This window comes from Bombus huntii, chromosome 7 (genome assembly GCF_024542735.1).
Source record: "Bombus huntii isolate Logan2020A chromosome 7, iyBomHunt1.1, whole genome shotgun sequence".
NCBI lineage: Eukaryota > Metazoa > Arthropoda > Insecta > Hymenoptera > Apidae > Bombus > Bombus huntii.
In genome coordinates this window covers 798556-942734 of record NC_066244.1, presented here as the reverse complement: position 1 = coordinate 942734, position 144179 = coordinate 798556, and the positions used below count along the sequence as shown (strand labels likewise).

At 37.3% G+C, this 144179-nt stretch overlaps 3 protein-coding genes and 4 long non-coding RNA genes across 16 annotated transcripts; 5 read left to right on the top strand and 2 right to left on the bottom strand.

Moving 5' to 3' along the window:
- Nucleotides 1-5888: 5888 nt before the first annotated feature.
- On the top strand, nucleotides 5889-6374 carry LOC126868071 (uncharacterized). Its single transcript, XM_050623243.1, has one exon. The coding sequence runs from the start codon at nucleotides 5889-5891 to the stop codon at nucleotides 6372-6374; it is 486 nt and encodes a 161-aa protein (XP_050479200.1).
- An 8708-nt stretch (nucleotides 6375-15082) lies between these two features.
- LOC126868070 (uncharacterized) lies at nucleotides 15083-24032 on the top strand. The gene is made up of 4 exons (XM_050623242.1): nucleotides 15083-15177; nucleotides 15787-16121; nucleotides 16382-16529; nucleotides 24008-24032. The coding sequence occupies exons 1-4, from the start codon at nucleotides 15083-15085 to the stop codon at nucleotides 24030-24032; spliced, it is 603 nt and encodes a 200-aa protein (XP_050479199.1).
- A 37367-nt stretch (nucleotides 24033-61399) lies between these two features.
- LOC126867265 (uncharacterized) lies at nucleotides 61400-61923 on the bottom strand. The gene is made up of 2 exons (XR_007690195.1): nucleotides 61728-61923; nucleotides 61400-61632 (listed from the first exon to the last, which is right to left on the bottom strand). It is a non-coding gene; the product is annotated as an uncharacterized LOC126867265 (long non-coding RNA).
- A 20-nt stretch (nucleotides 61924-61943) lies between these two features.
- On the bottom strand, nucleotides 61944-65217 carry LOC126868069 (translation machinery-associated protein 16 homolog; the record flags this gene model as incomplete). Its single annotated transcript, XM_050623241.1, has 3 exons — nucleotides 65036-65217; nucleotides 62215-62306; nucleotides 61944-62097 (listed from the first exon to the last, which is right to left on the bottom strand). Coding segments are annotated over exons 1-3 (291 nt in total), but the record flags the coding sequence as incomplete, so codon positions are not given.
- A 9663-nt stretch (nucleotides 65218-74880) lies between these two features.
- On the top strand, nucleotides 74881-79500 carry LOC126867270 (uncharacterized). The gene is made up of 2 exons (XR_007690201.1): nucleotides 74881-75434; nucleotides 78343-79500. It is a non-coding gene; the product is annotated as an uncharacterized LOC126867270 (long non-coding RNA).
- Nucleotides 79501-80934: 1434 nt separating this feature from the next.
- LOC126867262 (uncharacterized) lies at nucleotides 80935-87103 on the top strand. Of its 10 annotated transcripts, none has more exons than XR_007690183.1 (8): nucleotides 80935-81045; nucleotides 81297-81394; nucleotides 81651-81804; nucleotides 81896-82538; nucleotides 82642-83139; nucleotides 83211-83435; nucleotides 83516-83623; nucleotides 85725-87103. It is a non-coding gene; the product is annotated as an uncharacterized LOC126867262 (long non-coding RNA). The 10 variants fall into 10 exon arrangements; XR_007690184.1 differs by having other exon boundaries at nucleotides 80941-81045; nucleotides 81260-81394; XR_007690193.1 differs by having other exon boundaries at nucleotides 80944-81045; nucleotides 81297-81480.
- A 172-nt stretch (nucleotides 87104-87275) lies between these two features.
- LOC126867263 (uncharacterized) lies at nucleotides 87276-93448 on the top strand. The gene is made up of 2 exons (XR_007690194.1): nucleotides 87276-87961; nucleotides 92780-93448. It is a non-coding gene; the product is annotated as an uncharacterized LOC126867263 (long non-coding RNA).
- Nucleotides 93449-144179: the final 50731 nt, after the last annotated feature.

Genomic DNA, 144179 nt, shown 5'->3' with positions numbered 1-144179 from the left:
CTGGTTCGTTGGTCGACGTTCTAACCTAAGCACGCAGAACAAAATTACACTCTATCGGATTATACGGAATCCAACTATGGGGAACAGCAAGTAATTTCAACATTGAAATAGTTTAACGCTTCCAGTCGAAAACTCTAAGGTCCCTAATAGATGCATCCTGGTATGTTACCAACGAAGCAATACATCACCACCTCAAGATACCCACGGTCAGAGAAGAAATAACAAAATGTGGTAATAGATATATCATAATAGTCAACAACCACTGCACCACGCCAGAGAAACTTACTCAAAATTCTCAATGCGAGAATTGATTGTAAAGTACTTGTAAATAAAAAGAAATTATCAAATAAGAAGGGACGTAAAAGTAGGAGACAGGTTGAAAGGCCCGTTGAGGTTAACGTCTCTACACAAACTTCCCCTCCAATAGTCTAGATTGGAAAAAGAAACGGGGACGTGAGAAACAAGTTTGAACAGCGTAACAAAAGGAAAACTGTGTCGCCGCTTGAGGACACGAAGGCCGATGGGATAAAAAGGGCGAAGAGAGGCGATCCTTCGTATGTGCAAGAGGGGCGAAGTTGACCCCAGGGATAGAGAAACCTACGACTCTGGAGGCGAGTGGATTGTTCAAATAGGTAGAAAAGAAAAAAGACGGGTGAGAGAGAGGAGGAACAAAGAGGAAAGGAGGCCACCGGTTAACGAAGGCTGGAGGGAAAGGTTACCTAGAATTCGAAATAGGCCCTCTTGGTGAAAGTCCGGGAGGGTAAGGAATGTCTCCAGACCTATAAGGAGCCTATGGTAACGAAGGAGGTGCTGTGCGAGAGCACGGGCATTAAACGGACGAGGATATCCTCGTGAAACTGGAAGCGGGGGCATCAAAGGGGGTGACGTTGCCCTCAAGATAAAGAAAGTAACAGCGGACAGAGTTTTGTTTCCCCCCTCCAGTTGTGCTCTCCTGAACCCTGAGTCCGAGCTCTCATCTCCTTTTTGATACCTTCCACGTGTTTAGCTGATGAATGCATTGAAACCGGAAGGACGAACGAGCGAGGCGCGTGGGACATCGCCTCGTAAGAATAACTAGGAACAACTCGTAACGTATTGTGATCCAGACCTTGTAATATCGTGCGTGAGATTGAGATTTTCATCTACGATAAGACTTTAATACGGAAAGAAGCGTCTGCTGATACGACAGGAATATTAAGCCGTAACAAATAAACTCTTATACATTTTTTCTTTTCTTGTTTAACCATAAAGCAGTAACATTGTACGTACATCACGTAATAAATCATTGAGACCTGCTTTTCCAAAATTGTAACATTGAATATAATTTATATTATATTCGATAACGAGATATTCTCACAAAACCGTCGGATGCCGGCATATTTATAATACTTCCGTTCTAAATTTACAAAGAATAATTTCATTGAAATTAACAGCTACTTGGCAAATTCCAAACGATCCATCGATATATCGTGAATAGAGAATTATCTGTGAAACATCTTTGACCCAGACGTAACACGGCGAACAAGTATTACATACATTGTTCCTGAAAACGATAACTGTAAACCTACCTGTGATAACTGTAAACCTGTAAACCTAATGGTGATTTTGTCTGCTTACGAGTAGTCCATTTTCATTCTGGTACGTTCAGAGTCTAAAAAATTCCCAATTTCTATTCTATCAGATTTCGTTTGTTAATGGAGGAATTTTACAGTTTTTATTATATTTTTTACGATTAATTTTATAACTATGATTTTATCTGACATATTAATTCTTATTGTGTTAAACGAATAAACGTTATGAAATTAATTATACGGAGAAAATTTTATAGTAATATTACGTCGAATGAAACAGGTCCATTCGCGATTTTAAAACTTTATACCTATTAAAATTCATCATTCCCTGCACTCTCTGCATTTTGTTCGCCAAATAAACCAAATTATTCGTAAAATATAAAGTTTCACGTTATTTCGTAATCGACATTCAAACTTCTTGAAACTCAACCCTCTAAAACAGTTTTTTTTTCATAAAACGAGCAAATATTGCCTCGGTTCATCGATTTAATTTTCAGTTGCACCTCCGTATTTTCCTTTCTGTCGAAAACGAGTGTATTACCAGCCGCGCGTCTACATTTCGACGACCAAGTTTTTCGAACGTACTGCAGAAGTCAAAGAAAAATGTCAAAGAAAAAGGAAAAGTAATACCGAGAAGTTTCTCACGTTCCTCTGGCTTTCGAGATCAAAAATGTTAATCGTGCGACCTGTATTCGATTTTATTGGAGATCGTGCACTCCATTAATTGTCCCTTTCGTCGAATCAGCAAAAGGAAATCTAACAAAGGATACGTTAATTACTGATTACAATTTTTTTCAGTTTTGTATCGAGAGAAAAGAGCACAATGCAGAGGACTGTATTTTATGGATGAGGTCAGGCCACGGATGTATCGATACCAGGGATTGCAGCTGTCAAGTGATTAATTGTCGGTGTATTAGTTACCGCTAGTACGTAACGGCGTCGATTAATTTCCGGTTCGACGCGCCTCTTCGATTGACGCCACACCGAAAAACAAGCTTTGGTATATTGATATTGGCGTCCCTTGAAACAATAATTATCGAAGCTACGCAAATAATCGCCTGATATTTGGAACATTTATTAAACGACCACGCTTCTGCGATTTTTCAACGGGAAATTTCAAGATACAAAGTTATTTTATGCCGATAGTAATTTTCGAATATTGTTCGAACGAGCGTAATTAAATATTTTATCTCGATTACGTTTTACTCGTTTTAAAAAGGCAATACAAAAATTAAATGCGAATCCTAACAATAGGAAGACTAAAAATTTGATAAGTGAAAAATCCTTGAATTTTAAAATATCCAAAATAATTATTTTGCTTCGTGTTTTTGGATTAGTGAGTTCTTAATGAGGATTATTAACTTTCGAAACTCAAATATTTTCCTTTCCATTGTATGCAAACAATGAAAAGTATGAAGAAAGTTGCTTTTAATACACTTCTTTTCGTTCATTTCACCAGCAAAATTGAATAAGTCGAAAGATGTTTCTATTCTAGCAAAAAAATTTGCAAACGGAAGAGTAACTATTATAAATTGTATTGAATATTACTCTCGAATAATGTCCCAGAAATATCCCAATTTTTATTCGCTTCTTGTTCCTCGAAAACTCTTAAATTTACGATATCGTTCTTCGCTGTTGGAAATATAAACTCCGACAGTTCTAAAAATTGTTCTTTCTTCGAAAGTAGTACAATCAAGCAGATGCAATAAAATTATATAGTTGAATTAAAAAACTAGCATGTTTCGTCTCGATCATATTATAAACTCCGTTAATCGACAAATCTTAACAGCGTGACAATTTCTGGAGAATCACCTTCTAAAGTGTCTCGTTTATCTCAGACAGCTCTGAAGAGAGAGATCTTTGAAAGATCGAAAAGAACCGCGCGATTTTCCGGATTTTGTTCCGAGTCAGAATAGGTTATGTTTGAATTCGAGGAAACGCTGTTGTTTTCGATAAATAATGTCCTTGGTAGCTTGCGTAATTTATTTAAATTGAGATTTCACTTCACACTTTCACAGTACAAAGTACAAAAATTAAGTCGGTAATTATTTCTCTGTTACTTTATTTCGTCGAGCGCTAACGACGTTATAGGAATTAGCCAGACAGCATAAATTAAGATTTCTTTAAATTCTCATCCTTTCGATAAAAATTATTAAAAAGTGAAAGTTAAATTTTAGTTTAAGTAGCGTCTGAATTAAAAAACGACAATATTTGCCAATATTAATATCTGAAAAATAAATCAGATGGAACAAAAAATTAGTGGTACTTTCATTCGAATTTTATTCGAATAATATTAAGCTAGAATTATCGATGGAATTTATTTGCACGTCCATCTCGTTGGAATGATTTATTTACGCGATGTATCGTCCCGGTAGAATGTTAAGAATAAGCACTGTACTTTACAATAATTCACACGTTAACGTGCTGCACGTTACGTGGAATCTCCTTTCGGGAACACAAAAGAAGTTTGACACGAGCTCTAAAGTGTAATCGCCTTTTGCGAACGAAAGAACGGCGCGGCGTCGACGTTGAAGCGGTAAATTATCAAAAAGAGTAAAATAAGGTCAAAACGTAAAGTTTCCTGGGAAGAGCTGGGAAAAAACGACGAATTAAAAGAATTAAGGAGCAAAAAATATCTAAAGAGCCCTGGCTAATAGTACTTAACGATATATCTCCTTAGAAATATTAATTTAACGTCTTAGAAAATTACTCACAGTAATCAACAGCAATTTAACAAGAGACTTGATTAATTGTTTGACATTTAACACTTTTTGCAGGTTCTAAATGAAATAATTAATAGTTAACTTTTAGATAATTACATTTTATTATAGTATATGTACCATAGCTGAATGTTCTTACAACATCCATTAAAAACGAACAATCGTCTTCAATTGCATAGGAAATTGCATATACATGAATTGCATGATAAAACTTACAAATAAATTTTCGGTTATCCAAAAAGAAAACAAATTTCTCGCTCATCAAAGTGCAACTAAATCTATTCAAGACTAATTATAATTACTTTCAGACGTTGCGCTCGTGTCAATATCTCCGGGTCTGAAACAGAATTTCTCTGCTACGTATCTGTTCCGTCATATAATTCACAAATCGCTAACTGCACTGTATTTATCTCTAATTGAATCTGTGTTGCATTTACATTAGCGATTGAGTTGCGAGAATTTCAAAGCTTACTCTTTGGCAACATTCGCGCCACTATAATCGTTACTTCAATCTTGCCCTTTGACCCCAAATTTCACGTGGCTAAATGCGATCTTTGCCACAATTATTTCTAAGCATAGATACGTTCTACTATCTTTAATGAAACTAATTGCAACATTCTTACTTTTAGATATTTTTTCTACGAACATATACTTTACATGTGCAGAAATATATCTTAACATACCGAATTTTACCGAAAAGTTAATTATCAATATCAATATCCTTTCTCGTTTTGATATGTCTCAGTTCCCTTATTTTTTCTTAACTTCATCTTGTGTCTTTATACTCACTGACTCTTCGATCGAGAAACACTCACTACGATTTCTTCTTAGACTAAACATTTATTGTCTATGGCAAAGCTCGGCATAACAAACGTTTTGACTGCATTAAATGTTACAAGAAATCGTTATGAAACCTGTACTCTAAACTCTAAACGAATCACCAGTCTGCAACAGAAACTCTGAGATACGTATCGCACCATTTTAGTTAACAACCGAAGATTAACGATTTGTTCTACCCAGAAGCATCCGGCTGGCCACAGTGAATAGTCTCAGGCATTTGTCCTTTCGCCGAATCTAAAAATAACATAAAAGGAGATGCACGAGTACAAGCTATTCCATCCAAGTTTGATCTGCAGCGGCACATGAGTCAGAGGACAATTCAAATCATGTTGTTGTTTTGCCTCGGAGTATCAAGATCGTTAGGACACACGTAATATAAGAATAAATAGACTCCGGGTAAAACAATGCCGCCGTTACGTGCAACCATCGAACAAAGACGGATTCGAATTTTTCGGCTCTCCCCCAACCAGTATAAATAAACGGACACGATCGCCAGCGAAGCGATAATTATACGAGTTATACGAATTATACCAGTTATCGATTAATATCTACGAGTTATCTGCGAACGATTATACACTGTCTTTGAGAATGCGTTTGTACCAGCGACTTTGGACATTATCTATATTTATTTATAATTTATCTAATTCATTTCAAATATATTTGACAGGTTGCAACAGTAAGTTCTCGTTGCCGTTTCATCAATCCTCTACAATTCCGCCACAAATTGGTGACATCCGACGTGATTTGGAACGAAGAAATGGCAACCGCTAACGAAGATAGCAAAGTCACAGCTAGTGTAGCAATCACTATGTCTCCTCTGCTACCTTCAAACATCACCGTGTGGTTCGCCTTATTAGAGACGCAACTTAGCACGGCGGACATCTCGTCGGACAAGATAAGATTCGCGACTCTTGGAAAATGTCTCGACGGTCGACTTCTACAACAAATTGAGGGCGTCATGACGGATCCTACAACCACGGGACGGTACGCGGAGTTAAAAGGCGAACTTATTCGTATTCTAACGGATACGGACAGTGCAAGGTTGAAGAAGTTGGTGGAAAGCGAAGAGATGGGGGATAGGAAGTCATCTGAATTTTATCACCACCTGAGAAAACTTGCCAACCCCTCCACGCCGGACGATTTCATCCTCACAGTGTGGAGGAATCGACTATCCGTTCGCATCAGGCGTATCCTGACCGCAGTAGATGACACGAACCGAAGAGGACGAAAATCTCATTTTTAGTGGACACTGGTGCCGACACATGCGTGTATCCGCGTAACAAGATACGCGGATCCGCGAACAAGAGCGACTATGAATTGTTTGCGGCCAACGGAACGGGGATTGCGACGGTTAGGTTGGGGTTAGGATGGCACCATCACCGTGTCCCTCAACCTATCACTACGTAGATCTTTCAAGTGCCGTTTTGTCGTTGCCGATGTGCAAACGCCCATTATCGGTTTCGTCTTCCTGAGTCATTATGAGTTGCTCGTAGACCCACGAAACAAACGGCTCCTTAATACGATTACATGACTGTCGACAAAGGGATTCGCCGCCACCACCGACGTAGCGTCAATCAAGACCATCGACGGAGAATCATCGTATCCCAATCTACTGTCGGAATTCCCTGATTTGACGAAACCGCCCGTTTTCCGGAGAAGTTATCTACGACACGGTGTGCAACACCATATCAGGGCAACGTGGGGACACCCCCCCCCCCCCGTCACGCCAAACTACACCGCCTCGTCCCCGATCGACTCAATCTGGCCGGCTCAATTCGCCGCGAAGGCGAAATTCGAAGTCATGATAGAGCAAGGCGCGATGCAGCTGTCGCGTAAAATTAAGGTAAAAATAAGGAACTTATTAATTTCCGAAAAGGAGATTAAGTTCTTTTTATTTTTTTACTCAATTTATACAATTTTTTCGGTTCGCGATGATACACTTTCGATACTTGGATTAGTTAAGAATTTTTTTATTAGACTGACTGGATGATTTTGAAGGGAGCATTTATATTCTTCCATTCGTTGGAGTGGGAGAAGGTTTTGTTTATACTTAGTGTAAAATTCGGAGAACGGCTGGAGTGATCGAATGCCACTCAGGCGGCTGAGAACGGGTGCTGACCGGACGGTCACACGCGATAAGGCGTTCGGAATTTCGGTTTGTTATATACAGTTGCTCGAATTTCGTCTGTGACATTCCCCCCTTCTTAGATTGAACTTGATCCCTCAAGTTTTCTTCAGAAGACTTTTGTGAAATCGGACTTGACGTGGCTTGAAAATTACAGCTGATTCCTCCTCTTCATCTGAGTGGTATGTGTTGGTTGGAATATAGATGTTGGGTGTTGAGCCCAGGGTGAGTGGTACTGGTGGGGCTGTCGCATTGTGGCTGTTGATTACAGTTTCATTTCGGCAGCAAAATAAATTGATACATAATTTGTTCGGTATACATTTCCTGATGCATTTGAATACCCCTATTTTGTTTAATCCATATATACCTAGTATGCCTAATGCTATGTACCCTAATATCTGGAGCGTGGTTAGTCCCCAATACTGTATATTTTTAATTCTGTGTTCGAAATTAAGAGTTTCTATCTCGTCGCCTATTTTATCGATCGTTGTTTTATAGCCTTGTAAATTATCTATTATTTTCGGTGCTCGCTCGAGTTTATCTAATAGATGAGTGAAACTATCGTTTGTTTTGAGCGCTAGGGTTTTTGTTTTGATTTCGTATATGACTTCGTTTTTTGTTTCGCCTATACGCATGTGTTCGTCTTTGTACAATATATCGCAAGAAGTGTTAGCTCTTATGATGGAAGGCTTGTCAAGTTTTTATAAGGTATGTTTCGTTTGGCAAATTGTGTCTATTTCTATCGGATTTGCTGGTATCGCAATGTAACAGTTGCTAGTTTTGAGCGGTATAAAGCTAATGTCTTCAATCTTAAGTACAGTTATTTGACAATGTTCAATGTGTGGTTTGAAATTTATTATTTCGCTGCGACAATCGGTTCTTGAATTTCTGTCATGGATTGGTAGTGTTTGTTTGCATATAGTGGTTCCGGCTCGATTCTTACAAAGTTTGTTGAAATACTCGATATCAGCGTTTATAAATGAAAGACCTGAAGTTAAATATATCTGATGTTCGACTACTGGAGCCAAAAATACTCCATTTCTTTTACTCGGGATAGGATATACTTGTAATATGTTCCATTCTGTGTTAGAGACTAAAGGTACTATGATCTTGAAAAATATTTTGTCATCTATTGTGAAGATTTTAAGATCACTGATGTCGAGTATGAATTGAAAATGTTCGGTTTTGGCAGAAATCGCGGTGTTGTACATCTGGCTACCTATTGTCTTGGCGTAATTTTCTATGAATTCATTGGGGTCAAGTATTTGTGGACTAATTATTCCTTGTTTGCCTAATATCATGACGTTAAGTATTTCATCTAATTGGAAGTGTAAAGTTTGCATCGCGGTGTCGACTTTCATGATTATCTTAAGCATAGATCTATCGATATTTGTCTGCTGTTGTAATTTTAATATATCATTATATGATCTCTCTAAGTGGTTTAGGTTTTCTGAGTTTACAATTTTTCTAATAAGTGATGTTTGATTAGCTATTATGGTCTTGATTTTATTATTATCATCGAATAGTTTGTCCATATTTTTGTTTATGAGCGTAAGATCATCATCGTCGAGAGTCCCGAACAGACTTTTCGATACGGAACCTATGATGTTAAGCAAACCTCGTGTGCTCCGGGTATGTGTTAACGCTTTCAAGTGCTTTGCGAGTTGTTTTAGGTTATTGATGCGATTTTGTAATCCGCCTAACTCTTCGACGTATTGTTTGCTGATTGCACGTGAGTCTATTGTTAATTTATATGATTCTATTGCGCTTATCTGTTCGTATATGTCGCTAGTGTCTAATCCTACTATTACATTGGCAGTGTCGCTGTATAAATATCCTTTTCCTATGTTTTCTACGAATACAGAGTTTCCTTCTAATGGTGTAATATTTATTTGCGCGGATACTATTCCGGCAAAGAGGAGCGTCGACCTGGAAAGTAAGGTTTTAAACGATTACCGTGTATCTTTTTGTCTTGAATCAGATAGTATGGAGTACATACTTTATCAATCGTGTACGGTCCTAACCATTCCACATCAAGTTTATGCCTTTTATGATCGTTATGTATTAAAACAGAGTCTCCTTCTTTGAAAACTGATTGAGGTTTTATAATTTTACGTTTTTGATCGCGCTGATATCGCTGTTTACTTTTGATCAATGTTTCGCGAGCGTGTCGGAGTCTAGAGTCCCATTCCTTTTTGCGGAACGTGACTTCGTCTGCGTATGTGCGTTGGGGATTCTTGGATATTGTGGAGGGAAGATTGGCTTGGTGTCCGAATGTGAGTTCGAATGGCGTGTAACCAGTAGAGTCGTGTATCATTGTGTTATATGCAAGGCATACAAAGTTAAGTTGATCGTCCCATTCTTCATCCGAATTTCGCTGTATCGATTTTAACATGTCTGTTATTACTGCGTGTGTCCGTTCTAACGATCCGTTACTTTGTGGGTGGAAGGATGTCGTTTTGATATGTTTGATTTTGAACGCGTCTTCGTACTGTTGCATTAAACTAGATATAAAATTCTGTCCGCGGTCAGTTAATATCTTTTTTGGAGCGGAAAAGATGTAAATGTAATGATTCAAGAGTGCGTTCCAAATTGTTTCCGTTTGCTGAGTTTTTAGTGGTACGAGTATTAAGTATTTTGTCAATTCGTCATGTATGGATAGAATGTACTGATTGCCTTTTTTCGTCTTTTTCAGTGGGCCTAATAAGTCCATAGCAATTTTATCGTTTGGTTCGAGGGGTGTGTCGGTGATACAAGGTTCTTCGCGCGGTCTGATACGTGTAGTTTTAGATGTTTGGCAGGTGTCGCATGATTCTATGTGTTGTTGTATACGTTTCATCAAATCTGGTACTCTGTGCCGTTCACGAATGCGGTCGTATGTCTTTTGTATACCGGGGTGTCCTACTAAATCGTGATTTTCTTTCAATAATTCGTCTATTTCTTCGTCGCTATATGTTTGAATTGGTTCCCATGCAAAATTTAATTCTTTTACGGTGTCGTTCAGGAATAGTAAAATTTGTTTGATCGCGTTCTTTTCGGTCTCTGTGAAACTGTCGTCGCCTATACCTATCTTTTCGTTTATATGAATAATTTCGTTTAATTTAGTTAACCATTCGATTCTGTCGTAATTTCCTAGCTCTGTTTTGGATAATTGATAGAAAGATTTACGGTTCGGAGTCATTTTGAGAATTTTGGGTAACGCGTCGGTAGATTTTTCCCAATCGTGATATTTTTTATCGAGTTCTATGTTTAAATTTTCGCGTCGTCTGGTCAGAACATGTATTCTAGATAGTGCGTCGGCTGCAGTATTATCTTTTCCTTTCGTGTATTCTATGTCGTATTCGTATTCTTCTAGTTTTAATCGCCATCTCATCAAGCGTGATGAGGGGTCTTTGCAATTCTGTAACCATTTTAGTGCTTGGTGATCGGTTCGGATGAGGAATTTCCGTCCTAACAGATATTGTCGGAGGCGTTTCACGGCCCATACTATTGCTAAAAGTTCTTTTTCTGTAGTGGAATAGTTTCGTTCCGGTGGGTTTAGAGTTCGCGAGATATAACAACATGGATGTCCGTCCTGTGATAAGATTGCACCTATACCTTCGTTACTGGCGTCAGTCGTTAATGTGAATGGTTTCGCAAAGTCTGGGAATTTTAGTACGGGTGATGAACAGAGTTTGTTTTTTAATGTCTGGAATGCTTCCTGGGTTTTATCTGTCCAATGAAATGGTGTCTCCTTTTTTGTAAGTTCGGTCAATGGTTTCGCGATCTTAGAAAAGTTTCTGATGAACTTACGGTAATAACCTGCTAGTCCTAAGAACGATTTGATGTCTGTGGGATTACGTGGCTGTTTGAAATTGCTAACGGCTTCTAATTTTTTGGGATTTGGCTTTACACCTTCGGCGGTTACTATATGTCCAAGATATTCTAATTCTGGTTTGAGAAATTCGCATTTGTCCGGATGTATTTTGAGTCCGAGTTCGCGTAGGCGTTGCAATACTATCGCGAGGTTGCTATTGTGCTCTTCAATCGACTGTCCGAATATTATAATGTCGTCTAAATATACGAAGCAATGTTTATTTATGAGTCCTCTTAGCGCGGTATCCATCATGCGTTGAAATGTTGCAGGTGCATTCTTTAAACCGAATGGCATCCTATTGTAATGATAGTGTCCTTGTGGTGTGGAGAATGCTGTGTACTTTTTAGAGTCTATGTCCATTGGGATTTGGTGGAATCCGGAGGATAAATCGAGGGCTGAGAAGAATTTTGCGTTGCCTAGTTGGGATAGTATGTCGTCTATGTCAGGTAATGGATATGCGTCCTGGTCAGTTAGTTCGTTTATTTTTCTGAAGTCTATTACAATTCGCCATTTCTGTTTCCCTGAGGCGTCTGCCTTTTTTGGTACTACCCAGACTGGTGAATTGTAAGGAGAATCAGATGGTTCTATAATGTTCTTTTGTAGCATTTCGTCCATTTGTCGTTTGATTTTTTCTTTATGGCATTTAGGCGGTCGGTAAGATTTTGTGTTAATGATTTTATTTTCTTTTAACGTTATTGTGTGTTTAGCAAGATTAGTGCATGGTAATAAGTCGGTCTCTAGATTGAATACGTCGAGGTAGAACAGCAATATCTTTTCGATTGGTTCACGGAGGGTTTTCTCTATATGCGAAAGTCTAACTAAATCTTTAAACGTGGAGACTTGATCATACGTATTTGAATTTTCGATAAAATTAGTCATTTTGGCTGGGCACTCACCACCATTGATAAAGCATATCGTTGTCGGTTTTCCTTCCAGGTAGACTGTTTTTGACACTGCTTGTTTTGGAGGTACGTCGTTTTCCTGTTGCAATAAAAGTATATTATTGTCAAGTTTTAATTGTTGATTTGAGAGTTCAAATTTGAATTTAGACAGAGCTGGCAAACCGAGTATGCCGTCTTCTATAATTGGAAAGTTGTCTTCTACCACAAAAAATTCTAGAGTTTTGCCAAATAGTTTTATCAAAGCGTGTTCGTTGGTTTTAAATTTAGAGTGTCCCATCGAGAATTTCCGTTCTTTTGTTATTCTTGGTCGTAATACGCATCTTCGCTTGAGTATATTAATTCCTGCTCCGCTGTCAATGAGGAATTTATGTCGCTGTCCGTCGGATCGTAAAAGTACTGTGGGTAGTCTTCCTGTTGTGGCGTTAATTCGTAGGTCTGGACTATTGGTTCCTCTATTTCCTCCTTGTGTGTCTCGAGATTGTGGACTGCTGGTGGTCTCGGAAATTGGCTGGGTGTTCGAAAATTTTTACATTGACTGGAGACATGTCCGATTTGGTTGCATTTGACTCATTTTAATTGTGTCCTTTGGGCAAGTGGTATTTGTTCGGTTTGTCGGAAGCTTCTTGGCATTGGATTGGGTGTTGGAGTTGGTTTTTTTAGTGATCGGATTAGGATTATTGGTTGTTAGTCGTTGCTGCTCAGGGAGTCGTAATCGTTCTATTGGTTTTGGTCGTCGATTTCGATCTTCCCTGAAGAATCGCTCGATGTCGGTGGCTTTCTTTTCGGCTTCAAGGATATTGTATGGTGGATTGGCGAGTAGTAATTGTCCTATTTCGCCTTTCAGGCCTCGGATAAAATCGATCACGGAGTCTTTTAAAATCCTGTCGTTCATAGCTCGTCTAGTAATTTCGTCACGGTATTCGTTCGTTATACTGTATTGTAACTTATTGAGCGCTCTGCGGAACCTGATGATATAATTTTGCACACTTTCGTCGTGACGCTGTCTCGTTTCGCGTAGCTGGTCTTGATGTTCTCTAACAGAGTCTTGGGTGGCTACGTTTCGTCTTAGGGCATCGTACAGGTGTCCGTATTCGTATATCGGTATATTGCAGATGGCCATTGCGGCTTTACCCGCGATTTTCCCGATTTTGATCATTTTTAATAGTAGCGTGGGTTCGCTACACATGGCTCGTAATTCGCGTACTTCGCGTATGAATTCTTCTACTCCGATATTGTCTTCGCCGTTTAATTGCGGAATACATACTATCGCGTCTTTGGCCCGTAAGCTCGGAGAGGCGAATTGCGGTGGACGGTCTTCGTAAGAGGGATGGTTGCCTTCTTCTGTTCGAATTGGAACGCATGGTGGGGAAGTTCTATCTCTCGCGGCAACAGATTCGTCCATAGTAATAAGGGAGCCTAGTTCTGTAGCAGCGTCGCGTCCTATTTTTATTTTAGAGATATTTTTGCCTAATAGTTCTATTTCCGCTGCACGCTTCTTATTTTCACTGTCGGCCGTCCGTTGTGTCTCTTCTACACGTTGCGCAAGAATTTCAATTTGTTTTTGTATCACGTCGAGTATGGCACGAATCGAATTGTCCGTACCTCCGTTTGTAGAAACGGTTTCAATAGTTTCGACTTTGTCTTTTCGTGATGTGGGCATGATTCTAATTGAGCTTATTGAGTCTGAACTACTGTTGCTATTTGGACTCGAAGCGCTTGAGAAACTGGGTTTTCTCACACGGTATCGTGAAAATGAATCCAGATTTTTCAGCTTACCGTACTAGCTATGACCGTTGAGGAGTCTCAGGGATGTTTCCTCTCTGGCTGGTTCTAGATTCCGAATCTTATTCGTAGGCTTGCTCTGCGCTGACCGTAGTCCTCTCGTCTAGTTTCACCGTAGTGGAACGTTGAAAGTTGCTGCAGGGCTTCGTAGTAGCAAAGATTCGCACTGGGTCCGTTGATCCTTCGATCTTCAATGATGCGCGTACGCCGAAATCGTAATTTCGTTTGCACTGAAGTGAATAGATCCTGGCAGGGTCGCCAAAAATGTCGTGTAAAATTAAGGTAAAAATAAGGAACTTGTTAATTTCCGAAAAGGAGATTAAGTTCTTTTTATTTTTTTACTCAATTTATACAATTTTTTCGGTTCGCGATGATACACTTTCGATACTTGGATTAGTTAAGAATTTTTTTATTAGACTGACTGGATGATTTTGAAGGGAGCATTTATATTCTTCCATTCGTTGGAGTGGGAGAAGGTTTTGTTTATACTTAGTGTAAAATTCGGAGAACGGCTGGAGTGATCGAATGCCACTCAGGCGGCTGAGAACGGGTGCTGACCGGACGGTCACACGCGATAAGGCGTTCGGAATTTCGGTTTGTTATATACAGTTGCTCGAATTTCGTCTGTGACACAGCCATCGAGAGGCCCATGGGCATCACCCTTGCACATCGTTCTAAAGAAGGACGGATGGATTCGACCTTGTGGCGACTATCGGGCCCGCACCACTCCGGATAGATACACACCGCCATACATACATAGAGGACTTCGCGCAGAATCTGTATGGTAGGCGTATCTTTTCTAAAACCGATCTCGTTGACGCTTACCATCAAATTCCAATCGCGCCGGAGGACGTAGAAAAAACCGCGATCACAGCATCTTTTGGCATTTTCGAAGCGACCAACATGACGTCAGAGAAACGTGTCAGAGATTCGTGGACGAAATCACGAGAGGCTTTGATTTCGTCTACGCATACATAGACGAGTTTTTAATCGCATCCGAAAACGAAGAACAACACCGCGAGCACTGGCGGATTTTGTTTAAACGCCTTAACGAGTACGGGGTTGCGAAATGTGAATTCGACGTGAGCGAAATAAAATTCCTCGCGACTCCCGTAACGTCCGATGACTTCATCCTTACCATCTGAAAAGGCTGGCTGCCGGTTCACGTGCAGCATATTCTGGCCGCCGTGCAGGATAAGAGCCCCGAAACGCTGATCCGGATCGCCGGCAGCATTTACGAAATACACCCGGAACCAGGACAGGTTGTCGCGGTCAGCACAGACCGAATGACTGCGGTATCTAATCCACCTGCACAAAACGTCGGAGCTAGTGATTCTATCGCTGCTGCCATCAGCGCGTTGAGAGAGCAGACGATCCAGATGCAAGCGCAAATGAACGTGCTGCCCATGGATAATCGTCGACGACCGCGACCACGATCACGCTCTCGTACGAGATACCGCCGCCGTTCGAGATCCTGAAACACGCTGCGACAAGATGGTTTAGTTTTTACCACGCTACATTTCGGGAACGCGCGAGAAAATGCAACTCACCATGCAACTGGAAGCCGGGAAACGGCTGTAAACGCGGCAAACGACGACAGCTTGATGTTCCGCCACATTTTCCTATTCGACAAAAACACGCGTATCTCGTATCTGGCAGACACCGGCGCCGACATTTGCATCTACCCGCGCAGCAAAATCCGAGGACATGCGAGATAAAGCGAGTACGAGTTGTTCGCGGCTAACGGGCACAAATCGCAACGTACGGGACCGTCGCGGTCCATCTTAACTTGTCCCTACGGCGTGCCTTTAAGTGGTATTTTATTGTGGCCGACGTCCAAACACCTATTATCGGTATGGATTTTCTAAGTCATCACGGCTCGTGGACCCACGTAATAAAAGACTTCTCGATACGACGACCTAGTTATCTTCGAAGGGATACACAGCCACGGTCAACGTTTTATCTATAAAAACCATCTGCGGTAATTCAGTGTATCATCAACTACTGGCGGAATTTCCCGGCATCACTCGTCCGCCGAATTACGGGAACATCACATCGAAACCACGCTAGGCCCGCCAGTTTACAAAATACCCCGCCGCCTCGCACCGGATCGGCTCAAGCAGGTGAAAGCTGAATTTGAACTCATGATTGAGCAAGGCGTGGAGCGACCATCGAAAAGCCCGTGGGCATCACCTCTGCACGTCGTACCGAAAAGGTACGGAAATCTGCGGCCATGCGGCGACTATCGTGCGTTAAACGCTCGCATGATACCTGATAGGTGGTACACGCCACCACACATAGAGGACTTCGCCCCCCATCTACACGGTAAGCGCATAATTTCAAAAATTGATCTCGTTCGCGCTTACCACCAAATTCCAATTGTGCCGGAAGACGTGGAATAAACGGTAATTGCAACACCGTTCGGAAATTTCGAAGCGACCAATATGATGTTTGAAACGCCGTGCAAACGTGCCAGCGATTCGTCGACGAAATCACCCGCGGTCTCGATTTCGTCTACGCGTACATAGACGACTTCCTTATCGCTTCAGAAGACGAAAACTAACCTCGCGAACATCTGTAAACAGTATTTAACCGCCTCAATGATTACGGTGTAGTCATTAATCCCTCGAAATGCGGATACAACGTGAACGCCGAAGGAATCAAGCCGCCGACTGAACGTGTCGAAGCGATAATCAGAATCCCGAAGCCCACGGACGTTAAACAATTACGCAGGTACTTCGGTATGTTTAACTTCTACCGACGTTTCATATCGGGGGCCGCAAAAATTTTACAACCGTTTCACGACCTGTTAAGAGGCGCGGAAAAGGGCAACGCGCCCATCGAGTGATCCAAACAGGCGGAAGACAGTTTCGAAGAATCAAAACGTACCCTCGCGGACACCACGATGCTGTCGCATCCGATACCAGGTGCGCCCATCAGCCTTACGGTAGACACACCCGACTGTGCAGTAGGAACCGTTTTACAACAGTACGTGAACAACAAATGGCAGCCGCTAGGGTTTGCCACGAAATCTCTAAAACCCGCGCAACAAAAACATGGCGCCTACGATCGCGAACTGCTCGCGATATAAACCACCGTAAAAAGCTTCCGACACGCCGTTGATGGTAGAAACTTTATAATCTATAAACCCCTCATTTACGTATTTCGACAAAAACTTAAAAAATGATCGCCACGACAATTTCGCTATCTAGATTATATAGCACAGTTTACAGCGGATATCCGGTACGTTAAAGGCGTAGAAAACGATGTAGCCGATACGCCATCTCGCATCGGGACAAGTATTGTCAGTCTTAGTTAACGGGTGCTTTTCTCGGCGTCAATTTACCCGGCATCCGGGTACCCCTAGGACCATAGGGGCTGCGATACGCCCAACCATCGCGCAAGGCACCCAGTGCTACCTTGATTAGCTAAGCCTGCAGGGGCTGTCGCTCGTTACAGGTCGAACGGGGCGATTGCAAGCTCTACTGTCTCACCAGGACGGTTCCAGAGCAGGCGGGACGCTGCTCACCCACCGAAGACCATTCGGGGCGAGCCATTACCCCTTCAATCGGCCCTCTTGCCAGCATCTTGGCCATCAATCACTGCCATCACGAGTCCAAACCCATAATTGGCCGAGCAGAGGGGTCGCTACTCCCTCCGGGCTTACACTCGACCCCCGTGGTACCATCTTAAGTCATTGGTGGGACTATCATGTGGATGTACCGCCACGTCACTGCCGGCCGGCGAGCTGCTAACCGTACTCGACAGATCCAGATGGGACTTACGTAAGCGGGGGCCTCAAGGTACAAGGTACCCGGTAACTTATCCCAACGGTCCCATCCTTGGCATCGGGATCGTGGGTGCGCTACTACCCAAGGCCACGTACAGAGAGCATAAACGAGCCTCTCGCTTACACTCCCGGCGACCTTCCCTGCGGTGTACATAGAGGACTCACGTAAGCGGGCCGCTGGTCCCGACGGTCCTCCCTGACTGCGGGAACGTGGGTTTACCAGCCCCCATAGACTTACATAAGCAAGTCCTCTCTGCGGAGCTCGCATCGGGACAACTGAAAACTCGGTAGATCAACGAACGTTAGCATCAGCGCAAGAAAGCGACAATGAAATACGCCAAATCCTCAACTCTGACTCTCGCGCACTGCGACTAGAGAAGATTCGTTTTCCCGAAAAGAATGTGGAAATATTTTGCGGCATTTCGACCGGAACCTTGCGGCCGTTCGTACCGAAACCGTTACGACGCAACGTATTTCAGTCGTTAGCCGGACTTTTCCATCCGGGGATACGAGCCACGCAAGAACTGGCCACAACGCGCTTTGTCTGGCCGTCCATAAACAAAGATTGCCGTACGTGGACGCGACAATGCATACCGTGCCAACGCAGTAAAATCACCAGGTACGTATTTTCAGCACACGTAGACATTATCGTAATGCAGTATTCGGAGGGCTATCAATATTGTATAACGCGTATCGATCGTTTTTCGCATTGGCCCGAAGCCATTCCCATCGCTGACATGGAAGCGCCAACCGTTGCCTCGACCCTCCTTTCAACTTCGATTTCTCGTTTCGGCGTTCCCTTAAAAATAACAACTGACCAAGGGCGCCAATTCGAATCTCGTCTGTTTGAAGAGTTATGCCGGTTGCTCGGCGTAACCTACCTACGCACGTCGGCCTATCATCCCGCGTCTAATGGGATGGTACAACGCTTATATAGACAGCTTAAAGCGGCGATCAAGTGCCACGACACGAGCAACTGGGTCGAAATTCTGCCGATCGTACAATTCACCGATTATAACCGCGATACAGGAGCGCCTTAACGCAACGGCGGCCGAAATGATCTACGGCACCGGCATACGATTGCCGGCGAAGTTCTTTTTACTAACCAATCAGCGGGCCAACTTCGAATTTGCGAACCTGCTAAAAGAGCGGATGGAGAAAGTCAGGCCATACCCGGTTACGCGTCATGGCGAAAAGAAAATTTTCGTTTTTAAAGATCTAAAATCATCGCCGTATGTTTTCTTGCGCCATGACGCGATAGGAGGCCCTTTACAGCCGCAGTACGACGGGCCGTTTAAAGTGTTAGGGAAGTGATACATTTACACTGTACATAAGAGTGTGTGTGTAAGGGTCAGAGGGCGTCCAGATCTTAGTTGAGACAAAAGACTGCCGTTAGAAGATTCTGGTAGTCGGTGCGGTGGTAGCGTGCGTGCAAGACGTTCTTCAGAGTGTAATATAGATGTATAGCTGTTGTGTGTGAAATATAGTCAATTATTTGTATTTCCAAATCCTCGAATTTCCTTAACATAAAATTGTAAAAAGAGATGAAAAAAATTATATTATAAAAGTAAATAATCGCGACGTAACGGTTTCCATAGACCGATTAAAACCCGCGTGTATAGTACCGGACGACTTAGAGAAAAAAACGGCCGAAACTCGTCACGTACGTATTCCGGTAGGACAAACGAACGCCCGCGACGAAAGCGGTGCAAATAATAATAATCGAACGACGGAAGAAAACACCAGGAATAGGTCCGTTAGGCGGTCTGGGCGAAGAGTCCGTTTTCCCGATTGGTTTCAGGCAGGTTTCGGTTGAGAGTCGTAAATTGTCGGACACAGGATGTATCGTATGTATCGAAAGTATGTATTTAACTTTTAAAATAGCGACTACCAAGAAAAAACAGTGTAACTAATTTTTTGAACATAACCTAATAGAAACGTTATCACTGGAAGGGGGTGATGTAACGGCACATGAGTCAGAGGACGATGCGAATCGGGAGCGACTCATGTTGTTGTTTTGACTCGGAACATTGACACAGCCTTGACGCATGAAATGTAACGATAAATAAACTCCGGGCAAAACAATGTCACCGCTACGTGCAACCGTAGAACAAAGGCGAATTTGAATTTTTCGATTCTCCCCAACCAGTATAAATAAACGGACGCGATCGCGAGCGAATCAGTTATTAACAGTTATTAACGGAGTTATACGAGTTATCGAGTTATCTGCGAGCGAGCATACACTGTCATTGCGAATACGTTTGTATGAGCGTCTTTCGACAGTATTTATATGTCGGAGATTAAAGGACACCGGAGCCTTCCTCCTGGAGTCTCGGAAAAAACCCATAAACTTGTAATTAAAGCTTACAGTTATAACTAAACGATTTGTCGTCACTCGACCCAATCCTACCTGCTTGCGACTTACGATAATAAACTTGGGCTCAAGGCGACCATCAGCCGCCGAACGTAGCCGCGCTCAACGGGACGGGCGTTCCGTCCAACAAAGGCGCGAAGTTACAGTATGACCCTCATTAAAAGAAACACCCATAGAGGTATTTGATAGTAAAACATTCCAACGGTCCCTTCGGACAATGAATACCAGACGTGGAGGCATGTACACAGCACAAGCTCAGCCAGCCCGGAGACCCGCTATAAAACCGGGTTTTTTTTCGGCAATTAAGGTTTTTGCAAACGGACAGGCAGCTTTTGTCCCAAATCGACCAATCGACAGCGACGCCGATCGGAGGAGCTGGCATACCTAGACACACTACCAGAGGTTGTTTCGGTGGTGACGTTGGGACGAACATTCATTCCTCCGGGAGATCTCATCGACGAAGGGACCAACACCGCTTGATCCGCGAGTAGTACACGTTCGAGTCAGTGTCAGTCTATCTCTCCCCCCGTTGACCGCGGATTCGTTACCGGACCTAAGACCCGCGGCGTTCACACTACGAGATATACACCGCTGCTATTGATTGCCGCGTCGGGAGTGTTCATTCGCGCGTGAGAAAACCGTATCCGCGTGCGCCTCCGCGACGATGGTCAACTCCAAGGAAGATCCACCGAACGCTCACAGCCCTGCTTGTGACCATTCTACGTCATATATTTATTAACTTATTTAATTATTTCAAATATATTTGACGGGTTGCAACAGGAATCTCTTGTTCCCACTTTATTAATCCACTATACTATCCACCACAAAAACAACTAACTATTCGGAATAAAATATTCTTTATATATGTCGGAGATGAGAGAACACCAGGGCCGCCCCTCCGAAATTTCGGGAAAATCCATAAAAATTGTAATTAAACTATTTGCCGTTATTCTACCCAATTGTATTTATTTGAGATTTGTGACAATGAGCTTGAGCTCAAGGCGACAGTCAGTTGCCGAACGTAGCCGCGATCAACGGGACGAAAGCTCCGTCTAACAAAAGCACGGAGTAATAACATAGCCCGTATTAAAAGAAATACCCGTAGAGGTACTCGACAGTAAAAAAAAAAGGTTCCAACGGTTTCCTCGGGCAAAATGATTACCAGATGTCGATGCATCTGCGCAGCATAAGTTCAGCTAGCCTGAGGACCCGCTTTAAACCTTAGGATTTTGTTAACTAAGGTTCTTCGAACGGACAAGCAGTCTTTGTTCCAAATTGACCAATTAACAGCAGCGTCAATTTCCCTCAGTTTTCAAATGAAGACATCTCTCCACGAATCCGAGAATGTCGTTCTCTTAGACACACCCATCATAGTTTTCATTGACAGCGCCACCGTGACGGAAAGTCACTTTCTTACCGGTACGCGCTCTTGTACGAGTTAACTAACGTCTTGCTGGGTAACCATTACATCTTAGACTTGGACGAAGAAGCAAGCCTACTAACCTGTTGACCGTGGATGCGTTATGGAGTATTAGACCAGAGTCACAAGTCCACATTTGTACCAATAAACATTAGCTACACCCGCGATGGTAAAGTAAGTAAAGGTTCATTGAACGCCCCAAAATTCCAACCTGACTCCGACATATACAATGTCTCAAGAGCGAAAAGAATCTCCATCTGAATTCCATTTCTATGGTTCTATTCATAGAAATATAAATTTACAGTTTACTTCCAATAATTCTTCTTGTTTTCCTCGAAAAGTTCAACTTTCACTTCCATCTCCATAGACATCGGCAGTTGCTCCGTTTTCGCTTTTCTCAGATTCGCTATCTCAATTCACACTTTCGTCTTTACTTGCCTTATCGACGACTGACCGTTTTCTCGCGCAAATATTGGATCGAGAACGGTTAGTCGCGGCGTGGCAAGCGAAACGCATCGCATCTCCTCGATATTCGAAGAAATTGCTCGAGAATGGTTACGAAACAATCCATCGAAAGGGAACAAATGAAATTTCGTTGGTTGTGGTCGATCTGTAAATCTAGACGGAAACTTTGAACGTCGTGGTTGGCGGTCGAGGTCAACGATAAGCGGTAGTCGTTCTCCGATTGATAAGAAAACTCAGGGACAATTTGCTATGGCTGGTGATAGCGCTCCGTGACGGGGATAAATTGTAATTGAGGCTGGATGTACGACAGACAGACGGAGAAACGATGTTAATGGGCATAGGGACTGACAGGTTTGTCAATTTGCCTATCGCGACCGCGACCGCGTTACGTGACGTAAAATATTTCAGTTTCTAGAATCGGATAGTAACACCAAAAATGGTGTTTATGACAGTCCTTTTGTTCACGAAATGTCAAAAGATTTGTGTTACGCCACGAGGCTTACCACAGGCTGTATTTTCTAACCGTCGCTCGCGGTCCTACAACGTCACAGGCAGACCGTCTTATCTGCCCGCCGGATCGTATACAATGTATCGACGAGAGCATAGTTGTCGCCAAGTAGCGAGCTCTAGAAACGTCGATTTTTGACCGTTACGTTTTTCACACAAGAAGAGGCATACGTGATCATAGGCGCGAGCGGTGGCGTGACCCGAGCATAGTGGGGGTCGTCTTCCAAATGAGACAAAGGAATAATCGACGGGCGTTCAGTTCCTTCTGACGAGTCAAACGTGACACTTCGACAAATCTGACGAGCAAACGAATTTATCTAGAGATATCGCAAAGTCGAGTCAAATTTCTGTAACATCTTCATCATATTATTGTAAAATATATTGTTCTATGTTAACCTGTTAATACAGTGTTACATTCATTAAACCACCTCTGTTATCCTAACCGAAACAGGGGAACGACTATTTCGCGGCGTCGATTAACATAATCGTAGCGAGAACTTACGCCTCTCGCTGACGCGATCTCCTAGCGACCGCGTCTCTCCGCGAACGGTCGTAACAATTTGCGAATTCATTAAAATGATCAGTCTCATTTTCATAAGTTATAATGAAATTTATTCGGATTAAAGTAGTGTATATTAGGATTATTCGGTGACTATACCAAATCAGATTAATATAGATTAATGATACAAACTATAATACTTTTCCTACTACTTCTTCTATATTATTGATTACATTATAATAATAACTATAAATAAAATAATAATTATAATAATAACTTATAATAATAAAATTTGTTATGTAAAATCATTCTTTTAAGATGATTACAAATTTTTTGTCAACGAATCTGAACGAATATAGAAAATAAAGTGTGAAATGTTGTGTGTTTATTGAAAGGAATAAGAAAAAAACTTGTTTAAAGAGAGACAGAGAGGAAGAGTCGTGTGAAATTTTAAAGACGTCATACAACATAAAAATGCTATCAATATTTTTATCAGCCCGAGATACAAGCAGGATGACCAGCGTGTATGGCTAACGCCATACGCGTTTTTTTTTCTTTTTTGTTTAATTCTTTTCATTCACAATCTGTCTAATTTGGACATTTGGTAGGACATTTTTTAACTGTTTGATTATCATGTGGGTGGCTACCCCCAGCGGGATACCATCTTCGTGTTTGTTAGGTTGTGTCCTTTGTGAGGTTTGCTGGGTGTTTCCTTTTCAGTCTTCTATCCATGTTTGGGGTGTTGACCGTTTCCACAGCTAGCCGGTTTGGGTATGTTCCTATTCTTTCTTTGTATTTTCCTGCGTATCTGTTAATTTCCTCTTTGACCGTTGGTTACTTCTCTATTATTGGTTTTATGCGGTCGTATATTATTTTCTCTAGTATTTTGGAAAACACAGGAAGTAGTGATATTGGTCTGTAAGATGCGGTTTGATGTGGGTCTTTGCCTGGTTTACGTAACATTATAATCTGGCTAGTTTCCATAGTTTACGAAAGTATTGGATTCGTAGTATTGCAATGAATATTATTGTCATTAGTCTTATCGCTTTTGGCGGAAGGTTGTTCAAGATTTTACCACTGATTAGGTCGATTCCTGGTGCTTTATTATGTTTTGTTTTCTCGATTATGTTTCTAATTTCTTGTGCTATTGTTTTAGGTATGATGTAGTGTTTGTCAGTTGAGGTACTAGTGGTTTGCGCATCCTCGTCCGTATAGCATTTGGGGCCGCTGTTGTTGATATTATGTGGTGTAAATGTGTTGTAAAGGTGGTTGGAAAATTCTTCAGCTTGCTCTTCGTTGCTTCTTGCCCATGTATTGTCTGCTTTTCTGATCGCTGGGACTAGTTTGGTTGGCTTCATTATTTTCTTCGTGGCTTTCCATAGGGAGCAGTTGAAGTTCTCGTGTGCAGAGAGTATCTCTATGAATTTTGTGAATTCGTTATTGTTGTGCTCTTTTATTTTGTTTTTTATTTCCTTTGCAAGTTTGTTTAGGTGTTTTTTGTTTTCTAGTGTTCTATGTTTTTGCAATTTTGCTTTCACTTTTCTTTTTTCTCTAATGTTTTCAAGTATGTCTGGCGGAATTATTTTTATTTGTCTGGTGGTTGGATCAGGTATAGTGGTTGCCCATGCTGCTTCTTGGATAGTTTCTGTCAATGTTGTTACTGCCTGTTCGATGTGTTCGGGTGTTTTCAATTGGATGTTGCAGTTGGTTTTGCTCTCGATTATTTCTTTAAAAGTTTGCCATTTGGAGGTTTTGTTGCATAGTGTCTCTGGATTGCTATAAAGTATTGGCTTGTTTCTATATGCAATTATTATGGGTGTATGATCGGAGCTAAACTCGAGGCTGGGTGTTATTTTTAGTTTATTTGCGTTTAGTCCCTTTGTAACTGCAAACTCGAGTAGGTCAGGTATTTTGCTGAGGTCTGTCGGCCAGTCTGTTTGTCTTCCTGTGGGTAATATATTGAGGTTCTTGTTTCTAGTGTATTTTTTCAGGGTTCTACCTCGAGATGTAGTAATTCTTGACCCCCATAGCGTGTGCTTTACATTGTAGTCTCCCGCTGTGATATACCTGTCATCTAAGTGTTGGAAGTACTCTTCCCACATTTGTGATGTAATTTTGTGTCGTGATGGTACATATATTGCTGGCAAATGGGAGTGGTTGCTGCTAGTTTGTACTGTACCGGTGGTTGCTTGGGTATATTCCTTTCTAAATTGGATGTGTAAGTGATGTTTGATATCGTTTCTTATTATTACCTGAGGGGTGTTCGGTATCATATATGGTGTAGTAAGGTATTTTCATGTAGCTTTTTGGAGTGAAGTGTGTTTCTGAAACAAGTAATATGTCTATATTGTTGTTATATAGGAATGTTTTAATTTCTGGGGCCCATTGTTGTAGGCCGTTTGAGTTCCAGGCTGCTATTTTCAGCGTGCCCGTTTTTATTTTTTGCTTAGCATGTTTGTAAGGAGTTGTAACATGACTGTTATTTGTTGCGTTTGCTGTCTGAGAACTGCGTTTTGTTCGCTTATCATTTTTGTTAGCATTTCGATGTTTTTGATGGATTGTTTGAGCAGTTCCTTGATTTGTGTAGTGTCGTTGCTGTTATTATTCTGATTTTGGTTGTCTAAGGGTGGCGATTGGTTGACTACTTGCGCGTAGCTTCGGCTACCAACGGTGTTGATGTTACTGTGGTTATTGTTCATTACGTGCTGTAGATTTGGTGTTGTCTCAGTTTCTGTGCTATCCTGTTGCGCGTGAATGTTATTGTGTGTTCTGTTTCGAAGCGGCGGAGACAGTTTACATTGCAGTTGTTTTCTAACTACACAGCCTTTGTAACTGGCTGGGTGGTTTCCATTGCAGTTGTAGCATTTTACTTCATTTATTTTTCCTATGTATGGACAGTTTATTGTTAGGTACTTTTGACACACACCGAATTTCTGTTGCAGTAAATTTTTGTGTGTCCATATTGCTGGCACCGTATGCATTGCGGTATGTCTTTTTTATGTCTAGGTGGCTCCACTGTTACTATTGTGCTTAGAACTTTTTTAATTTCAAACATTTCTTTGTTATTATTTTTAGGTTCGGGTTCTATTAGAAATAGCAGTAATGGTTGTTTAGTATCATATCTCGTTATGTTGTTTATTGCTCTTACCTGGTGTCCGATTTTGGCTAGTTCCTCGCATATGTTGTTTGTATTTGTTTTTGGGTGTAATCCTCTGATTACTGCTTTGTAACTTTTATCAGTTTTGAGCTGGTAAATGTGATATCCGGCGTTTTTTCTTTTCGTGCTTTTGTCACTTTTCTAAAAGTTTCTGGGGTGTTAGTTTGTACTTTTACCTGGTCTAGTTTTAATTCTTTTATACTGTAATTTTCTTTTCCTGCCGTGTTGTTCAGTAGTTCAATGAGGGGGTCTACTATTTGGGCTTCTATGTAAGTTGATGGTGGTTTGGCGATGTGGGTTATTGGTTTTTCGGCTGAGTGTGTTTTTTTCTCTTCTGGCAGTGCACTGAAGGAGTTTCGGAGAGTGATTTCTTGTAGCCGTTGTTGCTTTTCTGCTTCTATAGCTTTCCTAATGTTTGTGTTTGGTGTTATTTTACGTTTTTTGTTGTAAATTGCGACCTTCCATCTTTCATCCTGGTGGGTTACTTCGTTGTTGATTTTATTCTCGTCATTATTTTGTAATGTTTCCATTTCTATTTCATTCATAGCTGAGCACCCCTGTTCTTCGTTTAGTGACTGACTTGGATTTGTTATATTTGTAACTTTATTTATGAAATATGTTTTGCCTTTGCTTGTTATTTTTATTGGCGGTATTTGTTGTTTCATTTTGGATTTTCCACCATTTGGCGTTGGGTGTTGTCGTTCTTCTCTTACTTTTCCCCACTTGCCGCACTTTCACTGAAGCACTGTTTCACACGCCCGTTTAGCTCGGCTGCTCGGGCAGAACTGTGTGTACAAATTGCAGAGGAATTATTAGGTTGTCCGAAAAGTTTCTTTAGTTTTTTAAGGTGATAATATATGAACAACAACTTCAGTTTTATATTATTTTATTGAATTGGGTATGATCCATTTTGTTATATTTCTATTATTATGTTCATGCATAATTCAATAAACTAATATAAAACAAAAAAACATTTGATTGATTCCTTCAAGAATGATATGATAATTTCTTTAATAATGATGCGACGATTTGCTTAAAAATTCTTTAAAATTCAAGATGGAAGTCTTACTTGTTGACGATTACACCGCGATATTGCGTCTGCAAGAACGCCCATCAATATAACGATAAAATGAAATTCTTATACTTCATTATTGTCCTTACTCTCTTGATTTCCCTCTCTCCAGATAACTGCTTCTCTTACGAAAATTAAAATTGGAATTAAAACTTTTGTTGGATGGACATCTGATATTTAACTGATTGTTACAACGAAATGAAACGTAATTAAGTTAGAAGAATTTTCGACAATTTCTAAGCTATCATGTGAATATCATAAGCAAGTCCATCGGAAATTATTTAAAAAGCAATAAATAAAAAAAGATCTAGTGCGTCGTCTTTTGTGCGTCCATGTACTTTATTTTTTCCTGGTCTCGTTACTCTTTTGCTGCACTTGTGTATATTGGAATTTTGGGAAAATACCTTAATACTTTAATTTAGATTTTACCATAGCCGCAATTAAGCAATTGTCGTTATTGAATCCGATTGTATTTGTTCGAGACTTGGAATAATGAGCTTGGGCTCGAGACGACAATCAGTCGTCGAACGTAGCCGCGGTAAGGAATGGACGTTTTTATGTAACATAGGAATGGAGTAATAGTATAGCTCTTCTTAAAAAGAAATAGTTGTAGCGGCACGCGAATTGACGTTACAAAAGCACAGACTCCGACGTCCTATGCAACCTCCTCAACAAGAGTAAGCTATGACGACTCGCCATCAGGTCTTCGGCCCATGCAGGCGACCCGTAAAGGACTCGAGACCGAATCACTCCCTCGTAGAGTCGGCGAACTCCAACTGCTGCTCCGCCGATGTTCGGTAGTAAGCTGCATAAGGCGTTGGCTGCAGCTGTCACCCTTGCAACCAGGAGCTCGAAGTGCGGCCAGAACGCCCATCGGCTTGTCGTGTAAAATTAAGGTAAAAATAAGGAACTTGTTAATTTCCGAAAAGGAGATTAAGTTCTTTTTATTTTTTACTCAATTTATACAATTTTTTCGGTTCGCCCGACTCCGCCCAAACTCGGCCTGGGATGCCATCCTCTTTGTCGCTTCGAAGTGCCCCAATTCGGTAACTCGCAACTCTTCGCTCCACTCTGTCGTCGTCGTTGTCACAGACGAAATTCGAGCAACTGTATATAACAAACCGAAATTCCGAACGCCTTATCGCGTGTGACCGTCCGGTCAGCACCCGTTCTCAGCCGCCTGAGTGGCATTCGATCACTCCAGCCGTTCTCCGAATTTTACACTAAGTATAAACAAAACCTTCTCCCACTCCAACGAATGGAAGAATATAAATGCTCCCTTCAAAATCATCCAGTCAGTCTAATAAAAAAATTCTTAACTAATCCAAGTATCGAAAGTGTATCATCGCGAACCGAAAAAATTGTATAAATTGAGTAAAAAAATAAAAAGAACTTAATCTCCTTTTCGGAAATTAACAAGTTCCTTATTTTTACCTTAATTTTACACGACATTTTTGGCGACCCTGCCAGGATCTATTCACTTCAGTGCAAACGAAATTACGATTTCGGCGTACGCGCATCATTGAAGATCGAAGGATCAACGGACCCAGTGCGAATCTTTGCTACTACGAAGCCCTGCAGCAACTTTCAACGTTCCACTACGGTGAAACTAGACGAGAGGACTACGGTCAGCGCAGAGCAAGCCTACGAATAAGATTCGGAATCTAGAACCAGCCAGAGAGGAAACATCCCTGAGACTCCTCAACGGTCATAGCTAGTACGGTAAGCTGAAAAATCTGGATTCATTTTCACGATACCGTGTGAGAAAACCCAGTTTCTCAAGCGCTTCGAGTCCAAATAGCAACAGTAGTTCAGACTCAATAAGCTCAATTAGAATCATGCCCACATCACGAAAAGACAAAGTCGAAACTATTGAAACCGTTTCTACAAACGGAGGTACGGACAATTCGATTCGTGCCATACTCGACGTGATACAAAAACAAATTGAAATTCTTGCGCAACGTGTAGAAGAGACACAACGGACGGCCGACAGTGAAAATAAGAAGCGTGCAGCGGAAATAGAACTATTAGGCAAAAATATCTCTAAAATAAAAATAGGACGCGACGCTGCTACAGAACTAGGCTCCCTTATTACTATGGACGAATCTGTTGCCGCGAGAGATAGAACTTCCCCACCATGCGTTCCAATTCGAACAGAAGAAGGCAACCATCCCTCTTACGAAGACCGTCCACCGCAATTCGCCTCTCCGAGCTTACGGGCCAAAGACGCGATAGTATGTATTCCGCAATTAAACGGCGAAGACAATATCGGAGTAGAAGAATTCATACGCGAAGTACGCGAATTACGAGCCATGTGTAGCGAACCCACGCTACTATTAAAAATGATCAAAATCGGGAAAATCGCGGGTAAAGCCGCAATGGCCATCTGCAATATACCGATATACGAATACGGACACCTGTACGATGCCCTAAGACGAAACGTAGCCACCCAAGACTCTGTTAGAGAACATCAAGACCAGCTACGCGAAACGAGACAGCGTCACGACGAAAGTGTGCAAAATTATATCATCAGGTTCCGCAGAGCGCTCAATAAGTTACAATACAGTATAACGAACGAATACCGTGACGAAATTACTAGACGAGCTATGAACGACAGGATTTTAAAAGACTCCGTGATCGATTTTATCCGAGGCCTGAAAGGCGAAATAGGACAATTACTACTCGCCAATCCACCATACAATATCCTTGAAGCCGAAAAGAAAGCCACCGACATCGAGCGATTCTTCAGGGAAGATCGAAATCGACGACCAAAACCAATAGAACGATTACGACTCCCTGAGCAGCAACGACTAACAACCAATAATCCTAATCCGATCACTAAAAAAACCAACTCCAACACCCAATCCAATGCCAAGAAGCTTCCGACAAACCGAACAAATACCACTTGCCCAAAGGACACAATTAAAATGAGTCAAATGCAACCAAATCGGACATGTCTCCAGTCAATGTAAAAATTTTCGAACACCCAGCCAATTTCCGAGACCACCAGCAGTCCACAATCTCGAGACACACAAGGAGGAAATAGAGGAACCAATAGACCAGACCTACGAATTAACGCCACAACAGGAAGACTACCCACAGTACTTTTACGATCCGACGGACAGCGACATAAATTCCTCATTGACAGCGGAGCAGGAATTAATATACTCAAGCGAAGATGCGTATTACGACCAAGAATAACAAAAGAACGGAAATTCTCGATGGGACACTCTAAATTTAAAACCAACGAACACGCTTTGATAAAACTATTTGGCAAAACTCTAGAATTTTTTGTGGTAGAAGACAACTTTCCAATTATAGAAGACGGCATACTCGGTTTGCCAGCTCTGTCTAAATTCAAATTTGAACTCTCAAATCAACAATTAAAACTTGACAATAATATACTTTTATTGCAACAGGAAAACGACGTACCTCCAAAACAAGCAGTGTCAAAAACAGTCTACCTGGAAGGAAAACCGACAACGATATGCTTTATCAATGGTGGTGAGTGCCCAGCCAAAATGACTAATTTTATCGAAAATTCAAATACGTATGATCAAGTCTCCACGTTTAAAGATTTAGTTAGACTTTCGCATATAGAGAAAACCCTCCGTGAACCAATCGAAAAGATATTGCTGTTCTACCTCGACGTATTCAATCTAGAGACCGACTTATTACCATGCACTAATCTTGCTAAACACACAATAACGTTAAAAGAAAATAAAATCATTAACACAAAATCTTACCGACCGCCTAAATGCCATAAAGAAGAAATCAAACGACAAATGGACGAAATGCTACAAAAGAACATTATAGAACCATCTGATTCTCCTTACAATTCACCAGTCTGGGTAGTACCAAAAAAGGCAGACGCCTCAGGGAAACAGAAATGGCGAATTGTAATAGACTTCAGAAAAATAAACGAACTAACTGACCAGGACGCATATCCATTACCTGACATAGACGACATACTATCCCAACTAGGCAACGCAAAATTCTTCTCAGCCCTTGATTTATCCTCCGGATTCCACCAAATCCCAATGGACATAGACTCTAAAAAGTACACAGCATTCTCCACACCACAAGGACACTATCATTACAATAGGATGCCATTCGGTTTAAAGAATGCACCTGCAACATTTCAACGCATGATGGATACCGCGCTAAGAGGACTCATAAATAAACATTGCTTCGTATATTTAGACGACATTATAATATTCGGACAGTCGATTGAAGAGCACAATAGCAACCTCGCGATAGTATTGCAACGCCTACGCGAACTCGGACTCAAAATACATCCGGACAAATGCGAATTTCTCAAACCAGAATTAGAATATCTTGGACATATAGTAACCGCCGAAGGTGTAAAGCCAAATCCCAAAAAATTAGAAGCCGTTAGCAATTTCAAACAGCCACGTAATCCCACAGACATCAAATCGTTCTTAGGACTAGCAGGTTATTACCGTAAGTTCATCAGAAACTTTTCTAAGATCGCGAAACCATTGACCGAACTTACAAAAAAGGAGACACCATTTCATTGGACAGATAAAACCCAGGAAGCATTCCAGACATTAAAAAACAAACTCTGTTCATCACCCGTACTAAAATTCCCAGACTTTGCGAAACCATTCACATTAACGACTGACGCCAGTAACGAAGGTATAGGTGCAATCTTATCACAGGACGGACATCCATGTTGTTATATCTCGCGAACTCTAAACCCACCGGAACGAAACTATTCCACTACAGAAAAAGAACTTTTAGCAATAGTATGGGCCGTGAAACGCCTCCGACAATATCTGTTAGGACGGAAATTCCTCATCCGAACCGATCACCAAGCACTAAAATGGTTACAGAATTGCAAAGACCCCTCATCACGCTTGATGAGATGGCGATTAAAACTAGAAGAATACGAATACGACATAGAATACACGAAAGGAAAAGATAATACTGCAGCCGACGCACTATCTAGAATACATGTTCTGACCAGACGACGCGAAAATTTAAACATAGAACTCGATAAAAAATATCACGATTGGGAAAAATCTACCGACGCGTTACCCAAAATTCTCAAAATGACTCCGAACCGTAAATCTTTCTATCAATTATCCAAAACAGAGCTAGGAAATTACGACAGAATCGAATGGTTAACTAAATTAAACGAAATTATTCATATAAACGAAAAGATAGGTATAGGCGACGACAGTTTCACAGAGACCGAAAAGAACGCGATCAAACAAATTTTACTATTCCTGAACGACACCGTAAAAGAATTAAATTTTGCATGGGAACCAATTCAAACATATAGCGACGAAGAAATAGACGAATTATTGAAAGAAAATCACGATTTAGTAGGACACCCCGGTATACAAAAGACATACGACCGCATTCGTGAACGGCACAGAGTACCAGATTTGATGAAACGTATACAACAACACATAGAATCATGCGACACCTGCCAAACATCTAAAACTACACGTATCAGACCGCGCGAAGAACCTTGTATCACCGACACACCCCTCGAACCAAACGATAAAATTGCTATGGACTTATTAGGCCCACTGAAAAAGACGAAAAAAGGCAATCAGTACATTCTATCCATACATGACGAATTGACAAAATACTTAATACTCGTACCACTAAAAACTCAGCAAACGGAAACAATTTGGAACGCACTCTTGAATCATTACATTTACATCTTTTCCGCTCCAAAAAAGATATTAACTGACCGCGGACAGAATTTTATATCTAGTTTAATGCAACAGTACGAAGACGCGTTCAAAATCAAACATATCAAAACGACATCCTTCCACCCACAAAGTAACGGATCGTTAGAACGGACACACGCAGTAATAACAGACATGTTAAAATCGATACAGCGAAATTCGGATGAAGAATGGGACGATCAACTTAACTTTGTATGCCTTGCATATAACACAATGATACACGACTCTACTGGTTACACGCCATTCGAACTCACATTCGGACACCAAGCCAATCTTCCCTCCACAATATCCAAGAATCCCCAACGCACATACGCAGACGAAGTCACGTTCCGCAAAAAGGAATGGGACTCTAGACTCCGACACGCTCGCGAAACATTGATCAAAAGTAAACAGCGATATCAGCGCGATCAAAAACGTAAAATTATAAAACCTCAATCAGTTTTCAAAGAAGGAGACTCTGTTTTAATACATAACGATCATAAAAGGCATAAACTTGATGTGGAATGGTTAGGACCGTACACGATTGATAAAGTATGTACTCCATACTATCTGATTCAAGACAAAAAGATACACGGTAATCGTTTAAAACCTTACTTTCCAGGTCGACGCTCCTCTTTGCCGGAATAGTATCCGCGCAAATAAATATTACACCATTAGAAGGAAACTCTGTATTCGTAGAAAACATAGGAAAAGGATATTTATACAGCGACACTGCCAATGTAATAGTAGGATTAGACACTAGCGACATATACGAACAGATAAGCGCAATAGAATCATATAAATTAACAATAGACTCACGTGCAATCAGCAAACAATACGTCGAAGAGTTAGGCGGATTACAAAATCGCATCAATAACCTAAAACAACTCGCAAAGCACTTGAAAGCGTTAACACATACCCGGAGCACACGAGGTTTGCTTAACATCATAGGTTCCGTATCGAAAAGTCTGTTCGGGACTCTCGACGATGATGATCTTACGCTCATAAACAAAAATATGGACAAACTATTCGATGATAATAATAAAATCAAGACCATAATAGCTAATCAAACATCACTTATTAGAAAAATTGTAAACTCAGAAAATCTAAACCACTTAGAGAGATCATATAATGATATATTAAAATTACAACAGCAGACAAATATCGATAGATCTATGCTTAAGATAATCATGAAAGTCGACACCGCGATGCAAACTTTACACTTCCAATTAGATGAAATACTTAACGTCATGATATTAGGCAAACAAGGAATAATTAGTCCACAAATACTTGACCCCAATGAATTCATAGAAAATTACGCCAAGACAATAGGTAGCCAGATGTACAACACCGCGATTTCTGCCAAAACCGAACATTTTCAATTCATACTCGACATCAGTGATCTTAAAATCTTCACAATAGATGACAAAATATTTTTCAAGATCATAGTACCTTTAGTCTCTAACACAGAATGGAACATATTACAAGTATATCCTATCCCGAGTAAAAGAAATGGAGTATTTTTGGCTCCAGTAGTCGAACATCAGATATATTTAACTTCAGGTCTTTCATTTATAAACGCTGATATCGAGTATTTCAACAAACTTTGTAAGAATCGAGCCGGAACCACTATATGCAAACAAACACTACCAATCCATGACAGAAATTCAAGAACCGATTGTCGCAGCGAAATAATAAATTTCAAACCACACATTGAACATTGTCAAATAACTGTACTTAAGATTGAAGACATTAGCTTTATACCGCTCAAAACTAGCAACTGTTACATTGCGATACCAGCAAATCCGATAGAAATAGACACAATTTGCCAAACGAAACATACCTTATAAAAACTTGACAAGCCTTCCATCATAAGAGCTAACACTTCTTGCGATATATTGTACAAAGACGAACACATGCGTATAGGCGAAACAAAAAACGAAGTCATATACGAAATCAAAACAAAAACCCTAGCGCTCAAAACAAACGATAGTTTCACTCATCTATTAGATAAACTCGAGCGAGCACCGAAAATAATAGATAATTTACAAGGCTATAAAACAACGATCGATAAAATAGGCGACGAGATAGAAACTCTTAATTTCGAACACAGAATTAAAAATATACAGTATTGGGGACTAACCACGCTCCAGATATTAGGGTACATAGCATTAGGCATACTAGGTATATATGGATTAAACAAAATAGGGGTATTCAAATGCATCAGGAAATGTATACCGAACAAATTATGTATCAATTTATTTTGCTGCCGAAACGAAACTGTAATCAACAGCCACAATGCGACAGCCCCACCAGTGCCACTCACCCTGGGCTCAACACCCAACATCTATATTCCAACCAACACATACCACTCAGATGAAGAGGAGGAATCAGCTGTAATTTTCAAGCCACGTCAAGTCCGATTCCACAAAAATCTTCTGAAGAAAACTTGAGGGATCAAGTTCAATCTAAGAAGGGGGGAATGTCACAGACGAAATTCGAGCAACTGTATATAACAAACCGAAATTCCGAACGCCTTATCGCGTGTGACCGTCCGGTCACCACCCGTTCTCAGCCGCCTGAATGGCATTCGATCACTCCAGCCGTTCTCCGAAATTTACACTAAGTATAAACAAAACCTTCTCCCACTCCAACGAATGGAAGAATATAAATGCTCCCTTCAAAATCATCCAGTCAGTCTAATAAAAAAATTCTTAACTAATCCAAGTATCGAAAGTGTATCATCGCGAACCGAAAAAATTGTATAAATTGAGTAAAAAAATAAAAAGAACTTAATCTCCTTTTCGGAAATTAACAAGTTCCTTATTTTTACCTTAATTTTACACGACATCGTCGTCGTCACCGCCTCGTCGTAGGAGGAGGAGGATGGCACTGATTGCCTCACATTCCTGTCTTCCGGTGGGAACAGAGTCCCGATCACGTTGGCCAGAAACACCGGATCCTTGTTTGCGGTCAGCGGGGGGGCCGAAGATCGCAACTTCTTCGTCGCTATTTTGTAAGGCCGCCCCCACGGATCGGAATCGACCGCTTCGATCAGCTCCGTCCAGGACTGAGTTTTCGCGATATTGATCTCACGCTGGAGAGTGCGTCTCGACTCTCTGTACGCCTCGTAGCAGCTGGAGATCTTCTCTTCGTCGCGTGTCAGCCTACGAAGACGAGCCTTCAGGAATCTTCTGCGGGCTCGAACGCAGGTCGCTCGCGATCTCCGGATTCCACCACTACACTCCGCGGTCGCATCTACCACCCGGAACGGAGCGCGGCATCGAGGCGTCGCACGCCGCGCTCATGTATCTTCGGAGATCTTCCGCCTACTCGTCGGGCTTTGTCGGCCTGTGTGACCTCGGGGGCCATCTCTATCAGTATGTAGAGGTGGTCGGATAGGGTTTCCACCCCCGCGGCCACTCTCCAGTCGTGGATCCGCCTGAATAGCTCCGGGGTAGTCCACGTGACGTCGACTACGGAGGATCCTCTCCACGCCACGCAGGTGCTCGCAGAGCCCCTGTTTGCCAGTAGGAGCCCGAGGCCCGCTGCCCAATCGGTGAGTATCCTTCCCCGAGAGTTGGTTCTGGGATTGCCCCATTGCGTCGAGTGGGCGTCGAAATCCCCGAGGACGAGCACCTGGCGGGGAAGGCATTTTCCGACGCACTCGTCGACCCGGTCCAGGAAGTCCTCGAACGCAGCCAGGCCAATGTTGGGGGAAACGTAGACCGCTACCACCGCTACTCCAGCCCACTCGACCGCGACGAAGCCGCTGCCACGGACGAGCAGGACGCCGGCGGCACCCAAGGCTGGCGTCCACGTTATGGCCGCGGTTCCATCCAGGTCCCCGACCCAGTTGGAAGCGTCGGGAACGCGATACGGCTGGCCATCGCCGCAAGGGCGACCTCGCTCTCCCGGATGGTCTAGAAGAGCAGATCTTGCGCCCTTCTCGACCTGCCGAGAACGCATTGAAGGAGGCGCTTGAACTACTCGGTCACCTCCATGGCCTCCTCCCGACGATCTGCCGCTGCTGCTTTGGCGGTACTCCCTGGGGTCCTTTCCGCAGCTAGCACGCGGATGGGTCTCCTCCTCTTGACTTTCGGGGGGGGGGGGGGAGGACGCAGGCCGCTCCGATCATCCTGTGCTTGGCGGGCGCCCCGAGCGACTCGCACAGGGGGCACTTGGGAGCGGAGGCGGGACAGCCTCTGGGGCGATGTCCGCTTCCGCCGCACCTGCAACACAGGTGCCCTCGATCCTCGCTGGACGCGCATGTTGCGCGTACGTGCTCCAGCTCCAGGCACCTGAAGCACTGCAGGGGCCGCTCCGGGATGGCTCTGATCCTCGCGGTTGACCAGCCCAGGGCTATTTTCCCTGCCTGGGCTAGTTTTCGGACTCCCGCCACCGGCTCTGGCGCCGATCTCTCCGACATGCACCTCCGCGCAGCCACATCCTGCCGCCGAGGCCAGTGCTTGCCGCAGTTCCTCCTTCTTGACCGAAATATCTATCCCGGTCACTCGAAGTTCCGCCTTTCCCCTGTCCCTGTCTACAGGGACCCTGATAATGATGGCGCCCGTCATTGCCTTCTTTATTTCGACGATCTCCACACTGAGCTCCGAGAGCGGACCTTCGCTCTGGCTGCTTCGAGCACGTCGGCGTACGATGTCCTTGCTCCCTCGTTCAGCGTTAGAGTCACCGCAGATGTTCGCTGTGCGGGAGGGAGCGTGGCCGTCTTGGGTGCCTGCGACGGTCCTTTGTTCATTGCGGCGGCGCTGCGTCGGCGCGCCTGTCGCCTTTGACTGGGGTTGCTGCTGACCTCCTCTCATCGGTGGAGCCACAGTCACCCCTTTCCTCGCCGTCTCTCCTCCAGCCGCGGCTGTCTTCTTCTGCTTCTTCTTCATCCTTTTCTTCTTTGCTTCTGCCACTCTCCACTCACCACCCTCCTGCTCCCTCGGGAGCGACGCTGTTTGGATGACACGGCGAGTGGCGGAGCGGTCCGTGCACCGGCCGGCTTCGGGGATGCGTTGTCGTCGGCCTCCGAATCGCTCCTCGATAGTTCTTATTATGGAGGATCCCATCTCTTTGACTATCCTCTCTAGGGCTTCTATGCGTACCCTGTCGCTCTTACCCTCCCGCGGAGGACGGCCGGACACGGATGCCGGGCCACTGCACCGCGGGCACTCGTGAGCGCAAGCAGCCCTTCTAGACAGTTCCTGGCGAAGGGCTGCGTTTTCCTCCTCCAGCGCTGACAGCCTTGTTGCCTCCACGAGCCTCGTGGCTCCGGTCTCGCTGCCGCGCGCTGGTCCTGTCCTCCTCGGCGATTCGTTCTTCCACGCGGCGGTGATGTAGCTCGCCGCGTCCTTGAGGGCTTTTATGTACGCCCCCTTGAGGTTGGACGATGATGTCGCAACCCGCATGATTTCAGAGACGTGCATAGTTAGCCCGGCGCTGACGTCCGCGGCCGAGCTCGTCCTTGTTTGGAATGCTAGTTCCTTGGACACATCCGGGGCTGTGATCATGATCCTCCTCTTCTTTCCCGTGGACGCCGTCGAAGTCACTGATGAGCGCGGCGCGAACGAAGCTACCGATTCTTCGTCGTCGGACTTGGTTCTCGCCCACAATCCTCCTGCCATGGATGACATGGCATCAGCTACCATGGCCGGAGCGAAAAGCACACTCTCCGACCTGTCTGCAGTTTTACGCGAACCCCTTGTCATTCTTCTTTGAGATTCCTCCGCAACCTCCATTCTGTTGCTCCCCGCCTCGCCAAGCGCAGAAACACGTCCGGGGGCCTAGCGGTCCACCCCCGAACGGCCACGGTCGTGAGATGACGACGCAGTGGGGCCAACTTGTCTACCCATAACTGCGTCGTGCAGGAATCTCTTTCACCTGCATCGTAAACATGTTTCTTTTTATTATCTAACTCCGTCATTGTATATAAGTGTTTGTCGGCAAGTCGTCCACGAAAGTTTCCATCCTGGCGCCATTCACTCTTTCGCACCCTACCCCGGTGAAGGCCGGTGCAGGGTGACGGGGAGAGGGTGAGGTGAGTGGTCTTGGCAGATATGGGCCTACCAACTTCTCCGAAATTCTCCGCACCGGATCGGCAAACTGGCGGGTGCCAGAGTCGCCGACCAGCCACCACCCGACTATAGGAGAACGTCAGATTCATCGGGGTTAGGTTGGGGTTAGGTTGGGGTTGGCGCCAGAACGTGGTCCTACGCCCTGAAAACCCATACCCGCCTCGTGCTCTCCACCCTTAGCCTAACCCTAACCTAACCCCTTAGGAGAGTCATAGTTACTCCCGCCGTTTACCCGTGCTTTTGTTTTCTTTTTTCAATTCATCCACGTTGAGATGGAAGAGAAAATTCGGTCGAGAATGGGGCCTGTTGTTATAGGTCTCCAATTCCCGACCTGGCTGCTAGATTTATTTGGTATTAACTTAGTCCTATTTTCCTTTCATACGGTCGAAAATAAGAACTATAGAACAGAATATTAACAAATTTTTGTCAATATTGCGGGCAGGCCAGATATCATTAAGTGCTCTTTTTAAAATCCATCTGGTCCTGCCGCAGCCTTCTTCCTCATCTTGTTAAGTTTCTCACTCACATCCTCAGCGGTGTCGACGGAAACAATTCACTTATTATCAGCTCAGAGGCGCTATTTCTTGGGATTGAGGAATTGAATGGTCCTGCCCGACCCCACAGATCCTCATAGAGCCTCTTCACTTGTATTGCTTTTGCTGGTTGACTGTTTGGTTCCAGGAAGGCACGATCGTTGTTAACAACAACGTTGGCTAACTTCTTAGGACATTCTTTAAACAACCACTGGCAACGTGCGTAGGAGTATCTTTGCTTTTTGTTTCTATAGCAATAATTATTATTCTTTTTATTTCCCTTATTTTGGGGCTTTACCGTTTTATTTCTTTCATCATTCCTGCCTTTCTCTTTCTCTATTGCTCCATATAGAGATGTGTAACCTCCTTTATATAGAGCGTTAACCTCCTTTAACGGCGGGGGTACATCAGTTAGTTTCTCTACTTCTTTTTCTCGTTGGAGTCTCCACTGACGGGTAGACTCCTCATTAAATATTTCCCCGCTAATTTCAGGCTCTTCGCACGTCCGCGCATTGCCTGAGTTAACAGGATCGCACTCTTCCTCTGTCACCTCGGCAACCTCCTGAGGGCTGGTATCCTCACTAGCTATCTTTAGTTTCTTTCTCTTGTTCTTTATTTGTTCTACTGTCCTGCTAGTGAGGATTTTACTTATCCCGATATTAGGGTATTTGAAGTCCTTATAGATTTCATCGAATTCCTTCAGGAGAGTTGCCTCCTCTACAGTCCATTTTCTTGTGTTTGGGGGTTCGTTCCCCTTCTTTTCGCGTTTCTTACGGCAGGGTGCGCATGCCGTTCGTGGGTGGATAATCCTCTCTGAGTCCCGAAGCTCATGGGGCAAGCTTCGCATTTATACGCTCCTTCTTTTCTTTGACTAGTGCCACTACACTTTGGAATGTGGCACTTTACCCCATGGAGCTTTGAGAAACTCCTTTCGCAATATAAACATCCCCACTGGATGCGAGCATCCGTGCGGTGTTGACCAAGGTGCCTATCCAGGTCTGATAGCGTCATGAAGAAAAGGTGAACTTGCCTTTTCTCGCAGACCGGACAAGCAATCTTGTCTCCCATTAAAGGATCTTAGGAATCATATTCGGGGGCTTTGCCAAGTCATTACCCATGGTCCCCTCCGAAGCGAATAAATCCGCCACAGCGCTTCCGGGATCGAAAAGCGGTATAACCGTTAGATTGGCAAGCCGATTCTTTATTCATTTACTTTCATATAGTCTTCCGGTCCTTCGTCGCCGCACTCCGTTTAGCCATGGACGCCGCTTCCGGAGGACCATTCCCCACGCCTACGCCGGCGTACATGTTACCGGCGGTACCACGGGGAGGTAGGAGTGCGACTTGAGCAGACGAGACCGAAGTCTCCCCTGTCCTTGAGCAACTATCACACACCTAGGGACCCATAGCACAACCATTTAACAGCGGCATGCTGTTTACAGGCCTTAAGAGGGTCATAGTTACTCCCGCCGTTTACCCGCGCTTTTGTTCCATATTAATTCTCGATATTCATAAAAATAACAATGTAAAACAAAAACTAATAAGATAACTATTCGCTCTATTTATTTAACACTATCGATAAAGTACTCGCAGTTTAATTACAATCGCTCCAGCGATTTGAGAAGAAAGTGTTTTCGATGTATACTTTGATGTGTGGCAGCACTCGGCAACAAATATCGCCACTCGACACTAACTTCTGTCGGACGACGGCAGCGCAGTGGTTAGCGCCTTAGCTTACGAATGTTCGTGACCCGGGTTCAAATCCCGGCGACCGGAGTCCGATTTTTCTTCTACGCATCAAAAACGGAAGAAAATCAGCAGTACCCTATCAGCGACATCTACAGCCAGCAGCTCAATTATCACGGACAACACGGATACCTCAGATATAATACTTGATGTGAAATTTGTATACATAAATAGTCACTTTTAGTAATAGAGACCTTCAGATTCGTAAGAAATAAATGTCACACTTGAATATCATCATTCGCAATACAACTAACATTCATTCCTTATAAAATGTTCCAAGTATAAATTTTTTCTACTCACTACGAGAAATACAATAAATTTTGATCGGTATAGTACAAGTACAGCAAATTGAAGTCGTTCGTCCTGAATTCTTCGTCATTTTATTACGTCGTCAAGGGATTAACCCAACAACGCGTATAAGTAGATGAATTGTACGATATTATACTTTTTAATAATTTATACTTGCATAGCCTTAGCAATGCTACGTCTACTTTGACTAGAACAGACAGCGAGCTGCCTGCATACTGATCATGCACAAAAATAGCATTGTGCCTACACTGGAGCTGGCGAACAACTCGTGAACAGAACACAAGCAGACCTGTTCGCGACTGTACAGCCACATAATAGGCGGAAGTGATACAGTAAAGTCGTAAAGTAAAGCATTAAGTAGAATCATCAATTGATCTAACAATATACCGTATACATTCTGCACTTACGCAGGCACTCTTGCGTCAGTTGTCTGAAATTTTAATTCAATTGGCTTAATTAATTTAATATCTATTTTGATATATCAGTTCATAATACAGACAGGATTTTTGATTGCTTACTTTTTAATTGCTCTTAGCAGCTTTTACGGAAAAACCACGTTTTCTATCGCTTCGTTAGAATTTTGTGTTACAATTAAAATTGCATCAGAATCGTTCTGAAACTACCAATTTATTCATGTTCCTAAGTGCGTTACTCTTCTTGAAGCATTCTGTTACAAATTTTAAAAACTAGTCCATATATCCTTAAAAGTAAGAATGGAAGTTTTTCACTTTTATAAACAAAAACTTTAAACGGCAACAAAGTTAAATTTTACTTGGATATCAGTATATTTGCAAAACTTACAGCACCGATTTCTAACCCTATCTTATTTATTTTCAGAAAACTGTAATCTAACGATTTAAGAAAATTATGTGTTATATTATAATTGTAACTGTAATGTATTTTGTTTGATGATGAATAACATACAACGTACTTCGAGATAATCTTTCCACGGAAATTCCACTTGCCTCGATAAAAAAGATTTGCTTGTATCGCAGAATGAGCAAAAAGCAACACGTGTAGAGGTGTCTATGAGAATTGGTGTGTCAACTTATGGCTATATGACGCTATTATATGATGAATTGCACGACTGTGTTAATAGTTCATGACACGTTTGACGATATCGAGAATGTAGCCGCCAGATCCCAATAGGTTATACGAAGCCAGATTTTCTGCATCCATAAAGTGATTTCTACACGTTGATCCTTAACGAATCTTCATAGGTGTCCACTATCTTCGATGTCCGTGTCATAAATCTTAATTTTAAAACACATATTTGCCTGGAAAATAGAGTTTGTCAACATTGTAAATCGTTTATCTTCCTAATTACATGTTATTAACATGGGAATTTAACATTGTATCAAAGCTATTAAATCTTTGAATGCAAGTATGCCATACTTTTTACTTTTTCTTGCAGGAGAGAAAATCTTATGTGCACAACAATTTCAAAATAAATAACATACTTTTTATTTGCTTGTTGCATTAAATTTATGCTTGTTTCGACAGTTCTGAACATTTTAAAAGTAAAGAATGATGTTAGAAATATCTGCTTTTTTGCAAAGTTTGTCAACTATTTTTAAATCTTTTGCTCTATTACCTTCAAAATATAATCAAAAAAATCTACAGAAATTGATTTATCACGTTTATCATCTCTTGTGATCTTTACATAAAGTAATACTAATGCCACTGCAACGGATATTTTATCTTCAAGAAGCCAGCGCGTGTTGACAACTCTAAAATTTTAACACTTGAACTTAGCAATAATCACTGGATCAATTTATGAAAAAAGATGCATTTATGAAATTCTTATTATAACATAGACTATCCGAATACCGTGCAGATCAATACCCGAACGAGATAACGAGATAATCACGAAGGTTTCAATAAGTCGCTGACAATTTTTAGATTTATTTTATTTTCTATAAGCGGCCTAATGCCTATGGAAGCTAATACACATTTAGCTATCGCAGAGGCATAAATTACAGACATAAATTAAAATTAGTTTAATCATTGTATTTAAGTATTTAATTTGTCTAAAAATTTATTTTTTTAACTAAAAGTAGCTTCGTTTATACTAAAATGATTTTGAAAAAAATTGACTAGCATTAATAATAACATAATAACAAAAAATTTTCTTAACAAAATTTCAATATTTATATGTACATATGTTACGTTTTAAAACATGCAAAAAAATATGTGAAATCTTTGTTGGCAAAGCGTGAAAGAAGGCTGCTTCTGAATAGAAATCTTAGGGCATGTGTTAGCTACGATAATCATTGGTTTCTCTAGGATTTTTGCTTTCTGTCTCGTTCAATAGCCGACTACATGTTGTGTATCTAAAAAATAATTTAAAAACGATATCGTTGCAGAAGTTCCGAGCTGGAAAATTTCGTAATCTTTCCGGGAGCTTCTAACGCCTCACGTTTGTCCTCGTTAGGAGGAGACGCATCTTCGAAGGTGGTTGCAACAGCTCAGATATCTTTGATTTAAAAATTAACATCAACGATATTCACAATTACACTTAATCCTAGGTTCAACTAATTTAACTAGGTTTTCTTACAATTTTATATTTTCAAGTAATTTAAGTATATTTCGTAATATATCGAATGTAAATACGAAACTCGAACAATAAGAACGATAACTAAATTAATATTACGTCCACATGATACATTACAATTACATTATCAAACGCAATATCGAAAGATCATAGCAAGCTTCTTCCTATTCGAAAATATAAATAACTAATCGAGGTATATATGTATACTTTCAAATACATTGTTTTATATTATCTAATGCACATTCATACATAGGTGCATTTATCACCTACTTTTGTAAACATTATTTATATACCATCACGAACATTATTTACGATAAAGGAAAACGAAATAATTAAACAATTGTAGTTATTCAATCCGATTCTAATTGTTCGAGATTTGTGATAATGAGCTTGGGCGCGAGGCGACAGTCAGTCGCCAAACGTGGCCGCGGTCAAGGGATGAACGCTTTGTCTAACAAAGGTATGGAGTAACTCTATAGCTCTCCTTAAAAGAAATACTTGTGAAATATTTGTCCCGTGGCTCGCCCCACGCAGACCCTATTCTTCGAGTAAGATGATTGCCAGATGTCGATGCGTCTCCGCAGTACATGTTCAGCTAGCCTGAGGGCTCGTTATAAATCTTAAGATTTAGTTAACTAAAGTCCTTCAAACAGACAAACAGTCTTTATCCCAACTACGAGAAGATAGGGGAGACCTATTTTTTTTTCAACGAACAGCGTCTTCCACTACTTTCAACTACGGCAACTTTTCCTCGCGGGCGGCTAGCATCTTTTTCTAACCACCGATATGGAGATTGACCAATTAGCAGCAACGTCAATTTCCCTTACTTTCTGAACGAAGGCTATCCTCGACAAATCCGATGATCTCGTGCCCTTAGAACACCCCATATAGTTTTCCTCTGAGACTATCGTCACTAGCATCGCGAGTGCCTAATCGCCGTGATTAATTGTCAAGACTGTAACAGCTCCATTATTGTAATAAACTATACCTGTGTTGTACCGTATCAATGGTTAATCCCCGTGAAGATTCATTTGACGCCCATAACCCTACTCCTAGCGCTAACCCGACAAATATATACCATATGACACATACCGACCCAATAGCACACCAGATATAAAGGAAAAGAATCTGTCCTACTCGAGTATCACCAAACAACCATCAGAACAGAAAAAAGGCATTCTAAGGAACAAACCTTGAACAATGGCGGAAAACACAACAACGAAAAGGTCGCCATAACGATGTCAGAAATGGAAAATCTCATTAGTGGGCAAGCAAAGCAGGTAAAGCCATTTCCAATAATGCTGAATTTTGAGCACTCTTCTAATACAGTTCTTCCCGAGCAGTCGAGCTAGGCGGACGTAAAATATAGTGCTTCTGACAGTGCAAGTGAACCAACCAAGGATGGAAAAAGTTCCAACGATAAGAATATTAAATAAAGGAGAAACATACACTATAAATAGGGCAGTAGACCAACAGTGCCCAATCAAAACAATAAGTGAAGTACAGGACTGCTCAAATGCAAAAGAAATAGAAATGGAAATAATACAAGAAGACGATGTAAAGAGCAATATCAACAAGGATCTACCACAACATAACGAAAGCTGGAAGACTGTAACTCCCAGCAAAAAAAGAAAAATAAACTCAAACACAAACGATAGGAGGACCACAGAAACAGAAAGACAGCAATGGCTACAGGAAATTCCCACACAAAACTCCTTCAGCCCACTGACAGAAGAGATGGACACAGACCCTACAGAAAAGCCAAGAACGCACACGCCTAAGCCACCGCCAATCTACATAGACGCAACAATAATAGACCCCCTCATTGACCTGCTAAACAGCACAGCAGGAAAAGAAAACTACACTATCAAACAGCTCAAACTGGACCAGGTAAAGGTACAAACCAATACCCCAGAAACCTACAGAAAAGTAACTAAAGCGCTAAAGGAAAAAAACGCTGGGTATCACACTTACCAACCCAAATCCGACAGAAGCTACAAAGCAGTAATCAGAGGTCTACACCCTAAAACAAATACAAACAAAATATGCGAGGAATTGGCCAAGATTGGACACCAGGTAAGAACGATCAACAATATAACCACATTTGACACTAAGCAACAACTACCGCTATTCCTAATAGAGCTAGACCCGAAAAGTAACAACAAAGAAATATTTGAAATTAAAAAAACTTAAACACAATAATCACAGTCGAGCCACCCAGATAAAAAAGACATACCACAATGCATGCGGTGTCAACAATACGGACACACAAAAAACTACTGCAACAGAAACCCGGAGTGTGTCAAATGAACAGGAAAGCACCTAACAGTGAACTGCCCACACACGGGACAAATAAACGACGTAAAATGTCACAATTGCGGTGGAAATCACCCAGCCAACTACAAAGGCTGCGTAGTCAGAAAACAACTACAAAGCAAACTTTTCCCGCCGATTCGAAACAGGACACATAACAATTTCCACACGCAACAGGACAACACAGAATCTATGTCAACACCAAATACACAGCATGTAATGAACAATAACAACAGTAACACCAACACCGTTAGAAACCGAAGCTACGCGCAAGTAGTCAACCGGTCGTCACCCTTAGACAATGAAGAACAGAACAACCACAGCAACGACGACACAGAAATCAAAGAGCTAATAAAACATTCCATAAAAAAACGCCTAAATACTCAGAAAAATGATAAGCGAACAAAACGAACTCCTCAGACAGCAAACACAGGAGATAACAGTCTTGTTACAATTACTTACTAATATGATGAGCAAAAAATAAAAATAGACACGCTTAAAATAGCAGCCTGGAACTCTAACGCCCTACAAACAAAGGGCCCTGGAAACTAAGGCATTCCTGTATAGCAATAACATCGATATACTACTCCTTTCAGAAACACACCTCACAATAAACAGCTGTATAAAAATACCGCACTACACCATATACGAAACCAAGCATCCCTCAGGGAAAGCACACGGAGGGACAGCAGTAGTAATAAAAAACGACATTAAACATCACCTACACAGCCAGGTCAGTAAGGAATATTTACAAGCAACCATCGTTACCGTACAGACTAACAGCAACCAACTGCAGTTGTCAGCAGTATACGTACCGCCGCGACACAAAATCACAACGCAAATGTGGGAAGAATACTTCCGACACTTAGGTGACAAGTATATTGCAGCGGGAGACTATAACTCAAAGCACACACTATGTGGATCAAGAATCACCACACCTCGAGGCAGAACCTTGGAAAAATACATCAGAAATTATAACCTCAATATATTATCCACAGGAAGACCGACATACTGGCCGACAGACCTGAGCAGACCTGACCTACTAGACTTTGCAGTTACAAAGGGATTAAACGCAAATAAACTAAACATAGCACCCAGCCTCGAGCTTAGCTCCGACCGTACGCCCATAATAATTACATACAGAAACAAACCAATACTTTACAGCAGCACATAGAAGCTATGCAATAAAACCACCAAATGGCAAACATTCAAAGAAATAATGGAGAGCAAAATCAGCTGCAACATCCCACTGAAAACACCTGAACACATCGATCAAGCAGTAACAACACTCACAGAAACTATCCAAGAAGCAGCAAGGGCAACCACTATACCTGAAACAACCAACAGACAAACAAAAACAGTTCCACTAGACATCCTCGAAAAAATTAGAGAAAAAAGAAAAGCGAAAGCAAAATGGCAAAAACACAGAACAAAAGAAAACAAAAAACACCTAAACAAACTCACAAAAGAAACAAAAAACAAAATAAAAGAGCACAACAACAACGAGTTCACAAAGTTCATCGAGTCACTATCTGCTCACGAGAACTACAACTACTCCCTCTGGAAAGCCATAAAAAGAATAAAGAAGACAACAAAAATGCTACCAGCAATCAGAAGAGCAGACAACACATGGGCAAGAAGCAACGAAGAGCAAGCTGAAGAATTTTCCAACCACCTATGCAACACATTCACCCCACACAACGTCAACAACAGCAACCACAATAGTCATACGGACGAGGACGCGCTAACAACTAGTACACCAACTGACAATCACTACACCATACCCAAAGCAACAGCACAAGAAATCAGAAACATAATTGAGAAAACAAAAAACAATAAAGCACCAGGAATCGACCTAATTAACGGCAAAATCTTGAAAAACCTTCCGCCAAAAGCGATAAGACAAATCACAATAATAGTAAACGCAATACTAAGAATACAATACTTTCCAAAAGCTTGGAAACTGGCACAAATCATAATGATACCCAAACCAGGCAAAGACCCACACGAAACCAAGTCCTACCGACCAATCTCACTACTTCCGGTGTTCTCCAAGATACTAGAGAAAATAATCTATAACCGGATAAAACCAATAATAGAGAAGAACCAGTTAATACCGGACCACCAATTCGGATTCAGAAACAAACACTCCACAATAGAACAAACGCACAGACTCGTCAATGAAATCCTACAGGCGCTGGAAACAAAACAATACTGTACAGCCCTCTTTATGGACATAGAGAAAGCATTTGACAAAATAAACCACGAAAGCCTACTACAATCAATCAGGAAATAGTTCCCGGGGCAGATATACTAACTAATCAAATCATACCTAAGCAGCAGAAGCTTCATAGTAAAAATCAAAAACACACACTCGGAAGCTAAAGAAATCAAGGCAGGAGTTCCGCAAGGAAGCGTCCTAGGGCCAATTCTATACACATTATACACGGCCAACATACCAACAACTAACAACTGCAAAATACTGACATTCGCGGATGACACAGCTGTACTAGTCAGGCACACTAACCCTGCAACAGCAGTTACATTACTACAAGAACATATCACAAAAATAGAAAAGTGGCTTCAAGCAAAACAAATCAAAACAAACCCCGAAAAATGCAAACACATTACATTCACACTGCGAAAACAGAAACCACCAAACATTGTACTAAACGACACACGCATAATACAAACAAGGCAAGTCAAATACCTAGGACTCCACTTATATTCACGACTCACATGGAAACAGCATATTAAAGCAACAATAGACAAAATACAGATGGCAAGGAGTCAAATGTACTGGCTAACAAGTCGAAAATCCAAACTAAGCATAGAGAACAAACTAAAAATATGTCGGAGATGAAAGAACACCGGAGCCTTTGGAATTTTGGATAATCCCGCAACATTGTAACCTAGAGTCTACTATAGCTGTAATTGAACAATTGTAGTTATTCAATCCGATTGTAATTGTTCGAGAGTTGTGATAATGAGCTTGGGCTCGAGGCGACAGTCAATCGCCGAACGTAGCCGCGGTCACGGGATGAACGCTTTGTCTAACAAAGGCATGGAATAATTCTATAGCTCTCCTTAAAAAGGAAATAGTTGTAACACTCGACAGTAAACATTCCAACGGTTTCGGTCCCGTGGCTCGCCACACGCAGACCCTATTCTTCGAGTAAGATGATTGCCAGATGTCGATGCGTCTCCGCAGTACATGTTCAGCTAGCCTGAGGGCCCGTCATAAATCTTAAGATTTAGTTAACTAAAGTCCTTCAAACAGACAAACGGTCTTTGTCCCAACTACGGGAAGATAGGGGAGACCTATTTTTCAACGAGCGGCGTCTCCCACTAGCAACTTTCCCTCGAGGGCGGCTAGCATCTTTTTCTAACCACCGATATGGAGATTGACCAATTAGCAGCAACGCCAATTTCCCTTACTTTCTGAACGAAGGCTTTTCTCGACGAATCCGATGATCTCGTGTCCTTAGACACACCCCATTATAGTTTTCCTCTGTGGCATCATCGGAACGGGAAAGGCATTCTCGCTCGCGATCTCACTGATGAGAGGAGTAACCCTTTACGACCAGTGAATATTACGCATCCGACTTAGATTTTGTGAGTGCGTTCATCTATCATCCCGTCGACCGCGGATTCGTTATTGAACCTAGGATCATTGTCATTAGTTTCTCGAGTACCTAACTACCACGGTTACTTGTCCGGTTCTATAATCATCGTATTTGCACTAGTCCATGTCTTCTCTATTGCATAACGACAACGTGTAACCCAAACGAAGATTCGTTTCACGCCCCTAACCCTAATTCTAATGTAAACCCGACATATATAATGTGTAATAATTAGTAGATATCTTAATGTATACATATTTTTAATTTTTTTATTGTTACTGAAGTTACAGTTATTGAAGTGTGCTATTCATTAAATGTGTTCAGGGAAAGTTCGGTCACCGAGATCACGCTGTTGAACAGTTTGCGAACAATCATTGGATATATGGAAGGAATTACGGTTTAGGACCTGCATGGCCAAATTTTTATGTCCTCTGTTTGGAACCAACTCTATTCTATTCGCGAACAAAGATTCACGATGGAAGTATCCGTCAGAGAGGTTGTCCTCTGCAACTTTACATTGTGAACAGTCCTTGAAGCTGTTTGCGAAGTAACAGCAAGCAAACGAGTTCTATTCGAAAACCAATTGGGGGGCAATTTACGAAGTTCAGTGTTTGGCCAGCGGGCATTGATCTTTAGACGAGCGCTTTACTCCAATGGTATCTCGTAAGATCGAGAGTGGATAGCAATCGTGGGTGTGTAGAAATTTACAGGTTACTATCTTTAAAGAGATTTATCAAAGAACAGAAATATCAAATAACAATATTTGTACAAGGAATATAGTAATATTAATAGAATAGCTAAAATGGCAATCATTTTAATCATAATAATATACTATAATGATGGAAGCTAGAACACAAACGTTTATAATATTATGAAAGGCTTTCGAGTATGTAGAATAATTGAAATCCTTAGAATCTGTTTTATCAATCAATTCGTAGATAGACCTTAAATGGCAGACCCAGTAGAACTTAGAACTGAACTCTGCTCCTCTCTAGCTCATTAAATTTTGGGTGATTCTTGAATCAACGTCTGTGTTTAACCTGAAGTAAGTCTTTAAACCGCAGTGTTGCTAATTTGTTGCTAATTTATATATACAGTTACGTTCAAAAGTTTTTGATAACATCGTTTTACGATAGAAATCTTATAATATAATGGAGTTAACTTGCTCTTTGTCGTAAAATATTGTTGATATCTTGTAGCTATGCCTTTCGCAAGGATAATAGCAGCAACGTGGCCGGTTTTCTTTAGAGCATTATTTTGGCCAGGCCAGGTCAGAATTTCTTTGTCTTTGAAGGTAACTAGTGTCTAATAAGACATTTTCTGAGCGCCGACGTTGACATGCGAATGACATCTCATTGTCCGAGCTTCTCTGAGGCACCGCGATCTCTTCCCAAATTCATTGCCGGAATGACGAGACCTCTTGGAATGATCCACACCTCTTGAAGTCGCCCTAAGGTTGGACTCGCCACCGTCGCCTGGAAGAGATTAACCTCATTTTCGAGGATACGCATCGTTTCACGCAGAAGCGCGTATATTCTAACCGGTCGTACTTTATGGGATGGCTACCTGAGCCTATGAACATAGGTAGCCTTCAGGCCTTTAGAAGGAGTGACAGCTGCACCTCCTCTATCTCCCGCATAATCTCAGCGCCAATGTCGGTAGTTATTCGGACAATTATAGCGCTCTTGACATTGGATACCTGTTCAGAGTCGTCCCCAGAAAGGATAATATGACGACTTAAACTTGTTTTATTAGTTATCAAATGTCCATATCGTAAATTATTATGATTAGTTTATTAATGATAAATGGATTAAACAGATGTTAATTAAACAGAAAACAGTGGTTATTAAACATGACCCAATTGCAATAAACGTATAATAATTAAAACAATTAGATAATTAATTAACAATTTTCGTCAACGCAAATTCAACTCTCTTTTAACAACACTATCTTGATAACGCAATCCGCACTCTCGGACTTCTCAATTCATACTCCTGTTAATTCGTTTATCGTCCCCTAGCATCCCCTTGTCTTTTGTCATAGCCCCAGTACGCATATGCTGAGCAACCGCTTGTTTATAATTCACACCTAGGCAACCGCTTGTTTACGATCCGCACAACACCCCTTAGGCCCCTCGTTCATGATACTACTTTCGGCCGTACCTGACAATCACATCTGCCCTCGGATGTGCTCATCATCACTAATTTCACCCTCACCTCTGACTTCAACAACATCCCACCCTTTCATGCGATTAGCCGCCGTGGTTGTTGTTCGTGACCCTTCGTGTTCGCCCTCTCGTTGTACCACATAGCAGTCATTCCGCAGGACTTTTACCACGCGGTACGGGCCAAGGAACTGCGACTGCAACTTCGGACCAGGACCTGCGTCCTCTCGATCGCCACTAAATCTCCTGTCTTATACGCTGTTGCCTCTTTACGTCTCTTGTTAAACGTCCGTCTGTTTTTAGCTTGAATTTCCTCGATCCGTTTTTTTGCCTTTACGCGTAGCTGATCTCGCTCCTCCTAGAACATCACGGCCCACTCGTCTTCGATCAGCTGCGCGCATTCTCATCCGCGTTCCAAACAAGAGTTGGAACGGGGTAACATTCGTACTTCTGCTGGTGGTTGCGTTCAAATACCTTTGCGCTATCTCTAGGTGTAACCACCTGTCTGGTGTTGGCGGAGACAAATTCGTCAATAGGGGAATAAGCGTCCGTTTCACTCTTTCTACTTGTGCATTGTAGTCCAGCCGTGCTGTATACCTTTCTCATTCCAATAATCCTCAAAGGCAACGGCTGTGAATATCGTCCCGCGATCCGAGATAATTCTTCTCGAATTTCCGAAACCTACAGACTGCTTCCTCAAATGGCGAATAACTTCCGCAGAACTTGTTGATTTTGTGGAATACAACTGAGGTGGTATGGTGATAGGTGCGTAAGGAACTACTCTTGGTGTTTTTAACGAACAATAGTTTATTTAGAACTAATCAACAATCAGAGTTAACAATTAACAATTAACAATTACACTTAACAGACAACTGGTAAACAACTAACAAATAACGATAGACACCGAGAGATCATTCGACGCGTTGCTATGCAAATAGTACCGAGGAGTTACACATTTAATGGCGTAAGACAGACTGCCTGCCCTTTTGTTTCGGAACGCGCAGATTCTTCCCTTCGTAGCCCATCGATATCCCCCACTAGCGTGCATTCATTAGATGTGCCGCCAGTGCTGGCACGTGTATGCTCTTCCGAGAATTCGGCGGAAAGAGTGTGAAGATATCGATGGTACATTGGGCACGTCGGTGTTGCGCTTTGGCGGCGTCGCGCTTTGCATCCGGAGCCGTTGAAAAGTTCCGTGGCCCGTGCCGCCACACAACCAAACGAACTTTGTGAAGGCATCAATCGCCACGAAGATATACCGGTACCTTTTCTTCGTAGATGGCAATGGTCCAAGATGATCGACACGATAAGTGTCAAATGACAACTCCTCCTTGTCAATAGGGTTCAGGAACTCCTCTCGTTTTCCTTATTTTTTCTCCGCAAGGATACAATCGATGCAACTCTGCACTACCTTATCCACCTTCTCGCGCATGCCCACAAACCGATAGTCCCTTTTTAATAACGCTTTCGTTTTAGTGACGCCCAGATGACCGTGTTCGTGAGCTCGTCGAACCACTTGAGTCTGCATTGACTTTGGCACGCCCAGCAATGGTATCTCCTTTATTTCTTTGTACAAAACTTCGTCCTTTGAAACGTATCCGCCAGCTTCGCGCTGTTCGATGTTGTCCCGGATCTACCGCAGATTATCTTCTTGCAAATGCGGCTTCCTTAGCCGTGCAACAATCCTTTGTTCGTCCTCGTTTAGCAGCATGACCATGAGCAACGGATTTCGACTTAACGCGTCGATGTGCAGTATGTTCCTCCCTGGCCTAATTGAATTGCTCTAAAAGAATTGCCCACTTCGCAACACGCTCTGGTCCTTCTTCTCCTCCTTCCTTCCCTTTTTCTCCTGACCTCCATCTCCCTTTCTTTAGAAAGCCGGCATTTCATCGCCTTTGTGCAGAAATCATAAAACCTATTCCAAAACCGCTCCTCCGCGGCCATCTTCTCAACGGCCCGGTTCTCCAATTTAAAGTCTTCACCGATCGCGACCTCCAACTCCGTTCTCTCCTCCGTCCATCTAGGGCGTCATCCAGCACCGCACCACAATCCCAACAACTGGTGTGCGACTCTTTGCCGATCCTATGACGGTACCAGTTAAAGATACCGTGTTACGTAAGGATCTGCATCTGTATGGTAGTTGATCTTCCTCTTTCTTTTGTAGAAGATCAGCGGATCTTCTACCAGTCTCGTAGTTCAATTGTGGGGTTTGTGGAACGCCCACTCCAATCTCCACCTGTCCTCTGCCTCCGTCTCCAAATCCTTCGTTTCTTCTTGCCCAACATGTGCCATTTCTTCAGGGCTCTCGTTGATCCGCCTCTTCACTCCATACTGCTTCCACCGCAACCATTGTAATATCGTAGAATAAATTTGAATTAGAGATCGGTTGAAAATAGAAAAAACCGTGTACGTCGTCCTTCTGTGGTTCGTTTACATTTAAGAGCGCCTATGTGACTAAAGTCACCTAGTTCTTACAGAGATATGAGAAAAACAATAAAGAACGCTAGAGCAGAAGGACGGTTTCGGGTTCAAGGAGCGATGACCGAGAGGTCAGAGTATGCGAGTCGAAAAGCGAGTGTGTTGCGAGAGTCAGAGCGAATTGAGTCGTTGAAGAGTAGAGTCGTTAGAGCTAATTGAGTCGTTGAAGAGTAGAGTCGTTAGACGTTTCGAGTCGTGGAAGAGTAGAGTCGTGAGAATTGATAGAGTTGTTAGAGAGAGAGAGTGTGTGTGTTAGATTCGTTGTGACGAGAGTGATCAAATAACTGTAAAGTTATTTGATATAGATACGAGTATTGCATTTAGTTTCCGTTAAATATCGTTCTCTGTCCAATTTATATCCGTATATTCAGTTTAATATTAATAAATTGTAAGTAATCGGGAAAAAATTTCTATCCTTATTTTCCGATATTACACCATGCCTTGATGTAAATCGGCATGCTACCGGTAAGCACACACAGACCCCCATGTGACACCGTACGGTAGGCGGTAGACGTACGGATCAACGCCGCCCTTTATGCCCTTCTCATGATCGTCCTATTTGTTTCTCTTCCCAGGGAGGAGGCCCATATCGGTGCGCCATATAGAACCACAGACTCCCAGATACCATAATACAGTCTCCTGACTAAATCGTTGGGCCCGCCGACGTCTGGGAGTAGGCTCCGTATGGTGCCCAAGAACTGTTCCGCTTTATCACAAACTGCTTTGAGGTGGGGGAGAATCCCCTAGCACTATCCAACACTACCCCTAAGTACTTCACAACACGGCTAGTGGAAATCTCGCCCCCATCCCCCACGTCGAAGTTAAAAATCGTCGGTATCCTCTTCCTTGTTAAGAGGATAACCTCCGTCTTCTCCCTGGCCAGGTGCACTCCAGTCTCGCAGCACCACCTAGTGGCCAAGGCTATGATCGCCTTTATCTTCTCATTGACGCCGTGGAACCCTCAGAGCTTGAGTAGAACCGCCAGATCATCGGCGAACGCTACTGCTTCGGTATCCTTCTCCCGGTCCAGCGCCTCCAGCACCTCGTTATACACGAGATTCCACAGTAACGGTCCTAAGACCGATCCCTGCGGAACCCCCGCGTAGACGTTCCTCCCTACGACACCGTCACGACAGTGTACCAGTATTCTCCTCTCAGCCAGATAGTCCGCTAACAACTCCTGTAGCCGTCCCGGTAGCCGTCTCCTTCGATCCTCCTCCATTATCCTCTCCCACCTTAGAGTGTAGAAGGCGTTCTTCACATCAGGGGCGACCAGAACACACGCCAGGCCCTTCCTTCTGCACTCTTCAACAACTGCGACCGTCCTATCCAGGGCTTCAAGAGTCCCCCTCCTTTATGAAGAAAGCCATACTGGTCCCTATGAAAGGGATCCAGACCAACGCTCCTTTCGATGAGCATTTTCAGCGTGTGCTTCCACACCTTTCTCAACGCCGACAGTATGCTAATCGGCCTATACGCCGATGACGTCGCAGGATCTTTGCCAGGCTTGGGTATTAGTACCACCCTAGCCTATTTCCATACCGCCGGTATTTTTCCATAGGTATTTATTCCGTTGAGCACTGTCAGGAGAACGCTAGGCTTTTGCTCCGCCAATAATCTCACTACAGTGCCAGGAATCCCATCCACTCCAGCCGCCTTCCTGGAATCGCATTTCCCAACGGCCATCCTCATGTCTACTTCCTCGATGCCTAACCCTCCTTCTTCGCCAGGTAGGATCGATGTTTCTTCCTGTGCAGTTCGCTTCTTCCAACTCTCCTCCTTGCTACGCCCGATCGCCCTTTTCAGCCGCCTCCTAGCATCCTTGAATTCGGCCACCAGGACCTCGGCATCATCCTTGCGGGCCGCCACCGCTCGCTGGGCTCTTTTTCTAGCTCTTAGAGTTCGCTCCTTAACGTAGCGAGCTCATCGCTCCACCAATAGTTGGCGCTCCTCTTCGCATTCGCCGGGTATCTCCTCTTCAAGTCCACGGCACACGTATGCTCCAGACTCATGTGCAGCCCTTCGCCGCATGTCGTCTCGTCAAATTTAAAACCATTTTCGTCATAGACTCCGTCATATTTGTTTAAAAAACTCTCTACATCCATCTCTTTTGTCAAGTATTTAAAGGCGCCACCCTCCACTCGCTTAATATTATCCCTAAACTTATGCTCAATATAAAAATGGTCAGAGGCTGAGTACCAACCTAGGACCCTACTCCCCCTCCAACTCAGCCTTATTCGTCTATTAACACTAAGTATATCCGGGAAATTAGTCCTTTCATTTCTCAGGAAGGAATAGTTTCCCGTCGTCCTAATAGGTATAAGCTCGTTCCTCGTTGTAACGTCCAGCAGACATGTTCCCCTACGGTCCGTCTTAGACCCCCCCCCCCCCCCGCCGAGGAGGTCACCGGCAACCATAATCGCCGGTGCTCTTTTTCTCCCCTCCTTTCTGATCCCTTCCAGTTCCTTCAAATAATCGTTGAACGGGCCCTTACTCTTATTAGGGGAACAATACCCACTGACGCAAAATACGTCACAAACCCTGAACCCTACAATCCCTACATTTCTTATCAGGGTCTCGCTTGCCGCATGTTTTCCATTAAACAGCGTGACCCATATCGATGCATCCCCACCCTCGTCATTAAACCAAAATGGCAACTGCCTATAGGGCTCGGAGATGACCACAATGTCCACCCTGCTTTCGCATACGCACTGCATCATTAGGTCTTGCGCAAGCCTGCATCTATTTAAATTTATTTGTAGAACCCTAACTGGGCCCCCGTCTATTCCAAACACCTAAACGCTCCATAGGGCACGCCAACGAACCCGTTACATGCCTTGCATTTATGCCACCATGTTTCAGGCACATTGCGCATCTCGGCTCTTTATCACAATCTCTCATTATATGCTCAGCGCTGCCGCTTCTCCTACACGACTCCCTGCCATGACATGTAACAGTACACCCCCCAACACATGCCCCAACATGTGGCACCTATAACAACGCCGAATATTATCTATCTGCCTTACAGAAGCTATCGTTAACCCCGTTCTCAGCCTCCTCTCTCTCGTCACTAGGCACTCCACTCGCTGGGCGGACCACCACCGCCTCTTGCGTGCCCCATGGTGCCGCTTTTATAGATTTGACTTCTATATCCGCATTCTCCTCAATTGCCCACTGCGACCTGATCTCGTCCATCAGCTCTTCTTTGCTGGTGAGGGGATCGATGTTCCTTATTTGTAGGGTCGCCCTGTTCACCAGAGCGGTCACCTTCGTACTATCACTCAAGGCGGCTCTCAATTTGGCCGCCTCCTCGCTAACCACCACCGTCCTATCGAATTCAATTAGGCCCGCTCTCGTCCTACGGACCCCCGTGGCTCCCTCCAATGAACTCCTCACCTCCATTATCCTCTTATAAACATGAAGCCATTCGCAACCTTCCCTTCCTCCACCTTAATTAGAATGGCTTCCTTCCTCCTCCTGTTCCTTGGTACGTCTCTCTCTTCGGCACCAACCTGCCGTTTATTTCCCGGACGCACCATCGGAGTAGCTTGCTCTAAGGGAACTTTCCTCTTCCTCTTCCTTTTTTCTACCCTCATCCACCCTTCGGAATCCTCGCTGAAGTCACCCCTTATCCCTCTGTTCTCCCTCCCACGCGCCTCGGCGTATGTGACCTCTCCTCTTCGGGGCCTCTTATACTCCCCAACTCTCATAATTTCAGCCGGCGATACTATCTTTCTTTTTGGGTATCCGCCCTTAGCTATCGTCACTTCTCTCTTCATCTCTGCCCTGTCTGCCCTTTTTTTAACCTCGACAGGCTCTCTCCTTCTCCTTCTTCCTGTTTCCTTGTGATCCCCACACTGCTCCAAGGAAGACAGGATGCTTTTCATCAGGTTGCCATGTCAGCACATGCCCTGTCACGATCAATCCTTTGAAAACTGCGTTTATGAATTTCTGGAAAACAGCTGGTGAATTGCATGATCCGAACGGCACACTAATAAATTCATACTGTAGGAACTGTAAATGCTGTATATTTCCTGCTACTTTCTCCGACAGGAACACGAAAGAATCTATTCTTGGGGTCCAACGTACTGAATACTATCGATCCCTGTGACAAATCTAATTGATCCTCGATCAAGGATAGCGGGTATCTGTCTTTCACTACCTTTCGATTCAGTCGCCTATAGTCGACGCAAATTCTAGTTGAACCATCTTTTTTTTCAATCAACGCGATCCGGCTTGCATAGTCGGAATGTGACTGGCGTATTATTCCGTCATTCAGCCACATTTTGATCTGACCGTTGACTTCGACCTTATCTTGCGGGGATAACCTTCGCGGTCTTTCATAACCGGGAAGATCATCTTGTAATATTAGATTCATTTCAACCCCTACTTCGAGCGTTTTCTGCGGCTTATAATTTCGAATCAGATTCTCTATCGCCTGCTTATATTGTATATTCGTGATATGGGACAAATCTACCTCATGCCTCCCCCACTCCCAACTTTAGCACCCAAATACCTGAAGGTTCTTTCTGGGATTCTTCCGGGTATCCTTAATTTACCAATTTTTATTGCCGGGTCTTTAATAAACCAGGTGTCTTTTTCGCTATTACCTGGAACATTTGACTTTTCTCTGCTGATATTTTCATGCCCCGACCTCTCCAGGTATTTCTGAAGCTCGTCTATCTGGCTTTGTGCCGCCCTCGTATTTTCACCAAGCAAGACGATATCGTCTGCAAAGGCCAACACAGAGACTTTGTTCCCTTCATTTATATTAATGCCACCGATATTCTTTTCGATTACTTCAAGCAGCGGTTCGAGACACAAGTAAAATAGCAGCGGTCATAAAGGATCACCCTGCTTGACTCCTCTGAGAATTTCTACCTCGACCCCTATATTATTATTCGCTTTGATCGTAGTTTTACATCCTTTGTACATTTCATTTATAATTTCAATTATAGGGGTCGGAACGCCTTTTCTCGCCAGACATGGTTTTATAGCTGAATGGGGTATAGTATCGAAGGCCTTAGAAATGTCCAATATTGTGAAAATTCCCCTTCGATTTCTTTTACTATAATTTAAGGCTGCGTTCATTAGGTCAATATTGATTTTACATCCACTTTCGGATGTAAATCCTTTGTGCCTTTGTTGAGAATTGTGGATCTTTGAAGCCGAAATAATGTTATAGGAACATTAAATTTATATTGACAGTTATTACTAAAATAATGATATATTTATTACATGGACGATTTTATATATATTTATCGATACACTTGCACGCGTCTCAGCACCTTCTACACCCGACTCTTCATCGACGACTATTAACCGACTGACTGTTTACATTCCTTTGTTTCGAGACGCTGCGCACACACACATACTTCCACACACTGATATATACATATAAGTATTTCTACTACTTAACTCAGTCCAGCACAGAAAATTACACATATCTCAACAGCCTTATATTTTGATCTATACCCCGTTTTAGCCGCCCATCGAGGATTGATGAGAAAATGCAGCCTAGAATTGGGCCGATCGTAATTGGTCGCCAGTTCTCGACCATATTTCCATCTTTATTAGCCTTTGGTATTAAGGCTGTCCTATTTTCCTTCCATGCGGTCGGAAAATAGGAACTATACCATAATATATTTGTCGGAGATGAAAGAACACCGGAGCCTTTGGAATTTTGGATAATCCCGCAACATTGTAACCTAGAGTCTACTATAGCTGTAATTGAACAATTGTAGTTATTCAATCCGATTGTAATTGTTCGAGAGTTGTGATAATGAGCTTGGGCTCGAGGCGACAGTCAGTCGCCGAACGTAGCCGCGGTCACAGGATGAACGCTTTGTCTAACAAAGGCATGGAATAATTCTATAGCTCTCCTTAAGAAGGAAATAGTTGTAACACTCGACAGCAAACATTCCAACGGTCCCTGTCCCGTAGCTCGCCACACGCAGACCCTGTTCTTCGAGTAAGATGATCGAGTAAGATCGATTGTATATATATATATGTAACTATGCACTAAATTTGAAACGTATGCGATGTATTGAAAGTTTTAAAAGTTTCTTTCAAGTTTCAGATATTTAATCTAAATTAGAGATATATTAGTAAAACATGAAATGAAATATATATATTTACATTATAATTTTTAAGCATATTCGTATTTTTAAACATCATTAAGTAAATTTCTAAATAATTAAGAATATACTGCTTCTTATTAAATAGGTACGAAATGTTTTTATTAGCGAGAAGCTATTAAAAGTGATGGTTGACAAATTGTATCGATATACCACAAGTTGACGAAGTATACCAGTAATAATTTAACAAAGCAAATTCTTCACTGCGATCTTCGAGAGAAATTCCTTGGAATTGGAATTGTTGTAACGAACGCAGCTGCATTTATAACATGCGACATAAGTAAACTCTTTTATATACTAAGCTATTTGATTAATGCTAAGTATGTAAGAAATCTAAAAAGCTTTTAAAATCGTATATTTATCATTGTACTATTGATTTTCCTACCATTTCGAAATGTACAACTTTGAGAGTAATTACTATATCTTCGTTCTTAAATAATGGAGCAGCTAGCGAAAAAAATGAAGGAAAGGCGGAGAAACGATGCAGAATATTCATAACGTGCACGTGATTCATCTGCATGTTTCAGTTTTGTTGTATATTTCACAATCGAACATTTTCTTTTCTCTTCTATCGTACTCTTGTATCTTGTGACGTGACTGTTTCGCAAACAAAAAAGGACGAAACTGTCCGCTTTTCTTCTGTTTTCTTGTTTTTAAATAGAGATGAAAGATATAAAGACATATCTACAGAATTTATTCTATTTCCATTACACTATTTTCATCTAAATCAATTGAATAAATTCTTCTTGTTTACAGGCATAGCTAATAGAGATTTGGATAGTCTAATATGGCTTATTTTCATTCTTTTTCTTAGCTCTAATACTTTCTTTAAATCTTTCTCGCCAAACCTTATAAATTTAAAATTATTCGCACACTGTAATTCATTATTCCAATTCAATAACATTTCACACTGAGTTGCATTTAAAATATCAGGAATTTCTAAAAAATAAAGGAGGGTTTGTACATCAGGATATATTGAAAATAAATTTGGCTGTAATTCTTTACCTATTCCACGTGTATGATATTCTCCTAGTTCTTTCTACTCTAATTATATGTTCCCTCCTAGCATGCTGTCTACTCCTGTTGCTACCTATAGACCTTTTAATAGTAATTTCTTCCATTTCTTCATCATTTCTTGCTACATACCTTTAGATCAAATATAGAACTATAACTAATCACATCTTTAATGTACAATCTCTGTATCATCGTGTGTATACATTTTTGTTTTATCTCCGTTTCTAACAAACTTGCAGTTATCTCTGGAGTATAGGGACACACGCCTGGAATCATATTGTTTCTGATCCACGATATTTTCTCTCCTATTGAATTCTGTTTTATCAAGCAGGACATTTCTGCCTTCTGTCTATTTGATATTCTGAAACAAAACACATTGTCCATTTCCTTCTTTATTACACAAAAGTATTATATAATCATATAAAATAAATGAAATGTACATAACAAAATCACATAATTTAATAGTAATTGTATTTACTTTTTGGCTTTTTTCGTAATAGCGATAGACTTTCTGCTATTTGGATGTATCATTTTCTTTGGCTTCAGGAATTCTTTTCTTATTGCAGTGGCCTATAAAAGACAACAAAATAAATTAGTTAAAATATTACCATGGCTATGAATTATTTCGATTATCCTAATCATCAAAACTCCAACTCAGGCTATCCGTTTACTCAATGTATAATCATGCACAGGCGAATCGTCGACAGTATCACACGCTTAGAAGCACTAATAGAGTAGACCAAACATCCTACATGCCACAGCTATCGAAACAATAACCAGATAGCAACGGATAGGCGCCTCTGATATACACCCGACGATAACCGCTTCAGAGGGACTAAAACCTCAGTACAAGAAGCCTCCCAAATCAGCGTTCTATACCTCTTTGTTATAACACTCTGAACCGTCACTCTGTTGGATTCATATAATAAATTTTACCACTATATCTAAAGTTTAATTCTTTAACTTATTTGTGAAACGTTCGAACTGCGACTCGAGGAGATCACCGGTGATTTGTCAATTTCGTGATTTGTTGTGTCTCGTATATGATAACAGCAACGACGGCGACGCCTATCGATAGTAAAAGTAATATCGAAGTATACCTTCCTACCATGACATTTCCGGGCTAACAAACTTCAAAATTGGTTTCTTTTGTTTCAAGATATTTTTAGCTATTTTTTTTTAATCTTATAATGATAACCTATTTTAAAATGTGCAATGTTTGATAAATGTACATTAGTAAAATTTCATACGAAGAAAGTTTTTGGGAATCCGTATTATATCCAGCGAGCAGAAAACGAAGACTTGACGGAAGTTGACAACAATGGAGATAAAAGTCTTTATCGTAATATTGTTTTTATTGATTTTAACGTCAGATGGAACGGGTTTCGACAGAAAACGATCCACCAAATTTCAAAGAGGTAACGAGCAAACTTCAAGTAAAAACGAGCAGAAGTCAACACCCGATTATTATTATTACTGCGACTCAACAGAGTTTGGAGTAGTATTATACAAAAGATTCCGTATTTGCGTTCTTGTTCACCGTGCGACATGATAGAAATTGATTTCTCTTCCGCTTGTATCAGATGCGGGATGTTGGTTGATCCTTTTTCACCGGTCTCGATTATCCTCTCTTTATTCGCCTATTTTTTAAACACAAATATAGATTTTTTACGATTATTTATATTGTTCATGACATCATTTGACGAATTCTTCGAGAACTTCGCAAGGGAACCAAGACATAAATGATATTTAAAATGTTTATAGCAGTTCTGAAGTAAAGAGAAGCGATATTAGTTTGAAATGATGGATCATTTCAATGACTTTATTATTTATTGCCTTAATAGCTATCTACATATTATTTTAGTTGCGTTTTTCTTTTGGATCGGAAATGACTATCCTGTGTTTCTTCAATAATTTGTCTTGCTTCTCTTGGTGCATTTCTAAAAGTAGTATTGACATAAATGAATTTTTTACTGCAAGAGTCAACATCACTTTTTTTCGACTTCTCTTTTAGGTTACAAGAGTACAAAGCTATATATAGGCCAAAACATGTATGTATTTTTCGATAAAAGATAAATTTTTATTCAAAACCTACGAGACTGCACGCAGATATTTCAAATTGCAGCGAATATTATCACGAATACTTCGCGTTAAACATGTTATATCTTTTAACATCTGCAAGCTATTTATCACTTTATTCGATTGCATATTGTAGCGGCATATGAGTCATAGGACGATGCGAATCGAGAGTAACTCATGTTGTTGTTTTGCCTCGGGGCATTGATACCGTCTCGAGGTACGAAACTTGATAATAAACAAACTCCGGACAGAACAATATCGCCGCTACGCGCAACCGTCAACCGAAGTCGAATTTAAATTCGTTAGAGGGAGATCGTTAGAAGAGTACTGCCAATAGTTTTAAATACATTTGACTACACCAAATATCAACTCGTCTCATCACTATATACACCAACGCGTTTAATCAACCTCCACATAATCGAGAAATGATTTCAAATTTGACCCACGTTTCTATCGACTTCGCTTTCTTCTTTATTTTGGAAGAAATGCACATTCACTATTTATCAGCTAAGCGAACTCGAAACGAATGAAAATTCCCAACCACCACGTAGACCAAAGCCTATCAGCCTTTTCCGAACCTGTAGGTTACAACGAGATTCTTAATTAATTAATTCGTTTCTTACAGGCTACAGAGTCTGAGAATAAAGAATTTTTTTGACCGTTTTGTTACGACCTATGTTAAAACCACATCATAGGAATAAGATAATAATACAGATCGTAATCATTATATATCGGCACATACTATCAATTTGATTGTGCAATTAAATAACATAATATCAAAAGTAATCAAATGTTGGGATACTTCTGCGCGATAGTGTATATGTGTAAAATAATATGATTCTATAAATTCATTCACAATAAATCAAAAACAATGTTGTGTTGCTTATTCTAGTAAACAATCCAACCATTTAACTGTAAGATATTTGGAAAGTTCATGTAACAAGCATACAATATGCCACCCGGAAGGTACCAACTACGTTCCTCTATGAAATTAGTACAAATATTTCAAGACTTATATATTATTAACATTTCACGCAACGTTTTTATAAGATACGTTAATCCGTAGAAATGACCCGTCGCAGTAAATTTATACATAGATCAGAATTAGAAAATACAAAAGAACGATATTTTCTCTGAGTATACGAAGTTAAAATGGTGTTGGACGCAAATTAATTGGTTGGAAAGAGGCGCCTTGAAGCGTACTAAAAGAGGTAGCTTACCTCGTTGAAATACCATGGAACGAAACCCTGTTGGACAATGGGCATTCTGCTGTAGCCTGGAATTCCTTTTGCTCCCGTATTCTTCTTCTGTTTTCCGTGGTTTTTGTTACAACACTCGCGACATTTTCATTCAAACGAACACACAACGCATAAACGGAGAAAAACAAACGTTGAAGGTTGCGTCGCGTCACGCGAATCACTGACGCTACACTTATACGTTGGAAACAGGAACGAAACCGACGCAGGTGAAACACGGGGCCCGTGAAATGTAAACTATCGAACTACGTATAATAGCACACGAAAGTATTTCTATTGTTTGTATATATATATGTGTGTGTGTATATTCGTGTGTGTGTGTGTGTGTGTGTGCGCGCGCGCGCGCGCGCGTGTGTGTGTTCATATATATATTATAAATTGGTTATATATATATATGTCGGGTCACGATTCGAATTTTGGGCGCGCGACGACTCTTCATGTGGACTAGCCATCGTTTCACAAAGCCGAGATTTTATTTACACGTATATACAGGTCTATCACTAAGCTTAACAAATAATAAGTACAACTAATAATAAGTCTAACAAACACTAAGCCTAATGAATAATACGATCTACGAATAATTAAATTAAATAATACTATTAGCAATGTTTGAGTTCAAACGAATCCACGGTCACCGGGATAACTCCTTACTAAGCGAAACTAACTTAGACGCAAATGCGATCGTCGAAAATGCTCGATGTATCACTGCGCCAAATACGATAAGGATAGGTTCGACAAAAACAAAGCTAAAATAGTTAGGTTCAACCTTGGCGATTTCGTGTTACGTAAAAACGAGGAAAGAAACCAGACGAAGTTAGATCCGAAATTCAGGGGTCCATTCGTAATAGCCGAGATTTTGGAAGGAGATAGATATACCCTAAAAACCTTAGACGGCAAACGATCATATAAGGACAGACACGACAGACTGAGAAAAATGCCAGAAGGTTGCGTCCCTGCTGAGTTAGACGTCTGCGGTGATGACAACGGCGGTGATAATAACGATGCAAGTACACTGACCTCAGAGGATCATTAACACTGCGTTGTGGTCATAGTAATACACCGAGTGGTTTTATGTGCTTTTGTTGTAACCCGTTGAGTGGGTTGATGTGTTTTTGTTGTAACCCGTTGAGTGGGTTGATGTGTTTTTGTTGTAACCCGTTGAGTGGGTTGATGTGTTTTTGTTGTAACCCGTTGAGTGGGTTGATGTGTTTTTGTTGTAACCCGTTGAGTGGGTTGATGTGTTTTTGTTGTAACCCGTTGAGTGGGTTGATGTGTTTTTGTTGTAACCCGTTGAGAGGGTTGATGTGTTTTTGTTGTAACCCGTTGAGTGGGTTGATGTGCTTTTTGTTGTAACCCGTTGAGTGGGGTTACGTGCTTTTGTTGTAACCCGTTGAGTGGGGTTACGTGCTTTTGTTGTAACCCGTTGAGTGGGCTTACGTGCTTTCTGGGTGTAATGCACCCAACGTGGCAATATGATCCAACAAACTGAGGTTCACCGGTGTACGAAATCGAAAATGATCTGTTGTGTCATTACGGTCTGGCTGGCGACTCACAGAACGCACCTAACACTTTGAATACAAATTATAACATTACAAATTCCTATTCTCTTTTATTTTTCTGTTGTCAAACCTCCGAACGAAACTTTGTTATTGCACTGGACCCTTGACTTACTTGGACATTTAGTTAAATCGCAAATAATGTCAGTTGTATCGAATCTAATGTAAGAAATACGATATTTTAGTTACACACGAGGACGTGTGATAGTCAGGATGGCCGTGTCGGAGATGAAAGAACACCGGAGCCTTTGGAATTTTGGATAATCCCGCAACATTGTAACCTAGAGTCTACTATAGCTGTAATTGAACAATTGTAGTTATTCAACCCGATTGTAATTATTCGAGAATTGTGATAATGAACTTGGGTTCGAGGCGACAGTCAGTCGCCGAACGTAGCCGCGGTCACGGGATGAACGCTTTGCCTAACAAAGGTATGAAGTAATTCTATAGCTCTCCTTAAAAGAAATATTTGTGGCGACACGCGACAGTAAACATTCCAACGGTTTCTGTCCCGTGGCTCGCCACGTGCAGACCCTATTCTTCGAGTAAGATGATTGCCAGATGTCGATGCGTCTCCGCAGTACATGTTCGGCTAGCCCGAGGGCCCGTTATAAATCTTAAGGTTTAGTTAACTAAAGTCCTTCAAACAGACAAACAGTCTTTGTCCCAACTACGGGAAGATAGGGAAGACATATTTTTCAACGAGCGGCGTCTCCCACTAGCAACTTTCCCTCGAGGGCGGCTAGCATCCTTTTCTAACCACCGATATGGAGATTAACCAATTAGCAGCAACACTTTCTGAACGAAGGCTTTTCTCGACGAATCCGATGATCTCGTATCCTTAGACACACCCCGTTATAGTTTTCCTGTGTGGCATCATCGGGACGGGAAAGGCTTTCTCGCTCGCGATCTCATCGATCCAAGAGTAACGCCTTCGCGATCAGTGATTATTCTCAGACTTAGACTTTGTGAGTACGTTCTGTTGTCATCCCGTTGACCGCGGATTCGTTATTGAACCTAGGATCATTGTCATTAGTATCTCGAGCACCTAACTACCGCGGTTACTTGTCCGGTTCTATAATAATCGTATTTGCACTAGTCAATGTCTTCTCCATTGCATAACGACAACGTGTAACCCAAACGAAGATTCGTTTCACGCCCCTAACCCTAATTCTAATGTAAACCCGACATATATATATATATATATATATATATATATATATATATATATATATATATATATATGTCGGGTTTATATATATATATATATATATATATATGTATAAGATTTATAAAATGAATGCTCGGTAAAATGTCTGTGATAAATAATAGCAATTAAAATGGAAAAATTTTTAATTGCATTGCTTCGACTATACATATACATATACTTAATGTGACTTACTTTGTATGAGAAAAATTCTGTTTGTCAATTCGATATCGAGAGCTGATAATGCTAACATACGATGAAACGATAACAGAAGAATCCGAATATTCAGAACTTTTCACGATATATGTTAAATAATATTATGAAATAAATTAAATAATTACCCCGCATTGCTTCCAGCGTACGTGTTCACGATTCTCGGCGAAACCGAATATGGCAGCAGGAAATCAACCAATCACAACTTCGGAAGAAAGTAAAGCGCGGGAAGAAATCGCGGCATCCAGCTTCCTGCGAATCTATTCTCGATCTCGATGTAAGCAGTAATCTTTCGATAATCGTTTTGCAAAATGGCGTGTCTTAAACGAAGTGTATAGTAAAATTCGTATTTGAGAGACGCATAAATAAACGATATCAGGCTATTTCCCGCGAGAAATTCACGTTCGGTTGCAACATAACATGTCACGTATGTATTTTCATCGAAAACTGATTTCGAGGGACGTGTATATGTGCGTATCAAGTTACTTGGCGAAAGTTCAACGACAGACTGTGACTTTAAAACAGTATGTATGCCTATGTTTGTTGTCCGAGAATTGGAAGAATCTGTCATGTTTTGTTTACGTCGGCTGTAATGGAGTGGTGTTTTTGTCTTGTGGTAACTGAATGTCTCAAACAACAAACTCGAGATTTCAATCGATCTTCGAAAAGAAGTCATACCCATTGGCCTTGGGTGAGTTGTGATCTCATTAACTTTTTAATTCATAATTGATAACATAAGGTTATTGTAAGACCGATGAAAATATGGATAGCAACCAATTGCAATTGAATATCTGGCCTGTCTTGCACTATTGAAATTTTGCAAGTCACTAAAGTTACCAGCATTAATATGTTCCCTTGCACAAGTTTGACGATAAAACAAATGAAATTTTACTATTTGCAAGTTATTTGATTATTCTATTTAACGAAAAATTATAAAATCATAAAATAGAATTCTATATAACCTGTAAATCGTAACTTGTCAATCTACTAGTACATATATTATAAATTGGTAAACTTTTGTGTGTGGGGGAGGGGGTGCTAGATGTAACACTGATACGACATTTTGAAAAAATATTTAATTATAATCATGAAAGGCGTTATTGAAATATTGAGTTTTTATTAATGTTCCTTGCAACTTCGAGTTTGCGTACTATATTTAAAATGTACATAAGATATAAAGTATATTGACAAGTAACAGTCACAAAATTGTTTCAAATGAGGATAATCATCCTAATATCAACTTATCAATTGTGATCTGATAAACAAGAATTCAAAATACAGTTAAACTGTGTTCTACATACAATAATCTTTTTCGGAGGAGATTTAAATATATGAACATATTGTGATATTTTGTCCATAATAACATGAATAATATAAAGTTTCGTATTACATATACTCTATTTTTTAATATATTCTGCATATCTCATTTTATGACAACAGACAAGCAAACTATATTCCCATTATAAGCTTCGCTCTAATTTCGCATCGTTTCACCTGAATATATCGTGAAATTTCATCCCGTCAAAATTTTGCGTCAATCTTTTTTATCTTAAAGGATTAAAGACAGTTGCAAAACGCCACGGTGTTTCGGGGTTTGTTTAAATTTCCGCCAAATGAAAAAGAAGTTTCGCGAAAAATGGTAGTTACTAACGGCACGTCTGGTTACAATTTTCGTTTACAATTCTTTTGGCGAGTAAATATGACATACTGGGTCGATACTAAGTAGTCGGTTGTCCCTGAAATTTGAACTGTTGAGAACGAGGTAATAACAGGGCGACTGGTTTGTTGCTGTGTAACGTATACACGTTTCTGAATAGTTTTCTACTTTAAATGAAATTAACTGCTACCCGACGGAGTTTCGACGTAGCGATAAACACGCCACTGAAAAAAGCGACGAATGGGAATGGAAAATACGTAAAGATTTTTTTGACAAAATAAAGAATCATTTTGTCAGATTTCAAGAAGAGTTTGGGTAAATTCAATTTATGCTCTTTGCTACTTGACTTATGTTTATAACACTAAAAGTTATCTTTACAAGCAGCGAAGTGATTTAGTTTCATCCGTAGTTCGGTTGCTTCCAATTTTTTCATTTTCACATTGTGTAAATTTCGACCAATTGCGGGGAGACGTAATCGCGAGGAGAGACGTCAACGGGGGTCGTAAATCCCCGTTACGATTATAACAATCGACACCACGAATTGATCGATCCCCTGATTTCCGTTGAGATAATAGGGGTGATTGAGTTTGTATAACACTGTGATTCACAGAATTATAAATTATATATTTCCAACACTTAGATTACACTGACGTAGAGAAATAAATAGTTAACAACTTGTCGCACGAAGATGCGATAGATATGTACGCTAGAGCAGGGCTCTTATAATGGAAATTAATGTATTAATGGACTTAGCACTATAATATATTTAGGAGAGAAGATGTGTGTTCGACAACACCGAGAACCGACAAAAGATTTGCGTGAAGTATGCGACTCTCGCGCTATGTGTAGACTGCCGCGTTAGGCGTTAGTTTTTAGACTGTCTGTCGCTCTTTTTCTAATACGGAAGAAAAGTTCGGTGTGGGTGTGCCCTTGTGCCTAAAGAACGCGGATTCGTTGTTCCCACTTTCGTTAGAAAAAGTGAGGGCCACGAAGCGCGGTGTCGATTGGTCATGACCTGCACTACTGCTTGAAGGGATGAGTATCGAGTCTCCTACCATCGTGGTGGATAGATGACTGTGTGCGTGAGAAAAACCTAGCTTGTTTTATTACAGGGCTATTCGGATTTTCCTAATGGGTGCATACCCGCTTTCTCCGTGTTTTAAGTGCGACTAATAAACCCAAGGACCTCTCTAAAAACCGACTGTGTTTCGAGAATATTTTTAAGCTTTAGAAATTCTTCAAGACAAACGGATTGAAGACACATGGCGAAACAATACAGGGAAGTGAAAGTTATGGTGGGTCCTTAGGTTTATTGAGGGTCGAAGTGACGTTACGCAGGTCGGTTGTTGTCCGGTCGCGCGGGCTGGCGTGCAGATGTTTTAGGCGGCGTAACACATTGCGTATTACAATATTGATGTTAAAATATTATTATAGAAAAACATGTTAGCAACTTAATTTTCTATTTGTTCGTTTCTCTGTTTTCCTTATTCTGTTTTTGGATTTGTGGTGGATGATTTAAATAATGACGTGACGAGTTGATACTTGATATTGTCAAATATATTTAAAATTATTCTAAATACAGAATTAATCGCACGGGAGACAAAGATTTTGTAACGAATCCTAGCGGCTGCCATTTTTCGTTCACGCGCTGTTGCCGATACCGGATGCGCTAATGTCACGTAAAATAACAAAATAAAAAAAGAAATTTGAGGTGTAAATAAAAAAAAGAAACTTTATTTTTTTTCTAACAACAATTCACTTTACAATCCACTTCCAAACTCTAGGCGTGACTTTCCAAGACTGAAGCTCTTATGATTTGACTTTCGATCGAATCCGATTACTTTCTTTTGTCATCCCTCAACATCCCCACCATGCATTTGCATTTGCTAGGCGTCCGCGACCGTTGCCACGTGCTCTTTCTTCTAGAACCTTCGGCGGAAGGACCGTTGGGATGTTGATGCTTCATTAGACACTTCGGCGATATTGCCGCCGATTGTCGCCGAGTGCCGCCACATCTTTATCTCCATCGTCAGTCCATCGGATTTGAAGTATGCCGGTCGTGACACTAACATTGTGGCGTCAGAGACGATGCGTTTTGACTCGCGAAAGGCGTTTTCGGTTTGCTTCGACCACTCGATTCGCCGCGAACAGCTCGTACGTATCTTTGTTCGCGGATCCGCGTAGTTTGTTGCACGGGTATACGTTTATATTGACACCGGTGTTCACGAGGAAAGAGATCCTTGGTGCCCTGTCCGTCACGAAAATGCGACGGGATACTAAAGCCATCGCCACATGCCGCGTTTACGGACGGCTGGTCTCGTTTCACTGGGTCCAGTTGCAAGGGGCCCGGCACTTCCTTGCGCGGTCTCGAAAGGTCTCGTGGTAATAGCAGAGACCAGACTTCTGCGGTCTGTCCTTCGAACTTGATGTCAATCTTGCCTTCCGTATGTAGAATAACGATGTGAGGTGGATAGTGGGTGAAGGTGCCCACAAGAAATACTCTTGATGTTCAACAAAAAAGTTAATTAAATTATTAACAATCAACAGTCAACAATTTATGATCAACAATTAACGACTAACGATTAATTGTCAACAACAATTAACGATTAACGATGAACAACAATTAACGATTAACGATTAACGATTAACTATCAAGAGTCAATAATCACGTATCTCTAATTGTGTTTGCTTCGCTATGACGCTTAACCTTTCGCACTCCGCAGCTCGGGGCAGAATGAATCTTTGATTCGAAACCAAATGGATTCTTTTCTTTGTTGCCCCTCGATATCTCCACTACGCACGCGTTTATTAGATGTCCGCAACGGTTGCCGCGTATGCATTCTTCCGAATATTCGGCGAAAGAACTGTAGGGATATCGATGGTACATTAGGCGTGTCGGCCTTACGCTTTGAAGGTATAGCGCTTTGTGTCGCGAAGCCGTTGGAAAGTTCCATGGTCGAGTGCCACCACAGATGCATGACGATTAGATACAAACGCTTCAAGTATTACAATTAATAGCTGATACAATTGCAACAAAACAGATGTCCTTTATGCAAGACTACTGAAATTACACAGCTACAATAAAATAAGGAATACGTCTGTACTATGGGAAACATAAATAAATATACACATAGTAGCTTATACAACATGTATGTGGAGGACGATTAAACGTGTTGTTGATTAATGACCAGACGAGTTGATACTTAGTGTAGTCAAATGTATTTAAAATTATTTGCAGTACAGAATTAGTCGTCGTTCGCTTAGTGTTGCTCGATATGTGTATACAAGGTAATGCTTACGTTCGTTCGATATTAATTCGCTATAAGAATGTTCGATACTAACTGTCTTAACGATCGTGTTCTTTTATTTATACTCGGGGGAGTATCGAAAACTTTAAATTCAACCTCGGTTGACGATTGCACGTAGCGGCAACATTGTTTTGCCCGGAGTTTGTTTATCGTTACGCTTTGCTTGTCACGTAAAAGTAATGGGAAAATAATAATAAAAAAATGTTGGGTTCTTGAACCAGAGTTCGAGATACCTCTATTCTATAATAGGATTACAAGTGTGCGATTAAACTGTTACCGAAAGACTGAAGCCTCGATCAAGAACCATCCCTTCTAAATGTTCGTTTATCTTATGCCTATGTGCCAAATTCATATTCCTTTGTTTTGGGAGTCGGTGTCGTGTGCAAGGCGGTTCATGTTTCCTGAATCTGTTGAAGATATTTGTTGACGTTACATGTACGTCAAGACTGTGTAAGTGTCACGAGGCAAAACAATAATATGAGTCGCTCTCGATTTGCATCGTCCTCTAACTCATGTGCCGCTACATACGTATATAGCTATTATTTCTTACAACCTAGCGTATGCAGTTGTGTATGGGGCCTTAAGTTCACTGTTTATAGATACTGCTAGGAATTAATCGAACGAATTCAACGCAGTCGCGTTTACAGTGTTCCGTATTATCGGAAATGCCGAATTCGCGTGGTTTCGCTTTGACGTTCGTCCACGTTGACGATTGTTCAAAGAACAACCGAGTGGCCTCCACGTCGCAGCTACGAAAGACATCGAAGCCGCGACATCCTTGAGTGACTTCCCTATCTTTTCCTAAAACAAAGGATGACGCAACTCAGGCAATCGTTACAAGCGTTCGAACTTCACATTTTCTTACCATACTATCAACAAAAAATGAAAGCTGGTTTTCAATGAGTCATTATATAATTATATGATATGTAATTTATAAACAGAATTCATTGTAATGATATAGATAGATTTCTTAGATAGTTAAAGAAGGAAGTTGTTCGCAATCATGCACTTGACAACATATTCAAAAGTCATTGAAATCGGAAAAGACGTTACGGTTCTATAGTTTCACCCAATCAATATTTATTAATCATAAACGAAGTAGCTATAAATCTTGACAATTCCCAGTTAAACTTAAAATAATTATTGCATTTTTAAAAATAATGAAAATTTATTATTTGCATAAGCGATCTAATGATCATTCTTGCGTTCTTCATTGTAAATTAAAATAAATAAATTATACACTTTACTTTGTACCGCTTAGGACTGAATTATAACTTTACCGAAACAGTGCAAAGCATTCTTTAAAATTCTCTAAAATTCATTTGCATTCATTTCATTTATATACATATATTTATACATATGTTGAGTTGATAGTAAAAAGTACTTCAATGGAAATTATTTAATAATAATAATTATCTACTGTGCCTTGTTCTTTAAGGATTAAGTATGTAGTAGTTCCTGTGCTCACAGTTAGAAAATAAACTATCTATCTTGTCTTGTGCGTTTGGTTCCTCATTGTGTCTTTTGATGCCGTTGATGACACATATCACTTCATAGTGAAAAAAGCAACATTCAATCACGGACCAGCAACATACTCGAGATCTTATAAGGAAATTCAAGATATTCAAAATAGAATAGAGTCGAACTCAATCCTAAAATCAAATGGAGTTATTATTACTCGACCGAACTATTTTCAATCAACTCTCATTGAGAATTATAAGTAAATTCTTTTGGCGTGGTACTGTAACAAGCAAAATTTAACATAATTTTGAGACGAAACGCGAAAGTAAATCGATAAAAAGGAGGGAGGGTTATATTTCCCCTTTCCTTCTTGAAAATAGGCTGAAATTACATTGAAGCGGATCAAATAGTACATATATATGTCGGGTTTACATTAGAATTAGGGTTAGGGGCGTAAAGCGAATCTTCGTTTGGATTACACGTCGTCGTTATGCAATAGAGAAGACATTGGCTAGTGCAAATACGATTACCATAGAACCGGACAAGTAACCGTGGTTATTAGATACTCGAGAGACTAATGACAATGATCCTAGGTTCAATAACGAATCCGCGGACAACGGGACGGTAGTCGTACGCACTCGCAAAAAATCTAAGTCGGATTCTGTGTTAATATTCGCTGACCGTAAGGAGTTAATCCTTTTTTTGTCGATGAGACTGCAAGAGAGAATGACTTTCCGTCCCGGTGATACCCCAGAGGAAAACTATGACGGGGTGTGTCTAAGGACACGAGATCATCGGATTCGTCGGGGACATCCTACGTTCGGAAAGTAAGGGAAATTGACGTTGCTGCTAATTGGCCAATCTCCATATCGGTAGTTAGAAAAGGATGCTAGTCGCCCTTGAGAGACGGTTGCTAGTGGGAGACGTCGTTCGTGGAAAAATAGGTCTCTCCTGTCTTCCCGTAACTGGGACAAAGACTGTGTATCTGTTGAAGGATTTTAGGTAACTAGATATTAGTGTTTATGACAGTCCTCGGGTTAGCCGATCACGTACTGTGGAGACGCGTCGACATCTGGTAAACATCCTGCCCGGAGAATAGGATCTGCGTGTGGCGAGCTACGGGACAGAAACCGTTGGAATGTTTACTGTCACGTGCCGCTACAAATCTTTCTTTTAAGGAGAGCTATAGGATTACTCAATGCCTTTGTTAGATGGAGAGTTCGTCCCGTTGACCGCGGCTACGTTCGGCGACTAATTGTTGCCTTGAGCCCAAGCTCATTGTCACAAGTCTCAAACAAATACAATTGGTTAGAATGACGGCAAATCGTTTAGTTACAACTGTAGATTTTAATTACAACGTTTTTATGGATTTTCCCGAGGTTTCAGAGGGAAGGCACCGGTGTCCTCTTATCTCCGACATATACAATTACATAGTCAAATAAATACTAACAAAAGGGAAGCCAGCACCAATACCTTGGGCCTTGATATATGTTGACAAGGACACACTTCTGATTAACTTCCAGAAGATTTTAGCCATCACTCGTTAGTCCTTAAAAATTTATTAACAGAAGCATATTGCTACTACTATGTATAGCGTGTTAAAAAATTTATTTGTCAAAAAAGTGGAACGCCAAATTTCCTGAATGTTGAAATGGTTACCACTTCTAAGAAAATTCTACATCTGGTCTTTTTAGTTTTCTCAAGCACTGAAGCCATTGACAGCGCGTAGACAAAAGACTGCGACGAAGTCAGGCCATAAACAGTAGACAGGCGACGTTGGCTTCGGGGTTTCAGTTATTGGGTAACACAGCTAGCGTGCGGATCTGGACCAGCTCAAATTGTATTCTTACTTATAATTACACTTCTATTTAAATATATTTTCTGCCTTACAATTTATCCACGTGTTTTCTCTGTTTACACATCGAATAACCTCAACACTGAACATGATTAACAAGGCCAAATTTTTTGCTGTTGCAAAAATCTGTTCTCTTAGAAACAGGTATTTAAAGTGTCCTGAATTTTTAAATTGATTTTGTTCATATTTTAAAGTCAGATATGTAGTATCGTGGACAGATTGCCTAAGAAATATCGATTTTTTTTTCTATTTACCGTACCGTATAATCTACCGTACAAAGTTCTTGCATTATATGAACCATATAAAAACATAGACCTTCTTTACGTATTATTCTTCTTACTGCTTCTTGTGAAATTCCTACTCGATAAGCTATTGTTCGCAAATACATCAACAGATTTATACGTACACTGCACAAACGACACTTGCTCTTTCTTACGTCAATGTACACAACGAGCGTCGAGTGGAAATCACCCCAATCGACGATCTGAAACTTCTACTTCACGCTGTGATCTTCCATTAGGTCTTGAACAAAGAACAATTCCCAGCACGCTTTCTAAACTTTATTACTTATTATTATTTTCAGAATATTATTAATTTTGTATTAATACAATAATAATATCGTATCATTATTATATTATTTCTTTATTTTTCTGCTTGTATTGTCTTTTATTCGTAATATATTATCGCAATATAATAACAAAATTAGTTTAAGGGATAATGGAACCTTAAAGATTTTTTTCAAATGTACGGGTCATTTGCAAGCCATGATTCTTTTTAGACATTTGTTCTTCGTGATAAGTACTATATGACGCGGTAAAAAATTTGATTTTGAATATCATGCTCAAAATCAGTTTTGCGAATCATTTTTTCAACAGATCTCCGCAGATTTAAAGATGTAGCATCACCCCCTCCCCAAAGCAATTACAAATAATTTTTTAATACCTTGTACATTATATTCTGCCTATATGTAAATATATGTGACTGTGAATTGCAAACACGGACGTACGTGTTTATTTCCTAGTTTTTATTTGAAAGGAACATCACATATGTTGGTCGTTCCACTCGGTCCGCGAACTCTGCGAGTTCATAAAAATCTATTCCAACCCAATGTTCCATATGCGAGCGAAGCGGCTTCTCTAACTTTCGGCCAAAGAAACATTTCTAAAAATTTCTTGTTTGCTCGCATATGAAACTGGTATTAGTTTGGACTACCTTTTTTACGAGCGAGTAGAGCGAGCAACGAGAACAGTGTTTCTCTACTATATGTAAATGAGTACTATACATTGTTTTTTATAAATATTTTTTATTGATAATTTCTTAGGGAATAACAGGCGATCGCTAAAATCTTCTAGAAGTTGCTCAGGAAAATGTCCTTGATAACATACATCGAAGCGAACGTCATTAGCAAAAACTCTGACGGATCATATATTTTTTAACAAGAACTTTAAGATAAAATATGCAAGAGAGCATTATTTAAAGAATTGAAAGAAGGATAAGTATGAGAGAGAAAGCAGGTTGTGACTTTTATTGATATAACTGTTTTACTATACTAGCAATAAGAGGAAAATTGAAAAAAACAAAAGCTAATTAATTACATATATATGTCGGGTTCACATTATGATTAGGGTTAGGGGCGTGAAACAAATCTTTATTTGGATTAGACATTATTGTTATGCAATAGAGGAGATATGTACTAGTGTAAATATGATTATTACAGAATATGGCAAGTAACTGTGGTAATCAGATACTCGAGAAGCTAATGACAATGATCCTAGGTTCAATAACGAATCCGCGATTAACGGGATAATAGAATGCGCCTTCTTCCAAGGTCCACGTTGTACCCAACTTCCTTGTTTACGGTTCAAGTATTACTGAACTAACTTTTTGTTAAAACATAGAATATCCACCGAGCGTAAGGACACTATGTAACTAGCTAATGTGACCTCACGAGGGAATAAGTCTCCGTCGCGTTGGGGTGTGTCTAAGGACACGAGATCATCGGATTCGCGGAGAGATGCCTTCGTTCGGAAAGTGAGGGAAATTGACGTTGCTGTTAATTGGTCAATTTCCATATTGGTGGTTAGAGGAGGATGCTAGCCGCCCTTGAGGGAAAGTTGCTAGCGGGAAGCGTCGTTCGTGAGAAAAGTAGATTTCCCCTATCCTCTTGTAGTTGGTACAATGACTGTTTGTCTGTTTGAAGGACTTTAGTTAATTAAATCTTGAGATTTATAACGGGTCCTCAGCCTAGCTGAACATGTACTGTGGAGATGCGTCGACGTCTGTTAATCATCTTACCCGAAGAATAGGACTTGTGTCCTTGTGTCTGTGGGACAGAAATCGTTGGAATGTTTACTGTCGCGTGCCGCTACAACTATTTCTTTTAAGGAGAGCTATAGAATTACTCCACACCTCTGTTAGGTAAAAACGTTCATCCCTTGACCGCGGCTACGTTCGGTGACTGGTTGTCGCCTCGAGCCCAAGCTCACTATCATAAATCTGGAACAAATACAATCGGATTGAATGGCGGCAATCGCTTAATTACGGCTATGGTAGAATCTAGATTAAAGTGTTAAGGGACTTTCCCAAAATCCCAAAGGAGAGGCTCCGGTGTCCTTTCATCTCTGATATATATATATATGCTCAGATTTCAGAGCTTAGTTTTAGGAGTAATGTAATATCGTAAGGTAGTTCGAATTAGAAATCAGTTGAAAATAGATAAAACCGAGTACGTCGTCTTTCTGTGGTTCGTTTACATTTAAGAGTGCCTGCGTGACTAAAGGCACGTAGTTGGTAGTTCTTACATAGGTATGAGGAAAACAATAGACAACGTTAGAAGAAGGACGGTTTCGCTATCCAAGGCGGGAGGACCGAAAGATCAGAGTGTGCGAGTCGAAAAGTGTGCGTGTTGCGAGAATCAGAGCTAATTGAGTCGTCCAAGAGTAGAGTCGTTAGAGGTAATCGAGTCGTCGAAGAGTAGAGTCGTGAGAATTGATAGAGTTGTTAGAGAGAGAGTGTGTGTGTGTGTTAGATTCGTTGTGACGAGGGTGGTCAAATAATTGTAAAGTTATTTGATATAGATACGAGTATTGCATTTAGTTTCCGTTAAATAAACATCGTTTTCTGTCCAATTTATATTTGTATATTCAATTTAATATTAATAAATTGTAAGTAATCGGAAAAAAATTCTATCCTTATTTCCACGATATTACAGTAATATATTGTATTTCCCAGATTACTTTCATTAATATTCGTCTTAAGACATTAATAACACTCAATTTTAATTTTATCAAAGTAAAATAAATATTTTTGTTTAATTAAAACTCTACTCCTAAAAAAATAAAACTTTTCTATTTATGCAAAATTGCATGCAATAAAAGTTTCAATGAATACACTTCGTTTTGTAACTGTTTTCTTCAATCAGAAAAGATAACGGCCAAAAAATTATTGTTATTCCACAACTAATTGGAAATTTTGACAGTTTAATTCGATCATTGGATCGATTACACGTACGGTGATTTTTCAAATTCGGAATCAGTTACAGACCTGACTGAAGAGTTAAGCCCTGCGATGTGTAGTTGGTCCAGGGACAGTGTGGCAAATCTATTCGTTCAACGCTGATTGGTTCCGCCATTTATAAAAGCGCTTCCTGCAGCAGTTATGTATAGATTGGTATAAATATATGTCGGATTATCATTAGGATTTAAGGCGCGTAACGATTCTTTGTTTGAGTTAGCCATCGTTTTACGAGACAGAAATTATATTTACGCGAATATACAAGATTTTACAAAATATTATGAGTATTGAGTTTAATGAATGATAAGATTAACAGACGTTAAGTTTAACCAATAATTAGATTAAAGAATAATAAATTTAACGAACAATAAGAGGTACGAATAATATGTTTTACGAATAATGAATTTAACGAATAATGAGATTAACGATTGATAGGTTTAACGAATAATGAATTTAATTAACACTATTAACAATGTTTCCGGGGTTCTAACGAATCCACGGTCAACGGGATAACTCTTTGCTATGCGTAGAATAATTTTAAACACAAAAATACGATTGCTGAGACACTCGGTAAATTGCTCGATGTATCACTTTCCAAGGCGATCACACGAATGAATATCTGATGAAAATCTTTTTCGCTGTACGACTGCATTTGTTTGTTATATGCTCGCTGGAGACATCGAGAAGGTTCCAATCGTTGTTGCTAGGCAATTTCTGTCAAAAGTTTGTTGTATACTCTTTGGAAACATCGAGAAAGATCCAAACGCCGATACTAGGCAGTTTCTGTCTGGAGATTGATTCCTAATACAACGTATGTCCCATTATATCAGCATCTCTAAAGTACAATTCTATGTGATTTCTAAGGAGAACAATACAACCGATCCACACCTTCGTCAGGCAAAACGTTTATCCCGTGACCGTGGCTACGTTCGGCGACCAGTTGTCACCTCGAACCCACTTTCGCTTTCACAAATGTCAAACAATTACAAATGACAATTGCTTAATTACAGTTATGATAAAATCTAGGCTGAAGCATTAGAAGGCTTCCTCAAAATTGCAAAGGGAAGGCTCCGGTTTTCCTTTCATCTCCGACATATAAATGTATAAAATATACGTTTACAAAGTTGTCTGTAAACAAAGTGTAATAATATTTACCGTATATTGGAGTGTATATAACGACGGAAATAAAGAATAATAAGAAAAAGTAAGATATTATTAAAAGTCGCTCTTATTAATAGATATAAATAATACTTGAATAACCTTTTCATAAGATTGCTAAAGATAACCTCAAAAGAAAATACAACTTTTTTGCAAAGTTTAACAATAAATTATATTACAATTTTAAATTAACATCAAATTTTGAGCTACACACATCTTAGTAATTAAATCTGTATGGTGTTATCCGTTTTTACTTTAAGGTGATTTATACTTCGTGTTTATTACAAATTTTTGCAGTCATCATAGAGAACATACAGAATTAACATTTAAGTTTGGAACATTAGTTCAAATGCCTGATTACTCAGCCAAGGGATGCAGAAACAAGTCAAAGAGTGGTAAGAAAATGTATTATCTTCCAAACGATCCCAAACGAAGAGAGTAATTGCGAATTAATTGCGTAACTCTTGGTGGAAAATAGAATGTAATTGAATATAAATCCAATTTTTAATATATTATGTTTAACAAAGTATTTGCATTACATTATTCCAGTCATACAGTATTTAAAAAAATATATAATAAGCATAAAAAATGTATTTAAGTTTTCATTAATAAAATTAGACACTAATGACTTTACGCTGTTAATTTCCCTAGGCCATAGTTGTACACACAGGTCTGTTAACTGCTGTAAAGGAGATAAGGTTCTTAATGTCGCAAGATGTACTTTACCAATCGGCCACCATTGAACACTGCGATCGAGTAGCTAGGATTTTGTGTTTGGCGCCATTCTTCGGTGAAAGCACTAAAAGTAAAGAATATAAACTAAAGCAGTAAACTTATTCAATAACTAATACTATATTATGTATTTATTATAATTTCTCACCATTTATTTCAAGCAGATACATCTACAATACTCCATTTATTACAGAAAGCATTGTTTAAATGAATATTAATTATGAACCATTATTAAACATGCATTATTATTACTAACAAACAAGTTTAACAAGACCACAATTTTCAAATTAAATATGTACACATATCTTTAGTGCTTTTATATTTGACGCGTATATTGGAAAGTAAGTTTGTTTTTAGTTTTTTCTTAATTTATTAAAAAATTGTGTAACTATTAACATTACCTATAACATACGTAAATAGTGTCATATTTAAAATATTACCCATGATTAAAAATTTTCAATGTTATTAAATTCTTTATTGAGGAAGCTAAATTATAATATAATTATAGAGTTTACAAAGGATTTTAATAATGAAAAAATATTTATTTTATATAACATTTATTAGACATTAGTTAGATATAAAATAAGAATAATATAATCATAATAATCATATATCTAAGATAAAAGTTGATCTCTATGATCATTAACATGGTGTTGCTTTTTCCTCACACCCTCCTGCTACACGCTTCGAAGCAGAACATACAGCGAGTAGATATTACGGAATCAGATCCAACAGCAAACAATACAATATGTATAGAACTCTAATCATGGAAACACCAACACCTTTGGTAGCCGAAGTTATGCACAAGTAACTAACCAATCGCTACCCTTAACACCAACATAGCCAAATCCATCAGTAATACGCTCAAGCAACCACTGTTACGATACTAACTAATGGCAATTACTTCCAGATGTAGCAGTATATGCACCACTGCGAACAGGCAGTACATTGACAGAGATTATAGAAGTAGCATTGGCAACTACTACTTATGAACCAAATAACAGGCAAACAAAAATAATTCCGCAAGACTTTCTTGACAAAATCAGAGGGAAAAAGGTAAGCGAAAGCAAAATGACAAAAACATAGAGCACGTGAAAGCAAAAAAACATCTAAACAAACTTGCAAAGGAAATAGAAAGTAAAATAAAAGATCATAATAATAACGAATTCTCAAAATTCATAGATTCACTTTCTGCGTACGAGAATTCCAACTATTTCGTATGGAAAGCCACGAACAAAATAAAGGAGCCAATTAAACTAATCCCAGCAATCAGATTAACGGACAACACATGAGCCAGAAGCAACGAAGAGCAAGCTGAAGAATTTTCCAACCACCTTTGTTGAAGTTATCTCTTCGAGGAACGCGTGATGAATGTGTAACAGAAATATATTTAAGTATAAGTGTAACTGTAAGTATAAGTATAAATATAAGCATAAGTATAAGTACAGTGTATACTAATCCAGAACCACACTGTGGCAGCGTTACATTACAACAGAGCTTCGAAGCCATGAGTCTATGGGTATTTATATAATTACGAAAACTGGCCCGTCTATATATACCCTGCTGCACCATCTGTGCATGGCATATTCCTGAAAAAGGCTATGAGACTGAGAGGCCCTTCAAATTGATTTAGAGCTAAACAATACTCAATAGCATTGAGGACTAAGAGAACTAAACGCTAGAGAAGATGTAGTTTTCCTAGAAGTGAGTATTACTTCAACACCCTCCCTAACACTCGAAATCTTTACAAACGATTACTTTTTAACATCATTGTTATTTTTCAGACCTAATTTTTGTCGTAAATATTGAAATCTTGGTTTCGGTAACGCCTTCGTAAATATATCTGCTTGTTACGTCCGGCGACTCTCTACACAAAGCAGACTCCACGCCACGTGAGTTCTATTAGAAACAGTGACAATGACTGTTTTGTATCGTATCTGGTTATACTATTTATTGTTCTTACTTGGTGCCCGATTTTTGTTAGTTCCTTGTATATATTTTTGGTGTTTGTTCTTGGGTATAGGTCTCTAATTACTACTTTGTGGTTCTTTTCTGTTTTGAGCTGGTATGTATGATGTATAGTATGTTTAATACTTGCGCCACTTTTCGAAAAATTTTTGGAGTATTTGTTTGCACTTTGACTTGTTCCAGTTTTAATTCCTTTATACTGTAGTTTTCTCTTCCGACAGTGTTGTTTAATAGTTCAATAAGGGTATCTGTTATTTGAGCATGAATGTAGATCGGTGGTGGTTTAACGATATGTGTTGTCATTTCTTCCTTTGAACTCGTATCTCCGTCTGTTATCAGTGAGCTGAAAGAATTTCGGAGTGGGATATCCTGTAGCCACTGGTGCATTTCTGTATCGGGAATTTTTATAGCGCTTGTATTTAGGATTATTTTACGCCTTTTGTGAGCTGTTGCTACCTTCCAGTTTTCATCTTGATAGGATAGTTCGTTATTATAGCTGTTTTCTTCCTGCTTTTGCAACGTTTTCATTTCTTTTATAGGCTTTCCTGTTCTTTGTTAATTGGTTGTTTTCTGCTTAACGTATTTGTAGCTTCATTTATGAAACATGTCACCCTTTTTTGTTTGGCGGCGGTATTGGTTGTTACATTTTGAAACCTTTACCATGTGACAGTGTTCGTTAACGTTTTAACCTCCTAAATTCACTATTTATCGCACTAACACTAGAGCACATTTACTCGCACCTGTTTACCTCGACTGCTCGGGCAGAATTGTCATTACAATGCAATTATCTATATTGTTACATCGAGGCCTTTCTTCTATTTTGTCCGGCAATTTTCATTTTTAACGTGATGAACATTTTCTTCTACATCATATTTTAAAATTTGTTAACAATCACTGTTTACAAATTGACGGCAAGTACCTGATTTGAGATTATACGTTCTATATACATCGAACGTAACAATAAGGAACATAGAAAGCAACTGAGATATAACACGATATTGAAATTAGAAATTAATTACACCCTCGTAGCGGTGCCTGCATCAGCTTGGACTAATTCGCAAACGATGGAAGTTGTATATGTTAGAGCGAAAAGAAGCCTCGCGTATTCAATCTCAGAATGTCATGTCCGAAGGAAGTCCATCTCCAACGTAGCTAATCGAACTATGCGTCTAATCGAACTTTTCGGGGTTACTTTCACGTTCGGTATCATTTTGATCAAAAGAATCTCAACAATTCAATTAAAACAACGTTTTGTCGATGAAATAAAAGATGTAGAAGCTTCATTATTTCTATCGAAGAGATCTTGACAAAAGAACGATAACAGGTTGTGCCTTAATGCCTCGATGAAAGAAATTTTATATTTTAACGTTTCAACATTTTAATGATGCAATAGTATAATATTTTAATAAGAAGGGAGAAATGGTACGTTCGTGTACGATTTTATACTTTCAATCGGCAAAAATGATGTTGGAAGGCTAGAAAAGCTATTGAAAAACATTTGGATAATTTCTCATCGAAGCATCTGCAAATAGATCTTAATTCGATCTGAGGCGTCTATGTTGTCTGTAATAATTGTAGCTGCTGGCTGTAGATGTCGCTGCTGGGGTACTGCTATATTTTTCTAATTTAGATGCGTGGAAGAAAAATCGGACTACGGGCGCCGGGATTCGAATCCGAGTCCCGAACGTTCGTAACCTAAGGCGCTAACCACTGCGCTACCGTTGTCCGGTATTAGTTAGTGGCGGTATTTGTTGTCGAGTGCCGCGACAGATCTATCGGACGATGGCCCGCGGCCGGTTCGATCGTAACGTCGATTAACATGTATCAACGGCTGGACCCGCTAGTAACATCAAAATACAATTTCTTTTGTCAAGGGGAAACATTGAATTATAGGCTCGCCCTATCAACTCAAAATCAACTTCAAATGACGACTAATTAGACACTTTGGAAAATTTCACATACATCACGATCACGATAGACATTACGCAGGACGATTAATTCGTTTCTAAGTTTCTCTTTGTACAGAACCATACCGTCGACCGATGGGTCCGCGGTAGAAAACGGTAACAAGGAAGGATGGCCGCAGGAAATCCCTGACTCCTAAAGCCGCAAGCAAGGAGGTTGGAGCGGAGGAAGCGGCGATTGAAGCCATGAACTTAGGTGATTAAGATTAAGGGTGCGCACCCTCCAGAACAATCTGGGACAGTCAAGACCTGCTTTTCCAAACCATGGAGAGCACGGTTGCCCTAGCGGTGGTGGCCGAGCTATACAGAGTCCTGGACACTTCGGACTGCGCCGGAGATACAGACGGCTGTCACCTGGACATCAGCGCCGGCATCGTCCGCCCACAGGGATCCGCTGGAGCGCGGCAACGGATACGCAGCGGTCGAATGGTCAGGAATGGTGGTAGTGGCCGTATATGTGTCGCCCAACAGCGATTGGACAGCGTTCGGGGAGTTCTTGGACGGGGTAGGCGACTGCCATTACAATTACGAGATATAGTATTACGTTATAATACATTACATTATAACGTATTCCGTTAAATTGAATTACGTTATATCATATTACGTTTTGCCGTTCCTTCACATACTGAGCAGAAGGCGAACGTTACCATGATCGCGGACGGATATTAAGACAGGCAGAGTGGGGATATGGTAAGAATAGAAAGGGAGGCAAGTGGATCAACACAGCAGTTGCCCGTAACCAGTCGTCAGTAGGAATCGCAACCAGAGAGTTCTGAAGAAGTCGCTGGTCAAGAAAGTAAACGAACTGCGGAACGAAGCGCCGCGTATTAAGTTGGCAGCCTTCACGTAATAGAGTACATTCAGTAATATAGTATTACGTTATATAGTATAACGCTATAACGCATTGCGTTATATAGTATAAGTAAAATCCAATGCAACCACAGCTATCAATATTGAAGATTAAATATGTAATTGAACGAATCTCCGCTTCTATTGAGGATATGTAGACAATTCGATGCGCGTTATACTCCACGTTTGATGCCAAATACAACACACATCATCTGGTTTGCGCTATGTTCACTCTTTTCCTGTCAAATCCGATGCAATTATAATTTTTAATGCTCAAGGCTAAATATTCAATTCTACGAATCTCCGCTGCTATTGGACAAATTTCGACAATTCGATACGCGTTGCACTCCACATTTGCTGCTTTACACAGCGCACATCAGTCGGTTTGCACTATGTCATCTCTTTTACCTGTCAAATCCGATGCAGTTAGAATTTTTAATGCTCAAGGCTAAATATTGAATTCTACGAATCTCCGCTGCTACTCAGGATACATAGGCAGCTCGATGCGCGTTGTACTCCACATTGGCTGCTTTATACAGCGCACTTCAGTCGGTTTGCACTATGTCATCTCTTTTCCCTGTCTAATCCAATGCAGTTAGAATTTGTAATGCTCCAGGCTAAATATTCAATTCAACGAATCTCCGCTGCTATTCGGGATACAGAGGCAGTTCGATGCGCATTGTACTCCATATTGGCTGCTTTATACAGCGCACATCAGCTGATTTGCATTGTGTTAATCCTGGACCCTGTCAAATCCAACTTTTAATGCTCGAGGCTAAATATTGAATTCCACGAATCTCCGCTGTTATTAGAGATACCCAGGCATGTTGGGTCCCAAAGGTGCTAGTGGTATCATTGCACTGTTCACGCCCAGTAGTGCCAAGTGCCAACTCCTCCTCCAAGTCGGTGGGGCTGGTAAATACTGACTTGTCAGTGGCTACGTAGATGGCGACGTGGCTTAAGAACTCATCCTGCCCGAGGAAGAGAACATGCATCATGGCGTAAACAATCACACGTCGCAGACCCGATCGGGTGTCGTGGCGGGTTAAGCCTTTCGTTACTGGCGGCTTCTCCTGCGTGACAAGCGCTCTGCGCCAAAAAGAAAAAACTTTCCTCGAAACAGGGTATTTATAACTTCTTAACACACTCACTTTTAATTGAAATTTGGGTAGGCCTACTTTGGGGGGGGGGGGGACAATCTCCCCTAACGCCACATTTAGTTAGTTAGTTCATAGGATAGGCCTAACGAGAAGACGCGGGGAGTGTACCGGCAGTAATTTCCAAGAGGTCTCGGGCACTGCTGCCAAACGTGTAGGTTGGCCACCGTGGAGTTTTTGTCAGTAGGAGTCTGGCACTACTCCACTAATTCTCTAGAATGCAGCGGAGTGTCCATGAGGATTTCTCCACGTAGAAGAAAAAAAGAAAGAAGGTGTTGAAGCATATAAATAGGTGATATATCGTATTTCTGTTAAGGAAATTCGAGGATTTGGGAATACAAATAATTGACTATATTTCCCACACAACAGTTATACATCTATATTCCACTCTGAAGAACGTCTTGCACGCGCGCTGGTCGCCAACCGACTATCCTAGATTCTTCTAACATCTGGCAACAGTCTTTTGTCTCCACTAAGTCCTTGACGCCCTCTAACCCTTACACACACACTCTCATGTACAGTGTAAATGTATCACTTCCCTAACACGCCTCCTTACATTTATACTGTACACTTAATTTTATTTACATACTTGTCGAATTAACAAAATATTTAACATTTATCGCTTTATTTACATTTCTCTTATTTTACATTCATCCATGACCTAAACCTTTCAAATTTCTCTCTACACAGTTCCTTCGTAAAAATATCCGCAGTGTTTTCTTCTGTACTTACTTTTATTATGTTTATCTTATTTTCCTTTACGTACTCGTGAACGTAGTGGTAATGAACTTCGATGTGTTTAGAATTTTTTGTAAAAGTTCCGTATTTTGCTATACTCATTACTCCAGAGTTATCCTCATAGATTTTTACAGGGTTATCGTCTACATTTACATCGAAGATTTTCATTAGTTCTCTGATAGTCATTACTTCGCTCACCGCTTCCGATAGAGCTACATACTCTGCATACGTCGAGGCTTTTGTCACACACCTTTGTTTTTTAGACTTCCATCCAATTACATTTCCATACAATCTAATTACATACCCAGAAGTCGATTTCCTATCTATATGATCTCCTGCCCAATCAGCGTCCACATAACAATCTATCGTTTCGCACTTTTCATTTCTTTTATAATGTAGCCCTAAATCTCTGGTCCGGTACAAATATTTCAATATTCGCAAGGCATATTTAAAATGTGTCTCGTTACAACAATCTTGAAATCTACTCAGATAATTCACACTATAACTTATATCGGGTCTGGTATTTACACTAATATACAGCAATGCGCAAATTAAATTCTTGTATCCAATGTCCTCTCTATTTATCTCAGCTTTTTCAATTTTTAAGTTGGTCTCCATAGGTGTACAGTACAATTTGCTGTTATGTAATTTATATTTGTTTGCTAATGATTCTATGTATTTCTTTTGGCTTAATCTCATTTCATTTTTTAAATAATCATACTCTATATTTATTCCAAGATATTCTTTTACTTCACCTAAATCTTTCATTTCAAATTTATCAGTTAATAATTTTTTTACACTTTGTATCTTCCCTTTGTTTTTACTACAAATCAACAAATCGTCTACGTATATTAACAAATAAACAACATTTTCTCCCTCTCCATAAGTATATAGGCACAGCTCTATATTGTTCTTTTTAAAACCTAATCTCGTCACATACTTATCAAAACACTCATACCAGTCCCTCGGACTTTCTTTTAACCCATAAAGCGCTTTCGATAATTTACAAACTCTATTCGTTCCGTCTGCATATCCCTTTGGTTGATTTACATATACCTCCGAGCTTACTTCACCATTTAAAAAGGCAGTTTCTACATCCATTTGCTCAATTATTAATCCATTTTGACAACAATATGATAGCAATATCTTAAAGGTCTGATTACTCGCCACTGGAGAATATATGTCATCGGCTACGTTTCTTTGTTGAAATCCCCTTACCACTAATCTAGCCTTATACCTGTCATCTGATTTTCTCGTGTAAACCCATTTTACATCTAATACTTCTTTGCCTTTTACCCTTTCTACCAATTTCCAAGTTTTATTCTTATAGAGACATTCTATTTCCTTATCCATAGCCTGTTTCCAAACTTCATTATTTTCGCAACCAATCGCCTCCTCAAATGTACGAGGGATATCTACTTTACAATAATTTGCATGAATCTCGCAAATATTTTCCTTTTCTGGATACCTTACTGGAGTTTTCTTAATACGTGTAGATCTCCTAGGAGTGTTTGAGCTTTCAATACTACTATTATTTTCATCTTTCCTACCTTCTAACTCTTCCTTATTCATACCAACCAATGAATAGTTATCTTCGCTATCATTTCTATCTGCCTCTGATGAATTTTCCTCAAAACCGATACATTTAGTGTCTGTCTCTATGACCTCTACATGTCTAGCTATTGTTATTTTCCCACCTAATAAGACTCTGTATCCTACTTCACTATATCCTAATAGAATTCCCATATCTGCCTTCTTGTCCCATTTGGAAACTCTTTTTTGTTCTGGCCTTCTTACAAAAACTTTACTTCCATATAGATGTAGATTTTTAACACTTGGTTTTTTCCCGAAGAATATTTCAAAAGGTGCCTTTCTTTCTATAGTATTCGCTAATATTCGATTTTTCAAGTATACCGCTGTACAAACTATTTCCGGCCAGTACCTTTTATGTACTTTCGCTTCCGCTAACAAGCAACGCGCCATGTCCATCACTGTTCTATTATACCTTTCCGCTGTCCCGTTTAATTCATGTACGTATGTTGGGCAATTATTTATTCTTATACCTTTATCCCTAGCAAATTTATAAATTCGATTAGTTAAATATTCTTTACCATTATCGCATCTTAATAGTTTTAACCTCTTGCTCGTTAAATTTTCGGCTTCATTTACGAACTGTACGAAAGAATCAAAGACCTCATCTTTTGATTTTATACAATAGATCCTAGCTATTTTACTATAATCATCGATAAATGAAATGAAATATTTTTCTCCATTGAATCCGGTAGTCTTAAAGGGACCACATACGTCCGTATGAATAATTTCCATTATTTCCTTAGCCTTAGTTCGATTATTTTTGAAATTTAAGTTATGCATTTTGCTTTCTATACACACCCTACATTTCAAAAGTTCCTTTTCAAATTCATTCGGTATGCCAGTCACTAGCTGCTCTTTACCCAAAATCTCTAAATATTTAAAATTTACGTGTCCTAGCATCCTATGCCACCTTTCCTTTTTACTCATACCACTACGTTCGGCGCTGTTTACTAAGTGCTTCTTCCCTTTCAATATACTTTTTATTCTATATGTCCCATTCTCTTTGAACGCTACAGCTGTAAGTTTATTATCCTCATCTATTACTTTCGCAATATTTCCTTTGGAAATAACCGTATTCTTATTGTCTGTTAGTTTACCTAAACTAATCAAATTTGCGGACATTTCTTTCGCGTAAAATACTTTCCTCATATTTATTTCATTTTGTTTTCCGAATGCTTCAAAATAATTTATAACATTCCCAAATCTTGTCGCTTTTATCGGTCTATTATCGCCTAAATATATATTTACCGGTTCTTTTAGGTCGATAGATTTATCGAAATAATTTATATTATTAATTATGTGATCGGTACAACCGCTATCTAATAGCCACACTATTTCGTTCTTACTTATTTCATTCGTCTCACTGCTGTTTGCTGCGTGCGCCGTTGCTGTCCATATGCCTGCTCTTGAGTTTCCATGCTCGCCCGTGCCGGTTCTTGATTGACGATGAAAGTTTCCACGTCCTCTGCTCGTATTGCCTTTGTTCCCTATTCCTCTGTTTCGACCACGTGTTGGCCCATGCCAATAGCCGTTACTGCTTCCCGCTTGGACGCCATTTTGACACTCTCTCGCAAAGTGTCCTAATCTTCCACATCTGAAGCATCCTTCCTTTTTTGCAGAAAAGGCGTTGGTTTGCCTTTCTCCTCGATTGGATTTATTTTTCTTCTCTGTTATCTCTATTTTATTTTTTACATACGCTACCGTTTGATCCTCTTCTTTCAATGCGTCTATTATGTCCGCTATGTAGCTGTATTCTTCGGGTAACATATTCAGCATGTAATTCAGCTTTTCCCTCTCACTTACTTGTGCGCCCGCACTTTTTAATTCATTGATTAATTTTTCAAAGTCGTTAAAGTATGATGCTGAATCACTGTAGTTCTCCAGTCTTATGTTTTCCAATCTCCTTCTGCATACGATCTGCAGTGCCGTCGACTCTTTCAAGTACATTTCATCGAATCTTTTTATTATATCATACGCCGTTTTTCCTTCCCTAACATACTCCAATTGTCCGTTCGATATTGCACTATAAATTATATTAATCGCCTTCAAATCCTTTTTGTCCCAGTCTTCATCGTCTCTTTCGTTCTTCATTCTAGTTGTAACAACCTCGCATTCCTTATATTTCAGAAACATCGTGATTCTTTGCTTCCACATTCCATAATCCTCACCATCGAATATAGGTATCATGATTTCCGATCTCTCCATTTTAATTGATTCTTCTTTTTTTTCTTTTCTTACTCAAGCGTTCCTACGTGCTCGAAGTATATTTTTTTCCTCTGAAAGTTTTTTTTTTCTTTACTGAAAACTCACTCGCAAGATCGTAACCACGCACTAAATATCTTGCAAAACTAGTAACCACGCTCTGCTACCATGTTAAGGAAATTCGAGGATTTGGGAATGCAAATAATTGACTATATTTCCCACACAACAGTTATACATCTATATTCCACTCTGAAGAACGTCTTGCACGCGCGCTGGTCGCCAACCGACTATCCTAGATTCTTCTAACATCTGGCAACAGTCTTTTGTCTCCACTAAGTCCTTGACGCCCTCTAACCCTTACACACACACTCTCATGTACAGTGTAAATGTATCACTTCCCTAACAATTTCAATTCTTTGAATTTTGTTTGAATTATTGTTAATTACAATCACAATTTCTGATAATATCATGCACACGATTAAGTGTAACCACGCTCTTAATCGTCATCGTTGTCAATTACAATTATAATTCCAAGTTTACTTACATTCATTTTAACGAAACCAATGTTTACTGCTAGAACACGCACATATTCGTACAACGATGTTAAAAATCTGAGCATAATGGAAATGTGCGTACAGCAGATACTCACAGGAAAAACCAACGAGACTAATAATAAAATCAATGAATTAGAAAAAAAGAGCTATAGACAAATATCTTATAATATACCGTGGCATAATCTGCAATTTATTATAAAATAATTGATCCGAGCAGTATCAATTATAAAAGAAGATGGCTGAATATGATAGACACTGTCGAATACTAATCAAATATAATCATTTAGTTAATCTTTAAGATTTAAGTTAAGATACATCTTTGAGGAATCAATAAGTCTTTCGCTAATAGCCTAATAGATCTCTTGATAGATCAAACGAAGAAATACCTAACCGCGATTACAGCCAATTGGTACATATTATTCGATACATAATTAATATTTGTATCACGTACAGCGATGCAAGTGGTATTGAAGAAAATAGCCATTTTATGTTACAACTATAACGAGTAAATTTACTCGTTTAACTTGAGAGGAATTAAAAAGGTACCTGACTTTTAAATAAGCATTAAATAAGAAATTTAAATATCGCAGACGGTGATGTAGGTGTTATTCAAGAAAAGAGAACATTTTATTTTGTAATTAGCACGAGTAAATGAACGAATATCGATAATATAATATAATGATTAATATGAATTTTATCTGGCTGATTATTTAAATACCATAACATATTTCACAGTAACGTCATCGACTGCCGTTAGGCTCTTTTCCCTTTTTGTTCAAACTAATTGATAGTCGAAAACTAGTATCAAGGAGGTGTGAATTTAGTCTTAGTTTGTAGAAACTATTAAAATGATAAAAATGGATACCGTATTAAATCGTCGAAGGCGCCAATTTACGATAAAAATTAAGAAATTGTCCAATTTGATTTTGTTACAATGGAAAACCCGTCCTTTGCTATGTCAAGAGATCGTTAACGTTTGATTGACATCTCGACACCTTGTCAAGATATATAAGGAACGCGGAAGTCGCGCGCGAGCTCTTTCGTGCCTGAAATTCCGGACAGTGAACATCCAAGAAGAATTTAAATATAAGGTAAATAAAAAAAAATATCAAATAACAACATTGTAACTAGTAATTTATAACGTCTAAGCCATTAATTTACAATACTTGAGAAATTAATTTATAATATTTAAGCTATTAATTTATAACATTTAAGCCATTAATATATAACAAATAAGCAATTAATTTATAACGTCTAAACTATTAATTTATAACATTTGTTGAGATATGTATAATTTTCTGTGTTGGACTGGGGTAAATGTGTAGTAGAGATACTTGTATGTGAATATCAGCGTGTGGATGTATGTGTGTGCGCGGCGTCTCGAAAACAGATGAATGTAAACTGTTCAGTCGGTTAACAGTCGGGTATAGAAGAAAGTGCTGAGACGCGTGCAAGTGTGTATCGATGAATATATAAGAAATCGTCCATGAAATAAATATATTACTATTTTAAAATTAATCCTCAGTATAAATTTAGTGTTCTTATAACATTATTTCGACTTCAAAGATCCACAATTCTCAACAACATTTGTTATAACATTTAAGTTATTAATTTACAACATCTAAGCCATTAATTTACAACATTTGAACTGTTATTTTATACATTTAAGTTATTAATTTATAACATTTAAGCTATTAACTTTCAACATCTAAGCCAATAATGTACAACATTTAAACTGTTATTTTATACATTTAAACTATTAATTTATAACAATTAAGCTATTCATTTATACCTTCTAAGCTATTAATTTATAACATTTAAGCCATTAATCTAAAACAATTACATCATTAATTCTTAACAGTTATACCAATAATTTATAACAACATTTTCCCATTAATTTAATGTAATTATGCTCTTAATTTATAACAGTTGTACCATTAATCGGAAGTAACTCTACATTAATTGATTTCAATCAATACCACAAATTCGTAGTGAGTGAATTAAAGATTTATTTTGCTTTATTTTATTAACGACATCTATCAAGTCTTTGAAGTGCTATTTCATTCCCATATAGCATTATATTTTAACTCTGAATTCAGTATACAATTTCCAATTTCACTATTTCGTACAAAATCTGTGGTAACACAGAGTGTCGATGTATGTAACGATATATGGTATAACGTTATAACGTATTACTTTACATGATAAAACTTTATAACGTATTAGGTTATATGGTATGAAGTTATAGCGTATTACGATATATGGTATGACGTTATAACGTATTACGTTATATGGTATGAAGTTATAACGTATTACGATATATGGTATGACCTTACAACGTATTACGTTACATATGGTATGACGTTATAACGTATTACGTTACATGGGTTGACGTTATAAAGTATTACGTTATATGGGATGACGTTATAACGTATTGCGTTATATTTTATAACGTTATAACGTAATACCTTATATCTTATAACGTTATAACGTCATACGTTATATGCTATAACTTTATAACGTATTACGTTATATGGTATGCCGTTATAACGTATTAGGTTATATGGTATGACGTTAGAAAGTATTACGTTATATGGGACGACATTATGACGTATTACGTTATAAGGTATGAATTTATACGTATTACGTTATAGGGTAAGACGTTATAACGTATTACGTTATATGGGATGACGTTATAACGTATTACGTTATATGGTATGACGTTAGAAAGTATTACGTTATATGAGATGACGTTATAACGTAATACGTTATATGGTATGACGTTATACGTATTACGTTATATGGTATGACGTTAGAACGTACTACGTTATATGGGATGACGTTATAACGTAGTACATTATATGGGATGACGTTATAACGCATTTCGATATATGGTATGACGTTATAACGTATTATGTTATATGGGACGACATTATGACGTATTACGTTATATGTAATGACGTTATAACGTCTTTCGTTATATGGTATGACGTTATAACGTATCACGTTATATGTTATAACGTTATAACGTATTACGTTATATGGGATGACGTTATAACGTATTACGTTATATTTTATGACGTTATAACGTATTACGTTATATGGTATGACGTTATAACGTATTACGTTATATGGTATGACGTTAGAACGTATTACGTTGTATGGGTTGACGTTATAACGTATTTCCTTTTATGGTATGACGTTATAACGTATTACGTTATATGGAATGACGTTATAACGTATTCCGTTATATCGGATGACGTTATAACGTATTTCGTTATATGGTATGACGTTATAACGTATTACGTTATATGGGATGACGTTATAACGTATTTCGATATATGGTATGACGTTATAACGTATTACGTTATATGGAATGACGTTACAACGCTTTCCGTTATATCGGATGACGTTATAACGCATTTCGTTATATGGTATGACGTTATAACGTATTACGTTATATGGGACGACATTATGACGTATTACGTTATATGGTATGAATTTATACGTATTACGTTATATGGTATGACGTTAGAACGTATTACGTTATATGGGATGACGTTATAACGTATTTCGATATATGGTATGACGTTATAACGTATTACGTTATATGGAATGACGTTACAACGCTTTCCGTTATATCGGATGACGTTATAACGCATTTCGTTATATGGTATGACGTTATAACGTATTACGTTATATGGAATGACGTTATAACGTATTCCGTTATATGGGATGACGTTATAACGTATTTCGATATATGGTATGACGTTATAACGTATTACGTTATATGGTATGACGTTAGAAAGTATTACGTTATATGTAATGACGTTATAACGTCTTTCCTTGTATGGTATGACGTTATAACGTATCACGTTATATGTTATAACGTTATAACGTCTTTCCTTGTATGGTATGACGTTATAACGTATCACGTTATATGTTATAACGTTATAACGTATTACGTTATATGGGATGACGTTATAACGTATTACGTTATATGGGACGACATTATGACGTATTACGTTATATGGTATGAATTTATACGTATTACGTTATATGGTATGACGTTAGAACGTATTACGTTGTATGGGTTGACGTTATAACGTATTTCCTTTTATGGTATGACGTTATAACGTATTACGTTATATGGAATGACGTTATAACGTATTCCGTTATATCGGATGACGTTATAACGTATTTCGTTATATGGTATGACGTTATAACGTATTACGTTATATGGAATGACGTTATAACGTATTCCGTTATATGGGATGACGTTATAACGTATTTCGATATATGGTATGACGTTCTAACGTATTACGTTATATGGGACGACATTATGACGTATTACGTTATATGGAATGAATTTATACGTATTACGTTATATTTTATGACGTTATAACGTATTACGTTATATGGGACGACGTTATGACGTATTACGTTATATGGGATGACGTTATAACGTATTTCGTTATATGGGATGACGTTATAACGTATTTCGTTATATGGAATGAAGTTATAACGTATTCCGTTATATGGGATGACGTTATAACGTGTTTCGTTATATGGTATGACGTTATAACGTATTACGTTATATGGGATGACGTTATAACGTATTACGTTATATGGGACGACGTTATAACGTATTACGTTATATGTTATAACGTTGTAACGTATTACGTTATATGTTATAACGTTATAACCTATTACGTTATATGGTATGACGTTATAACTTATTACGTTATATGGTATGACGTTATAAGGTATTACGTTATATGGGATGACGGTATAACGTATTACGTTATATGGTATGACGTTAGAAAGTATTACGTTATATGGGATGACGTTATAACGTATTACGTTCTATGGTATGTCGTTAGAAAGTATTACGTTATATGGGATGACGTTATAACGTATTACGTTATATGGTATGACGTTATAACGTATTACGTTATATAGGACGACGTTATGACGTATTACGTTATATGGGATGACGTTATAACGTATTTCGTTATATGGGATGACGTTATAACGTATTTCGTTAAATGCTATGAATTTATACGTATTACGTTATATGGTATGACGTTATAACGTATTACGTTATATGGTATGACGTTAGAAAGTATAACGTTATATGGGATGACGTTATAACGTATTTCGTTATATGGTATGACGTTATAACGTATTACGTTATATGGGATGACGTTATAACGTATTACGTTATATGGGACGACGTTATAACGTATTACGTTATATGTTATAACGTTGTAACGTATTACGTTATATGTTATAACGTTATAACCTATTACGTTATATGGTATGACGTTATAACTTATTACGTTATATGTTATAACGTTATAACGTATTACGTTATATGGGATGACGTTATAACGTATTTCGTTATATGGGTTGACGTTATAACGTATTACGTTCTATGGTATGTCGTTAGAAAGTATTACGTTATATGGGATGACGTTATAACGTATTACGTTATATAGGACGACCTTATGACGTATTACGTTATATTTTATGAATTTATACGTATTACGTTATATGGTATGACGTTAGAACGTATTACGTTATATGGGATGACGTTATAACGTATTACGTTATATGGTATGACGTTAGAAAGTATTACGTTAAATGGTATGACGTTATAACGTATTACGTTATATGGTATGACGTTAGAACGTATTACGTTATATTTTATGACGTTATAACGTATTACGTTATATGGTATGACGTTATAACGTATTACGTTATATGGTATGACGTTAGAACGTATTACGTTGTATGGGTTGACGTTATAACGTATTTCCTTTTATGGTATGACGTTATAACGTATTACGTTATATGGAATGACGTTATAACGTATTCCGTTATATCGGATGACGTTATAACGTATTTCGTTATATGGTATGACGTTATAACGTATTACGTTATATGGAATGACGTTATAACGTATTCCGTTATATGGGATGACGTTATAACGTATTTCGATATATGGTATGACGTTCTAACGTATTACGTTATATGGGACGACATTATGACGTATTACGTTATATGGAATGAATTTATACGTATTACGTTATATTTTATGACGTTATAACGTATTACGTTATATGGGACGACGTTATGACGTATTACGTTATATGGGATGACGTTATAACGTATTTCGTTATATGGGATGACGTTATAACGTATTTCGTTATATGGAATGAAGTTATAACGTATTCCGTTATATGGGATGACGTTATAACGTATTTCGTTATATGGTATGACGTTATAACGTATTACGTTATATGGGATGACGTTATAACGTATTACGTTATATGGGACGACGTTATAACGTATTACGTTATATGTTATAACGTTGTAACGTATTACGTTATATGTTATAACGTTATAACCTATTACGTTATATGGTATGACGTTATAACTTATTACGTTATATGGTATGACGTTATAACGTATTACGTTATATGGGATGACGGTATAACGTATTACGTTATATGGTATGACGTTAGAAAGTATTACGTTATATGGGATGACGTTATAACGTATTACGTTCTATGGTATGTCGTTAGAAAGTATTACGTTATATGGGATGACGTTATAACGTATTACGTTATATGGTATGACGTTATAACGTATTACGTTATATAGGACGACGTTATGACGTATTACGTTATATGGGATGACGTTATAACGTATTTCGTTATATGGGATGACGTTATAACGTATTTCGTTAAATGCTATGAATTTATACGTATTACGTTATATGGTATGACGTTATAACGTATTACGTTATATGGTATGACGTTAGAAAGTATAACGTTATATGGGATGACGTTATAACGTATTTCGTTATATGGTATGACGTTATAACGTATTACGTTATATGGGATGACGTTATAACGTATTACGTTATATGGGACGACGCTATAACGTATTACGTTATATGTTATAACGTTGTAACGTATTACGTTATATGTTATAACGTTATAACCTATTACGTTATATGGTATGACGTTATAACTTATTACGTTATATGTTATAACGTTATAACGTATTACGTTATATGGGATGACGTTATAACGTATTTCGTTATATGGGTTGACGTTATAACGTATTACGTTCTATGGTATGTCGTTAGAAAGTATTACGTTATATGGGATGACGTTATAACGTATTACGTTATATGGTATGACGTTATAACGTATTACGTTATATAGGACGACCTTATGACGTATTACGTTATATTTTATGAATTTATACGTATTACGTTATATGGTATGACGTTAGAACGTATTACGTTATATGGGATGACGTTATAACGTATTACGTTATATGGTATGACGTTAGAAAGTATTACGTTAAATGGTATGACGTTATAACGTATTACGTTATATGGTATGACGTTAGAACGTATTACGTTATATTTTATGACGTTATAACGTATTACGTTATATGGTATGACGTTATAACGTATTACGTTATATGGTATGACGTTAGAAAGTATTACGTTATATGGGACGACGTTATAACGTATTACGTTATATGTTATAACGTTGTAACGTATTACGTTATATGTTATAACGTTATAACGTATTACGTTATATGGTATGACGTTATAACTTATTACGTTATATGTTATAACGTTATAACGTATTACGTTATATGGGATGACGTTAGAACGTATTACGCTATATAGGATGAAGTTATAACGTATTACGTTATATGGGACGACGTTATAACGTATTACGTTATATGGGATGACGTTATAACGTATTTCGATATATGGTATGACGTTATAACGTATTACGTTACATGGTATGACGTTATAACTTATTACGTTATATGGTATGACGTTATAACGTATTACGTTATATGGTATGACGTTAGAAAGTATTACGTTATATGGGACGACGTTATAACGTATTACGTTATATGTTATAACGTTGTAACGTATTACGTTATATGTTATAACGTTATAACGTATTACGTTATATGGTATGACGTTATAACTTATTACGTTATATGTTATAACGTTATAACGTATTACGTTATATGGGATGACGTTATAACGCATTTCGTTATATGGGTTGACGCTATAACGTATTACGTTCTATGGTATGTCGTTAGAAAGTATTACGTTATATGGGATGACGTTATAACGTATTACGTTATATGGTATGACGTTATAACGTATTACGTTATATAGGACGACCTTATGACGTATTACGTTATATGGTATGAATTTATACGTATTACGTTATATGTTATGACGTTAGAACGTATTACGTTATATGGGATGACGTTATAACGTATTACGTTATATGGGATGACGTTATAACGAATTTCGTTATATGGGATGACGTTATACGTATTTCGTTATATAGTATGACGTTAGAACGTATTACGTTATATGGGATGACGTTATAACGTATTACGTTATATCGGATGACGTTATAACGTATTTCGTTATATGGTATGACGTTATAACGTATTTCGATATATGGTATGACGTTCTAACGTATTACGTTATATGGGACGACATTATGACGTATTACGTTATATGGAATGAATTTATACGTATTACGTTATATTTTATGACGTTATAACGTATTACGTTATATGGGATGACGTTATAACGTATTACGTTATATGGGATGACGTTATAACGTATTCCGTTATATCGGATGACGTTATAACGTATTTCGTTATATGGTATGACGTTATAACGTATTACGTTATATGGAATGACGTTATAACGTATTCCGTTATATGGGATGACGTTATACGTATTTCGATATATGGTATGACGTTATAACGTATTACGTTATATGGGACGACATTATGACGTATAACGTTATATGGTATGACGTTAGAACGTATTACGTTATATTTTATGACGTTATAACGTATTACGTTATATGGGACGACGTTATGACGTAATATGTTATATGGGATGACGTTATAACGTATTTCGTTATATGGGATGACGTTATAACGTATTACGTTATATGTTATAACGTTGTAACGTATTACGTTATATGTTATAACGTTATAACGTATTACGTTATATGGGATGACGTTATAACTTATTACGTTATATGGGATGACGTTAGAAAGTATTACGTTATATGGGATGACGGTATAACGTATTACGTTATATGGTATGACGTTAGAACGTATTACGCTATATGGGATGAAGTTATAACGTATTACGTTATATGGGATGACGTTAGAAAGTATTACGTTATATGGGACGACGTTATGACGTATTACGTTATATGGGATGACGTTATAACGTATTTCGTTATATGGGATTACGTTATAACGTATTTCGTTATATGGAATGAAGTTATAACGTATTCCGTTATATGGGATGACGTTAGAAAGTATTACGTTATATGGGATGACGGTATAACGTATTACGTTATATGGTATGACGTTAGAACGTATTACGCTATATGGGATGAAGTTATAACGTATTACGTTATATGGGACGACGTTATAACGTATTACGTTATATGTTATAACGTTGTAACGTATTACGTTATATGTTATAACGTTATAACGTATTACGTTATATGGGATGACGTTATAACTTATTACGTTATATGGGATGACGTTAGAAAGTATTACGTTATATGGGATGACGGTATAACGTATTACGTTATATGGTATGACGTTAGAACGTATTACGCTATATGGGATGAAGTTATAACGTATTACGTTATATGGGATGACGTTAGAAAGTATTACGTTATATGGGACGACGTTATGACGTATTACGTTATATGGGATGACGTTATAACGTATTTCGTTATATGGGATTACGTTATAACGTATTTCGTTATATGGAATGAAGTTATAACGTATTACGTTATATGGGATGACGTTATAACGTATTTCGTTATATGGGTTGACGTTATAACGTATTACGTTCTATGGTATGTCGTTAGAAAGTATTACGTTATATGGGATGACGTTATAACGTATTACGTTATATGGTATGACGTTATAACGTATTACTTTATATGGGACGACCTTATGACGTATTACGTTATATGGTATGAATTTATACGTATTACGTTATGTGGTATGACGTTACAACGTATTACGTTATATGGTTTGACGTTAGAAAATATTACGTTATATGGGATGACGTTATAATGTATTTCGTTATATGGTATGACGTATTACGGTATATGGGATGACGTTATAACGTATCACGTTATGTGGGACATTATAACGTATTACGTTATATGGTATGACGTTATAACGTATTACGTTATATGGAATGACGTTAAAAAGTATTACGTTATATGGGATGACGTTATAACGTATTACGTTATATGGTATGACGTTATAACGTATTACTTTATATGGGACGACCTTATGACGTATTACGTTATATGGTATGAATTTATACGTATTACGTTATGTGGTATGACGTTACAACGTATTACGTTATATGGTATGACGTTATAACGTATTTCGTTATATGGGATGACGTTATAACGTATTTCGTTATATGGTATGACGTTATAACGTATTACGTTATATGGTATGACGTTAGAGATTGTTACGTTATATGGGATGACGTTAGAACGTATTATGTTATATGGGATGCAGTTATAACGTATTACGTTATATGGTATGACGTTAGAAAATATTACGTTATATGGGACGACGTTATAACGTATTACGTTATATGTTATAACGTTGTAACGTATTACGTTATATGTTATAACGTTATAACGTATTACGTTATATGGTATGACGTTATAACTTATTACGTTATATGTTATAACGTTATAACGTATTACGTTATATGGGATGACGTTATAACGCATTTCGTTATATGGGTTGACGCTATAACGTATTACGTTCTATGGTATGTCGTTAGAAAGTATTACGTTATATGGGATGACGTTATAACGTATTACGTTATATGGTATGACGTTATAACGTATTACGTTATATAGGACGACCTTATGACGTATTACGTTATATGGTATGAATTTATACGTATTACGTTATATGTTAAGACGTTAGAACGTATTACGTTATATGGGATGACGTTATAACGTATTACGTTATATGGTATGACGTTATAACGAATTTCGTTATATGGGATGACGTTATACGTATTTCGTTATATAGTATGACGTTAGAACTTATTACGTTATATGGGATGACGTTATAACGTATTACGTTATATGGGATGACGTTATAACGTATTACGTTATATGGGATGACGTTATAACGTATTCCGTTATATCGGATGACGTTATAACGTATTTCGTTATATGGTATGACGTTATAACGTATTACGTTATATGGAATGACGTTATAACGTATTCCGTTATATGGGATGACGTTATAACGTATTTCGATATATGGTATGACGTTATAACGTATTACGTTATATGGGACGACATTATGACGTATTACGTTATATGGAATGAATTTATACGTATTACGTTATATTTTATGACGTTATAACGTATTACGTTATATGGGACGACGTTATGACGTATTACGTTATATGGGATGACGTTATAACGTATTTCGTTATATGGGATGACGTTATAACGTATTTCGTTAAATGGTATGACGTTATAACGTATTACGTTATATGGGACGACATTATGACGTATTACGTTATATGGAATGAATTTATACGTATTACGTTATATTTTATGACGTTATAACGTATTACGTTATATGGGACGACGTTATGACGTATTACGTTATATGGGATGACGTTATAACGTATTTCGTTATATGGGATTACGTTATAACGTATTTCGTTATATGGAATGAAGTTATAACGTATTCCGTTACATGGGATGACGTTAGAAAGTATTACGTTATATGGGATGACGGTATAACGTATTACGTTATATGGTATGACGTTAGAAAGTATTACGTTAAATGGTATGACGTTATAACGTATTACGTTATATGGTATGACGTTAGAACGTATTACGTTATATTTTATGACGTTATAACGTATTACGTTATATGGGACGACGTTATGACGTAATACGTTATATGGGATGACGTTATAACGTATTTCGTTATATGGGATGACGTTATAACGTATTTCGTTAAATGGTATGAATTTATACGTATTACGTTATATGGTATGACGTTATAACGTATTACGTTATATGGTATGACGTTAGAAAGTATAACGTTATATGGGATGACGTTATAACGTATTTCGTTATATGGTATGACGTTATAACGTATTACGTTATATGGGATGACGTTATAACGTATTTCGTTATATGGTATGACGTTATAACGTATTACGTTATATGGAATGACGTTATAACGTATTCCGTTATATGGGAAGACGTTATAACGTATTACGTTATATGGGATGACGTTATAACGTATTTCGTTATATGGGATGACGTTATAACGTATTTCGTTATATGGTATGACATTATAACGTATTACGTTATATGGAATGACGTTAGAAAGTATTACGTTATACGGGATAACGTTATAACGTATTTCGTTATATGGTATGACGTTATAACGTATTACGTTATATGGTATGACGTTAGAAAGTATTACGTTATATGGGACGACGTTATAACGTATTACGTTATATGTTATAACGTTGTAACGTATTACGTTATATGTTATAACGTTATAACGTATTACGTTATATGGGATGACGTTATAACTTATTACGTTATATGGGATGACGTTAGAAAGTATTACGTTATATGGGATGACGGTATAACGTATTACGTTATATGGTATGACGTTAGAACGTATTACGCTATATGGGATGAAGTTATAACGTATTACGTTATATGGGATGACGTTAGAAAGTATTACGTTATATGGGACGACGTTATGACGTATTACGTTATATGGGATGACGTTATAACGTATTTCGTTATATGGGATTACGTTATAACGTATTTCGTTATATGGAATGAAGTTATAACGTATTCCGTTATATGGGATGACGTTAGAAAGTATTACGTTATATGGGATGACGGTATAACGTATTACGTTATATGGTATGACGTTAGAACGTATTACGCTATATGGGATGAAGTTATAACGTATTACGTTATATGGGACGACGTTATAACGTATTACGTTATATGTTATAACGTTGTAACGTATTACGTTATATGTTATAACGTTATAACGTATTACGTTATATGGTATGACGTTATAACTTATTACGTTATATGTTATAACGTTATAACGTATTACGTTATATGGGATGACGTTATAACGTATTTCGTTATATGGGTTGACGTTATAACGTATTTCGTTATATGGAATGAAGTTATAACGTATTCCGTTATATGGTATGACGTTAGAAATTGTTACGTTTTATGGGATGACGTTAGAACGTATTATGTTATATGGGATGCAGTTATAACGTATTACGTTATATGGTATGACGTTAGAAAGTATTACAGTATATGGGATGACGGTATAACGTATTTCGTTATATGGTATGACGTTATAACGTATTACGTTATATGGTATGACGTTAGAAATTGTTACGTTTTATGGGATGACGTTAGAACGTATTATGTTATATGGGATGCAGTTATAACGTATTACGTTATATGGTATGACGTTAGAAAGTATGACGTTATACGGGATGACGTTATAACGTATTTCGTTATATGGTATGACGTTATAACGTATTACGTTATATGGTTTGACGTTAGAAAATATTACGTTATATGGGATGACGTTATAATGTATTTCGTTATATGGTATGACGTATTACGGTATATGGGATGACGTTATAACGTATCACGTTATGTGGGACATTATAACGTATTACGTTATATGGTATGACGTTATAACGTATTACGTTATATGGAATGACGTTAAAAAGCATTACGTTATATGGGATGACGTTATAACGTATTACGGTATATGGTATGACGTTATAACGTATTACTTTATATGGGACGACCTTATGACGTATTACGTTATATGGTATGAATTTATACGTATTACGTTATATGGTATGACGTTACAACGTATTACGTTATATGGTATGACGTTATAACGTATTTCGTTATATGGGATGACGTTATAACGTATTTCGTTATATGGTATGACGTTATAACGTATTACGTTATATGGTATGACGTTAGAGATTGTTACGTTATATGGGATGACGTTAGAACGCATTATGTTATATGGGATGCAGTTATAACGTATTACGTTATATGGTATGACGTTAGAAAATATTACGTTATATGGGATGACGTTAGAACGTATTACGTTATATGGGATGACGTTATAACGTAGTACGTTATATGGGATGACGTTATAACGTAGTACGTTATATGGGATGACGTTATAACGTATTTCGTTATATTGGTTGACGTTATAACGTATCACGTAATATGTTATAACGTTATATCGTATTACGTTATACGGGATGACGTTATAACGTATTTCGTTATATGGTATGACGTTATAACGTATTACGTTATATGGTATGACGTTATAACGTATTACGTTATATGGAATGACATTAGAAAGTATTACGTTATATGGGATGACGTTATAACGTATTACGTTATATGGTATGACGTTATAACGTATTACTTTATATGGGTCGACCTTATGACGTATTACGTTATATGGTATGAATTTATACGTATTACGTTATATGGTATGACGTTACAACGTATTACGTTATATGGGATGACGTTATAACGTATAACGTTATATGGGATGACGGTATAACGTATTTCGTTATATGGTATGACGTTATAACGTATTACGTTATATGGTATGACGTCAGAAAGTATTACGTTATATGGGATGACGTTATAACGTATCACGTAATATGTTATAACGTTATAACGTATTACGTTATATGGGATGACGTTAGAACGTATTTCGTTATATGGTATGACGTTATAACGTATTACGATATATGGAATGACGTTATAACGTATTACGTTATATGGAATGACACTATAACGTATTACGTTATATGGGATGACGTTATAACGTATTACGCTATATGGTATGACGTTAGAACGTATTTCGTTATATGGTATGACGTTATAACGTATTACGTTAAATAGAATGACGTTATAACGTATTCCGTTATATGGGATGACGTCATAACGTATTTCGTTATATGGTATGACGTTATAACGTATTACGTTATATGGAATGACGTTATAACGTATTACGTTATATGGTATGACGTTAGAACGTATTACGTTATATTTTATGACGTTATAACGTATTACGTTATATGGTATGACGTTATAACGTATTACGTTATATGGTATGACGTTAGAAAGTATTACGTTATATGGGACGACGTTATAACGTATTACGTTATATGTTATAACGTTGTAACGTATTACGTTATATGTTATAACGTTATAACGTATTACGTTATATGGTATGACGTTATAACTTATTACGTTATATGTTATAACGTTATAACGTATTACGTTATATGGTATGACGTTATAACGTATTCCGTTATATCGGATGACGTTATAACGTATTTCGTTATATGGTATGACGTTATACGTATTTCGTTATATAGTATGACGTTAGAACGTATTACGTTATATGGTATGACGTTATAACGTATTACGTTATATAGGACGACCTTATGACGTATTACGTTATATGGTATGAATTTATACGTATTACGTTATATGTTATGACGTTAGAACGTATTACGTTATATGGGATGACGTTATAACGTATTACGTTATATGGGATGACGTTATAACGAATTTCGTTATATGGGATGACGTTATACGTATTTCGTTATATAGTATGACGTTAGAACGTATTACGTTATATGGGATGACGTTATAACGTATTACGTTATATGGGATGACGTTATAACGTATTACGTTATATGGGATGACGTTATAACGTATTCCGTTATATCGGATGACGTTATAACGTATTTCGTTATATGGTATGACGTTATAACGTATTACGTTATATGGAATGACGTTATAACGTATTCCGTTATATGGGATGACGTTATAACGTATTTCGATATATGGTATGACGTTATAACGTATTACGTTATATGGGACGATATTATGACGTATTACGTTATATGGAATGAATTTATACGTATTACGTTATATTTTATGACATTATAACGTATTACGTTATATGGGACGACGTTATGACGTATTGCGTTATATGGTATGACGTTATAACGTATTTCGTTATATGGGATGACGTTATAACGTATTTCGTTAAATGGTATGACGTTATAACGTATTACGTTATATGGGACGACATTATGACGTATTACGTTATATGGAATGAATTTATACGTATTACGTTATATTTTATGACGTTATAACGTATTACGTTATATGGGACGACGTTATGACGTATTACGTTATATGGGATGACGTTATAACGTATTTCGTTATATGGGATTACGTTATAACGTATTTCGTTATATGGAATGAAGTTATAACGTATTCCGTTATATGGGATGACGTTAGAAAGTATTACGTTATATGGGATGACGGTATAACGTATTACGTTATATGGTATGACGTTAGAAAGTATTACGTTAAATGGTATGACGTTATAACGTATTACGTTATATGGTATGACGTTAGAACGTATTACGTTATATTTTATGACGTTATAACGTATTACGTTATATGGGACGACGTTATGACGTATTACGTTATATGGGATGACGTTATAACGTATTTCGTTATATGGGATGACGTTATAACGTATTTCGTTAAATGGTATGAATTTATACGTATTACGTTATATGGTATGACGTTATAACGTATTACGTTATATGGTATGACGTTAGAAAGTATAACGTTATATGGGATGACGTTATAACGTATTTCGTTATATGGTATGACGTTATAACGTATTACGTTACATGGGATGACGTTATAACGTATTTCGTTATATGGTATGACGTTATAACGTATTACGTTATATGGAATGACGTTATAACGTATTCCGTTATATGGGAAGACGTTATAACGTATTACGTTATATGGGATGACGTTATAACGTATTTCGTTATATGGGATGACGTTATAACGTATTTCGTTATATGGTATGACATTATAACGTATTACGTTATATGGAATGACGTTAGAAAGTATTACGTTATACGGGATAACGTTATAACGTATTTCGTTATATGGTATGACGTTATAACGTATTACGTTACATGGTATGACGTTATAACTTATTACGTTATATGGTATGACGTTATAACGTATTACGTTATATGGTATGACGTTAGAAAGTATTACGTTATATGGGACGACGTTATAACGTATTACGTTATATGTTATAACGTTGTAACGTATTACGTTATATGGTATGACGTTAGAACGTATTACGTTATATTTTATGACGTTATAACGTATTACGTTATATGGGACGACGTTATGACGTATTACGTTATATGGGATGACGTTATAACGTATTTCGTTATATGGGATGACGTTATAACGTATTTCGTTAAATGGTATGAATTTATACGTATTACGTTATATGGTATGACGTTATAACGTATTACGTTATATGGTATGACGTTAGAAAGTATAACGTTATATGGGATGACGTTATAACGTATTTCGTTATATGGTATGACGTTATAACGTATTACGTTACATGGGATGACGTTATAACGTATTTCGTTATATGGTATGACGTTATAACGTATTACGTTATATGGAATGACGTTATAACGTATTCCGTTATATGGGAAGACGTTATAACGTATTACGTTATATGGGATGACGTTATAACGTATTTCGTTATATGGGATGACGTTATAACGTATTTCGTTATATGGTATGACATTATAACGTATTACGTTATATGGAATGACGTTAGAAAGTATTACGTTATACGGGATAACGTTATAACGTATTTCGTTATATGGTATGACGTTATAACGTATTACGTTACATGGTATGACGTTATAACTTATTACGTTATATGGTATGACGTTATAACGTATTACGTTATATGGTATGACGTTAGAAAGTATTACGTTATATGGGACGACGTTATAACGTATTACGTTATATGTTATAACGTTGTAACGTATTACGTTATATGTTATAACGTTATAACGTATTACGTTATATGGTATGACGTTATAACTTATTACGTTATATGTTATAACGTTATAACGTATTACGTTATATGGGATGACGTTATAACGCATTTCGTTATATGGGTTGACGCTATAACGTATTACGTTCTATGGTATGTCGTTAGAAAGTATTACGATATATGGGATGACGTTATAACGTATTACGTTATATGGTATGACGTTATACCGTATTACGTTATATAGGACGACCTTATGACGTATTACGTTATATGGTATGAATTTATACGTATTATGTTATATGTTATGACGTTAGAACGTATTACGTTATATGGGATGACGTTATAATGTATTACGTTATATGGGATGACGTTATAACGTATTACGTTATATGGGATGACGTTATAATGTATTACGTTATATGGGATGACGTTATAACGTATTCCGTTATATCGGATGACGTTATAACGTATTTCGTTATATGGTATGACGTTATAACGTATTACGTTATATGGAATGACGTTATAACGTATTCCGTTATATGGGATGACGTTATAACGTATTTCGATATATGGTATGACGTTATAACGTATTACGTTATATGGGACGACATTATGACGTATTACGTTATATGGAATGAATTTATACGTATTACGTTATATTTTATGACGTTATAACGTATTACGTTATATGGGACGACGTTATGACGTATTACGTTATATGGGATGACGTTATAACGTATTTCGTTATATGGGATGATGTTATAACGTATTTCGTTATATGGAATGAAGTTATAACGTATTCCGTTATATGGGATGACGTTAGAAAGTATTACGTTATATGGGATGACGGTATAACGTATTACGTTATATGGTATGACGTTAGAACGTATTACGTTATATTTTATGACGTTATAACGTATTACGTTATATGGGACGACGTTATGACGTATTACGTTATATGGGATGACGTTATAACGTATTTTGTTATATGGGATGACGTTATAACGTATTTCGTTAAATGGTATGACGTTATAACGTATTACGTTATATGGGACGACATTATGACGTATTACGTTATATGGAATGAATTTATACGTATTACGTTATATTTTATGACGTTATAACGTATTACGTTATATGGGACGACGTTATGACGTATTACGTTATATGGGATGACGTTATAACGTATTTCGTTATATGGGATTACGTTATAACGTATTTCGTTATATGGAATGAAGTTATAACGTATTCCGTTATATGGGATGACGTTAGAAAGTATTACGTTATATGGGATGACGGTATAACGTATTACGTTATATGGTATGACGTTAGAAAGTATTACGTTAAATGGTATGACGTTATAACGTATTACGTTATATGGTATGACGTTAGAACGTATTACGTTATATTTTATGACGTTATAACGTATTACGTTATATGGGACGACGTTATGACGTATTACGTTATATGGGATGACGTTATAACGTATTTCGTTATATGGGATGACGTTATAACGTATTTCGTTAAATGGTATGAATTTATACGTATTACGTTATATGGTATGACGTTATAACGTATTACGTTATATGGTATGACGTTAGAAAGTATAACGTTATATGGGATGACGTTATAACGTATTTCGTTATATGGTATGACGTTATAACGTATTACGTTATATGGGATGACGTTATAACGTATTTCGTTATATGGTATGACGTTATAACGTATTACGTTATATGGAATGACGTTATAACGTATTCCGTTATATGGGAAGACGTTATAACGTATTACGTTATATGGGATGACGTTATAACGTATTTCGTTATATGGGATGACGTTATAACGTATTTCGTTATATGGTATGACATTATAACGTATTACGTTATATGGAATGACGTTAGAAAGTATTACGTTATACGGGATAACGTTATAACGTATTTCGTTATATGGTATGACGTTATAACGTATTACGTTATATGGTATGACGTTAGAAAGTATTACGTTATATGGGACGACGTTATAACGTATTACGTTATATGTTATAACGTTGTAACGTATTACGTTATATGTTATAACGTTATAACGTATTACGTTATATGGGATGACGTTATAACTTATTACGTTATATGGGATGACGTTAGAAAGTATTACGTTATATGGGATGACGGTATAACGTATTACGTTATATGGTATGACGTTAGAACGTATTACGCTATATGGGATGAAGTTATAACGTATTACGTTATATGGGATGACGTTAGAAAGTATTACGTTATATGGGACGACGTTATGACGTATTACGTTATATGGGATGACGTTATAACGTATTTCGTTATATGGGATTACGTTATAACGTATTTCGTTATATGGAATGAAGTTATAACGTATTCCCTTATATGGGATGACGTTAGAAAGTATTACGTTATATGGGATGACGGTATAACGTATTACGTTATATGGTATGACGTTAGAACGTATTACGCTATATGGGATGAAGTTATAACGTATTACGTTATATGGGACGACGTTATAACGTATTACGTTATATGTTATAACGTTGTAACGTATTACGTTATATGTTATAACGTTATAACGTATTACGTTATATGGTATGACGTTATAACTTATTACGTTATATGTTATAACGTTATAACGTATTACGTTATATGGGATGACGTTATAACGTATTTCGTTATATGGGTTGACGTTATAACGTATTACGTTCTATGGTATGTCGTTAGAAAGTATTACGTTATATGGGATGACGTTATAACGTATTACGTTATATGGTATGACGTTATAACGTATTACGTTATATAGGACGACCTTATGACGTATTACGTTATATGGTATGAATTTATACGTATTACGTTATATGTTATGACGTTAGAACGTATTACGTTATATGGGATGACGTTATAACGTATTACGTCATATGGGATGACGTTATAACGTATTTCGTTATATGGGATGACGTTATAACGTATTACGTTATATGGTATGACGTTATAACGTATTACTTTATATGGGACGACCTTATGACGTATTACGTTATATGGTATGAATTTATACGTATTACGTTATATGGTATGACGTTACAACGTATTACGTTATATGGTATGACGTTATAACGTATTTCGTTATATGGGATGACGTTATAACGTATTTCGTTATATGGTATGACGTTATAACGTATTACCTTATATGGAATTACGTTATAACTTATTTCTTTATATGGTATGACATTATAACATATTACGTTATATGGTATGACGTTAGAAAGTATTACGTTATATGGTATGACGTTAGAAATTATTACGTTATATGGGATAACGTTATAACGTATTTCGTTATATGGGATGACGTTATAACGTATTACGTTATATGGTATGACGTTAGAGATTGTTACGTTATATGGGATGACGTTAGAACGTATTATGTTATATGGGATGCAGTTATAACGTATTACGTTATATGGTATGACGTTAGAAAATATTACGTTATATGGGATGACGTTAGAACGTATTACGTTATATGGGATGACGTTATAACGTAGTACGTTATATGGGATGACGTTATAACGTAGTACGTTATATGGGATGACGTTATAACGTATTTCGTTATATTGGTTGACGTTATAACGTATCACGTAATATGTTATAACGTTATATCGTATTACGTTATACGGGATGACGTTATAACGTATTTCGTTATATGGGATGACGTCATAACGTATTTCGTTTTATGGTATGACGTTATAACGTATTACGTTATATGGTATGACGTTAGAAAGTATTACGTTATATGGGATGACGTTATAACGTATTACGTTATATGGCATGACGTTATAACGTATTACTTTATATGGGACGACCTTATGACGTATTACGTTATATGGTATGAATTTATACGTATTACGTTATATGGTATGACGTTACAACGTATTACGTTATATGGGATGACGTTATAACGTATAACGTTATATGGGATGACGGTATAACGTATTTCGTTATATGGTATGACGTTATAACGTATTACGTTATATGGTATGACGTCAGAAAGTATTACGTTATATGGGATGACGTTATAACGTATCACGTAATATGTTATAACGTTATAACGTATTACGTTATATGGGATGACGTTAGAACGTATTTCGTTATATGGTATGACGTTATAACGTATTACGATATATGGAATGACGTTATAACGTATTACGTTATATGGGATGACGTCATAACGTATTTCGTTTTATGGTATGACGTTATAACGTATTACGTTATATGGTATGACGTTAGAAAGTATTACGTTATATGGGACGACGTTATGACGTCTTTCGTTATATAGTATGACGTTATAACGTATCACGTTATATGTTATAACGTTATAACGTATTACGTTATATCGGATGACGTTATAAAGTATTTCGTTATATGGGATGACGTTATCACGTATTACGTTATATGGAATGACGTTATAACGTATTCCGTTATATGGTATGACGTTATAACGTATTACGTTATATGGGACGAACTTATGACGTATTACGTTATATGGTATGAATTTATACGTATTACGTTAGATGGTATGACGTTAGAACGTATTACGTTATATGGGATGACGTTATGACGCATTACGTTATATGGGATGACGTTATAACGTATTTCGTTATATGGGATGACGTTATAACGTATGTCGTTATATGGTATGACGTTATAACGTATTCCGTTATATGGGATGACGTTATAACGTATTACGTTATATGGTATGAGGTTATAACGTATCACGTTATATGGGATGACGTTATAACGTATTACGTTATATGGTATGACGTTAGAAATTATTACGTTATATGGGATGAGGTTATAACGTATTCCGTTATATGGGATGACGTTACAACGTATTACGTTATATGGAATGACGTTATAACGTATTTCGTTATATAGTATGACGTTATAACGTATTACGTTATATGGTATGACGTTAGAAAGTATTACGTTATATGGGATGACGTTATAACGTATTTCGTTATATGGTATGACGTTATAACGTATTACGTTATATGGAATGACGTTATAACGTATTCCGTTATATGGGATGACGTTATAACGTATTTCGATATATGGTATGACGTTATAACGTATTACGTTATATGGTATGACGTTATAACGTCTTTCGTTATATAGTATGACGTTATAACGTATCACGTTATATGTTATAACGTTATAACGTATTTCGTTATATGGTAGGACGTTAGAAAGTATTACGTTATATGGGACGACGTTATAACGTATTACGTTATATGGTATGACGTTAGAAATTATTACGCTATATGGGATGACGTTATAACGTATTACGTTATATGGTATGACGTTATATGGTATGACGTTATAACTTATTACGTTATATGGTATGACGTTAGAAATTATTACGCTATATGGGATGACGTTATAACGTATTTCGTTATATGGTGTGACGTTATAACGTATTACGTTATATGGTATGACGTTGGAAAGTATTGCGTCATATGGGATGACGTTATAACGTATTTCGTTATACGGGATGACGTTATAACGTATTACGTTATATGGTATGTCGTTAGAAAGTATTACGTTATATGGGATGACGTTATAACGTATTACGTTATATGGTATGATGTTATAACGTATTACGTTATATGGTATGACGTTAGAAATTGTTTCGTTATATGGGATGACGTTAGAACGTATTACGTTATATGGTATGACGTTATAACGTATTACTTTATATGGGACGACCTTATGACGTATTACGTTATATGGTATGAATTTATACGCATTTCGTTATATGGTATGACGTTATAACGTATTACGTTATATGGTATGACGTTAGAAAATATTACGTTATATGGGATGACGTTATAATGTATTTCGTTATATGGTATGACGTTATAACGTATTACGTTATATGGTATGACGTTAGAAAGTATTACGTTATATGGGATGACGATATAACGTATCACGTTATATGGGTCGACATTATAACGTATTACGTTATATGGTATGACGTTATAACGTATTACGTTATATGGTATGACGTTATAACGTATTACTCTATATGGGACGACCTTATGACGTGTTACGTTATATGGTATGAATTTATACGTATTACGTTATATGGTATGACGTTAGAAAGTATTACGTTATACGGGATGACGTTATAACGTATTTCGTTATATGGTATGACGTTATAACGTATTACGTTATATGGTATGACGTCAGAAAGTATTACGTTATATGGGATGACGTTATAACGTATTACGTTATATGGTATGACGTTAGAAAGTATTACGTTACATGGGATGACGGTATAACGTATTTCGTTATATGGGACGACCTTGTGACGTATTACGTTATATGGTATGAATTTGTACGTATTACGTTATGTGGTATGACGTTAGAACGTATTACGTTATATGGGATGCAGTTATAACGTATTACGTTATATGGTATGACGTTAGAAAATATTACGTTATATGGGATATCGTTATAATGTATTTCGTTATATGGTATGACGTATTACGTTATATGGGATGACGTTATAACGTGTCACGTTATATGGGACGACATTATAACGTATTACGTTATATGGTATGACGTTATAACGTATTACGTTATATGGGATGACGTTATAATGTATTTCGTTATATGGGATGACGTTATAACGTATTTCGTTACATGGTATGACGTTATAACGTATTACGTTATATGTAATGACGTTATAACGTATTCCGTTATATGGGATGACGTTATAACGTATTACGTTATATGGTATGACGTTAGAAATTATTACGTTATATGGGATGAGGTTATAACGTATTCCGTTATATGGGATGACGTTATAACGTATTACGTTATATGGAATGACGTTATAACGTATTACGTTATATGGGAAGACGTTATAAAGTATTTCGTTATATGGGATGACGTTATCACGTATTACGTTATATGGAATGACGTTATAACGTATTCCGTTATATGGTATGACGTTATAACGTATTACGTTATATGGGACGAACTTATGACGTATTACGTTATATGGTATGAATTTATACGTATTACGTTAGATGGTATGACGTTAGAACGTATTACGTTATATGGGATGACGTTATAACGTCTTTCGTTATATAGTATGACGTTATAACGTATCACGTTATATGTTATAACGTTATAACGTATCACGTTATATGGGATGACGTTATAACGTATTACGTTATATGGTATGTCGTCAGAAAGTATTACGTTATATGGGATGACGTTATAACGTATTACGTTATATGGTATGACGTTATAACGTATTACGTTATATGGTATGACGTTATATGTTATGACGTTATAACTTATTACGTTATATGTTATAACGTTATAACATATAACGTTATATGGGATGACGTTATAACGTATTTCGTTATATGGTATGACGTTATAACGTATTACGTTATATGGTATGACGTTAGAAAGTATTGCGTCATATGGGATGACGTTATAACGTATTTCGTTATATGGGATGACGTTATAACGTATTACGTTATATGGTATGTCGTTAGAAAGTATTACGTCATATGGGATGACGTTATAACGTATTACGTTATATTTTATGACGTTATAACGTATTACGTTATATGGTATGACGTTAGAAATTGTTTCGTTATATGGGATGACGTTAGAACGTATTACGTTATATGGTATGACGTTATAACGTATTACTTTATATGGGACGACCTTATGACGTATTACGTTATATGATATGAATTTATACGTATTTCGTTATATGGTATGACGTTATAACGTATTACGTTATATGCTATGACGTTAGAAAATATTACGTTATATGGGATGACGTTATAATGTATTTCGTTATATGGTCTGACGTTATAACGTATTACGTTAGATGGTATGACGTTAGAACGTATTACGTTATATGGGATGACGTTTAACGTATTACGCTATATGGGATGACGTTATAACGTATTTCGTTATATGGGATGACGTTATAACGTATTTCGTTATATGGTATGACGTTATAACGTATTCCGTTATATGGGATGACGTTATAACGTATTTCGTTATATGGGATGACGTTATACGTATTACGTTATATGGTATGACGTTAGAACGTATTACGTTATATGGGATGACGTTATAACGTATTTCGTTATATGGGATGAATTTATACGTATTACGTTATATGGTATGACGTTAGAACGTATTACGTTATATGGGATGACGTTATAACGTATTACGTTATATGGGATGACGTTATAACGTATTTCGTTATATGGGATGACGTTATACGTATTTCGTTATATGGTATGACGTTAGAACGTATTACGTTATATGGGATGACGTTATAACGTATTTCGTTATATGGTGTGACGTTATAACGTATTACGTTATATGGGATGACGGTATAACGTATTACGTTATATGGTATGACGTTAGAAAGTATTACGTTAAATGGTATGACGTTATAACGTATTACGTTATATGGTATGACGTTAGAACGTATTACGTTATATTTTATGACGTTATAACGTATTACGTTATATGGTATGACGTTATAACGTATTACGTTATATGGAATGACGTTATAACGTATTCCGTTATATGGGAAGACGTTATAACGTATTACGTTATATGGGATGACGTTATAACGTATTTCGTTATATGGGATGACGTTACAACGTATTTCGTTATATGGTATGACATTATAACGTATTACGTTATATGGAATGACGTTAGGAAGTATTACGTTATACGGGATAACGTTATAACGTATTTCGTTATATGGTATGACGTTATAACGTATTACGTTATATGGTATGACGTTAGAAAGTATTACGTTATATGGGACGACGTTATAACGTATTACGTTATATGTTATAACGTTGTAACGTATTACGTTATATGTTATAACGTTATAACGTATTACGTTATATGGGATGACGTTATAACGTATTACGTTACATGGTATGACGTTATAACTTATTACGTTATATGGTATGACGTTATAACGTATTACGTTATATGGTATGACGTTAGAAAGTATTACGTTATATGGGACGACGTTATAACGTATTACGTTATATGTTATAACGTTGTAACGTATTACGTTATATGGTATGACGTTATAACGTATTACGTTATATGGAATGACGTTATAACGTATTCCGTTATATGGAAAGACGTTATAACGTATTACGTTATATGGGATGACGTTATAACGTATTTCGTTATATGGGATGACGTTACAACGTATTTCGTTATATGGTATGACATTATAACGTATTACGTTATATGGGACGACGTTATAACGTATTACGTTATATGTTATAACGTTGTAACGTATTACGTTATATGTTATAACGTTATAACGTATTACGTTATATGGTATGACGTTATAACTTATTACGTTATATGTTATAACGTTATAACGTATTACGTTATATGGTATGTCGTTAGAAAGTATTACGTTATATGGGATGACGTTATAACGTATTACGTTATATGGTATGACGTTATAACGTATTACGTTATATAGGACGACCTTATGACGTATTACGTTATATGGTATGAATTTATACGTATTACGTTATATGGTATGACGTTAGAACGTATTACGTTATATGGGATGACGTTATAACGTATTACGTTATATGGTATGACGTTAGAACGTATTACGTTATATTTTATGACGTTATAACGTATTACGTTATATGGGACGACGTTATGACGTATTACGTTATATGGGATGACGTTATAACGTATTTCGTTATATGGGATGACGTTATAACGTATTTCGTTAAATGCTATGAATTTATACGTATTACGTTATATGGTATGACGTTATAACGTATTACGTTATATGGTATGACGTTAGAAAGTATAACGTTATATGGGATGACGTTATAACGTATTTCGTTATATGGTATGACGTTATAACGTATTACATTATATGGGATGACGTTATAACGTATTTCGTTATATGGTATGACGTTATAACGTATTACGTTATATGGAATGACGTTATAACGTATTCCGTTATATGGGAAGACGTTATAACGTATTACGTTATATGGGATGACGTTATAACGAATTTCGTTATATGGGATGACGTTATAACGTATTTCGTTATATGGTATGACATTATAACATATTACGTTATATGGAATGACGTTAGAAAGTATTACGTTATACGGGATAACGTTATAACGTATTTCGTTATATGGTATGACGTTATAACGTATTACGTTATATGGTATGACGTTATAACGTATTACGTTATATAGGACGACCTTATGACGTATTACGTTATATGGTATGAATTTATACGTATTACGTTATATGTTATGACGTTAGAACGTATTACGTTATATGGGATGACGTTATAACGTATTACGTTATATGGGATGACGTTATAACGAATTTCGTTATATGGGATGACGTTATACGTATTTCGTTATATAGTATGACGTTAGAACGTATTACGTTATATGGGATGACGTTATAACGTATTACGTTATATGGGATGACGTTATAACGTATTACGTTATATGGGATGACGTTATAACGTATTTCGTTATATGGGATGACGTTATAACGTATTACGTTATATGGTATGACGTTAGAAAGTATTACAGTATATGGGATGACGGTATAACGTATTTCGTTATATGGTATGACGTTATAACTTATTACGTTATATGGTATGACGTTAGAAATTGTTACGTTATATGGGATGACGTTATAACGTATTACGTTATACGGGATAACGTTATAACGTATTTCGTTATATGGTATGACGTTATAACGTATTACGTTATATGGTATGACGTTATAACGTATTTCGTTATATGGTATGACATTATAACGTATTACGTTATATGTTATAACGTTGTAACGTATTACGTTATATGTTATAACGTTATAACGTATTACGTTATATGGGATGACGTTATAACGTATTACGTTACATGGTATGACGTTATAACTTATTACGTTATATGGTATGACGTTATAACGTATTACGTTATATGGTATGACGTTAGAAAGTATTACGTTATATGGGACGACGTTATAACGTATTACGTTATATGTTATAACGTTGTAACGTATTACGTTATATGTTATAACGTTATAACGTATTACGTTATATGGTATGACGTTATAACTTATTACGTTATATGTTATAACGTTATAACGTATTACGTTATATGGGATGACGTTAGAACGTATTACGCTATATGGGATGAAGTTATAACGTATTACGTTATATGGGACGACGTTATAACGTATTACGTTATATGTTATAACGTTGTAACGTATTACGTTATATGTTATAACGTTATAACGTATTACGTTATATGGTATGACGTTATAACTTATTACGTTATATGTTATAACGTTATAACGTATTACGTTATATGGTATGTCGTTAGAAAGTATTACGTTATATGGGATGACGTTATAACGTATTACGTTATATGGTATGACGTTATAACGTATTACGTTATATAGGACGACCTTATGACGTATTACGTTATATGGTATGAATTTATACGTATTACGTTATATGGTATGACGTTAGAACGTATTACGTTATATGGGATGACGTTATAACGTATTACGTTATATGGTATGACGTTAGAACGTATTACGTTATATTTTATGACGTTATAACGTATTACGTTATATGGGACGACGTTATGACGTATTACGTTATATGGGATGACGTTATAACGTATTTCGTTATATGGGATGACGTTATAACGTATTTCGTTAAATGCTATGAATTTATACGTATTACGTTATATGGTATGACGTTATATCGTATTACGTTATATGGTATGACGTTAGAAAGTATAACGTTATATGGGATGACGTTATAACGTACTTCGTTATATGGTATGACGTTATAACGTATTACATTATATGGGATGACGTTATAACGTATTTCGTTATATGGTATGACGTTATAACGTATTACGTTATATGGAATGACGTTATAACGTATTCCGTTATATGGGAAGACGTTATAACGTATTACGTTATATGGGATGACGTTATAACGAATTTCGTTATATGGGATGACGTTATAACGTATTTCGTTATATGGTATGACATTATAACGTATTACGTTATATGGAATGACGTTAGAAAGTATTACGTTATACGGGATAACGTTATAACGTATTTCGTTATATGGTATGACGTTATAACGTATTACGTTATATGGTATGACGTTATAACGTATTACGTTATATAGGACGACCTTATGACGTATTACGTTATATGGTATGAATTTATACGTATTACGTTATATGTTATGACGTTAGAACGTATTACGTTATATGGGATGACGTTATAACGTATTACGTTATATGGGATGACGTTATAACGAATTTCGTTATATGGGATGACGTTATACGTATTTCGTTATATAGTATGACGTTAGAACGTATTACGTTATATGGGATGACGTTATAACGTATTACGTTATATGGGATGACGTTATAACGTATTACGTTATATGGGATGACGTTATAACGTATTTCGTTATATGGGATGACGTTATAACGTATTACGTTATATGGTATGACGTTAGAAAGTATTACAGTATATGGGATGACGGTATAACGTATTTCGTTATATGGTATGACGTTATAACTTATTACGTTATATGGTATGACGTTAGATATTGTTACGTTATATGGGATGACGTTAGAACGTATTATGTTATATGGGATGCAGTTATAACGTATTACGTTATATGGTATGACGTTAGAAAATATTACGTTATATGGGATGACGTTATAATGTATTTCGTTATATGGTATGGCGTATTACGTTATATGGGATGACGTTATAACGTATCACGTTATATGGGACATTATAACGTATTACGTTATATGGTATGACGTTATAACGTATTACGTTATATGGAATGACGTTAAAAAGTATTACGTTATATGGGATGATGTTATAACGTATTACGTTATATGGTATGACGTTATAACGTATTACGTTATATGGGATGACGTTAGAACGTATTACATTATATGGTATGACGTTATTACGTATTTCGTTATATGGGATGACGTTATAACGTATTTCGTTATATGGTATGACGTTATAACGTATTACGTTATATGGAATTACGTTATAACGTATTCCGTTATATGGGATGACGTTATAACGTATTTCGTTATAGGGTATGACGTTATAACGTATTTCGTTATATGGTATGACGTTATAACGTATTCCGTTATATGGGATGACGTTATAACTTATTTCTTTATATGGTATGACATTATAACGTATTACGTTATATGGTATGACGTTAGAAAGTATTACGTTATATGGTATGACGTTAGAAATTATTACGTTATATGGGATAACGTTATAACGTATTTCGTTATATGGGATGACGTTATAACGTATTACGTTATATGGTATAACGTTAGAAATTGTTACGTTATATGGGATGACGTTAGAACGTATTATGTTATATGGGATGCAGTTATAACGTATTACGTTATATGGTATGACGTTAGAAAGTATTACGTTATACGGGATGACGTTATAACGTATTTCGTTATATGGTATGACGTTATAACGTATTACGTTATATGGTATGACGTTATAACGTATTACGTTATATAGGACGACCTTATGACGTATTACGTTATATGGTATGAATTTATACGTATTACGTTATATGTTATGACGTTAGAACGTATTACGTTATATGGGATGACGTTATAACGTATTACGTTATATGGGATGACGTTATAACGAATTTCGTTATATGGGATGACGTTATACGTATTTCGTTATATAGTATGACGTTAGAACGTATTACGTTATATGGGATGACGTTAGAAAGTATTACGTTATATGTTATAACGTTATAACGTATTACGTTATATGGTATGTCGTTAGAAAGTATTACGTTATATGGGATGACGTTATAACGTATTACGTTATATGGTATGACGTTAGAACGTATTACGTTATATTTTATGACGTTATAACGTATTACGTTATATGGGACGACGTTATGACGTATTACGTTATATGGGATGACGTTATAACGTATTTCGTTCAATGGGATGACGTTATAACGTATTTCGTTAAATGCTATGAATTTATACGTATTACGTTATATGGTATGACGTTATAACGTATTACGTTATATGGTATGACGTTAGAAAGTATAACGTTATATGGGATGACGTTGTAACGTATTTCGTTATATGGTATGACGTTATAACGTATTACATTATATGGGATGACGTTATAACGTATTTCGTTATATGGTATGACGTTATAACGTATTACGTTATATGGAATGACGTTATAACGTATTCCGTTATATGGGAAGACGTTATAACGTATTACGTTATATGGGATGACGTTATAACGAATTTCGTTATATGGGATGACGTTATAACGTATTTCGTTATATGGTATGACATTATAACGTATTACGTTATATGGAATGACGTTAGAAAGTATTACGTTATACGGGATAACGTTATAACGTATTTCGTTATATGGTATGACGTTATAACGTATTACGTTATATGGTATGACGTTATAACGTATTACGTTATATAGGACGACCTTATGACGTATTACGTTATATGGTATGAATTTATACGTATTACGTTATATGTTATGACGTTAGAACGTATTACGTTATATGGGATGACGTTATAACGTATTACGTTATATGGGATGACGTTATAACGAATTTCGTTATATGGGATGACGTTATACGTATTTCGTTATATAGTATGACGTTAGAACGTATTACGTTATATGGGATGACGTTATAACGTATTACGTTATATGGGATGACGTTATAACGTATTACGTTATATGGTATGACGTTATAACGTATTACTTTATATGGGACGACCTTATGACGTATTACGTTGTATGGTATGAATTTATACGTATTACGTTATATGGTATGACGTTACAACGTATTACGTTATATGGGATGACGTTATAACGTATAACGTTATATGGGATGACGGTATAACGTATTTCGTTATATGGTATGACGTTATAACGTATTACGTTATATGGTATGACGTCAGAAAGTATTACGTTATATGGGATGACGTTATAACGTATCACGTAATATGTTATAACGTTATAACGTATTACGTTATATGGGATGACGTTAGAACGTATTTCGTTATATGGTATGACGTTATAACGTATTACGTTATATGGAATGACGTTATAACGTATTACGTTATATGGAATGACATTATAACGTATTACGTTATATGGGATGACGTTAGAACGTATTTCGTTATATGGTATGACGTTATAACGTATTACGTTATATGGAATGACGTTATAACGTATTACGTTATATGGGATGACGTTATAACGTATTTCGATATATGGTATGACCGTATAACGTATTACGTTATATGGTATGACGTTAGAAAGTATTACGTTATATGGGACGACGTTATAACGTCTTTCGTTATATAGTATGACGTTATAACGTATCACGATATATGTTATAACGTTATAACGTATTACGTTATATCGGATGACGTTATAAAGTATTTCGTTATATGGGATGACGTTATCACGTATTACGTTATATGGAATGACGTTATAACGTATTCCGTTATATGGTATGACGTTATAACGTATTACGTTATATGGGACGAACTTATGACGTATTACGTTATATGGTATGAATTTATACGTATTACGTTAGATGGTATGACGTTAGAACGTATTACGTTATATGGGATGACGTTATAACGTCTTTCGTTATATAGTATGACGTTATAACGTATCACGTTATATGTTATATCGTTATAACGTATTACGTTATATGGGATGACGTTATAACGTATTTCGTTATATGGGATGACGTTATAACGTATTACGTTATATGGAATGACGTTATAACGTATTCCGTTATATGGTATGACGTTATAACGTATTACGTTATATGGGACGAACTTATGACGTATAACGTTATATGGTATGAATTTATACGTATTACGTTAGATGGTATGACGTTAGAACGTATTACGTTATATGGGACGACGTTATGACGCATTACGTTATATGGGATGACGTTATAACGTATTTCGTTATATGGGATGACGTTATAACGTATGTCGTTATATGGTATGACGTTATAACGTATTCCGTTATATGGGATGACGTTACAACGTATTACGTTATATGGTATGACGTTAGAAATTATTACGTTATATGGGATGAGGTTATAACGTATTCCGTTATATGGGATGACGTTACAACGTATTACGTTATATGGAATGACGTTATAACGTATTTCGTTATATGGTATGACGTTATAACGTATTACGTTATATGGTATGACGTTAGAAATTATTACGCTATATGGGATGACGTTATAACGTATTACGTTATATGGTATGACATTATATGGTATGACGTTATAACTTATTACGTTATATGTTATAACGTTATAACATATAACGTTATATGGTATGACGTTATAACGTATTACGTTATATGGTATGACGTTAGAAATTGTTTCGTTATATGGGATGACGTTAGAACGTATTACGTTATATGGTATGACGTTATAACGTATTACTTTATATGGGACGACCTTATGACGTATTACGTTATGTGGTATGAATTTATACGCATTTCGTTATATGGTATGACGTTATAACGTATTACGTTATATGGGATGACGTTATAACGTATTACGTTATATGGGATGACGTTATAACGTATTTCGTTATATGGGATGACGTTATAACGTATTACGTTATATGGTATGACGTTAGAAAGTATTACAGTATATGGGATGACGGTATAACGTATTTCGTTATATGGTATGACGTTATAACTTATTACGTTATATGGTATGACGTTAGAAATTGTTACGTTATATGGGATGACGTTATAACGTATTACGTTATACGGGATAACGTTATAACGTATTTCGTTATATGGTATGACGTTATAACGTATTACGTTATATGGTATGACGTTATAACGTATTTCGTTATATGGTATGACATTATAACGTATTACGTTATATGTTATAACGTTGTAACGTATTACGTTATATGTTATAACGTTATAACGTATTACGTTATATGGGATGACGTTATAACGTATTACGTTACATGGTATGACGTTATAACTTATTACGTTATATGGTATGACGTTATAACGTATTACGTTATATGGTATGACGTTAGAAAGTATTACGTTATATGGGACGACGTTATAACGTATTACGTTATATGTTATAACGTTGTAACGTATTACGTTATATGTTATAACGTTATAACGTATTACGTTATATGGTATGACGTTATAACTTATTACGTTATATGTTATAACGTTATAACGTATTACGTTATATGGGATGACGTTAGAACGTATTACGCTATATGGGATGAAGTTATAACGTATTACGTTATATGGGACGACGTTATAACGTATTACGTTATATGTTATAACGTTGTAACGTATTACGTTATATGTTATAACGTTATAACGTATTACGTTATATGGTATGACGTTATAACTTATTACGTTATATGTTATAACGTTATAACGTATTACGTTATATGGTATGTCGTTAGAAAGTATTACGTTATATGGGATGACGTTATAACGTATTACGTTATATGGTATGACGTTATAACGTATTACGTTATATAGGACGACCTTATGACGTATTACGTTATATGGTATGAATTTATACGTATTACGTTATATGGTATGACGTTAGAACGTATTACGTTATATGGGATGACGTTATAACGTATTACGTTATATGGTATGACATTAGAACGTATTACGTTATATTTTATGACGTTATAACGTATTACGTTATATGGGACGACGTTATGACGTATTACGTTATATGGGATGACGTTATAACGTATTTCGTTATATGGGATGACGTTATAACGTATTTCGTTAAATGCTATGAATTTATACGTATTACGTTATATGGTATGACGTTATATCGTATTACGTTATATGGTATGACGTTAGAAAGTATAACGTTATATGGGATGACGTTATAACGTATTTCGTTATATGGTATGACGTTATAACGTATTACATTATATGGGATGACGTTATAACGTATTTCGTTATATGGTATGACGTTATAACGTATTACGTTATATGGAATGACGTTATAACGTATTCCGTTATATGGGAAGACGTTATAACGTATTACGTTATATGGGATGACGTTATAACGAATTTCGTTATATGGGATGACGTTATAACGTATTTCGTTATATGGTATGACATTATAACGTATTACGTTATATGGAATGACGTTAGAAAGTATTACGTTATACGGGATAACGTTATAACGTATTTCGTTATATGGTATGACGTTATAACGTATTACGTTATATGGTATGACGTTATAACGTATTACGTTATATAGGACGACCTTATGACGTATTACGTTATATGGTATGAATTTATACGTATTACGTTATATGTTATGACGTTAGAACGTATTACGTTATATGGGATGACGTTATAACGTATTACGTTATATGGGATGACGTTATAACGAATTTCGTTATATGGGATGACGTTATACGTATTTCGTTATATAGTATGACGTTAGAACGTATTACGTTATATGGGATGACGTTATAACGTATTACGTTATATGGGATGACGTTATAACGTATTACGTTATATGGGATGACGTTATAACGTATTTCGTTATATGGGATGACGTTATAACGTATTACGTTATATGGTATGACGTTAGAAAGTATTACAGTATATGGGATGACGGTATAACGTATTTCGTTATATGGTATGACGTTATAACTTATTACGTTATATGGTATGACGTTAGATATTGTTACGTTATATGGGATGACGTTAGAACGTATTATGTTATATGGGATGCAGTTATAACGTATTACGTTATATGGTATGACGTTAGAAAATATTACGTTATATGGGATGACGTTATAATGTATTTCGTTATATGGTATGGCGTATTACGTTATATGGGATGACGTTATAACGTATCACGTTATATGGGACATTATAACGTATTACGTTATATGGTATGACGTTATAACGTATTACGTTATATGGAATGACGTTAAAAAGTATTACGTTATATGGGATGATGTTATAACGTATTACGTTATATGGTATGACGTTATAACGTATTACGTTATATGGGATGACGTTAGAACGTATTACATTATATGGTATGACGTTATTACGTATTTCGTTATATGGGATGACGTTATAACGTATTTCGTTATATGGTATGACGTTATAACGTATTACGTTATATGGAATTACGTTATAACGTATTCCGTTATATGGGATGACGTTATAACGTATTTCGTTATAGGGTATGACGTTATAACGTATTTCGTTATATGGTATGACGTTATAACGTATTCCGTTATATGGGATGACGTTATAACTTATTTCTTTATATGGTATGACATTATAACGTATTACGTTATATGGTATGACGTTAGAAAGTATTACGTTATATGGTATGACGTTAGAAATTATTACGTTATATGGGATAACGTTATAACGTATTTCGTTATATGGGATGACGTTATAACGTATTACGTTATATGGTATAACGTTAGAAATTGTTACGTTATATGGGATGACGTTAGAACGTATTATGTTATATGGGATGCAGTTATAACGTATTACGTTATATGGTATGACGTTAGAAAGTATTACGTTATACGGGATGACGTTATAACGTATTTCGTTATATGGTATGACGTTATAACGTATTACGTTATATGGTATGACGTTATAACGTATTACGTTATATAGGACGACCTTATGACGTATTACGTTATATGGTATGAATTTATACGTATTACGTTATATGTTATGACGTTAGAACGTATTACGTTATATGGGATGACGTTATAACGTATTACGTTATATGGGATGACGTTATAACGAATTTCGTTATATGGGATGACGTTATACGTATTTCGTTATATAGTATGACGTTAGAACGTATTACGTTATATGGGATGACGTTATAACGTATTACGTTATATGGGATGACGTTATAACGTATTACGTTATATGGGATGACGTTATAACGTATTACGTTATATGGGATGACGTTATAACGTATTACGTTATATGGTATGCCGTTATAACGTATTACGTTATATGGGACGACATTATAACGTATTACGTTATATGGTATGACGTTATACGTATTTCGTTATGTCGTATGACGTTAGAACGTATTACGTTATATGGGATGACGTTATAACGTATTACGTTATATGGGATGACGTTATAACGTATCACGTAATATGTTATAACGTTATATCGTATTACGTTATACGGGATTACGTTATAACGTATTTCGTTATATGGTATGACGTTATAACGTATTACGTTATATGGTATGACGTTATAACGTATTACGTTATATGGAATGACGTTAGAAAGTATTACGTTATATGTTATAACGTTATAACGTATTACGTTATATGGTATGTCGTTAGAAAGTATTACGTTATATGGGATGACGTTATAACGTATTACGTTATATGGTATGACGTTATAACGTATTACGTTATATAGGACGACCTTATGACGTATTACGTTATATGGTATGAATTTATACGTATTACGTTATATGGTATGACGTTAGAACGTATTACGTTATATGGGATGACGTTATAACGTATTACGTTATATGGTATGACGTTAGAACGTATTACGTTATATTTTATGACGTTATAACGTATTACGTTATATGGGACGACGTTATGACGTATTACGTTATATGGGATGACGTTATAACGTATTTCGTTCAATGGGATGACGTTATAACGTATTTCGTTAAATGCTATGAATTTATACGTATTACGTTATATGGTATGACGTTATAACGTATTACGTTATATGGTATGACGTTAGAAAGTATAACGTTATATGGGATGACGTTGTAACGTATTTCGTTATATGGTATGACGTTATAACGTATTACATTATATGGGATGACGTTATAACGTATTTCGTTATATGGTATGACGTTATAACGTATTACGTTATATGGAATGACGTTATAACGTATTCCGTTATATGGGAAGACGTTATAACGTATTACGTTATATGGGATGACGTTATAACGAATTTCGTTATATGGGATGACGTTATAACGTATTTCGTTATATGGTATGACATTATAACGTATTACGTTATATGGAATGACGTTAGAAAGTATTACGTTATACGGGATAACGTTATAACGTATTTCGTTATATGGTATGACGTTATAACGTATTACGTTATATGGTATGACGTTATAACGTATTACGTTATATAGGACGACCTTATGACGTATTACGTTATATGGTATGAATTTATACGTATTACGTTATATGTTATGACGTTAGAACGTATTACGTTATATGGGATGACGTTATAACGTATTACGTTATATGGGATGACGTTATAACGAATTTCGTTATATGGGATGACGTTATACGTATTTCGTTATATAGTATGACGTTAGAACGTATTACGTTATATGGGATGACGTTATAACGTATTACGTTATATGGGATGACGTTATAACGTATTACGTTATATGGTATGACGTTATAACGTATTACTTTATATGGGACGACCTTATGACGTATTACGTTGTATGGTATGAATTTATACGTATTACGTTATATGGTATGACGTTACAACGTATTACGTTATATGGGATGACGTTATAACGTATAACGTTATATGGGATGACGGTATAACGTATTTCGTTATATGGTATGACGTTATAACGTATTACGTTATATGGTATGACGTCAGAAAGTATTACGTTATATGGGATGACGTTATAACGTATCACGTAATATGTTATAACGTTATAACGTATTACGTTATATGGGATGACGTTAGAACGTATTTCGTTATATGGTATGACGTTATAACGTATTACGTTATATGGAATGACGTTATAACGTATTACGTTATATGGAATGACATTATAACGTATTACGTTATATGGGATGACGTTAGAACGTATTTCGTTATATGGTATGACGTTATAACGTATTACGTTATATGGAATGACGTTATAACGTATTACGTTATATGGGATGACGTTATAACGTATTTCGATATATGGTATGACCGTATAACGTATTACGTTATATGGTATGACGTTAGAAAGTATTACGTTATATGGGACGACGTTATAACGTCTTTCGTTATATAGTATGACGTTATAACGTATCACGATATATGTTATAACGTTATAACGTATTACGTTATATCGGATGACGTTATAAAGTATTTCGTTATATGGGATGACGTTATCACGTATTACGTTATATGGAATGACGTTATAACGTATTCCGTTATATGGTATGACGTTATAACGTATTACGTTATATGGGACGAACTTATGACGTATTACGTTATATGGTATGAATTTATACGTATTACGTTAGATGGTATGACGTTAGAACGTATTACGTTATATGGGATGACGTTATAACGTCTTTCGTTATATAGTATGACGTTATAACGTATCACGTTATATGTTATATCGTTATAACGTATTACGTTATATGGGATGACGTTATAACGTATTTCGTTATATGGGATGACGTTATAACGTATTACGTTATATGGAATGACGTTATAACGTATTCCGTTATATGGTATGACGTTATAACGTATTACGTTATATGGGACGAACTTATGACGTATTACGTTATATGGTATGAATTTATACGTATTACGTTAGATGGTATGACGTTAGAACGTATTACGTTATATGGGACGACGTTATGACGCATTACGTTATATGGGATGACGTTATAACGTATTTCGTTATATGGGATGACGTTATAACGTATGTCGTTATATGGTATGACGTTATAACGTATTCCGTTATATGGGATGACGTTACAACGTATTACGTTATATGGTATGACGTTAGAAATTATTACGTTATATGGGATGAGGTTATAACGTATTCCGTTATATGGGATGACGTTACAACGTATTACGTTATATGGAATGACGTTATAACGTATTTCGTTATATGGTATGACGTTATAACGTATTACGTTATATGGTATGACGTTAGAAATTATTACGCTATATGGGATGACGTTATAACGTATTACGTTATATGGTATGACATTATATGGTATGACGTTATAACTTATTACGTTATATGTTATAACGTTATAACATATAACGTTATATGGTATGACGTTATAACGTATTACGTTATATGGTATGACGTTAGAAATTGTTTCGTTATATGGGATGACGTTAGAACGTATTACGTTATATGGTATGACGTTATAACGTATTACTTTATATGGGACGACCTTATGACGTATTACGTTATGTGGTATGAATTTATACGCATTTCGTTATATGGTATGACGTTATAACGTATTACGTTATATGGTATGACGTTAGAAAATATTACGTTATATGGGATGACGTTATAATGTATTTCGTTATATGGTATGACGTTATAACGTATTACGTTATATGGTATGACGTTAGAAAGTATTACGTTATATGGGATGACGATATAACGTATCACGTTATATGGGTCGACATTATAACGTATTACGTTATATGGTATGACGTTATAACGTATTACGTTATATGGTATGACGTTATAACGTATTACTCTATATGGGACGACCTTGTGACGTATTACGTTATATGGTATGAATTTATACGTATTACGTTATATGGGATGACGTTAGAACGTATTATGTTATATGGGATGCAGTTATAACGTATTTCGTTATATGGTATGACGTTAGAAAGTATTACGTTATACGGGATGACGTTATAACGTATTTCGTTATATGGTATGACGTTATAACGTATTACGTTATATGGTATGACGTTATAACGTATTACGTTATATAGGACGACCTTATGACGTATTACGTTATATGGTATGAATTTATACGTATTACGTTATATGTTATGACGTTAGAACGTATTACGTTATATGGGATGACGTTATAACGTATTACGTTATATGGGATGACGTTATAACGAATTTCGTTATATGGGATGACGTTATACGTATTTCGTTATAGTGTATGACGTTAGAACGTATTACGTTATATGGGATGACGTTATAACGTATTACGTTATATGGGATGACGTTATAACGTATTACGTTATATGGGATGACGTTATAACGTATTTCGTTATATGGGATGACGTTATAACGTATTACGTTATATGGTATGACGTTAGAAAGTATTACAGTATATGGGATGACGGTATAACGTATTTCGTTATATGGTATGACGTTATAACTTATTACGTTATATGGTATGACGTTAGAAATTGTTACGTTATATGGGATGACGTTAGAACGTATTATGTTATATGGGATGACGTTAGAACGTATTACGTTATATGGGATGACGTTATAACGTAGTACGTTATATGGGATGACGTTATAACGTAGTACGTTATATGGGATGACGTTATAACGTATTTCGTTATATGGGTTGACGTTATAACGTATTTCGTTGTATGGTATGACGTTATAACGTATTACGTTATATGGGATGACGTTATAACGTATTACGTTATATGGTATGCCGTTATAACGTATTACGTTATATGGGACGACATTATAACGTATTACGTTATATGGTATGACGTTATACGTATTTCGTTATGTCGTATGACGTTAGAACGTATTACGTTATATGGGATGACGTTATAACGTATTACGTTATATGGGATGACGTTATAACGTATCACGTAATATGTTATAACGTTATATCGTATTACGTTATACGGGATTACGTTATAACGTATTTCGTTATATGGTATGACGTTATAACGTATTACGTTATATGGAATGACGTTAGAAAGTATTACGTTATATGTTATAACGTTATAACGTATTACGTTATATGGTATGTCGTTAGAAAGTATTACGTTATATGGGATGACGTTATAACGTATTACGTTATATGGTATGACGTTATAACGTATTACGTTATATAGGACGACCTTATGACGTATTACGTTATATGGTATGAATTTATACGTATTACGTTATATGGTATGACGTTAGAACGTATTACGTTATATGGGATGACGTTATAACGTATTACGTTATATGGTATGACGTTAGAACGTATTACGTTATATTTTATGACGTTATAACGTATTACGTTATATGGGACGACGTTATGACGTATTACGTTATATGGGATGACGTTACAACGTATTTCGTTCAATGGGATGACGTTATAACGTATTTCGTTAAATGCTATGAATTTATACGTATTACGTTATATGGTATGACGTTATAACGTATTACGTTATATGGTATGACGTTAGAAAGTATAACGTTATATGGGATGACGTTGTAACGTATTTCGTTATATGGTATGACGTTATAACATATTACATTATATGGGATGACGTTATAACGTATTTCGTTATATGGTATGACGTTATAACGTATTACGTTATATGGAATGACGTTATAACGTATTCCGTTATATGGGAAGACGTTATAACGTATTACGTTATATGGGATGACGTTATAACGAATTTCGTTATATGGGATGACGTTATAACGTATTTCGTTATATGGTATGACATTATAACGTATTACGTTATATGGAATGACGTTAGAAAGTATTACGTTATACGGGATAACGTTATAACGTATTTCGTTATATGGTATGACGTTATAACGTATTACGTTATATGGTATGACGTTATAACGTATTACGTTATATAGAACGACCTTATGACGTATTACGTTATATGGTATGAATTTATACGTATTACGTTATATGTTATGACGTTAGAACGTATTACGTTATATGGGATGACGTTATAACGTATTACGTTATATGGGATGACGTTATAACGAATTTCGTTATATGGGATGACGTTATACGTATTTCGTTATATAGTATGACGTTAGAACGTATTACGTTATATGGGATGACGTTATAACGTATTACGTTATATGGGATGACGTTATAACGAATTTCGTTATATGGGATGACGTTATACGTATTTCGTTATATAGTATGACGTTAGAACGTATTACGTTATATGAGATGACGTTATAACGTATTACGTTATATGGGATGACGTTATAACGTATTACGTTATATGGGATGACGTTATAACGTATTTCGTTATATGGGATGACGTTATAACGTATTACGTTATATGGTATGACGTTAGAAAGTATTACAGTATATGGGATGACGGTATAACGTATTTCGTTATATGGTATGACGTTATAACTTATTACGTTATATGGTATGACGTTAGAAATTGTTACGTTATATGGGATGACGTTAGAACGTATTATGTTATATGGGATGACGTTAGAACGTATTACGTTATATGGGATGACGTTATAACGTAGTACGTTATATGGGATGACGTTATAACGTAGTACGTTATATGGGATGACGTTATAACGTATTTCGTTATATGGGTTGACGTTATAACGTATTTCGTTGTATGGTATGACGTTATAACGTATTACGTTATATGGGATGACGTTATAACGTATTACGTTATATGGTATGCCGTTATAACGTATTACGTTATATGGGACGACATTATAACGTATTACGTTATATGGTATGACGTTATACGTATTTCGTTATGTCGTATGACGTTAGAACGTATTACGTTATATGGGATGACGTTATAACGTATTACGTTATATGGGATGACGTTATAACGTATCACGTAATATGTTATAACGTTATATCGTATTACGTTATACGGGATTACGTTATAACGTATTTCGTTATATGGTATGACGTTATAACGTATTACGTTATATGGAATGACGTTAGAAAGTATTACGTTATATGTTATAACGTTATAACGTATTACGTTATATGGTATGTCGTTAGAAAGTATTACGTTATATGGGATGACGTTATAACGTATTACGTTATATGGTATGACGTTATAACGTATTACGTTATATAGGACGACCTTATGACGTATTACGTTATATGGTATGAATTTATACGTATTACGTTATATGGTATGACGTTAGAACGTATTACGTTATATGGGATGACGTTATAACGTATTACGTTATATGGTATGACGTTAGAACGTATTACGTTATATTTTATGACGTTATAACGTATTACGTTATATGGGACGACGTTATGACGTATTACGTTATATGGGATGACGTTATAACGTATTTCGTTCAATGGGATGACGTTATAACGTATTTCGTTAAATGCTATGAATTTATACGTATTACGTTATATGGTATGACGTTATAACGTATTACGTTATATGGTATGACGTTAGAAAGTATACCGTTATATGGGATGACGTTGTAACGTATTTCGTTATATGGTATGACGTTATAACGTATTACATTATATGGGATGACGTTATAACGTATTTCGTTATATGGTATGACGTTATAACGTATTACGTTATATGGAATGACGTTATAACGTATTCCGTTATATGGGAAGACGTTATAACGTATTACGTTATATGGGATGACGTTATAACGAATTTCGTTATATGGGATGACGTTATAACGTATTTCGTTATATGGTATGACATTATAACGTATTACGTTATATGGAATGACGTTAGAAAGTATTACGTTATACGGGATAACGTTATAACGTATTTCGTTATATGGTATGACGTTATAACGTATTACGTTATATGGTATGACGTTATAACGTATTACGTTATATAGGACGACCTTATGACGTATTACGTTATATGGTATGAATTTATACGTATTACGTTATATGTTATGACGTTAGAACGTATTACGTTATATGGGATGACGTTATAACGTATTACGTTATATGGGATGACGTTATAACGAATTTCGTTATATGGGATGACGTTATACGTATTTCGTTATATAGTATGACGTTAGAACGTATTACGTTATATGGGATGACGTTATAACGTATTACGTTATATGGGATGACGTTATAACGTATTACGTTATATGGTATGACGTTATAACGTATTACTTTATATGGGACGACCTTATGACGTATTACGTTGTATGGTATGAATTTATACGTATTACGTTATATGGTATGACGTTACAACGTATTACGTTATATGGGATGACGTTATAACGTATAACGTTATATGGGATGACGGTATAACGTATTTCGTTATATGGTATGACGTTATAACGTATTACGTTATATGGTATGACGTCAGAAAGTATTACGTTATATGGGATGACGTTATAACGTATCACGTAATATGTTATAACGTTATAACGTATTACGTTATATGGGATGACGTTAGAACGTATTTCGTTATATGGTATGACGTTATAACGTATTACGTTATATGGAATGACGTTATAACGTATTACGTTATATGGAATGACATTATAACGTATTACGTTATATGGGATGACGTTAGAACGTATTTCGTTATATGGTATGACGTTATAACGTATTACGTTATATGGAATGACGTTATAACGTATTACGTTATATGGGATGACGTTATAACGTATTTCGATATATGGTATGACCGTATAACGTATTACGTTATATGGTATGACGTTAGAAAGTATTACGTTATATGGGACGACGTTATAACGTCTTTCGTTATATAGTATGACGTTATAACGTATCACGATATATGTTATAACGTTATAACGTATTACGTTATATCGGATGACGTTATAAAGTATTTCGTTATATGGGATGACGTTATCACGTATTACGTTATATGGAATGACGTTATAACGTATTCCGTTATATGGTATGACGTTATAACGTATTACGTTATATGGGACGAACTTATGACGTATTACGTTATATGGTATGAATTTATACGTATTACGTTAGATGGTATGACGTTAGAACGTATTACGTTATATGGGACGACGTTATGACGCATTACGTTATATGGGATGACGTTATAACGTATTTCGTTATATGGGATGACGTTATAACGTATGTCGTTATATGGTATGACGTTATAACGTATTCCGTTATATGGGATGACGTTACAACGTATTACGTTATATGGTATGACGTTAGAAATTATTACGTTATATGGGATGAGGTTATAACGTATTCCGTTATATGGGATGACGTTACAACGTATTACGTTATATGGAATGACGTTATAACGTATTTCGTTATATGGTATGACGTTATAACGTATTACGTTATATGGTATGACGTTAGAAATTATTACGCTATATGGGATGACGTTATAACGTATTACGTTATATGGTATGACATTATATGGTATGACGTTATAACTTATTACGTTATATGTTATAACGTTATAACATATAACGTTATATGGTATGACGTTATAACGTATTACGTTATATGGTATGACGTTAGAAATTGTTTCGTTATATGGGATGACGTTAGAACGTATTACGTTATATGGTATGACGTTATAACGTATTACTTTATATGGGACGACCTTATGACGTATTACGTTATGTGGTATGAATTTATACGCATTTCGTTATATGGTATGACGTTATAACGTATTACGTTATATGGTATGACGTTAGAAAATATTACGTTATATGGGATGACGTTATAATGTATTTCGTTATATGGTATGACGTTATAACGTATTACGTTATATGGTATGACGTTAGAAAGTATTACGTTATATGGGATGACGATATAACGTATCACGTTATATGGGTCGACATTATAACGTATTACGTTATATGGTATGACGTTATAACGTATAACGTTATATGGTATGACGTTAGAAAGTATTACGTTATATGGGACGACGTTATAACGTCTTTCGTTATATAGTATGACGTTATAACGTATCACGATATATGTTATAACGTTATAACGTATTACGTTATATCGGATGACGTTATAAAGTATTTCGTTATATGGGATGACGTTATCACGTATTACGTTATATGGGATGACGTTATAACGTATTACGTTATATGGGATGACGTTATAACGTATTTCGTTATATGGTATGACGTTAGAAATTATTACATTATATGGGATGAGGTTATAACGTATTCCGTTATATGGGATGACGTTACAACGTATTACGTTTTATGGAATGACGTTATAACGTATTTCGTTATATGGTATGACGTTATAACGTATTACGTTATATGGTATGACGTTAGAAATTATTACGCTATATGGTATGACGTTATAACGTATTACGTTATATGGTATGACGTTATATGGTATGACGTTATAACTTATTACGTTATATGTTATAACGTTATAACATATAACGTTATATGGTATGACGTTATAACGTATTACGTTATATGGTATGACGTTAGAAATTGTTTCGTTATATGGGATGACGTTAGAACGTATTACGTTATATGGTATGACGGTATAACGTATTACGTTATATGGAATGACGTTATAATGTATTTCGTTATATGGTATGACGTTATAACGTATTACGTTATATGGTATGACGTTAGAAAGTATTACGTTACATGGGATGACGGTATAACGTATTTCGTTATATGGGACGACCTTGTGACGTATTACGTTATATGGTATGAATTTGTACGTATTACGTTATGTGGTATGACGTTAGAACGTATTACGTTATATGGGATGACGTTATAACGTATTACGTTATATGGTATGACGTCAGAAAGTATTACGTTATATGGGATGACGTTATAACGTATCACGTAATATGTTAGAACGTTATAACGTATTACGTTATATGGGATGACGTTAGAACGTATTTCGTTATATGGTATGACGTTATAACGTATTACGTTATATGGAATGACGTTATAACGTATTACGTTATATGGAATGACATTATAACGTATTACGTTATATGGGATGACGTTAGAACGTATTTCGTTATATGGTATGACGTTATAACGTATTACGTTATATGGAATGACGTTATAACGTATTACGTTATATGGGATGACGTTATAACGTATTTCGATATATGGTATGACGTTATAACGTATTACGTTATATGGTATGACGTTAGAAAGTATTACGTTATATGGGACGACGTTATAACGTCTTTCGTTATATAGTATGACGTTATAACGTATTCCGTTATATGGTATGACGTTATAACGTATTACGTTATATGGGACGAACTTATGACGTATTACGTTATATGGTATGAATTTATACGTATTACGTTAGATGGTATGACGTTAGAACGTATTACGTTATATGGGATGACGTTATAACGTCTTTCGTTATATAGTATGACGTTATAACGTATCACGTTATATGTTATATCGTTATAACGTATTACGTTATATGGGATGACGTTATAACGTATTTCGTTATATGGGATGATGTTATAACGTATTTCGTTATATGGTATGACGTTATAACGTATTACGTTATATGGTATGACGTCAGAAATTGTTACGTTATATGGGATGACGTTAGAACTTATTACGTTATATGGGATGCAGTTATAACGTATTACGTTATATGGTATGACGTTAGAAAGTATTACGTTATACGGGATGACGTTATAACGTATTCCATTATATCGGATGGCGTTATAACGTATTTCGTTATATGGTATGACGTTATAACGTATTACGTTATATGGTATGACGTTAGAAAGTATTACGTTATATGGGATGACGTTATAACGTATTACGTTATATGGTATGACGTTAGAAAGTATTACGTTATATGGTGTGAATTTATACGTATTACGTTATATGGTATGACGTTATAACGTATTACGTTATATGGTATGACGTTAGAAAGTATTACGTTATATGGAATGACGTTATAACGTATTCCGTTATATGGTATGACGTTAGAAAGTATTACGTTATATGGAATGACGTTATAACGTATTCCGTTATATGGGATGACGTTATAACGTATTTCGTTATATGGTATGACGTTAGAAAGTATTACGTTATATGGAATGACGTTATAACGTATTCCGTTATATGGTATGACGTTAGAAAGTATTACGTTATATGGAATGACGTTATAACGTATTCCGTTATATGGGATGACGTTATAACGTATTTCGTTATACGGTATGACGTTATAACGTATTACGTTATATGGAATGACGTTATAACGTATTGCGTTATATGGGATGACGTTATAACGTATTACGCTATATGGTATGACGTTAGAACGTATTTCGTTATATGGTATGACGTTATAACGTATTTCGTTATATGGTATGACGTTATAATGTATTACGTTATATGGAATGACGTCATAACGTATTACGTTATATGGAATGACGTTATAACGTATTACGTTATATGGGATGACGATATAACGTATTACGTTATATGGTATGACGTTATAACTTATTACGTTATATGGTATGACGTTATAACTTATTACGTTAAATAGAATGACGTTATAACGTATTCCGTTATATGGGATGACGTCATAACGTATTTCTTTATATGGTATGACGTTATAACGTATTACGTTATATGGGATGACGTTATAACGTATTTCGTTGTATGGTAGGACGTTATAACGTATTACGTTATATGGTATGACGTTAGAAAGTATTACGTTATATGGGATGACGTTATAACGTATCACGTTATATGTTATAACGTTATAACGTATTACGTTATATGGGATGACGTTATAACGTATTACGATATATGGTATGACGTTATAACGTATTACGTTATATGGAATGACATTATAACGTATTACGTTATATGGAATGACGTTATAACGTATTACGTTATATGGGATGACGATATAACGTATTACGTTATATGGTATGACGTTATAACTTATTACGTTATATGGAATGACGTTATAACGTATTCCGTTATATCGGAGGACGTTATAACGTATTTCGTTATATGGTATGACGTTATAATGTATTACGTTATATGGAATGACGTCATAACGTATTACGTTATATGGGATGACGTTATAACGTATTACGTTATATGGTATGACGTTATAACGTATTACGTTATATGGAATGACGTTATAACGTATTACGTTATATGGAATGACGTTATAACGTATTCCGTTATATGGGATGACGTTATAACGTATTTCGTCATATGGTATGACGCTAGAACGTATTACGTTATATGGGATGACGTTATAACGTATTTCGTTATATGGTATGACGTTATAACGTATTACGTTATATGGAATGACGTTATAACGTA

Coding starts and splice junctions, on each gene's coding strand:
- LOC126868071 (XM_050623243.1), top strand. CDS start 5,889: ATGGCAACCGCTAACGAAGATAGCAAAGTCACAGCTAGTGTAGCAATC.
- LOC126868070 (XM_050623242.1), top strand. CDS start 15,083: ATGACTGCGGTATCTAATCCACCTGCACAAAACGTCGGAGCTAGTGAT. Junction 15,178..15,786: donor AGAGAGCAGACGATCCAGAT/GCAAGCGCAAAT, acceptor GCGGTAATTCAG/TGTATCATCAACTACTGGCG. Junction 16,122..16,381: donor CTTCGCCCCCCATCTACACG/GTAAGCGCATAA, acceptor ATCTGTAAACAG/TATTTAACCGCCTCAATGAT.